The 119,683-nt window shown below is 45.2% G+C and overlaps 3 protein-coding genes and 1 pseudogene across 6 annotated transcripts; 2 read left to right on the forward strand and 2 right to left on the reverse strand.

Moving 5' to 3' along the window:
- Positions 1–10,896: 10,896 nt before the first annotated feature.
- Positions 10,897–36,813, forward strand: RAD21L1 (RAD21 cohesin complex component like 1). 2 transcript variants are annotated; one of them, XM_061209181.1, is made up of 13 exons: positions 10,897–11,040; positions 12,231–12,360; positions 13,937–14,030; positions 15,735–15,841; positions 20,041–20,211; positions 21,133–21,228; positions 22,198–22,308; positions 23,637–23,863; positions 24,095–24,194; positions 25,037–25,161; positions 27,159–27,254; positions 29,582–29,659; positions 36,625–36,813. In XM_061209181.1, exons 1-13 carry the CDS (start codon positions 10,897–10,899, stop codon positions 36,811–36,813), a joined length of 1,668 nt encoding a protein of 555 aa, XP_061065164.1. The 2 variants fall into 2 exon arrangements, with proteins under 2 accessions (XP_061065164.1, XP_061065165.1); XM_061209182.1 differs by having other exon boundaries at positions 27,162–27,254.
- LOC133103387 (small ribosomal subunit protein eS27-like) lies at positions 34,510–35,604 on the reverse strand (annotated as a pseudogene).
- Positions 36,814–52,333: 15,520 nt separating the features above from the next.
- Positions 52,334–92,451, forward strand: SNPH (syntaphilin). 3 transcript variants are annotated; one of them, XM_061208331.1, is made up of 6 exons: positions 52,334–52,415; positions 52,660–52,766; positions 80,530–80,626; positions 81,312–81,419; positions 85,783–85,932; positions 89,078–92,451. In XM_061208331.1, exons 3-6 carry the CDS (start codon positions 80,577–80,579, stop codon positions 90,261–90,263), a joined length of 1,494 nt encoding a protein of 497 aa, XP_061064314.1. In that variant the 5' UTR covers positions 52,334–52,415; positions 52,660–52,766; positions 80,530–80,576; the 3' UTR covers positions 90,264–92,451. The 3 variants fall into 3 exon arrangements, with proteins under 3 accessions (XP_061064314.1, XP_061064315.1, XP_061064313.1); XM_061208332.1 differs by lacking the exon at positions 81,312–81,419; XM_061208330.1 differs by lacking the exons at positions 52,334–52,415; positions 52,660–52,766 and having other exon boundaries at positions 80,346–80,626.
- Positions 92,452–94,542: 2,091 nt separating this feature from the next.
- On the reverse strand, positions 94,543–103,292 carry SDCBP2 (syndecan binding protein 2). The gene is made up of 8 exons (XM_061209007.1): positions 103,176–103,292; positions 102,442–102,508; positions 101,712–101,812; positions 98,043–98,201; positions 97,203–97,378; positions 96,952–97,123; positions 94,855–94,946; positions 94,543–94,597 (listed from the first exon to the last, which is right to left on the reverse strand). The coding sequence occupies exons 1-8, from the start codon at positions 103,227–103,229 to the stop codon at positions 94,543–94,545; spliced, it is 876 nt and encodes a 291-aa protein (XP_061064990.1). The 5' UTR covers positions 103,230–103,292.
- Positions 103,293–119,683: the final 16,391 nt, after the last annotated feature.

Genomic DNA, 119,683 nt, shown 5'->3' on the forward strand with positions numbered 1-119,683 from the left:
GGAGAGGACTCAAATCAACAAAATTAGAAATGAAAAAGGAGAAGTTACAACAGACACCGCAGAAATACAAAGCATCCTAAGAGATTACCACAAGCAAGTGTATGCCAATAAAATGGACAACCTGGAAAAAATGGACAAATTCTTAGAAAGGTATAACCTCCCAAGACTGAACCAGGAAGAAATAGAAAATATGAACAGACCGATCACAAGTAATGAAATTGAAACTGTGATTAAAAATCTTCCAACAAACTAAAGTCCAGGACCAGATGGCTTCACAGGTGAATTCTATCAAACATTTAGAGAAGAGCTAACACCCATCCTTCTCAAACCTTCCAAAGAATTACGGAGGAAGGAACACTCCCAAACTCATTCTATGAGGTCACCATCACCCTGATACCAAAACCAGACAAAGATACTACAAAAAATGAAAATTACAGACCAATATCACTGATGAATATAGATGCAAGAATCCTCAACAAAATACTAGCACACAGAATCCAACAACACATTAAAAGGATCATACACCATGACCAAGTAGGATTTATCCCAGGGATGCAAGGATTCTTCAATATACGCAAATCAATCAATGTGATACACCATATTAACAAATTGAAGAAGAAAAACCATATGATCATCTCAATAGATGCAGAAAAAGCTTTTGACAAAATTCAACACCCATTTATGATAAAAAAAACTCTCCAGAAAGTGGGCATAGAGGGAACCTACCTCAACATAATAAAGGCCATGTATGACAAACCCACAGCAAACATCATTCTCAATGGTGAAAAACTGAAAGCATTTCCTCTAAGATCAGGAACAAGACAAAGATGTCCACTCTCGCCACTATTATTCAACATAGTTTTGGAAGTCCTAGCCACAGCAATCAGAGAAGAAAAAGAAATAAAACGAATACAAATTGGAAAAGAAGAAGTAAAACTGTCACTGTTTGCAGATGACATGATACTATACATAAAGAATCCTAAAGATGCCACCAGAAAACTACTAGAGCTAATCAATGAATTTGGTAAAGTTGCAGGATACAAAATTAATGCACAGAAATCTCTTGCATTCCTATACACTAACAACAAAAGATCAGAAAGAGAAATTAAGGAAACAATCCCATTCACCATTGCAACAAAAAAATAAAATACCTAGGAATACACCTACCTAGAGAGACAAAAAACCTGTATGCAGAAAACTATAAGACACTGATGAAAGAAATTAAAGATGATACCAACAGATGGAGAGATATACCATGTTCTTAGATTGGAAGAATCAATATTGTGAAAATGACTATACTACCCAAAGCAGTCTACAGATTCAATGCAATCCCTATCAAATTACCAATGGCATTTTTTACAGAACTAGAACAAAAAATCTTAAAATTTGTATGGATACACAAAAGACCCCGAATAGCCAAAGCAGTCTTGAGGGAAAAAAACGGAGCTGGAGGAATCAGACTCCCTGACTTCAGACTATACTACAAAGCTACAGTAATCAAGACAATATGGTACTGGCACAAAAACAGAAACATAGATCAATGGAACAAGATAGAAAGCCCAGAGATAAACCCACGCACCTATGGTCAACTAATCTATGACAAAGGAGGCAAGGATATACAATGGAGAAAAGACAGTCTCTTCAATAAGTGGTGCTGGGAAAACTGGACAGCTACGTGTAAAAGAATGAAATTAGAACACTCCCTAACACCATACACAAAAATAAACTCAAAATTGATTAGAGACCTAAATGTAAGACCGGACACTATAAAACTCTTAGAGGAAAACATAGGAAGAACACTCTTTGACATAAATCACAGCAAGATCTTTTTTGATCTACCTCCTAGAGTAATGGAAATAAAAACAAAAATAAACAAATGGGACCTAATGAAACGTCAAAGCTTTTGCACAGCAAAGGAAACCATAAACAAGATGAAAAGACAACCCTCAGAATGGGAGAAAATATTTGCAAATGAATCAACGGACAAAGGATTAATCTCCAAAATATATAAACAGCTCATGCAGCTCAATATTAAAAAAACAAACAACCCAATCCAAAAATGGGCAGAAGACCTAAATAGACATTTCTCTGAAGAAGACATACAGATGGCCAACAAGCACATGAAAAGCTGCTCAACATCACTAATTATTAGAGAAATGCAAATTAAAACTACAATGAAGTATCACCTCACACCAGTTAGAACGGGCATCATCAGAAAATCTACAAACAACAAATGCTGGAGAGGGTGTGGAGAAAAGGGAACCCTCTTGCACTGTTGGTGGGAATGTAAATTGATACAGCCACTATGGAGAACAGTATGGAGGTTCCTTGAAGAACTAAAAATAGAACTACCATATGACCCAGCAATCTCACTACTGGGCATATACCCAGAGAAAATCATTATTCAAAACTACACATGCACCCCCAATGTTCATTGCAGCACTATTTACAATAGCCAGGTCATGGAAGCAACCTAAATGCCCATCGACAGATGAATGGATAAAGAAGATGTGGTACATATATACAATGGAATATTACTCAGCCATAAAAAGGAACAAAATTGGGTCATTTGTTGAGACGTGGATGGATCTACAGACTGTCATACAGAGTGAAGTAAGTCAGAAAGAGAAAAACAAATATCGTATATTAACGCATATATGTGGAACATAGAAAATGGTACAGATGAACCGGTTTGCAGAGCAGAAATTGAGACACAGATGTAGAGAACAAACGTATGGACACCAAGCAGGGAAATCCACAGAGGGGTGGGGGTGGTGGTGTGATGAATTGGGAGATTGGGATTGACATGTATACACTGATCTGTATAAACTTGATGACTAATAAGAACCTGCTGTATAAAAAAAATATGTATGTATATATATTATTCAAGTCATCCAATGATGGAATGACCCGGTTGATTGTATGACTGATTTGACCAATAACAGAGTGATGTGAGTAAAAAAAAAAAAAAAAAATATTGCTTACACCAAAAAAAAGAAAAAAAAAAGCATACACTGTACATCTGCTCTAACCATTAAAGAAAAGGGTGCATTGTCCAGAAGTAAAGAATGCCTGTTTTGAAGATAGAGATAAATACCTCCCTTCCTGGAACATCAACGCTAATACTCCTTTGATGATAAGACTCTCTTCGCAGGCGCCGAGGCCAGGCTGATTTGCTGTGTACGTGCTCATCTGTCTTTTTTGAAATTTTGAAGGAATGTACCCTGTAATGTTTGATGTTCTTTGCTCTGACAAGATACAAAGCTGTGCTAAAAACCATGCTTCTTTGGAACAGTGCCTCAGAGCTATCTGAGAGACTGTCTCCTTGGCTATAGTCCTCAGTTTGGCTCAAATAAAACTCTTTTCTTGTCCCATTAAAAAAAAAAAAACCATGCAAAATGTTTACAACAGTGCCTGCCATCTAATAAGGGCTGTGTGTGTGTCATGTAAACTATTCATTTTCATTATCAATTATCTACCCTAACTACCAGCACCATATGAAACATTGTAAAGATATCGTTGCTCTGAATCCACTCAACAGCTCTGCAAGGGTGATATTACATCTCCATTTTACGGATGAAGGAATTGAGTTTTAGTGGAACTAAGTGGCCCAAAATAACACACTGAGTAAATCTCAGATCTATCTTCTGCCTAAGCAGAGCTCTGACCCACAGCATGATGGTGCTCTTCCGATCAGCAGCAGTGGAGGGAGGGGTGCCGTGGGAAAGAGGATGCAGAGATGCTGGGTTCACATGCCCCACCACCAACCCCTCCACTCTTTCTGGCAGAGTCTGGGGCAAGACAGTCTCTGTATGTGTGAAAGGAACTCAAAGACATCTCTAGACAACACCCTCTGGAATCACCATGGTTGGTGAGCAGGCCTAGAGTCTGGGTGTCCCCAGTAGTATGCCCCCTTCCCTGCCTCCAGCATATCTTGAACCCAGTTCATAGGTGGGATTTCTGCCCTGCCTCTGCCCCATGGTCGCAGTTCTGCTCCTGTTTCACTGGACCAAAATCAAGGTGTTGGCCAGGCTGCACTCCCTTTGGAAGCTCTAGGGGATAATCTGTTCTTGACCTTGTCTAGCTTCTGGTGGCTGCTGGTATTCTTTGATTTGAAGCCACACCTATACCTCCTGTTCTGTCTGTGTAAAATCTCCCTTTGTCTTCCTCTTACTGAGGATACATGCGATTGTATTTAGGGTCCACCTGATAATCCAGGATAATCTCCCCATCTCAAGATCCTTAATTTAATCACATCTGCAAAGGAGGACCCCCCATCCCCCCTTTGCCACATAAAGTAACATTCACAAGCTCCAGGGATTAGGATGTAGAGGTCATTTTTCCACCTACCACAGTAGGTGATCAACAAAAAGGAATTTCCTTCTCATTCCTGCTGGAAATCATTCTCTGGCAATGTGCAGGGCTAAGAAGAATTTTGTACAGCTGGAGATTACCGTGAGCCCTGTTGGAAGAAGTAGGATGCATGTTTGTTGAATATGGGCTGTGCATGGGCACCATAACATATCGCTTGGTTAGGAAGTACCTGTTAATATTCCCATTTGACAGAAAGGAAACTGAGACCCAAAGAGCAAGTGGTCAATGAAGGAAAAGCAGGGCAGTTGAAAGCAAATGAAATTGGGGGTTCAAACTTTGGTTTCTGATAAACTTTTTTGACCTTATCAAGTTGCTATCAAAGACTAGGGTAACTACTCGGTGGATGGTGCCACCTGGTGTCCAGGCAGAGTAACTCTTCTGGGAACCGGCCTGCTCTGTGTTGTGGGAGTGGCTTCTTCACTGTCTGCTTTCCTACTGTGGGACAGGTTATTGGGGGTGCTGTGGACATTGAGGCTTTCTGGCCCTGGAGATCTAGGTTTGAAGTTCAGCTCTGCCACTGACTGAATGACTTGGGGCAAGTCACTTCTCCTTTTCTGAACTTTAACTCTAAAATGAAAATGACATCTCTGAGAGTTATGGAGAGGTCTTGGGAAAGTACTTTGTAAATGGAATAACTGGAGGCAATGAAAAGAAGCATTATCTGCAATAAAACAGGTCTGGATTCATTTAGAAAAATAATTATTGTGCACCTGCTGTATGCAAGGCACTGTTCTGGATGTGGGAATGTAAGAACAAATAAAACAGACAAAATTCATGTTTCCCTGGAGTTAACATTCTAGCTTTCTGGCTTCTGAGTCATTCATTCATTCATTCATTTATCTACAAATAGTTTTCTGGTATCACTGTGTGCCAGGCAATTTCCTAAGCAATGGGCATAGAGGGGATCCAATATGGCTAGAGCACAGGGAGCAAGAGCACAGGATTGGGCAGGGACGGGCCAGGTTTTATGGGGCCTGAAGCCTATAAAACGTAGAGTATTCTTTTCTTAAAGAAAAAGAATACAGTCATAAATACAGAACTAGGTTAGAAAGGGGAATTGTTTCTAGAATGACAGAAGAAATAACAACAAATTATAAAATGTTAAAAGCTGACAATCATAAAATCATAAAATCTGGAAACATAGCATAATATTTTATTAATTAGCCGCCATGATATGGTTCTATAATAATTTTTTCTCTACATTTTTTGCTGTATATTCTTTGACCATATACTCATAAGACAATGATTTTGTTGTCTTTTTATAAAAATATGAAGATGATAATTTAGTGTTTACAAGATTGATTAACTTTTTTGGTGGATAGTTTAAACAATTTTCTTTAAGTTGTAAAGCTTAATGCCATGTAAATTCTTAGGATTATTGTCAAATTTGAGAAAACCTCTAAATTTCTTTCATTCATGAGCTATAAGTCTTTTTATATAGTGACTAAGCTTAAATACTTTTTGGGTTGACAGCACATTAACTAGTTTTATTGTCAGCATCCCCATGTGGTGGCATAATATGAATTCTACATTATCTTCATCCATATCAGTATTTCATGTCAAATAAGTGAGATATTTGAATCTTTCCCCAAATGTATTTATATAATTCACTCTTTTTTAATTAATTAGATTATCACAACAATCTACAAGTGTATTCATTACTTTGATTTGAAATGTATCTATTCCTCTTAACGAATTACCATTGCCCTTTGGTATCTGCGGGGCAATAATTCTTCCACAGATACCAAAATCCACGGATGCTCAAGTCCCTTATGTAAAATGACATAGTATTTGCATATAACCTACTCACACACCCCCCCCATACTTTAAATCATCTCTAGATTACTTATAATACCTAATACAGTGTAAATGCTATGTAAATAGTTGCCACTGTGTGGCAAATTTAAGTTTTGCTTTTTGGAAATTTCTGGAATTTTTTTTCAAATATTTTTGCTGAGGTTGGTTGAAACCACGGATGCAGAACCTGTGGATATGGAGGGCCTACTATACTACTTTTGTTACCATCTACAGGCCATTTCATCTGTAAGAAAGACATTGCTAGGGCAGAAATGCTAAGTAAGGCATGACCCAACACAATGAGATCATACAACACTCAAATTTCCTCACGGACATACTCGCTGTTTACAGTTCGCCATATCCCTACAAACATAGGACTTTGATATCTTCTAGTTTGTGCAATTCCTATTAGAAAGGAAGAAAAAACGTGCAGTGCATTTATAATTGTATAGGCTGCACTGCCAAATATACTTCTGCTTTTAACCAGGCTTTGCGGGGAACCAAATCCTCTGCATATAGTTTAATACATCTGATGATCAGAAGAATTTTCTGTAGACTAGCTCTGGCACCGTATGTTCCAAATCTTGTTTTCCACCCATTTTGCACTGATGCTGGGCACTCATACAACATGCAGCCCTGCACCTTCCAGTCACGGTGCAGGGTGAGTCAGCACAGTGGACAATAGGGGTATTCCTGGAAGCCATTCCTACACTGAGACGGACAGCAATGACACAACTAAAGATGAAAGGGGCTGTGAACCGTACAAATTGATCCTTCTTGTCCTAGTCTGTTCAGGCTGCTATAACAAACTACCATAGACTGGGTGGCTAAACAACAAACATTTGTTTCTCACAGTTCTGGAGGCTGGGAAGTCCAAGATCAAGTTGCCAGCAGATTTGGTGTCTGGTGAGAACCTGCTTTCTAGTTCACAGACAGCTATCTTCTCGCTGTGTCTTCACAAGGCAGAAAGGTTGAAAGGTCTCCTTTATAAGGGCACTAATCCCATATTATTAACCCATCAGGGTGGAGCCTTCATGACCTAATTACCTCCCAAAGGCCCCATCTCCCAATACCATCACATTGGGGATTAGGATTTCAACATACGAATTTGGGGGGACACAAACATTCAATCCATAACACCTCTGAACCTAAATTAATGTACACCTAACTCAACTCTGCCTTAGTTGCATCCTTCAGGTACTCCATTGCCACAGTACAGTATGATAAAGGGAGAGCTGAAAGACATCCATCTTAAAGGATTACAGTTAAATATCTTACTTCTGCAATGTTTACAAAAACACACACCCAGGTGAACACACTGCTATGTTTCTCCCAGGGCCTTGGAGGGGCCCATGCAAGCAACGGCCCTGAAACTGAAGATTCATTGTGGTCAGGATAAATCCACCCATAGGACATGAAGCTAGAATAATAAGTAAGGGGGAGACCATGCAGGACCCTGTAATTGTTAGGAGGGAGTTTGTTTTTGTTCTAAGAGCAACAGGAGGACTTAAAGGGCTTTAAAGGGGGAGACCCTTCTGGCTTCAGTGTGGACAATGGGCTCAAGGAAGGCAAGTGACATGAGGGAGATTGCTGAGAAAGCTGTTGGAGCTTTTCCAGGAGGGAAGTAGCTTAGACCAGGGTGGAGAGGGTAGAGGCAGTGAGAAGCGGATAAAGTCCTATTTGAAGGTGGAGTGATGGGCTTGCTTATGGAGTGATATTAAGGTAGACGTGAGGTTGGCATCAAGGGCATCTCCCAGATGTCTGCCTGAGTGGTCACTATGACACCGTGCCCTGAGGTGGGAAAAGGGGAGCTAAACCCGAGCTGAATTCTGTCTCTATCATCCCCAACTATGTGACCCTGGACAGGTGTCTTCTCCCTCCAGGCCATTTCCTCATCTCAAAAGGAGGGAAATTACTAACTACCTTGTGAGGTTGTTTGAAGAGTAAATAAGACAACCCATCAGCAAGGAGCCTGGGACCTTATCAATAACCTATATATTGGATGCCATTGTTATTCCAAGATTTATCAGTATTTACTATGAAGTTCAAGGGAGGAAACCAGCCTTTGATACATATGCTCTTGTATGGTTTTTCTTATGTTGTAGCAGTTGGCTTTAGCTATTGAAAGCTGTGATATTCCAGGCAGGAAAATGTTTGCTGTCCCTAAAGTGCTGGTCAACGTGAATGATCTTTTTAACAACAACAATAATGATAGCTAATATTTATTGAGCATTTATTATTGCTAGGCTCTTTACATGCTTCATCTCACTCATCTCTTACAATACCCTATGGCACAGGTACTTTTATTATCATCATTTCCATTTTACAGATGAGAAAAACTAAGGTTAAAGAGATTTAATAACTTCTCCAGGGACCTCCTCGCTCTAAGTGCAAAAGATGAGACATCATCCTGGTGATGTTCAGAGGCCAAGCAGAGGGGTCAGACATTACCACCCCTCATAATTGTTTTGCAGTGACTAGTGACCGGGTCGCTTAACAGGTAAGCTCCTCGAGCAAGCACCACGCGAGAAACTGCTCTCAGTGTCCCCCATCCCCGCCCCCGTCCGGGTCCCTGGCCCCTGCCCCGCCCTTTGCCCCACCCACCCATGCCGCCGACCCTTAGCCCCGCCCACTCTGCCGCCCCGCCCTAGGCCTGCCCTGTTCCCTGCCCACTGTCCCACCTATAGCCCCGTGCCATCCCCATATGCCCCTCCCCTCGCCCCGCCCCGGTCCACTGCCCCGCCCCGCCCCACCCCGCCCGTCACCCGGCCGCTCACTCCCAGAAGCCCAGCAGCTCAGGGAGCGGAGCGCCTGAGGTCCAACGCGCGGATCTGGCGACTCTTCCTCCAGCCCCTGTTCGGGCGCGCCTCGCTTCAGACTCGGCGCTGGAAGTAGGGCGACGGGCGGGACCCGGGGGCTGGAGGCGGGCTGGATCACGGGGGCCGCGGCCACCCTCATCCCCACACGTGGCCCGCCGGGCTCTTCACCGGCACGAGCCCTGAGGGACCCCGCCTGAGGGGAGGAAACGAGCGCTTGGGGTCACTCCTCAGCCTCGGTGTCCCTCTCTGAGTACCCGGCCTTCAACTCTGTGGAGTCGTGTGTGGAGGGAGCCCTAGGCGTCCGAGCCCTTGGCTCTCGCCGTCTTCTCCTCACATCCCTGCCCCGCTCCCCGACCCCAGCACCTTCCATTCCTCGCCCCTCCCCCATTCTCTCTCCCTGGAAGGAGCGCCCTCTGTGGCTCTCTCCCCCTCGACGCCCCCCCACCTCCAGGGTCCGCTTTCTGCCCCTTCCTCCAGCCCTCTGCTTCCCTTCGCCCACCGCCCTCACTCTCCTCACTGGGACCCTTTTCCACGAATTAAGCCTCCTCCCTGGCTCCCAGTTCCATGTACTATCCTTAGCTTTACTTTGCATGAAGTCAATTCAACCTAGAAATAACTCACAGGACAATGGGGCTTCTGTGGGGGATTTTTTTGTGGGGTGAGGTAGGAAAATCAACGTCTCAGGAAAATCAGAGTGCTCAGGAAAATCAACGTCTCAGGAATACTAAATCGCAGTGTTGTTTTTTTCTTAAAGTTTACTAGTAATCATACACCTGGGAGCAATTGAAAAAGACAAATTGGAATTTATTCCAAAATACCCAACACAGAGAGGAGAAAGGAAGAAAGTGGAGCCAAGGCAGGCATAGGCCATGCACATTAAAATCTCTAGCTGTCCCATTGAGGAATGTGGTTCGGTAGATTGCATAACCCTTATTTGGGGCCCAATGATTTGATTCTTGGGGTGGAAATGGGCATTGATCAAAGTTCATCTAAGTTTTTAATTCCGTGGCTGATTTTGTTTTTGTGTTCGCTTTGGTTCAGTTTTCTCTTTGATCAGAACTTTAAGTAGGAAAGAAGTTAAAAAATGCTTCTCTAGTGGCAGTTTAAGATTACTTATATGTAAATAATGACTTGATTCTTCTCTAGAAGTCAGCCAAAGCGTTATGACATCCCTTTGCCTAATACTGGAGCCTTATGATGTTATTGAGAATAGTACAATTTGTGGAAATGTGCATAATTATTTTGTCTTTAAGTGAAGGTTTTCTTTTACCATTCTTATTTCAAAACATTAAATTTGATTCTTTTTTTTCTTCCCTTCCTCTGATTCTTTTCCTATAGTTTCTTTTCTTTTTTTTTTAAAATTAATTTATTTTTTGGCTGTGTTGGGTCTTCGTTGCTGCGTGCGGGCTTTCTCTAGTTGCGGTGAGCGGGGGCTACTCTTCGTTTCGTTGTGGTGCGTGGGCTTCTCATTGCGGTGGCTTCTCGTTGCGGAGCACGGGCTCTAGGCGCGTGGACTTCAGTAGTTGTGGCACACGGGCTCAGCAGTTGTGGCTCACAGGCTCTAGAGCGCAGGCTCAGTAGTTGTGGCGCACGGGCTTAGTTGCTCCGCGGCATCTTCCCAGACCAGGGCTTGAACCCGTGTCCCCTGCATTGGCAGGCGGATTCTTAACCACTGCGCCACCAGGGAAGCCCAATATAGTTTTGTATTTTAAATAAAAGTTTCTTTTTATAAGAAAATAATTTGAATTGAATAATGCATTGAATTAGAAGATAATCTATTTTATAAAATTAATGAAAAATGGTTTTGCTTGCTGTAAAATAGCACTAAAAGATTTTTGTATCAAAATTTAAATGTCTTTTAATGTTCTCTCTAGTTCATTAAATACTACTAAGGAATACAGGCACCATGTTCTACACACATGTGCTTATGAGTAAGCGAGGGCCATTGGCCAAAATCTGGCTTGCAGCTCACTGGGAGAAGAAACTCACAAAGGCCCATGTATTTGAATGTAATCTAGAAATAACCATTGAAAAAATTCTTTCACCTAAGGTATGTTATTCATTAAAATTATAGTATGTATTTGCTATGACTTATGGAGAGGAAAGGAATTAAAATACATTATATCATGAAATATGTTTCCAAGGAAGCTTTACTCTTAAATGGTCTTCTCTTTTTTATTTCCTATAGCATTTATTGTCTGGACATAAACGTATATTGATTTCTGTTGGTAATTAACTCTTTTATATGTTTATCATAAATTGATTGGATCCTGAAGGATAAAGGCCATGTTTTATACATATTTTGTGATTGTTTCTTATTCCCTAACAAAATACTGTATACATAGTAGGTACCAAATGAGTATTTCTTAGAAAAATAATGGGTGAATGAATAGGGAGAGTAGAAAGAAAGGAGGATTGAGTATAAATCAAAATATATATGAAATCACTTCATAAGCAAGGTACTATGTTCATTATAAAACACTATAACAAGCTATTAGAATTTGCATTAAAATATCATTTTAATATTTTTATAGGTTAAGTAGTTTTCTTCTTGAGAGAAGGATGAATTATAATTGAAAATTTACCATGTGTCAGGCACTGGGCTAGACTTTATGTATGTTCATTAGTTTACTTAATCTTCACAATAACCCTGTGAGACAGGCTTCTTTTAGCCTCAGTGAGGTGTGGTAATTAAGAGCATGAACTTCTGAGTTGGTCAAATTTAAATTTAATTCCTCCTCTATCACTTAATAGTTTTGTTACTTTGGGCATGCTGCTTATCATGTCTGAGTCTCAGTTTTTTCTTCTGTAAATAGAGGTTGTTGTCAAAATTAAATAAATTAGTGTATGAAAAGCTCTTAGGACAATGCCTGGCACAAAATAAGTATATAATAAATTGTAGCCATTATTAATAAATTGAAGTTCAGGAAGGTTAAATGACTCAGCCACAGCAACTGAGCCAAGGCTTGACCCCAAGTCTGCCCGACTGCAAAGGTTATATACTTCCCATAAAACCAGTAATAGCATACTTCACTTAAATGCCACATTAGATTATCTTCACTGAATAAAAAAGTTAATCATTTTACAAGGTGAGGTAAAAGTTAAGTGATTCACCTTAAATAAGAATACAAAATGTCTGCTTTTTAAAGAGAAGAAATTCTTATTATTTTATAATTTTCAAAGAACAGAGTTTATGAATCTAATTTTTAATATTCTAATACTTTAAAAAATTTTTGAAAGGTGAAAATTGCACTTCGAACTTCAGGACACCTTCTTTTGGGAGTTGTTCGAATCTATAATAAGAAGGCAAAATATCTTTTGGCAGATTGCAGTGAAGCATTGCTTAAAATGAAGATGACATTTCGCCCAGGTATACATGCAATATTGATTTGTCTCACTCGTCTTTGTTCCCTTTTGCATTTTTATTTTGGGTGGGCTCTTTTAATTGGCAGCACTCTGTAATTCCAGCGTGAGTATGGTGAATGTAAACTTCCTTCTGACTGAATCTAAGTTTCCATGGTTAAGAACAAATTATATTATTTTCCTTGCTCTTTTCCTGTGTTTGCAGGAAGAGGTTATGCTTTCAAAAACTTGGAATGTTCCTGCATATTTACACAAGAAATATACTTAATGCTACCACACTTGTGTAAGAAACACTGTTATTCAGTTTTAATGGGTCACTTGGTTTGCCATATCTGTTTTTGCCTTTATGAGATAAATTAGAAATAGTGTGATTGACAAAACCTAGATATCAATAATTGTCATTGTTTTCACAATTCTCAAGACTCTAAGTACCATAGCATGCTATTTATGAAATATTATAGAAAATCTCTAGGCATTCCAAAGTGCTAGAGATTTACATGTGTCATAAATAGAAAACTTTCAAATTTTTATTTAATTTTAATTTTAGTTTTAAGACTTTAGTCATTTTCCACCTTGTATTATGTTTATCTAGGTACAGACCTTGCCTCTCACACTAGTCTGCAAGCTCCTTGAAGGCAACATCTTTGTCATACTTATTTTCTGAATCTCTTATAGTGCTTGTCTCAGTGCCTTGCACATACTGTTCCCTCAATTAATATGGGTGAATCAGGATTGAAAAGGTTTTTTTTTCTTTATTTAAAATATCTGTAGAATCTCTTAGTAGATTTATAATTATATCAAATATGGTTCAATGAAATAAATTTGTTCATTATTTCACTTATATATTCCATAAATATTTATTGATCTCATACTTTGTGTGAAACACTATGTTAGGCTCTGGGATACAAGGACAAACAAGACAAATAAGGTCCCTTTGAGCCTGGTGAGAAAATCAGATAATGAAAAAGGTTTTCTAAAAAAATTATTATAATTTTTATAGATTGTGCTATGAAGGAATATAAAAAGAGTACTACTACAGAAAATAAGAGAGAAGTGTATTTTAGTTAGGCTAATTGGGAAAAGCCTTTCTGAGAGGATAGAATTTAAGCTCAGACTTGAAGAATGAGAAGTATCCAGCCATGTAAGAAGTCCATGAGGGAATAGCATTCTGGGCAGAGGGAGCTGCAAGAGCAAAGGTCTTGAGGTGGTAAAGTGCTTGACTCATTCAGAGAGCAAAAAGACCAGTACGGTTGGAGTAGAGTGAGTACGGGAAGGTGTTGTTAGATGATGCCTACAGGTTTTGTAGGGATACAGGGCCCTGATTAGAAATTTGGATTTTATTTAAGTGCACTAGGGAAGTCCCTGGGTCATTTTACGTATGGGGGTGATCTGATCTAATTTCATGTTTAAAATATCACTCTGGCTGTTTTGTAGAGAAGAAACTGAAGAGGAGCAGGAGTGGATACAGGGAAACCAGTTAGGAGACTAAGCAGTTAGTCCAGTGAGAGAAAGTAGAGATTTAGTTGGAAATTTATTTTATATAGCATCATGGCTTATCGAATGTGGTATTTTATCCTTTTCAGGACTGGTTGACCTTCCAAAAGAGAATCTCGAAGCAGCTTACAATGCGATCACATTGCCAGAAGAATTTCATGATTTTGATCCCCAAAATGTGAAGTAAATTATTTTATTTTCCTTCAGTTTGATTTTCCTGATATTTTGTTGTTTTACATTTTCAGATTTCATGAATGCAGATGGAACATAGTTAACAACTGAAGTACACATGCAGTTGACAAAGACTTAAATTTAGTGTGAAATTTCGAAGTACAAAACCAAAAATGCATCATTATATTTGCTGAATATAGTTTGCAATATTGACAGTATATTCATTCATTCAATATTTGTTGGGTGCCTGCCATATGCCAAGCACTGTTCTAGGCACTGAGGAGATAGCTCCTGGCCGCATGAATCTTATATTTCAGTTGGGGGAGACAGGTAATAAACAAACAAGTAAATATATAGTATGCTAGGAGATGATCAGCATTATGAAGAGAAATAGAAAATAAAATAATAGAGAGATCAGGAAAGGCTTTTCTAATAAGGTCCAAACAGAAATCTAAAGGAAATGAAGGAACAAATCATTCAGTAATGTGGGGAAGAATGTTCCATGTAAAGCAAATGGAAAGGCTCTAAGGTAGAGCATGTTGGACCTATTCAAAGAACAGCAAGGAGGCAAGTGAGACTGGAGTGGAGTAAATGAAGGGCCCAGTGGTAGGAGATGAGGTCAAAGAAGTAGCTGGGGTGCAGATGATGGAGGGTGTCATAGGCTATAATGAGGACTTTTCTTTTACTCAGATAGGGAGCACAGGAGGGTTTTGAATAGGAAAGTGACTGGATCTGACTTGACTTCAACATGCTTCCTCTGGCTACATACTATAAGGGGGAAAGGAAGGAAGCAGAGACCCTGTGAGAAGATTATTGCAGTAAGAAGTCCAGACGAGAGATGATAGTCTCTGTGATCAGTTCTCAGTCTTCATTTTATCAAGGTGGTAGCAGTCAAATTATGGATATATTTTGAAGGCAGAGCTGACAGAATTTGCTAAGGATTGGATATAGTTTGAAGAGAAAGAGAGAAGTGAAGGTTGACTATATGATTTTTGGCATGAGAATGGAGTTACCAGTTTAATGAGATTAGGATAACCAGAGCATGGCAAGTTTAAAGAGGGCAAGGTAAAGGAAGTAAATTAGGTTTTGGATATAGGTTTTGAGATGCCTGTTACACATCCAAGGGGAGTAGGTAGGTAGTTGAATATCTGGGTCTGAAACTCAGGAAAGATGTTTGATGGGATATATAAATTTGAGAGTTGTGAGTATGTAGATGGAACTTCAACCATGAGTCATAAGAAATCCCTGAGGGAATGAGTGTAGTTTTGAGAGAGAGAGAGGTCTGAGGACTGAATGTTGGGTCATTCCTAATAGTTAATAATCTGGGAGATGAGGAAGAACTAATAAAGTAGATGGAAAAGGAACAGCCAGTGAGGTAGGAAGAAAATCAAGAGACAGTAGTATTGCAGAGGCCAAGAGGAGAATGTGTTCCATGAGGAAGGGAGTGAACATCAATTTCAAATGCTGTTGGGTATGGTAAGTAAGATAAGGGCTGAGACTTGCCCATTGGATTTGACAATCTGGAGATCATAGTTCATTATATCATATGTATAATGAACTAGTGTTTGTAAGGAATACTACTGAGAAAATAAAATTCTCCTTTGTTTTTATAATAAAACATGTTTTTTGTTTAAGTGTGTTTGTTTGTTTTGCGGTATACTGCAAAATCATTGTGTTCTGTTCACATGTTTTCCTCAATCTTATATTTCTCCATAGTGCTATTGATGTTTCAGAACACTTTACTCAGAACCAAAGCAAACCAGAAGAAATCACACTTAGAGAAGATTATGGCAATGATCTACTTTTCCACGCTGGGAGCTTTGGTGAGAATATTTGAGAAATTAAAATTACAAGTCATAATCAATTATATTTGCATTTTTGTATTAAAACAATGCCAAAGCTATTTCTATGCCAGTAGAAATATCTTTAGAATGAATTTTTTGACGTATAAATGTAACCCCCCAATAAGTTTATTCTTGCCTTTTTCTACTATAGGTGTCAATGCCAAGACTCAGGCTTAGCCTATGCTTCCCTTCTCAGTGTACAACCGTTTATTGAATGTCTACTATATGTCAGGTGCTATCACAGGCATGGGCAATACAAAGTTTAAAGAAGTACTTCCTGCTCTCAAGGAGCTTCAGGCTGGGAGAGAGACATATAAATAAACAGTTGCTGTAGTTAACATATACACAAGGTTTTACACATGTGCTGCATACAGAGCCTTCAAAATATATTTCCTCTAAATATGATATCAATAACAGATTTTAAAATAGCTTGGGAGTGAGGAGAAAATACACACTAAATACACATTGATTGGGAAACAAAGTGTTGAATGTATTTTAGAATTAAAGCTATATGGTGTAATTTAACTATATATTATTTGTTCTTTTTTATGGCGTTTACCACTCTCTGATTTGTATCATGATATTTATTGTATTGGTCTGTATTGTTCTGAAAACTCCATGAGGGTAAGATCTGTGTCACATTCATCTTTGACTTTCTTATAGTGCCCAAAGCAGTGAGCATAGGAGAAGGCTGGCCTAAATTTGTCTTAGGTGGAGGAGGGTGATCAAGCATCGGTAATGCTTGAGCTACCTCATAACCTCCACTTCTCATCCTGACTCTCCTTCCATAACTGTATGATCTATAGCTGTGTTTCTCAAATGATCTGTGGTGAAGGACCAGTTTTATAATTTTTGTCAATTTCCTATCTGTCATGGAATGATACTTTTGTAGAATATAATAAAAATTAATTACTAGAAAAATTTAAAAACTTAATTAAAAATCAACATGTAAGCCTCAAGTTTTTGTTATTAGATCCAACATGTATAAAATTACTCTGCAACGTTATATTAAAACTTTGTAAACATTTACCTCTAATTTGTGTATTTACTCTGTTGTGGACCAACACCGTCCACAGACCCTACTTTGAGTAGCACGCATCCCTTACTGGCTGTTACCCCAAACCTTGAAATGTAACACATTGGTAAAAAGTTAATCATATTTCCTACTGCCCAAGATACTCTTTACACATTTCCCTGTAAATGCTACTGCTCTTCTTCAGCCCTGAAACTTTAGGATCACTCTTAACTATGCTTTCTATAAGCTTCATACCAGTGCTAATTAAAAAAAAAAATTGGAAATGTCTCTTAGGTATTCTTTCTGTTTCCCTAGCCACCAGTACTAAATATATATATATATTTAGTTCACCAGTACTAAAGTGCTGAAGTGCTGTATACCTTCCTACACAGTTTCTTCCAGGCCCCACATTTTATACAGCTCTGCAAGAGGAATTATCCTTAAATTCCATTTTTTTTCCACATCACATTTCTCTTCTTAAGTGCCTTGGGTCCCTATAACTTCCTGATAGATACTCCTGCCTCTCCTCAAGGCCCTCTACCAATTTATCACCATCTTTATTAACTTAGTTTTACCTTAATATAGACTTTTTGCTCTAGTCAAGCAAATGTCTTACCAGTCAACCAATACAATTTAGTTGTTCTCAGTTCTGTCTACTACAATTCAAGAAAGTGGGGAGAACATGTCCTGAGTAGACTGACAGACCTGGGTTTGAATCTGGGCTTCCTCTGTTGATTTGCTGTGTGATATTGGGCAGATCACCTAGCTTCTCTGAGCCTTACTGCCCTATATGTAAAATCAGGATATTACTAGCAACATCACAGTTATTTCCCTTATTCTCTCCTTTAGTACTCTCTACCAGTAAGGGATTTTCTCTCCTTCAAAAACTAGTTCAAACCTAATGTCCTCTAAGAAATATTTAATGTTAATCCATCCTATTCTGGATTATAGTATAAGAGTGAAAACAAAGATTATTTCTTTAATTTTTTGGTGTACTCTCAGGTTCTCATGATGTTCCGTGATCAGCATATACTGTCTGTTCATAAATGTTATTATCTTATTGACCAAGACTGATTTTTCTTTTGGAAGCTATCAAGGTGTACCTGGAAGATGTGAACAATATTTTTAGTTCTTTTGGAAAAGTTAATCTTTTCTATTGAGCAAATCTTTAGTCCAATACAATGTAGGTTGCCTTTTTTAGCTCTTTCTTTCTAGAAGATGTAGGCCTGTAGAAAAATTTCCAGTGAGCGATGCTTCATGAGTTTCTTTACTGACTAGCAGTGACGTGGGTTGCTAGAGGAAGGAGAGGACCAACCTCTGACCTCTGGGATTTCAGACTTCTAGACTCTGACCTCTGGGGTTTCAGACTTCTGGACCCAAAGATTCAAACCCAAGGAAGGGAAAGAATATGCATGTACTGACAGCCAGTCTGGAAGCAGGTCGGTTTGAAGCAGGGAGTTTATTTTATCTGCTGCTGTCAGTGTCTTAGGAGTCTTCTCTCATTAGTCTCCATTTTGCCAGAATTCTAACACCGTTACTATCTTTGCTGCCTTCAGATCCTGGCTCTATCATTTATTAGGGTGTGACTGTGTGCAAGTTACGAAAACCTTTCTGTAGATGTTTCCTTGTCTGTACAATGAGGATTATAATAGTATCCTCTACTACATAATACAATGCACATAGTAACCACTCAGTTTATGTTAGCTGACCAGGTTTTATCTTTTTTACTGCTGTATCCAACCCCTAGCATATTGCCTAATACCTAGTCATTCAATAAATATTTATTGAACAAATGTTATAAGCCCATTCTTTAATATTTTACCTACCTTTCCATTACTTAGAAGGCAGACATACTCCTTATTTTCCAATCCCCCCTTATGGACAAACAACTCAAGCAACTGTCCATGAAATAATATGAAATAATACTCGATCAAGTGGGATATGACCCACCTAAGGTAGAAGAAATCATTCCACTGTCAATAATAACCTTCTGGGAAGTATTAAACTGTACCACCACTAAAAACTCTATCCTGATATTTTTTTGCAATTTTTGCTTATTGTATTGGAAAAAGCGTTAGACTAGAAATCCAGTCTCCACTGATTAGCAGAATGACTTGAATAATTCAAATAATTTTTTTTCTTTTTTTAATTTAAGTATAGTTAATTTACCATGTTGTGCTGATCTCTACTGTACAGCAAAGTGACTCAGTTTTACACATATATACATTCTTTTTTTAATATTCTTTTCCATTATGGTTTATCCCAGGAGATTGGATACAGTTTCCTGTGCTATCCAGTAGGACCTTGTTGTTTATCTCCCAACCCCAAATTTCCAGTCCATCCGTCTCCCTCCTCCGCTCCCCCTTGACAACCACAAGTCTGATCTCTATGTCTCTGAGTCTGTTTCTGCTTTGTAGATAGGTTCATTTGTGCCATAATTTAGGTTCCACATATAAGTGATATCATATGGTATTTGTTGTTTTCTCTCTGACTTACTTCACATAGTGTGATAATCTCTAGATCTATCCATGTTGCTGCAAATGGCATTATTTTGTTCTTTTTTATGGCTGAGTAGTATTCCATTGTATATATATATACTACGTCTTCTTTATTCATCTGTTGATGGCCATTTAGGTTGTTTCCATGTTTTGGCTATTGTGAATAGTGCTGCTATGAACATAGGGGTGCATGTATCTTTTTGAATTATAGTTTTGTCCAGTTATATGCCCAGGAGTGGGATTGCTGGATCATATGGTAATTCTATTTTTAGTTTTCTGAGGAACCTCCATACTGTTTTCCATAGTGACTGCACCAGTTTACATTCCCACCAACAGTGCAAGAGGGTTCCCTTTTCTCCACACTCTCTCCAGCATTTATTATTCGTAGACTTGTTAATGATGGCCATTCTGACCGGTGTGAGGTGGTACCTCATTGTAGTTTTGATTTGCATTTATCTAATAATTAGTGACGTTAAGCATCTTTTCATATGCCTACTGGCCATCTGTATGTCTTCTTTGAACAATTCAAATAAATTTTTAGCTCTCATTTTTCTCATCTGTAAAATGAAAGGAGCTATTCAAAATGATATCTAAATTCTAGCTTCTAACCCTAAAATTCTGTGTTTCTATGACTAACTCAATATTAATTATATGTATTTATTTAGAGGAGGAACCTGAAATTCTCAGAAGACATAGCTTCTTTGATGACAACATATTGCTAAATTCCAGTGGTCCTTTAGTTGAACAAAGTTCTGGAAGCCTCATTGGAGAAATATTTCTGTTCTATGACAGTGGAGATGGATTTGGAGATGAAGGGGCTGCAGGAGAAATGATTGGTATGCTATCTGGTCATATAGAAATTGGATATTTGTTTCAGTCAAATTACATAACATACTGGAAGTTTTATTACATCAAACTAAAATTTCAGATATGCTTCTGTGTCATATAGGTCAACACATTTTTTTACACAAGTTTTCAGAATCTATGGTATATTTAAAAATTTAGGCTAGTTCCAAGTAAATAGCTATCTGTTTAAACACATTGATCATATAGGTTCTTGTTTTTATTTTTACAAATTTCTAGTCTTTAGAGGGGAAGAAGTGAGGTAAATATATTCCTCACAAAATATACTAGATTGTATACTAGAAAACATTGTTTTCTTTAGCAGAAATTGTGGGACAGCTATTCTAAAGGATCTGTCCAGCATTTTATATTATTATTTTATATTTATATTATGATATTATTATAAAGTCATCATAGAAATAGGATAGAGAAAACTGGGAAATCGAAATGCACTTAATTTTAAAGATACTGACCATTATATATCTAATCTTTTTTTTAATTCTCTACTTTACAGTAAAAGGCTGGTTATGGCAAACTTTTTGAAATTTGAAAACTACGAAAAATAGTGGCTCTACCTTAGATCTCTACCAAAGGAGTTTGAAAACTTTTACTTCTTAATTTGAAATCTAAACATGGCTTTGTAACAAGGCTACTATCTTGGTAGTTTAGTAAATATTTCCTGAAATAAACGTTTAAAAATAGACTTTTAATAAAGGAAAGGAAATTAAATATATAAAATTCTATGTCATACTGCATGAAATGTGGTAGTCTATATAACCAGTCAAATCTAATTAAGTAGGGTTCACTCATTTTTTTATCCCATCACAACTCCTTGCATGCAATACTGTCAAGTGTTTAGTGAACAAATGACAGATTCAACTCTGTATAACCAAAGTGTTTATTGTGTTTTCAAGACAATCTATTGCAAGATGATCAGAATATCCTGTTAGAAGACATGCATTTAAATAGAGAAATTTCCGTGCTTCCTGAGCCTCCCGATACTATAGTGGGTATGTTGTTTCTTTTGTGTAGAATGTGAACAGATACTAATATTCAAATTAAGCCTTAAAACTTATGGGTTTAAGTAGCAGTATAGTATAGTGAAAGATAATAAAGAGTGTTGTCCCTCAAACTCTTAGTCTGACTTTAGATAATATAGAATAGAAAACTAAATTCTGGGAAAAGTACAATGATGGGTATTTAATCGGGATTGGGTTTATTTGTTATGAGAGCACATTTAAATACTCTGCCAAAATACCCTGCTTTTGAATCATTAAAATAATATATGTTACATAGTAAAACATCATTAATGTTTGACATTAACATAGTTATTAATTATTAATATCACATTAATATTAATATAGCTTGACAATCTATATATAATTTGATAGAAGTTACAAATTTGGGGATATTTTCTACTTGAAATTGATGTGAAAGTACCTCAGATGATTTGAAGTCTTGTAGTCTGATTTTTCTTAAGAATTAAAAGAATGATTAGCCCCATTTTGATTTTTCACTCTTTTTGATGTTACATTTGCTTTCTAACACAGTAGTAGAAATTTTAAATGTAAAAAGAGGCAATAAAAATTTAGTTATGTGTGGTTCTTTATGGGTCAGCTAATCATGAACAGAACATAAATTTTTTAGCAGACATATTGTCAAATTTATGTCAATCATTTATTGTGGTTCCTACCTCTGTTTTCACTTCTGATGTGACTGTAGCCCAGCCTTAGACGTGACAGGTGCAAAAGAGGGTGATACTACTTGACTCACCTGAACACTGCGGGCCCCAGACTGTATAATCTCTGAATCTCTTCAACTCTATTAAATACATGATTCTAAGAATTCAGATGTGGCTCCAGTTAGCAATATAAATCTACAGTTAGTTTATCTTTCACTTTAATTCTCATACAGTCCTCTAGTTTGCAACATAACCATTATTTTTTTTTAATAAATCCTTTTATGGCAACGTTGATTAGTAGAACCAGATAATCCAGAGTGTGTATGTCCACCTGAAAATGAAAAAATGGATGAAACCACATTATCAAATGAAGAGGAAGGATTTACCCTTGACCCAATTGATACTTCAGGTCAGAGTCATTCATGTTTTTATTTTTAGTTTTGATGCACTACTACCTTATTTACCCTGAGATATTTTAATAATTCTTAAAATATTATAGGAGATAGTCAATCTAGTAATAACATTTATAATACAATAAGGGAAAAGTGTGAAGAAAATTTGGGATGGTCCTTTCATTATATTCAGTCCTGGTCAAACCATCTATCCAGCTTGGGAAATTGGAAAATGTAAAACAGAGTTCAGTTCCAATAGTTATCAAGCCATTATTCTGGGCACAGAAATGAAGACATAGTTCCTGCTTTTAAGAAGCTTACAGTCTGATCAGGAGATAAATAAGCATGCAATATAAAATAAGACAGAGTAAAAGGATCGGAATAGAGGCACTGAATATGAATCTAATATATAACTAGATCTTTTAAGAATATCCTAGTTTTAAGTAGTATAATTGATATTTCAGTTTATAAACTCAGGCATGCAAAGAATAAAGCATTCAACTTTTTCTTTACGAAATTCAACTCTGAGCCTCTATCCCACTTGGTTGGCAAGAAATTCAATCTGCAAACCTCCCCTATCTGCCCTGAGCCGTGTATAGTATCAAAGTTTGGGGGAGGGGTACAGCAGGTGGAAGGGAACCTCTGGTCATCAGCCACACCACCTTGTGATACCCAGTGTCCCAGCCTACATAACCTCTGGAGTCATCACACAGCCAGCCCCTTTGGAATCTTGTCATATTCCCAAGATTTTACTGAGGCACATCAGCAAGCAAGTTCCTTTGGCTCCATCTGATCGCAGATCTTCACCCATTCCAGAAAATCTAACTGCCCCCCACTCCCCTTTTGCATCTTTACTAAGGAAAAGCTTGACTTCTACTTTCTACCTGGCCAAATTAGTTTAAGGAGCAAAATCCCATGGCCCTAACTACCTACTTGGAATTTGTATATGAATTTCAATGGGGGAGGGAAAAATACACTGGACAAATACAAATTAATGTTTTAAAAATTTATCCTGTTAGGTAGATATTTTAAGGAACTTCAGAACTGAGTGACTTCCCTCTCAATATACTCTCTGCTCCACATTTCTCAGTTGTCCACTTAGTAGATCAACAGGGTGCCTGCCTCCTAAGCACTTTACAAAATGTTTTAACCCTTGGCTGCTGAGACACACTAGCTGTGCAAAAACCATATAAAACATAATTTTCAGTAGAGAGAAGGGGATTTTCTTCCCAAGTCAACTCTGTAGGTTGTATTGTGGTAGACATTTCTTAGATATGCAGTGCCTAGAATATCATTATACAAAGTTGTACAACCTATCACATTTGTATGTATTTATTATATTTAGACATTGCTGAAAAAAGAAAAGGCAAAAAGAGGAAATTGCTCATAGATCCAGTCAAGGAGATCAGTAGCAAAATTATGCATAGACAGCTTACTTCCTTTACGGACACACTCATGGTTTTGGAACTTGCACCTCCTACCCAAAGGTTGATGATGTGGAAGCAGAGGGGAGGGGCAGACACACTTCTGTCAACTGCTACCCAGGATCTGACTCATGCTGAACTGAAAATGGTAATAGTTTCCATTCTTTTACATGGGTGCAATGTTTGGTGATAAATAAATACATATTTATATTCATATATACAACGGAATTTAAACTTGTAAAAAAATACCCCCTTTTGAATTAATTTGCTGGATGTGTGTGCATGAATAATAGTTTTAACTTTTTAGCATATACGCTTGTATTTTGTTGAATTGCTTTACTTGTACAAAAGTGAGAAACAAAAATGTATATTTTTACAGTTGTTTACAAAATGCTTTGTGTCCTCTGGCTTTAAACTTGGAAGAAAATTGATGCAGAAGGAGTCAGTAAGGGAAGAAATGGGAAGCAAAAACATAGTAGGTGAGACATCCTAATTCTGTTGGTGTTGAGGGGAATGTTGTAGAAACAAAAATTTGATTTTACATTTCAAAATTAAGATGGGATCCAATTCCATATTCCCAAGTATAAATGCTCTTAGAAGAGTACTTGAACTTAAAAGAAATTGTTAGATCAGCATTGCATTCTTCTATGTGGATTAATTTTTGTCCAACAAACTACCTTAAAAAGATGAAGTATATATACTATGTGGACTATTCTTAATCTCACTCTTTCCCACCTCCCCCACCCCCAAAGGCAGTACTCACAAGCCTTCAACAAAGAAAATTTTTATATCTCGTAGGATAATGTTTCACTTTAAGACAACTAACATGAAAAATCACTTAGTGATAAGAATAGCATTTAAACAATACAATTAACCTGAGATATAGATATATCTATCCACCTAGAGGATACATGAAATTTTAATAATATTAATAATGAATTATTATTGTGACTATTATAAAGGAATAATAAAGCCAACTTATGTGGTGAGTGAACCTCTGCTTACTGAAGGCATTAAAATCTGCTGAACAATATACTAAGATGGGCTTGGTATATCCATGTTGTCTTGTGAGTTAGATGTGTGGGAACGAGTGTGGAGGAGATAGGTGGTGGAACATGGGAAGTAGAGGTGATAAAGAGGCAGATGAGGGAAAAGGGAAGATAAATATGTGAGACTTGGGGTGCTATAAGAAAGTTTGTGCACCCTTAAATTCTTGGATTCTAAGTTGTCTGTCAGAAGTTTTCTTTTGTAACAACCATATTCCAATTTTAAGTTTGAAAGATATTTTAGTGACATCGTTTTTACTTCCTTAATAATTCAGAGACCTCCATGATGGAAGAGCCAAATTCCCTGCAAGAGTTAAGTCAATCCAAAACTTGGAAGGAAGCGACTGATGGATCTAAGTGTAGCTCTCGTGAGGATACCAATAAAAATATTAACTCTGATGTAAGTTAACCAAAGAGAGTAATAAAAATATTATTATCTTCCTGACACATACAGTGAAGGAACATTGAGACTCTGGTATATCGTCTTATATTTATAGTTTATATTTCATCTTATGTTATTCTATAACTTCTTTAGTATGTAGCAGTACTACAGGGTAAAACATAATTTCCATCTGCAGAACAGTATTTTCTAGAAGTTTAGGATAGTAAATCACAAGATAAGTAGTTTCATACTGAAATAGTATTTTGCATGGTACACTGAATAAATGATTATACCTGAATCTGGTTATATGCTGAGGTCTCACATTCAATATGTCGTGGAATCCTTTAGGACTCTAGAAAATACACCTATGTTTTGCTTCTGATCATAAGTTCACCCTTCCCAACTCTAAGAATAATATGTGTTAGACCCACCAATTATCTTAGCCTTGAATCTGAAAGACCAAAGATCTATGACCAAAAAAATTTTTTTTAATTTTTACTTAAAGACATAATTTTTATTGAAAAACATAGTTATTAAAAAAATATAGTTGGAAACAGTGTGCTGTAAAATATTTTCCCAATGTCACTTTATTGACTGTACAAGTGTAAATATTATACCACACCAGATAAAAATAAACCAGTGCTTTTCTGGTTTGTTCCATCATCACTGTATTTTGATAACCACTCAGGGAATTGAGAGTCAATCCACAGTGAAACTGAATGCCCTTGGAAGGAAAGACAATTTCATAATACATTAAAACAGAATGTGTTTTAATTTGATCATATACTGGATATTGAGATACTGGGTTGCCAGTACTACTCTCTTCCTTATTTGGATTCAGACATTTCTTAGAATGCACCTACTGAAATTATGATTAGGCAAGCTTGTTTAGTTTATTATTTTTTAACATAGTGACAAAATTTTGGTGCTTGGAGTGAAGGAAAGATTGTTGCACTACTTCTTTTGAACCTTTTACTCCTTTACCCTATACTTATGCTTTAACCTTCAATTCCATTCTTATTCTGCTTCCAAAAATGGTGAACAGATACGAAATAGTCAGGAATGGAAGCACGGTCAATTTAAATGGACAGAAAAATACTGATTCTGGTAATCATTTTCAAATCTTTCAAAAATTCAAACAATTTTTTGTAAAATAACTGCACAATTGAGAGTATCTAAAATGTAGAATATTCATAGAAATTAAAAGGGAAAAAACATGATAGGGCTCCACAAACATGTATATTAAGGAATAAAATGCAACCTCATACTCATGAAAATTTTTAAAAGCTAAAATGAAAAATCAAGTAAGCTATGTTGTGGGAAGCTTCTAACTTAATCACAATCACAGATAACAGCTGGGGAATGAATCTTGGAGACAGGCTGAAGATGAAAAACGGGCCAACAGCTTCCATAGCAATGAGAAAGGAGGGTGTTGGTGAATGGAGAATTTCTCTTTTTCCGTCTTCCTTTATGTCTTCGGTCCCCTTCCAGAGGACACAGTTTTTCTTCCCTCTTACTAGTGGCAGCTCCAGCAGCAGTGGCAAGAATCCTGTCATGGCCCTAGGTAGGGATATTAATATCCCTTCCCCCATTCTCGTTCCCTCTGCTTACAGGTCTTCTTCCTCTGCCACCTGGTTCTGGCATGAGAATAGAGGTAGGGGACTGGGGCAAAGACAAACTGCTTCAAAGAAAGTGGTCTTAGCCGTGCAGCAGCAGAGACTTTTGATATGACATCTGTAGTGTTGAGGGAAATAGGAAGGGAAAAGATAGGTAGCAAGGAGGGCAGAACATGCAAGTTCTTCATTGTGGGAGGCATAAAGAAAACAGGAATATTTAAGTCAGGTATTGCCTATTTGGGATATTTCAGAAATAATATTTTGAGAATGCAGGTAGTATTTTAAATTAGTTTTAGAAATGAGCATCCATGTGATTAAAGCATTTAACAAAATGAGATTGTTCCTGTGATGACTACTACTACTGTGATAACTTACCTATATTTCCCTAATTTGATTTAGCAGGATATTGCTGAAATGGTATCTTCAGCTGCTGAGGAATCATCTTTAATGAATGCCATCTTAGCACAAGAAATTGAAAATTGTCCAATTGAATTGGTAAATACATGTATAGTCTCGAGAATGTTATTTAAAGCTTTGTTCCTAAATAGTTAACACCTTATTTACCTAAAAATTGTTTTTAGCTGTCATGTTACTCTCTAAAATTACAATTTAAATTTGTGATCTTAACAAAGATGTGTATGAGTAGCTTGATAAAACATATTCAGAATTGCTTTGATCTTTTATTCTTTAATTTATTTTGAAACTTTAAGTAATTTTAAAGAAATGTATGGGATTTTTTTGCTTAGCAAAGGTAGTCATGGGTTTAAAATGTTGAGAATCATTGTTTTAAGTTATTCTTATAACATCTCTAAAGAAGCAGAGTTACATTATGGCTATGTCCTAGGGCATTTGAAATTTCATTTTATTTAAAGAAAAATGTATGGGCATTATTTCCCAAAACAATGACTCACGGTCTATACCAAGACCTTGGCTGATATAGACCAAGGTCTGACTCAAGACTTCTAGAGATCAGAAAAAGGGAATGGTCTGCACAGAGGACCACAAGTCAGTAGCAAAGCCAGAGCTAACATGTGACTCACCTGACTCCATATAGATTACTGTCTTATTTCTCTAGTCCTTGTCCCATAGTGCTGAAGGCATTTTTAAGATTGTAATGAATTTTAACAAAAGTTTCTTAGTTAAATAATATCAAAACACCTCCTAATGCCTAATGTTAGTTTGTTTTTAAATAAATTATCTTTACAATGAGTTCCAAGACTGTTAAATTTTTTTTTCATATGACTGACTTCTCTGGATAATCTAGGACAGAATAAATACATGAAATTTTTACCTGAAACATCCAAACAGCTGAGCCAGAAGAGAGTTGAGTCACTTTCGCCTTTCTCTTTGCTTCTAGACACAGGTTATTTTCATACATGGTCAAGAAAACCACAACACAGCACAAGTTCAGCTGTTTTAATAATCCACAGGGCTTTCCACACAATGGACTCAGCTGTAGGGTGTCCAGATAGATCAAGTGGATAGGCTTCAGCAAAATGCACAGACTATTTTTTTCTGAGCCTTTTCCTGATTGGTTTAGTTGTGCAATACAGGTGAAGCTGCAGTCTCATGAATCTTTAACAAAGAGTTGGGCCATTGCTTTTTACATTTGAAAAATACATTTGCATATTTAACAATAAAATAAACGTTAGTAATTGGGTGAACTAGTTTACCCCAGAATAAACCAGAAAGGAATAAACATAAATTTTACCTGGAGGAATTAAGAAAACTCTTCAGAATAAAATTGACCATATTTTCAGATCAGTATCTTTGGAATGTAAGAAAGGATGCTGTATAGGCAGAACCAGGAAGCCAGTACAGCTAGCAGGAATGGGGACTTGGCAGTCCCCTTAGCCTCAAAAGATTTAAAATATCATACAGGATATTCTGAAGCTTTCTGAAATCATCTTGGAGTCCATGAAATTGAATGCAATTTTAAGAAGTGTCTGGGCTCCAGAGGTATACACAAAAGCTTGACAAACAGTGGAGCTGTGATAAGGGTGACACAGAAGCTGTTAGGTTTCATGGTCAGAGATAGCGTTGGGAAAATTATAAAGTAGGTCAGATCTGTGCCACTGCCATTTGCCTCCCCCAACCCTTTGTAGACTTGCTTTTTTATCAGACTCATCAGCACCTTTCCTATGCCCAGTTCTGTTCTCAGCTTATAAGGTGTTAGTTGGTAAGGGCTTAGAATGAGTTCCTGTGAAGGGATTTCAACTCTACAATTTTTAAAAATTAAGGTGTTTCTGAAAGTGGCTAAAAACTAAAAAGACTGAATCTATTCAAATAACATGAAAGGCCATGGGTTGATCTTTTTCGGACAAGGCACCCTTGAAATTTGTAAGATTCCTAACCCAATTGTACACAACCTACTAAACATCAGTTATTGTTACAGCTTTTATATCACCAGATAAATTCATATGAAGGCCTTTACGAGGTAGTTCTTCTATAGCTTTTTGTTTACTCCTGTCATCTGAGTTCAGATTGACCAGAGCTGGGACAGTCCTAGCCAAAAGTGGTCATCTTTACTTTTAAAAGTAAGTGCACAATGCCTGGGATGCATCACCAATAGAGATGGCAGAATCTCAAACTCTGGAAACCCTTGTCAGAAGATAGCCTGGGAGTATAGATATAATCCTGTAAAGACTGAGCTATACTTGTATGTTAGTCTTATTCTCTCAATTATCAGGCTATAAGCTCCTTATTTGGCAGGACCCAGTGTTACAGTTGTGTTTCTTGTGGCAGCTAACGCTATGGTTGGCAAATAGTAAACATTCAGTAAAATTTGGTTAAATGAAATATTATATCAATTATTCAAACAGGAGTCATTGGGGAATGAACAAAATATTGAGGCAGAGAGATGGAATCGAAGAATACTTCAGATGTTAAATAGCTTGCGGGTAAGACAGTAGGGTTTGTCAACCCTATTTTTATTTTTAAAAATAAGTAAAATGTTGAGTTCAACCTTCTAAATATTAATAAAAATAAAACAATTTTCATTGTGTTTTTGTTGAGGCCAAATTACACTAGAGTGAAATGATTTTTAAGCTGTATACCCGAGGCTAAATGTGAGTTTGTTTTTAGTGCCTACATGTTCTAATCAATTCTTACCCATTTTCATGTCCCTAGACATCTATTCTATGTCCCATTCTCGTGTTTAGCAGTCTGTCAACTAATTCTCAATGTGAAACTAAATTTATAACAGTTTAAGAATGAAACAGATAATTTTAAAATTTAACTTATATTTTTATCAAAATAATACATGTATATAATTTTGAAAGTTCAGTAGTACTATGCTTAAGGCTGAAAGGGAAACACACAAGTCTTTTGTCCCACCCCTCCTTATTCCTAAGTTCTGCTTACCAGAGGAAACTATATAAACTATTTCTTTTAGTATTCAAATCTATACTTCTAATTACATGTTCTTACTGCTCTTTCCTAATATTTCAGCTTTATATTTTATCTGTTGACTTCTTTCAGAAGAAAATGAAAATTTAGCTTAGTTATATCTCCCCCACCCCAGTCTATTTTCAGCACAGTATTCAGTGCTTACAGTGTTATAATTAGAATAGTCATGATGCAGGTTTGATTGTGACAGAGAGCCAAAACGTCAGTGGCTTAAAAAGATAGAAGTTTATTTCTCTGTCAGGTAGAGTACTATCTGGTATGGCAGCTATGTTCACAAAGTTGTCAGAGGCCCAGGTTCCCTTTATCTCATTTTCTTTATTCTTGGGATCCAAAATGGCTAACTATCCACCATGTCTGCATTCCAATCAGCAGCAAAGTTTCCTTTAAGGGTACATCCCAGAAATTGTATGTATCACTTTTCACATTTAACTGACTAGCGCTTAATCACCTTGCCACATCTAGCTGGGAAATGTAGTCCTTATCTGGCAACCATGGGACCAGCTAATAATTCTATTACTATGGAGGAAGAAGAGAATGGATATTAAGGGACAACCATCAGTTGCCACCACTATGTAAAAATTAGTTTAAATTGAGGCTTCATAAGCATAATTACATTTCTTGTCAACTTGATGGGTTTTTTATTTTGGCGTTAATCATTACCTCATTTTTCCCATTTGTTTAGTGTCTATATACCCATCCTTAATTCTTTTTCAAAACTCTCTGACAATAAGATAAAACCCCTTTTAGTATGGTCAAATACATCAATTGATTCATCAGTTCCTTTTTTTTTTTCTTGAAAATATCCTTCCCAGAGCTCATCCTCCTCTTGTTCTAATCTAGACTAGTTGCTCTCTAGGTCTGCTCCACAGTTTTTGTCTTGGGACATTCCTTTACCATAACATGGGAATTCCTTTGTCTCTTTCCTATGTTAGTTCCCCTATTTTTGGTGCTTTGATCTTTATCTTGAATTTTTTTGGTGGTTAACATCCTCTCATAATTTTCCGAGACAAAGAGTGCATAGGAGGTCAACTAATCTATGACAAAGGAGGCAAGGATATACAGTGGAGAAAAGACAGTCTCTTCAATAAGTGCTTCTGGGAAAACTGGACAGCTACATGTAAAAGAATGAGATCAGAACACTCCCTAACACCATACACAAAAATAAACTCCAAATGGATTAAAGACCTAAATGTAAGACCAGACGCTATAAAACTCTTAGAGGAAAACGTAGGAAGAACACTCTTTGACATAAATCACAGCAAGATCTTTTTTGACCCACCTCCTAGAGTAATGGAAATAAAAACAAAAATAAACAAATGGGACCTAATGAAGCTTAAAAGCATTTGCAAAGCAAAGGAAACTATAAACAAGACAAAAAGGCAACCCTCAGGATGGGAGAAAATATTTGCAAACAAATCAACGGACAAAGGATTAATCTCCAAAATATATAAACAGCTCATGCAGCTGAATATTAAAAAAACAAACAACCCAATCCAAAAATGGGCAGAAGACCTAAATAGACATCTCTCCAAAGAAGACATACAGATGGCCAAGAAGCACATGAAAAGCTGCTCAACATCACTAATTATTAGAGAAATGCAAATCAAAACTACAATGAGGTATCACCTCACACAAGTTAGAATGGGCATCATCAGAAAATCTACAAACAACAAATGCTGGAGAGGGTGTGGAGAAAAGGGAACCCTCTTGCACTGTTGGTGGGAATGTAAATTGATACAGCCACTATGGAGAACAGTATGGAGGTTCCTTAAAAAACTAAAAATAGAATTACCATATGACCAGCAATCCCAGTACTGGGCATATACCCAGAGAAAACCATAATTCAAAAAGACACATGCACCCCAATGTTCATTGCAGCACTATTTACAAAACCAGGTCATGGAAGCAACCTAAATGCACATCGACAGACGAATGGATAAGAAGATGTGGTACATGTATACAATGGAATATTACTCAGCCATAAAAAGGAACAAAATTGGGTCATTTGTACAGACGTGGATGGACCTAGAGACTGTCATACAGAGGAAGTAAGTGAGAAAGAGAAAAACAGATATCATATATTAACGCATATATGTGGAACCTAGAAAAATGGTACAGAGGAACCGGTTTGCAGGGCAGAAATAGAGACCAGATGTAGAGAACAAACATGGACACCAAGGGGGGAAAGTGGTGGGGGGGTGGGGGGTGGAGGGCAGGTGGTGGTATGAATTGGGAGATTGGGATTGACATATATACACTAATATGTGTAAAATAGATAACAAGAACCTGCTGTATAAAAACTAAATAAATAAAATAAAATTTAAAAAAAAAAAAGGCTTCCCTGGTGGCACAGTGGTTAAGAATCCGCCTGCCAATGCAGGGGACATGGGTTCGAGCCCTGGTCTGGGAAGATCCCACATGCCGCGGAGCAAGGAAGCCCATGTGCCGCAACTACTGAGCCTGCGTGCCACAGCTACTGAAGCCCGCGCGCCTAGAGCCCGTGCTCCGCAACAAAAGAAGCCACCACAGTGAGAAGCCCGCGCACCACAACGAAGAGTAGCCCCTGCTCACCGCAACTAGAGAAAGCCCGCGCGCAGCAACGAAGACCCAACACAGCCATGAATAAAAATAATAAATAAATAAATTAATTCATTAATTTAAAAAAAAAAGAGTTCATAGGAGATAGAGACCCTACATACAAGTCTGAAAATGTCTTTATTTTACCTTTAACTTTATTGGATGTATCTGAACATAGTTTGAAAATAATACCTCTCAGATCTTGAAGGCTTTGTAACATTTCTAGGCATCTGTGTTGTTATTGAAAAGTCAGATGCCGCTTGGTTGGTGGTCTTTTATAGGTGACCTTTATTTTCTCTCTGGAAGCTCTTAGATCTTTTCTTTATCCCCAGTGGCCTGAAATTTCATGATGATGTGCTCTGGTATGGGTCTTTTTCATTTATTGTGCTAAACATGTAATAGATTCTTTATTCTGAGAGTTCATGTTCTTGCATTGGAAATTGTTTTGTACGTCTTGGATTTCCTCCTTGTTAATCTAGTCTCTTTTTCTGCACTACGTATGGGTCAGATGTTGGCTCTCCTGAATTGCACCTTTACTTTTTAAAAAATCTTTTACCCCCTGTGTTAATTTTGTCTTTTTATTTTTCTACTCTCTAGAAGATTTCTTCAACTTCATCTTTATTGCTTTTTTTTGTTTGTTTTCTAGGACTTTTTTCTTAGTTATTAATTATTCTTTTATTTTATGGCATCCTAATCTTTTTATTTATTTATTTTAACAGCTTTATTGAGGTATGATTAACACAACTATAAACCATACCTATTTAAGATATACAGTTAGATAAATTCTGACGTATGTATATATCTGTGAAGCGATCGCCAAAATCAAGATAGTGAACATATCTACAACCTCCAGAAGTTTCCTTGTGTCTCTTGATAGTCCCTTGTCCCATCTCTCCCACTTGTCCCCCTCCCCCATCCCCAAGCAATCACTGATGCTTTCTCTCAATATCATCCTAATCATTTTTTGTGGATGCAGTATCTTCTCTTAATTTTCAGAGGTTATACTTTTCTTCGGCTGCCTGTATTGTCTGTTTCCTCAGTGATTCTCTTGAATGCATTCTTTTCTGCTCTTGAATGTTAGAAATTTTATCCAAATGTCTCTTAGATCTCTATTTTTTTAAAGAGTGAGACACCAAAAAGCTGATTGGAGTTTAGATAAGCATGGATGGGGCTTGTAGACTTATGGTCTTTATAGTGAGATAATTGGGTGGTGCCCCCCCCAATACACACACACACACACACACATCATTATCTATAGGATTTTTTTCCTTGGAATGTTCACTTTTCCCAGCTTAATCTTCAGATCTACTGCCTAGGAGACATAAGCATGATGCCCGTGGTTCAGGAACCAAAGGGAGTAAGGGAGAGGCTGGCAGTCTCACTGTTTAGACATAAGAATTTCCCATATTCCTCCAGTCTGTAACACTTCTCCTCCACCATCCACAGTGCCTATTATTCCAAGTCTAGAACCTTACTGGTTGATATCTCCAGAAAGACAACTTCCTGCTTCCTGCTAGGTATGGGAGTAGTGGTCTTCAGGTTCTGTGAGGTGGTGGAGTAGACCTGAGGATCTAACTGTTCCCAAGTAGCCTTTTAAGGAACTCTCATGTTTTTAGCTTCACCCCTCATTTCCAGCTTATGACGTACTGCTGCCTACAATTCCTGAGGTTTTCCTAGGTTTTGTTTCACTTTGGGGTTTTGTTTTTTGTTTTATTCAAGTGTGTTTATAGGGATGGTATCCCTCTCATCTTGATTCAGGATGCTTTTAGTGCTGCTACTGTCTGAAGGAGCATCCTTCTGTAAGCCTTGCTTTTATTCCTGTAGGCTGGCGAGAACAAGGAGCAACCAACACACAAAACTACTGTTTGTGCATGGCTAGAGATATTGTTGATTTTATAGCATCCTGGGCATTTCATAACCATGGAGTAGGAATTGGGGCTCTGGACCAGGTGCTTCTTCTCATGTTTCCTCTTCTCTTTTGGAGAGGGATGAAGGAGATCCTTTGCAAGAGGCACGTACTCGTGGGGAGGCTGTCACTGCTGGAAATGCTTTTTTTTTTTTTTTTTTTTACAGTTTTCATGTTTTATTGTACTTAAATTTCACCATTAAATACTGAGCAGAAGTATATGCTGGCCTTATGTCCAGATTTTTGAAATGTAAAGATAAACGGATGGATGGCCTTAAGGATGTGATATATTAGACGTTGTAGAATATATTAAATAACTAGAGAATCTGGGGGTAGTAACATTCTGCCTATACACATTTACACGTTTAGTGGCACAAGTAAACTCTATGGGGACAGGAAGACAGATGTAAAGCTTTGAGTTGCAATTAGAGGAAAAGCCCATTCAGGACTGAACTGAGAGGTCCTTGCTTGCTGACAGAATCTCCCCTTGACTTCAGACTTTAGACAAACTAAATAGTTTTTTTGGTCAGTATACAAAAACCACTGAATTGTACAAAATCCCTATTAGTCATGAGAAGCAGTAGCAACAAGGTAGATTAAGGAATTGGCTCAAGCCAATTCAGATTGTAGGGTCTGGCCAGTCAGAAGTGAGCAGGGCTGGATGGAGGCTGAAAATCCAATTGGATGTTGCAGTTCAAGTCTGGGATCTATAGATTAGAACAGCCAGCAAGAAACTCAGTCTAGAGGCAGAATGGTTAGTGCATTCCTCAAAAATCCTTGTTCTCCAAATAAGTTCCTAAAAGACTTTCCTCAAACAGGGTCAAATTTCTGTATCTCATGTTGGCTTGCTTTTTGCTGGCTTTCCTCTCTGCTGTCATGTAGGGTTCGGCTTTCTCTAAGTCTGATAGTCTTCCACTTTGTATTTCTCTCCTTCCTTTATTCCTTTACCTTCATTTTAGAGGAATTTCTGGAGGAAACAGAATAATCCTCTCAGGGTGTTTTTCAAAAGGATTCTTGAAATTGAGAAGGCTGTCCCTGCTCTCTCCCTGGGGAAAAAGCCACCCAATCCACATTTTGTCTCCTCAAGAGCGGGGGATAAATGAAGGCTTGGCATGCCATCTCTGAAAGGTTGCTGACACTGGGCTGCTCCTTTGGTTGAGATAAAGTATGATAAATTATTTAACTTATTAATTTGTTAAATGTTATGGACTGGCAAAAAAAACAAACCAAACCAAAACAAAAAAACCCTTGTATATGTTATTTAAAAAAAAAAAATGCTTCACAGCTATCAAATTAGTACAGTACTCACAGGGATACTGACCAGTATTCACCACAGTATTTCTAACTAAAAAACAATACTCCTGTTCTAGAAATCTGATTCCAAGTACATAGTCTAATTAAATACTTTATTGTACCTCAGTTTTTTCTAGTAGATTCACAGGTGTCCTATAGTGAATCCAACATCTTTTTAATCTGTGCAAAGAAACTGGGAGATGTATTTAGTCATATTCCCCTGCCATTACATTTACCACTAGAGTTGTTTAGTCACCCCCATCCTGCAGTACCTTTAAAGAAAACAAGCCTGATAGGCTGATAATTTTCATTGATTTTGAAGATTCCCAAGGTCCTGTGGACTTTTTTCTGCCTGCAAGTCTAAATTAATTTACACTTTCTCCAGGAGCCATTTATGTTAACATCAATTTTTTAAGACCTAACATTTGTATAACACATTAGAAATTTGTGTAACACTTTAGAGTTCTTTTGCATGTATTTTCTCAATGAACCAAGCTGTGCTCAATGACCTATGACGTTTTTTATGTTTCCTAATGAGTCATTTGCATTTCTCCATTTAAGAATTTCACAGTCACTTATCAAAAATATCAATATTTTGTTGTTCATTATGCATCCACAGCCTGCTTTATTTCTAATCATCTTGTTTCCCTTTCCTTTCTTCTTTTATAATTGTTTTCCCAGGAATCCAACAAGATGGGAATGCAGTACTTTAGTCTGATGAAGCTCTGCAGAAATAATGACCGAAAACAAGCTGCAGCCAAATTTTATAGCTTTCTTGTCCTAAAAAAACAGAGAGCTATTGAGCTGAGCCAGAGTGCTCCCTATGCAGATATTATAGCTACAGTGGGACCAATGTTCCATAAAATGTGAAGGAAATCCAGAACATGCAGATTTATGTCGCCATTGGAATTTCTTTATAGATTGTTCAGTTTAATGCCAAAGCTGTCTGGAAGCAGCTGAAGGTCTGATCCATTTCATAGATAGGTTGATCTCCTATTTCCTCTTTGTAAGCTCAGAATAATCATAGCTAGAATTGGAAACCTATATGCTTACAGAAATACTTAATTATAGCTAAGTAATATTTTAACTTAGTTGACTTGAATGCATATCATTTACCATTTCCCTGACTTGAATGTTGCATTTAGAATACATTTTTAAAATACTATATGCCTTCAAGAAACATTCAAGGATTTTTTAAAAATTGGATTATTTACTTAAATTTTATGGGATTAATTAATAATTAACACTTTCTTATTTCCCCACAGACAATAATTTATTTGATTCTAATGCATATCATTCTTGATTTGATGTGCCCTGGCTTTTAATCTAATATCTTAATTGAAGAGTTATAAAATTCATCTTAGTTTTTAATTATCTGAGTGGCTTTAGTCTAATAATAGATCATTCAACCTGTTTATATGCTATTTAATGATTATTATGACCATTATTTATGTATCAGCAAAACTGCTTCTTAACATTAAAAAAATTAATGGATACTTATTCAGCATGTTGTCTGCAGCTACAATTCAAGTAAAGGTCACTAAAATAAATGTTCTTTATGTGGTATTTACTGAGCATTTTTGACATTAAAACCATTCTTTTTTTTTTTTCTTAGTTGAAGTTTAAGTTAAGAAATTTTCATGTAATGGTCTGTGAGCTCCGTAGTCTGCTGTAAAATGAAGCCTGTGGGACTGTCTAAAATACTCTTGTATCTGGAATTATGCTACAGAGTAAATTCTAAATGGCCCCTTTGAATGTATTAACTATAAGTTTTAAATGTCAAAATTGCCTCTTTAAAAATTTCCTTTAAGTTTTAATCAGCACACAGAAAAAATTGACTTTTTAATTTTGGTGCACGGTTCTATGAATTTTACATGTATAGATTCCTGTAACCACCAGCAGAACTAGGATACCAAAAAACTACGTTGTACTATCCCTTAGTAGTCACACCCTTCCCCCATTCTAACTCCTGGCAAGTACTCTTCTACATGACTATAGTTTTATCTTTTCAAGAATGTCATACAAATGGAATTACATAGTATGTAACCTTTTTGAGACTGGCTTCTTTCTGGGTGTGTCTCTGAGCTTAGTACAAATTGTAGCAAGCGTCAGTGGTTCCATCCTGTGTATTGCTGGGTAGTGTTCTGTTGTCTGGATATACCACCGTTTATCTATCCATTTACCCCCTGAAGGACATTTAAGTTGTTTCCAGCTTTTGACAATTATAAATAGAGATGCAACATATACCTGTGTATAGTTTTTGTGTGAATATAAGTTCCTAATTCTCTAAGGTAAATATCTAGGCCTGGGTCATATGGTAAGTGCATGTTTTTTGTTTTTTGTTTTTATAATAGGAGTATAGTTGCTTTACAATATTGTGTTAGTTTATACTGTACAGCAAAGTGAATTAGCTATACGTATACATATATCCCCTCTTTTTTGGATTTCCTTCTCATTTAGGTCACCACAGAGCACTGAGTAGAGTTCTCTGTGCTATACAGTAGGTTCTCATTAGCTATCTATTTTACACATAGTATCAGTAGTGTATATATGTCAATCCCAATCTCCCAATTAATCCCACCTCCTCCTTCCCCCTTGGTATCCATACGTTTGTTCTCTACATCCATGTCTCTACTTCTGCTTTGTAAATAAGGTCTATACCATTTTTTTCAGATTCCACATATATGTGTTAATATATGGTACTTGTTTTTCTCTTTCTGACTTTCTTCACTCTGTATGACAATCTCTAGATACATCCATGTCTCTACAAATGATCCAATTTCGTTCCTTTTTATGGCTGAGTAATATTCCATCTTCTTTATCCATTCCTCTGTTGATGGACATTTAGGTTGCTTCCATGTCCTGCCTATTGTAAATAGTGCTGCAATGAACATTGGGGCGCATGTGTCTTTGAATTATGGTTTTCTCTGGGTATATGCCCAGTAGAGGGATTGCTGGGTCATATGGTATTTCTATTTTTACTTTTTTAAGGAACCTCCATACTGTTCTCCATAGTGGCTGTATCAATTTACATTTCCACCAACAGTGCATGTGGGTTCCCTTTTCTTCACACCCTCTCCAGCATTTATTGTTTGTAGATTTTTTTGTTGGTTTGTTTGTTTGTTTTTTTAACATCTTTATTGGAATATAATTGCTTTACAATGGTGTGTTAGTTTCTGCTTTATAACAAAGTGAATCAGCTATACATATACATATATACCCATATACCCTCCCTCTTGCATCTCCCTCCCACCCTCCCTATCCCACCCCTCTAGGTGGTCACAAAGCACCGAGCTGATCTCCCTGTGCTATACTGCTGCTTCCCACTAGCTATCTATTTTACATTTGGTAGTGTATATAAGTCCATGCCACTCTCTCACTTCGTCCCAGCTTACCCTTCCCCCTCCCCATGTCCTCAAGTCCATTCTCTACGTCTGCATCTTTATTCCTGTCCTGCCCCTAGGATCTTCATAAACAATTTTTTTTTTTTTTAGATTCCATATATATGTGTTAGCAAACAGTATTTGTTTTTCTCTTTCTGACTTACTTCACTCTGTATGACAGACTCTAGGTCCATCCACCTCACTACAAATAACTCAATTTCGTTTCTTTTTATGGCTGAGTAGTATTCCATTGTATACATATTCCCCAACTTCTTTATCCATTCATCTGTTGATTGACACTTAGGTTGCTTCCATGTCCTGGCTATTGTAAATAGAGCTGCAGTGAACATTGTGGTACATGACTCTTTTTGAATTATGGTTTTCTCAGGGTATATGCCCAGTAGTGGGATTGCTGGGTCGTATGGTAGTTCTATTTTTAGTTTTTTAAGGAACCTCCATACTGTTCTCCATAGTGGCTGTATCAATTTACATTTCCACCAACAGTGCAAGAGGGTTCCCTTTTCTCCAAACCCTCTCCAGCATTTATTGTTTGTAGATTTTTTGATGGTGGCCATTCTGACTGGTGTGAGGTGATACCTCATTGTAGTTTTTTTTTTTAAATTTTCGAATTTTACTAATTTTTTTATATAGCAAGTTCTTATTAGTTACCCATTTTACACATATTACTGTATACATGTCAATCCCAATCTCCCAATTCATCACACCACCACTACCCTCCCGCCCCGCCACTTTCCCCCCTTGGTGTCCATACGTTTGTTCTCTATATCTGTGTCTCTCTTTCTGCCCTGCAAACTGGTTCATCTGTACCATTTTTCTAGGTTCCACATATATGCGTTAATATACGATATATGTTTTTCTCTTTCTGCCTTACTTCACTCTGTATGACAGTCTCTAGGTCCATCCACGTTTCCACAAATGACCCAATTACGTTCCTTTTTATGGCTGAGTAATATTCCATTGTATACATGTACCACATCTTCTTATCCATTCGTCTGTCGATGTGCATTTAGGTTGCTTCCATGACCTGGTTTTGTAAATAGTGCTGCAATGAACATTGGGGTGCATGTGTCTTTTGAAATTATGGTTTTCTCTGGGTATATGCCCAGTACTGGGATTGCTGGGTCATATGGTAATTCTATTTTTAGTTTTTTAAGGAACCTCCATATTATTCTCCATAGTGGCTGTATCAATTTACATTCCCACCAACAGTGCAAGAGGGTTCCCTTTTCTCCACACCCTCTCCAGCATTTGTTTTTTGTAGATTTTCTGATGATGCCCATTCTAACTGGGGTGAGGTAATACCTCATTGTAGTTTTGATTTGCAGTTCTCTAATAATTAGTGATGTTGAGCAGCTTTTCGTGTTCTTCTTGACCATCTGTATGTCTTCTTTGGAGAAATGTCCATTTAGGTCTTCTGCCCATTTTTGGATTGGGTTTTTTTTTTAAATATTCAGCTGCACGAGCTGTTTATATATGTTGGAAATTAATCCTTTGTCCATTGATTCGTTTGCAAATATTTTCTCCCATTCTGAGGGTTGTCTTTTCATCTTCTTTGTAGTTTCCTTTGCTTTGCAAAAGCTTTTAAGTTTCATTAGGTCCCATTTGTTTATTTCTGTTTTTATTTCCATTACTCTAGGAGGTGGGTCAAAAAAGATCTTGCTGTGATTTATGTCAAAGAGTGTTCTTCCTATGTTTTCCTCTAAGAGTTTTATAGTGTCTGGTCTTACATTTAGGTCTTTAATCCATTTTAAGTTTATTATTGTGTATGGTGTTAGGAAGTGTTCTTTTCATTCTTTTACATTTAGCTGTCCACTTTTCCCAGCACCACTTATTGAAGAGACTGTATTTTCTCCATGGTATATTCTTGCCTCCTTTGTCATAGATTAGTTGACCATAGGTGCGTGGGTTTATCTCTGGGCTTTCTATCCTGTTCCATTGATCTATATTTCTGTTTTGGTACCAGTACCATATTGTCTTGATTACTGTAGCTTTGTAGTATAGTCTGAAGTCAGGGAGTCTGATTCCTCCAGCTCCGTTTTTTTCCCTCAAGACTGCTTTGGCTACTCGGGGTCTTTTGTGTATCCATACAAATTTTAAGATTTTTTGTTCTAGTTCTGTAAAAAATGCCACTGGTAATTTGATAGGGATTGCATTGAATCTGTAGACTGCTTTGGGTAGTATAGTCATTTTCACAATATTGATTCTTCCAATCCAACAACATGGTATATCCCTCCATCTGTTTGTATCATCTTTAATTTCTATCATCAGTGTCTTATAGTTTTCTGCATACAGGTCTTTTGTCTCCTTAGGTAAGTTTATTCCTAGGTAGTTTATTCTTTTTGTTGCAGTGGTAAATGGGAGTGTTTCCTTAATTTCTCTTTCAGATTTCTCATCATTAGGGTATAGGAATGCAAGATATTTCTGTGCATTAATTTTGTATCCTGCACCTTTACCAAATTCATTCATTAGCTCTAGTAGTTTTCTGGTGGCATCTTTAGGATTCTTTATGTATAGTATCATGTCATCTGCAAACAGTGACAGTTTTACTTCTTCTTTTCTGATTTGTATTCCTTTTATTTCTTTTTCTTCTCTGATTGCTGTGGCTAGGACTTCCAAAACTATGTTGAATAATAGTGCCGAGAGAGGACATCCTTGTTTTGTTCCTGATCTTAGAGGAAATGCTTTCAGTTTTTCACCATTGAGAATGATGTTTGCTGTGGGTTTGTCATATATGACCTTTATTATGTTGAGGTAGGTTCCCTCTATGCCCACTTTCTGGAGAGTTTTTATCATAAATGGGTGTTGAATTTTGTCAAAAGCTTTTTCTGCATCTATTGAGATGATCATATGGTTTTTCTTCTTCAATTTGTTAATATGGTGTATCACATTGATTGATTTGCGTGTATTGAAGAATCCTTGCATCCCTGGGATAAATCCCACTTGATCATGGTGTATGATCCTTTTAATATGTTGTTGGATTCTGTGTGCTAGTATTTTGTTGAGGATTTTGCATCTATATTCATCAGTGATATTGGTCTGTAATTTTCTTTTTTTGTAGTATCTTTTTCTGGTTTTGGTATCAGGTGATGTTGGCCTCATAGAATGAGTTTGGGAGTGTTCCTTCCTCTGCAATTTTTTGGAAGAGTTTGAGAAGTATGGGTGTTAGCTCCTCTCTAAATGTTTGATAGATTTCACCTGTGAAGCCATTTGGTGATGGACTTTTGTTTGTTGGAAGATTTTTAATCACAGTTTCAACTTCATTACTTGTTATTGGCCTGTTCACATTTTCTATTTCTTCCTGGTTCAGTCTTGGAAGGTTATACCTTTCTAAGAATTTGTCTATTTCTTCCAAGTTGTCCAATTTATTGGCATAGAGTTGCTTGTAGTAGTCTCTTAGGATGCTTTGTATTTCTGTGGTGTCTGTTGTAACTTCTCCTTTTTCATTTCTAATTTTATTGATTTGAGTCCTCTCCCTCTTTGTCTTGATGAGTCTGGCTAATGGTTGATCAATTTTGTTTATCTTCTCAAAGAACCAGCTTTTAGTTTTATTGATCTTTGCTATTGTTTTCTTTGTTTCTATTTCATTTATTTCTGCTCTGATCTTTATGATTTCTTTCCTTCTACTAACTTTGTGTTTTGTTTATTCTTCTTTCTCTTGTTCCTTTAGGCGTAAGGTTAGATTGTTTATTTGAGATGTTTCTTGTTTCTTCAGGTAGGCTTGTATTGCTATAAACTTCCCTCTTAGAACTGCTTTTGCTGCATCCTATAGGTTTTGGATCATTGTGTTTTTGTTGTAATTTGTCTCTAGGTATTTTTTGATTTCTTCAGTGATCTCTTGGTTATTTAGTAACGTATTGTTTAGCCTCCATGTGTTTGTGGTTTTTAAGGTTTTTTCCCTGTAATTGATTTCTAATCTCATAGTGCTGTGGTCAGAAATGATGCTTGATACGATTTCAATTTTCTTAGATTTACAGAGGCTTGATTTGTGACCCAAGACATGATCTATCCTGGAGAATGTTCCGTGTGCACTTGAGAAGAAAGTGTAATCTGCTGTTTTTGGATGGAATGTCCTATAAATATCAATTAAATCTGTCTGGTCTATTGTGTCATTTAAAGCTTGTGTTTCCTTATATATTTTCTGTTTGGATGATCTGTCCATTGATGTAAGTGAGGTGTTAAAGTCCCCCACTATTATTGTGTTACTGTTGATTTCCTCTTTTATAGCTGTTAGCAGTTGCCTTATGTATTGAGGTGCTCCTATGTTGGTTGCTTATATATTTATAATTGTTATATCTTCTTCTTGGATTGATCCCTTGATCAATATGTAGTGTTCTTCCTTGTCTCTTGTAACATTCTTTATTTTAAAGTCTATTTTGTCTGATATGAGAATTGCTACTCCAGCTTTCTTTTGATTTCCATTTGCATGGCATATCTTTTTCCATCCCCTCACTTTCAGTGTGTTTGTTTCCCTAGGTCTGAAGTGGGTCTCTTGTAGACAGCATACATACGGGTCTTGTTTTTGTATCCATTCAGGGAGCCTGTGTCTTTTGTTTGGAGCATTTAATCTATTCACGTTTAAGGTAATTATCGATATGTATGTTCTTATTACCATTTTCTTAATTGTTATGGGTTTGTTTTTGTGGGTCCTTTTCTTCTCTTGTGTTTCCCACTTAGTGAAGTTCCTTTAGCATTTGTTGTAGAGCTGGTTTGGTGGTGCTGAATTCTCTTAGCTTTTGCTTGTCTGTAAAGCTTTTGATTTCTCCATCGAATCTGAATGAGATCCTTGCTGGGTAGAGTAATTTTGGTTGTAGGTTCTTTCCTTTCATCACTTTAAATATATCATGCCACTCCCTTCTGGCTTGTAAAGTTTCTGCTGAGAAATCAGCTGTTAACCTTATGGGAGTTCCCTTGTATGTTATTTGTCGTTTTTCCCTTGCTGCTTTCAATAAGTTTTCTTTGTCTTTAATTTTTGTCAATTTGATTACTATATGTCTCGGCGTGTTTCTCCTTGGGTTTATCCTGCCTGGGACTCTCTGAGCTTCCTGGACTTGGGTGTCTATTTCCTTTCCCATGTTAGGGAAGTGTTCAACTATAATCTCTTCAAATATTTTCTCAGGTCCTTTCTCTCTCTCTTCTCCTTCTGGGACCCCTATAAGGCGAATGTTGTTGCGTTTAATGTTGTCCCAGAGGTCCCTTAGGCTGTCTTCATTTCTTTTCATTCTTTTTTCTTTATTCTGTTCCATGACAGTGAATTCCACCATTCTGTCTTCCAGGTCACTTATCCGTTCTTCTGCCTCAGTTATTCTGCTGTTGCTTCCTTCTAGTCTGTTTTTCATTATAGTTATTGTATTGTTCATCTCTGTCTGTTTGTTCTTTAATTCTACTAGGTGTTTGTTCTTTAGTTCTTCTAGGTCTTTGTTAAACATTTCTTGCATCGTCTCGATCTTTGCCTCCATTGTTTTTCCGAGGTCCTGGATCATCTTCACTATCATTATTCTGAATTATTTTTCTGGAGGGTTGCCTATGTCCACTTCATTTAGTTGTTTTTCTGGGGTTTTATCTTGTTCCTTCATCTGGTACATAGCCCTCTGCCTTTTCATCTTGTCTATCTTTCTGTGAATGTGGTTTTTGTTCCACAGTCTGCAGTATTGTAGTTCTTCTTGCTTCTGCTGTCTGCCCTCTGGTGGATGAGGCTATCTAAGAGGCTTGTGCAAGTTTCCTGATGGGATGGACTGGTTGTGGGTAGAGCTGGGTGTTGCTCTGGTCGGCGGAGCTCAGTAAAACTTTAATCCGCTTGTCTGCTGGTGGTTGGGGCTGGGTTCCCTCCCTATTGGTTGTTTGGCCTGAGGTGACCCAACACTGAAGCCTACCTGGACTCTTTGGTGGGGCTAATGGTGAACTCTGGGAGGGCTCATGCCAAGGAGTACTTCCCAGAAGTTCTGCTGCCAGTGTCCTTGTCCTAATGGTGAACCACAGCCACCCCCTGCCTCTGCAGGAGACCTTCCAACACTAGCAGGTAGGTCTGGTTCGGTCTCCTATGGGGTTACTGCTCCTTCCCCTGGGTCCCAATGCACACACTACTTTGTGTGTGTCTCCCAAGAGTGGAGTCTCTGTTTCCCCCAGTCCTGTCAAAGTCCTGCAAGCAAATCCCACTAGCCTTCAAAATCTGATCCTCTAGGAATTCTTCCTCCCATTGCTGGATGCCCAGGTTGGGAAGCCTGATGTGGGGCTCAGAACCTTCACTCCAGTGGGTGGACTTCTGTGGTATACAGTTTTTGAGTCACCCACCCAGCAGTTTTGGGAATTGATTTTATTGTGATTGTGCCCCTCCTACCATCTCATTGTGGCTCCTCCTTTGTCTTTGGATGCGGGGATCTTTTTTGGTGATTTCCAGTGTCTTCCTGTCAATGACTGTTCAGCAGTTAGTTGTGATTCCGGTGCTCTCGCAAGAGGGCGTCCGGTTTTCTATTTTTTTTAAATGAGTGGATGTTGAAATTTGTTAAATGCTTTTTCTGAATTGATTAGATCCTGAGGTTTTTCTCTATACTATTAAATATTACACCAACCAAGTTTTTTTTTTTTTTTTTTTGGCTGTGTTGGGTCTTCATTGTTGTGCGTGGGCTTTCTCTAGTTGTGGCAAGCGGGGGCTACTCTTCGTTGCAGTGCACAGACTTCTCATTGTCGTGGCTTCTCGTGTTGCAGAGCCCAGGCTCTAGGCCCGCGGGCTTCAGTAGTTGTGGCATGCAGGCTCTGTAGTTGTGGTGCGTGGGCTTTGTTGCTCCACGGCATGTGGGATCTTCCTTGGCCAGCACTCGAACCCATGTCCCCTGCATTGGCAGGCAGATTCTTAACCACTGCACCACCAGGGAAGCCCACCAACCAAGTTTTGAATTTTTAACCAGCTTTACATTTCCAGAATAAACTCTACTTGGTCATGGTATATTATTTCTTTTATGTATCATTGGATTCAATTTGCTAATATAGTTTAGCAGCTTTATTGAGATATAATTCACATACAATAAATATTTTAAAGTGTTAAAAAACCCTTTTTATAAAGTGTTAAATTCATGGTTTTTCATATATTCACAGTATTATGCAACCAATACCATTATCTCATTTTAGAACATTTTAATCATTCAAAAAGCAACCCCATACTCATAAGCAATGACTCTTCACTCCCTCCTTCCCCACAACTCCTGGCAACAAGTAATCCACTTTCTGTCACTCGTATAATATATGGCTTTTTGTTTCTGGCTTTTTTTCACTTAGCATAATGTTTATTTATGTCGTAAAATGTATCTGTACCTCATTCCTTTTAATGGCCAAATTAATATTCCATTTTATGGATATGCATTTTGTTTATCCATTCATCTGTTGGTAGACATATGAGCTGTTTCCATTTTTTTGACTATAATGAATAATGTTGCTGTGAACAATAGTTTATAATTTTTTGTGTATACATGTTTTCATCTTTCCTGGATATATATGTAGGGGTGGAATTGCTAGGTCATATGATAATTCTATGTTTAACTTTTTAAGGAATTGTCAAGCTGTTTTCCAAAGTACCTGTGCCAGTTTAAATTTCCACCAACAATATATTAGAGTTCCAATTTCTCTATATCTTTACCAACACTTGCTATTGCCCCTTTTTTGATTATAGCTATCCTAGTGAGTATAAAGTAATAGCTCGTGGTTTTGATTTGCATTTTCCTAATAACTAATGATGTTGATCATCTTTTCAGATAGATTTGCTAGTATTTTGTTTAGGACTTTTGCATCTGTGTTCATGAGGGATATCGGTCTGTATTTGTCTTTTCTTGTACTGCCTTTTTCTGATCTTGGTATCAGGGAAGTACTGACCTCATAAAAATAACTTGGAAAGTGTTTCCTCCTATTTTATTTTTCTGTGAAAAGACTGTGTAGAGCTGGTACTATTTCTTCTTTAAGTGTTTGGTAGAATTCACCCATGAAATCATCTGATCTGGAGATTTATATTTTGGAATGTTTTAAACTATGAATTCAACTTTTAAAATAGTTGTAAAGCTATGCAGTTATCTATTTCATTTTAGGTGAGTTTTAGTAGTTTGTAGTTTTCAAGGAATTGCTCCATCTCATCTAAATTGGTGATTATGTGTGTAGAGTTGTTTAGAGTGTTCCCTAATTATCCTTTTAATGTCTGCAGGGTCCATAGTAATAACCCCTCTTTCATTCCATGTATTGTTAACTTGTATCTTCTCTCTTTTTTTCTTTTAAATCATATTAGAGGCTTATTAATTGTATTGGTCTTTTCAAAGAACCAGCTTTTGGTTTCATTGATTTTCTCCTTTGCTTTTCTTTTTCAATTCCATTGATTTCTGGTATGATATTTATTATTTCCTTCCTGCAGCTTGCTTTGAGTTTATTTTGCTCTTATTTTTTAGTTTTATTAAGGTGGAAGCTTAATTGATTTGAGACCTTCTTTAAACAGTTAATGCTATATATTTCCCTCCAAGCACTGCTTTAGCTGCATTGCACAAATTTTGACATGTTGTATTTTCATTTTTGTTCAGTTCAAAATATTTTCTAATTTCCCTTGAGACTTCCACTTTGACCTGTGGATTATTTAGAAGTATGTTGTTTAATTTTCAAGGGAGAGTTTCCTGTTACCTTTCTGCAATTATTTCTACTCTAATTCATTATGGTCAGAGAACATACTTTAAATGATTTTGATTCTTTTAAATTTATTAAGGTTTGTTTTATGACCTAGTGTAGGGTCTGTCTTGATGGATGGCACTTGAATATATTCTGCAGTTGTTAGGTGGAATGTTCTATAAATGTCAATTGAACCTAGTTGGTTGTTAGTGCTATTCAGTCCTTCTATATCACGGCTTATTTTCTGTCTACTAGTTCTATTGATTACAGAGAAAGGAGTGTTCATGTCTGCAACTATAATTGTGAATCTATTTCTTCTTTCAGTTCTGACAAGTTTTGCTTCATGTATTTTGAAGCTCTTCTACAATTATTTACAATTATTATGTCTTCCTTGTGAAGTGACCCTTTTATTTTTATATAATGATTCTCTTTATCTCTGGTAATTTTCTTTGCTTTGAAGTCTACTTTTTCTCATATTAAGCCATTCCAGCTCTCCTTTAATTCGTATTATGGTATATCTTTCCCTATCTTTTACTTTTAGCTTACCTATATCATTATATTTAAAGTGAGTTTCTTGTAGAAAGCATCTAATTAAGTCATTTTTTATCCATCCTGAAAATCTCTGTTTAATTGATGTGTTTATACATTTAATGTAAATATTGACATGTTTGGATTTAGATCTACCATTTTATTGTTTGTTTCCTCTATTTTTCATTCCTCTGTTTCCTCCTTTCTTGCCTTCTTTTGGAATATTTGAACTTTTTTTTAGAATTCCATTTTAATTTATCTGTTGTTTTTTACTATATCTTTTGTTATAGATATTTTTAAATGGTTTCTTTAAGGATTACAAAATAAATACTTAACTTTTCACAGTCTACTTAGAATCAGTATTTTACCACTTCAAGTGGAGTGTAGAAACCTTGTACCATATAAGTTCCTTTATACTTCCTGCTTTATATTGTAATCAAAATTGTCTTATATATTACATCTACTTACATTGAAACCCCATCAGACAGTGTTATGATTTTTGCTTTCAACTGTCAAACATATTTTAAAGAATTCAAGAGGAGGACAGTCTATTAAATTTACCCAAATATTTACCATTTTTATTGTCCTTCTTTCCTTCCTGATGTTCTAAGTTTCCTTGTAATATAATTTCCCTTCTGTCTGAAGAATTTTCTTTAACAGTTCTTTCAGAGCAGGTCTGCTGACAATGAATTTTCTTAACTTACCTTTATCTGAGAATGTCTTTATTTTACTTTTATTCCTGATGGATATTTTTGCTGGGTATAGAATCCTGGTTGACTGCTCTTTTCTGTCAGCAATTTAAAATTCTTGTTCCAGTTTTCTCCTGCCCTTCATGGTTTCAGTTGAGAAATTCACAGTTATTCAAATCTTTATTCCTATGTAATTAACACATCATTTTTCTCTGATTGCTTGCAAGATTTTTTTCTTTATTTTTAGTCTTCAATAGTAACTGGAATCATTATTTTTCTATTATTATCATTATTATGATTTGGTTTATCCTCTTTGGGGTTCACCAGAAAGCTGGAGCTTGTAGCTTTATTTACTCTGCTCTGTTTTGCTGCCTTCTCCCCACAATTGCACCTGCATCTGGAGCCAAATGGTGGGAGGACAGAGAGAGACAAAAGAAAATAAGTAAATAAAAATAAAAATAAAAACAAAAAACCAGCAGAGGCTCATACTCTCTTAGGACCACAGATACTTGATTGGAGAAGTTTTTCCTCCCTCAGAGTTTTAGGGGTCTGTGGGTCCCTGATGTCACAGCCACCACTGCAGTATTCTCTGGGAGCTGGGACATGAGATAATGGAGAAAAGATTAAAAAATAAAAGAAAAATTATTTCCCCCTCTCACCCTGAGCATTAGGGGTCTCCTTTCCTAACCCTAAAGTCAGAACTAGGGAGATTCATGGGCACTCTGTCTGTGTTGATTCCCCAAGTCCAGGTTTGGGGCTGCCTTCAGACCAGGCTGGGGGATACCAGAGGACGAAAAACTGGTAAATTCACTAGTCAGTGGTATGTCAGATTCTACCCTTCTTCCCCAATTTCCTGCTAGTATTTTCGGAGTCCTCAAGTAGCTGCTACATACATTTTGTTCAGGTTTATTGCGGCATTCAGTGGGAGGAATGTGTTTACCCAGAATTGGAACCAAAATTGCTTTTGAAACTAAACAAATTTAAGTATTTCCCAATGTGTGCAAAACAAAAACTACTAATTTCTTTAGAATAATTTGTTTTATGCTTAAAATCCTCACTTGTTACAATTTATGTTGTAATTAAACATTGGTTCTCTTCTTCTCAATCACATGCTTTATGTTGCTGAGGAGAGATTCTTTACTAGCTAACACCATCCCAGATGGGAGTAATGTGGGTAGAGGTCCTCTCTCTTTTTGTGGGGTAAAGTTCCTTGTGGATATTTCTGGGAAATGTAGTCTTCTAAGTACCAAGGGAAAAAACCTGAGGAGAAACAAAAAATATTTTTAAAATAAGGATCTCAGAAATTATCTCCTGATAAACAAACAAAAATTACATGGCTTCCTTTGGTTTTGCTTTAAGTGTAAATAAGTCACATATAATTTAGGTGGGCCTTAGGGCAGATAAAACATTTCATCAATTAACTTACTAATTTAGCATTAGTTTTTTGTTTGTTTGTTTGTTTTTAGACAGAAGGCCTTATTTCACATGGCTTTTTCAACTACAATTTCCTATTTCTGCCACGATTGCTGTCATGTTTTTCCACAAAGCATAATGTAATTATGGCCATCTGATAGAATTCAGTTTAATTGAATGAGGGAAAAATATTACCAATGCAAAAAAAACTTATAGGCATTTGTTGCAAAATTATATGTATTGTTATAGAGTGATGGATTAACCACAAATCAGATCTACAAAAAAGATTTAACTTTGAAAAGTAACAGTTAATTTAAAATAATAATTTTTTTCATGTACATCGTAAATATTAACTATTTCTCACCAGGGCAGTATTGCAGAGTCATGATATGAAGTTGGTGAAGTCACTTTACGAATACTTCTCTTGGAAAATACAGTTTAGGGTGGAGGGTACCAAGTACAGCCTTGCCAAAAGTAGACAGAGACTTTAGGACTTAAAAGTCTTAAGAGACTAGGATAGCATCTGGCCTTGTGTTCTTATAGAAGACTAGGGCCTGGCACAATGCATGCTTGCTCTCTCATTCACTTAGTCAATATTTATTGAGCACCTGATATGTGTTAGGCACCATTGTAAGCACTGGGGATATGGCAGGAGACAAAACAAAGTCCCTTCCTTCATGGAGTGTACATTCTAGTGGGGGTAATAATGAAAGACTACAAATAGTAAAAATACAATCTGGTGGTGAAATATAGCAACACTAGGGCAGAGGAAGTGAGGGAGGAGGGAATCACTATTTTATTTTGGGTGGTCAAGGAAGGCCTCCCTGGGACAGTGACATTTGAGCAGAGATCTGGAAGAAGTGACAGATGGTTTGAGCAGAGGAATGACAGATCAGATAGTTAGGTCTGGTTCAGAAGGAGGGAGCCCCTTCCCATTGAGCCCCACTTCCCACACACGGAGCAGATAAGAAACCAGGTCCAGAGAGTGAGTTAACTTATCTGAAGTTGCAGGGCTAGAAGTGGAAACGCTAGGCAGAGAGTCCAGTTTTCTTCACTTTTCCCACTTGTTTTTCCTCTTCTTCCCCTGTGATAGTGGGTGGAAGACAGACACAGAGGGGAAACACTTACTTTAGGTTGTGAGTGCATATCTTTCCATCTTTCCAATGATTCACCATCTTAATACCTCAAGGAAAAACATTTTTGTTTTCACATATTTAAGATTCTTGCTATCATTTTTCTAAGTAGTCTGAGCGCTGTTTGCATTAAATACTCAGAGGTACTTGATTTGAGGAGTGAAAAATGTTCTCAGAGGAATTCGGATCAAATTACTATTTAAGCCAAGCGTGTGACAGGGAGTAAGACTGTTATCATCATCCGATGTTACAGATGAGAAAGGTGAGGCCCATAGAGGTGAAGGGGCTTGCCCAGGGTCACACGACCTGTCAGTGGGCCAACGTGCTCTCCGCCAGGCCCCGCCGCCCAGCTCTAAGTGCAGGCCGGTGTGGAGGTGGGAGAGGCCCCTACTCCATGCGTGCTGGCGTCTCCTCCCGCGCCCTCTGGAGCAAGACACTAACTATCTCTTTAAGAAGGAAAGTGAAGCGGGCCGCTTACGCAGCTGCCGGCAAGCCGCCGACTGGCTGGTCCCCTCCATCCACCTCACCCTCCCTTCCCCTCCTTCCCTCCCTCCCTCCCTCCCTCCCGGCAGCCCCAGCCCCGGCGAGCACCCAGCTAGCCGCCTCCAGCAGGGGCTCCGGAGAGCAGTTCGGCGGCCTGGGCAGGGCAGCCGAAGCCATGGAAGCCTCCGCAGGTGATGACAGGAACCTCCCGGCCCACCGCCCAGCTGTGCCGCCGCAGCCCGGAGTGCCAAGTGCGGGGTGGGGGGAGGGGAGGCGCGGGCCCCGCAGGGGAGCGGCCGGAGCGCCAGGCGGGCAGCCAGCCCTCCAGGCTTTCCGGCCGCGGCGGCCCAGCTGTCAGCGGCCGGGGACTCGGCGGCCCGCTGTCCCCGCCCGCGCTCACCCGCCCCTGTCTGTCTGTTTTCCCCACCGCCGCAGGTTGCTGATCTGGGCCAGGCAGCTGCAGCAGCGACTGCAGAGGCGCTGCGCCAAGCCGGGCCGGAGTGGTGAGAGCCGGCGGGGCTGCGGAGGGCGAGTGGACTCAGGTGAGGAGGCCTCGGCGGAGCAGGGATGGGGGCCTGTGCTGCACCGCGGCGGGCGGCGGCCGGCGGGCGGGGGCTGCTCTCTGCGGTGGAATCCCTCAGAGGGCACCAGCCGAGGAGGGGTTAACTGTGACTCATTCTTACCATCCCTTCATTCCCCTACATCCTTCGAAGCGCCCCACCACCACCACCTAGAAATTCACTAATTAGAGGATGTTGGTGGCAGCAGAGAAGATGCCCAAAGTGGGCTATTTGGAGGATTTTAGGGATCACCCCATTCCTATTTGTTTTCCTCTTACGGCATTTGGCAAACGTTTAAGCCTCTTTCTTTCTTGGAGGAGGAGCAAGAGTACCTGGGGGTGGGGGAAGCATGGAACCCCACATCCAGCCCAAGGTCAAGTGCCAATGACTGCTTCCTTTCCATATTCTCCCCTGAGAAGAACCAGGGCCCTGCAGTAGATCTGGAAAAAAATGTCCATGACCCCTAGAGTGGGAGATCTAAGCCTCAGCCTCCATGGATTCTCCACGGGATGTGACGGTTTCTCCTTCTGCTCCTCAGCAGGGAGCTGGGCTGTTGGGAACACCTACTAGCCTGGGAAGCGCCCATATTCCCTTACTCAACCCTGCAGATTGAGGAGAGGCCTGGAGACACACTGCCTGTTTCCTCTGCCTTCTCTGCCCATCTGGAGGTGGGATGTGCTGGAGTTACTTCCCAGTAAAAGGTGGTCTCTGCAGGCAGGGTCGGGTAGGGAAAGTGCCAGAGATTGGGGTTCTAGTCCTTTAGCTTGCTCGTAGGCCACAAGTAGCCATCTTCAAATTCTGTAGGCGTGGGTGTCTGTCTGTTAATCTGTTAAATTCAGGCGTTGGATTAGATGGTCTGTACAATTTTAATATGCCATTCAAGCAGCTCTTACATGTAAGGGGGACATCCCTATTAAAGCAACCCAGAATTTAAACTTGGGTCTATGAAATAATAGGGGTTTCCTCAGTTGATCTTTTTCAACTCGAGACTTCTCAAGTGAAACATGGACTGTGTGGGCCTTGTGGAACTGGAGGTATCAGACAGTCCTATATTGTCATCTCTGCGCCATCACTGGGATGACCTTTGTCAAGTTACCTCCCTTCCCCAAGCTTCAGTTTCCTCATCTGTAAATCTGGGAAGAAGGGTATGTATCTCAGAGGGTTGATATAAGGATTGAATGAGACATATATGAAAGCACTTAAAATAGTGCCTGTGCCTGGCACATAATAGGTTCTCAGGGACACAGGAGTTGGGAGATAGACTGGAGGAAGAGAGGAGGGGTGGCTGCTCTTAGTCAGGTTCTCTCCCACCTCCCCCACCCCACTGGTCTCTTTTACATCCCTGCGGATGGTTCCCTGCCAGGGGATAATGAATGCTGGAGTGTGTTGGGCTGCCAGGCTGAGGGGCCTAGGAAGCAATCAGGAGGTACAAACATTTCCACTGCAAGGGCGCTGACATCATTCCAGCAATGATGGTCCCAAGGAGGCATATATAGCCCAGCACTGGGTTTGGAAAATCTTGGCATCCGAGGGCAGAGTCCCTAAGGGAACAGAAACATCAGAATCTTGTGTGCTGGCAGGGAGGCAGGGACTGTGGCTTTCTGCTTTCACATGGATCCCACTGCTGCTCCCTCGCCCTCCCAGGAATCTCTCATTAGGATCTCCATGAGACAAGGAGGTCAAGTTTTTGGTGTCTGTATTTTCTGTTCTTTATCTTCCCTCCTGCTGTCCTGTTCAGCCTTTCATTCATCTTTTCTTGCTCCAGTTTATTTCAAAGATACATTCTGCCGCTTGACAACATGATAAAGAAGCCTCCCCATAGGGTGGGGCAGGGCATTTTACTGCTGCACCATTTGGGCCAAAAGAAGTTGTTATGTCCCCACCTGCCCTAAATCCCCATTAGATTGTGAGCTTCTCCCAGCAGAGGCATGGACTTTTTCCTCTCTGTGTCTCCAATCTCGAGCCCATGGCTAGGCATAAAGTGGGTCCTCAGGAAGTGTTGAATCAAATAAGTTGGAGGAAATTATGTCCCTAAGCCAACCAGGTTAGGGAGAAACTGTGAGAATGTGTTGACAGTGTAGGGAAAAGCATTTTAAAGTATAGGGTACTGTGCCAGTTGTTGATTGTCATTATTTATTGCTCATACTGTTATTATTGCTATTGCCAGGGGCCAACAGTTGTTTTACCTTCTCCTCAAGTCAGGCTTGAAGGGATTAGATGTGCCTGGGGGGTGTGATTATGTTGACAAACAGATGGTTCTGGCTGGTGAAAGATAAGCATGAAGGGAAGAGGATGGGAAAAGAGTGATTCCAGCCACTTCCTGTGTTTCGGGGAGGGGGCAGATAAGGAGAATCAAACGGCCAAAATGGACATGTAGCAAAAAATCAGGAGACCCAGGTCCCAGGTCTTGTTCCACCGCCACCTCAATGTGTGACCTTGGGCCAATCACACCTCCACTCAAGACCTCTGGGTCTCCAGCTATAAAACGAGAAGACTGGACCGCATGATCCCTAAGGCCCCTTCTGGTTCTGACATTTTGTCAAGTGGATTTTGTTAAATAAAAATGAGACAACTATTATCACTCTCAGTATCATTTATGGAATAGCAGACCATTACATATTTCAGGTGATCCTCATAACAGATTATGCCACTTTGAAAGATGAGGAGACTAAGTCTTAGAGAGAGTGACTTGCCTAAGACTGCACAGCTCGAAGTGGCAGACTTGTTATCTGACACCCGGTCTATCTGACTTGAAAGGGTGAGCTCTTGCAAAGGTTTCACAACCTCCCCTTGTCATCACTGTGAATTGTGTGTACACTTGCACACGTGCATAGGGCTTTGGAGGAGGGAAAGCTGTGAAGGATTCGTGACAAAAGATCAGGCATTTCCCCAAAGGGATTGTTGCAGGGGACTTGCTGGGTTGAAGAGTGTGTAAGTCAGTGCTGGAAAGTCTTCCTTGCACTGTGAGCTCTGCCTTGCTGATGGGTGGTGGGTGCCCCTTTACCAAGGAGAACAGCCAGGAGTGAATGACAATCATGACAGGCACACTTTTTGAGCTCCTCCTATGTCCTGTGCTCTGTTTTACACAGGTTCACTTACTCCTCAGACAATCCTATAATGTAAGCACTACAATTTTACCCATTTTACAAGTGAGGAAGCCAGGGCAGTGAGGCAAAGAATCTCGCCCAGAGTTACACAGCTAATGTGTGGTAGAACTCGAGACAGTTTAGCTGGAAATGCACTGTACTGAGAGTTGAAAAGGCTGCTTTTAGTCTGAGCCCTCTCACTGACCGAGTGATTGTGGATCGGCCAGTTTCCTTCTGCATGTCACAAATGGGCTGGATGCATCTCTGGCTCTAAAGGGCCTAAACGCTGCCTTATCCCGGAACAGGAGTGGAGGGGATTCCTCGTCTAGCTAAACATGTATCAGCCTTTGTTTATTATTTATTTATCAGGCCCTAGACCAAGTGCACAGGATAAAGGAAGGAGTAAGAGGCGATCCCTAGTTTCAAGAAGCTCACGGCTAACAGAGGGAGACAAATATCTAAATGTGTAGGTATGATGAACCATCTAGGAGCTGTGATAATACTGATGTGGGTGTAATGGGACAGGGAGGGGGGATGGCCTTTCCTACTCAGTGGGTCAGGAAGGTGAGGGTGATGCCATTTTCTGTGTTGAATTTGTGTGTAGTAATAGTAATAATAATAGTAATAAATGTTCTACCCAACTTAGGACATTTCCAAACAGTTCTTGGCTCTTGACCCCAGCAACCCAAAAAGTGGCCACAGAGTCTGAGGGACCATCCAAACTCACTCTGTGGCACAGTTCCAAAGGAACCATCCATTTGTCTCAGGTGGGCCTGAACCTTCCCTGTCATCAGAGGCCTCTAGAGGCAGGACTCTGAGGCTCCTCTTGGAAAGCCTGTCTAGTGCCTATAACAATCCAATAGGCTTGGGAACTTCTTCCTCATGTCATTCTTTCACCTGTCTGGAGCACCTGACCCCTGGAAAGATGAAGGCATTTACCCAAGATTACTCAGCAAGGCTGGGATCAGAACTCTGGCCTAGTGGAATTGCATTTCTGAGCCATATGTGGATCTTTCTACATCTGGGTCAACAGGGACCTAAGGGGCTGTTTCTTCATTTGATGGGCAGCTTGCACTGAGTGGGAGGTTTGATGCAGGTGATGTGAAGCTTGAGCTGAAGGCCCTTATAGAGGATGAGGCCTGTGCTCCCAGGCTGCTTTTTACTGCTTAGTGGAGAGATATTTATGAAGTGTTTGTCACATGCTAGCACCTCCGAATTGAGGTGTTGAGCCAACCAAAAGGGAGCATCTGGGAAGCAGCCTGGTGCAGTGGAAAGAGCCAGCACCGAGGGGCTGGGAGACTCACCTCAGCTCTGCCAGGACTCCCTGGGTGGCCTGGGACGAGACTCTTTGCTTTTCCACACTGCAAAATGATAGTCTAGAGGTGGTGAGCTCTAAGGGCTCTTCAAGTGCTGACTGGCTAATAATTCAGTAACTCTTCCCTCTGTTCCAGAACCACTTTAGGGGGTACAAGAGTGGATGGGATACAGATAACTGTAACTTGAGGAAGAATGAGATAAATATAACAAGAGGAATGAGCAAATGCTCTGTGAGTTTGCTGGAGGGAGAGGGCTTGGGAAAAGCTCTGTTCAAAAGCCACCTCTTCAAAGATAGGATGAGACGTAGATAGAGGTGGGGTTTTTTTGAACCAGGAGGAGTAGCAGAAACATGCTATCATTCTGCGACAAGAAGGCTGTATAGCAGAGCAATGGTCCTCAGACTTAGATTTCAAAGATCAGTACGTTTGGGAATGTATCCTAGGTTGGCCAACTTTTTATTCTGCCAGGTAAAGACACATGACACTAGTTCTGTTCACTATTACTATCATATAGTCAGAGAAAGAACATTTTAATACCTTTAGCCCCAAAGTAAGAAGGCTATATAAAATCAGAAAAAAGTATTCCTTCAAACTGAATGCATTTTGCTTTATTAAAAACTCACTGCATTGTCCATACTTTTGCTGCAGACCAGTGTCCTTGTGTTTGGCTCTGAAGTCAGGCTGCTTGGGTTCGAATCCTAGCCAAGTTACTTTTTCTCTCAGAGCCTCTGCTTCCTCATCTGTAAAATGGGGACATGATGCTATCTACCTCATAAGGTCATTAGGAGGTCCGCATGCCATGATAAAACATGAAAAGCAAGGGACCTCAAACCCTGTTGTCTATGTTGGGCTCTTTGGGGGTGATAGCAAATTAGAGAGTGTTGCTTGAAAGAGGTGGCTGCTAGCCTGCTCTCGCCACTGCTGCCATGCAAGAATGTGGGCCTCATGTTGTCAGATCTTCTCATTTGTAAGAAATCTGGATGTTTGTGACATCTCTTGATTTTTTTAATGTGACCAACTAGGAAACACTTTAAAACGCACCCATTAACGTGTGTCTGTGTCAGGCCATCAGTCTCTGTCCCCTGATGTACAGTGTTAGATGCCAGGTGCGTAGTGCTCATAGTTGTCACCTGAGGATGAGGGCGGAGAAGGGAAACGAGGCTGGAAGTGCAGGCCCGGGCCAGGGATGCCCTGTCTGCAAGGCAAGGGAACATATTACTTTGGCCACTTGTGATCTTCTGCTTCTGGGCCCCCAGCTTCAAAGGCCCAATTAGTGCCCCTTCCCTTCTGGCAACACTGTCAGAACGGAGTCTCTAGAGACTGAGGCCTCCAGGCACCTCTGAGTCCCCTTGAAGCTGTCACTAGTCGGCCTCCCTACCACAGGGTCTCTGGAAGCTTGGTGGGCAGCCTCAGAAGAGGGAACTTGGCTGATGGCGTGTGAAGCCGGCACAGAAGCCACCCTCGAGAGGCAGGCGTGAGGAGAGGCTCTGGCAGCTCCTCAGCGGGAGAGGTGCTTCCTGTTCTCTGGAAGCCATGCTGGTTCTGCCACCTCTGCCTGGGTTATGATGAGGTCTGGACAGCAAGTGGTCTCTCTGTAGAGAACTCTGCCACACAGCCACCACCGAGGAAAAGCTGGGATCTGAGTGTGGAGGAAGCCTGGAGCCTTCTCAGAGAAGGACCTCAGAGGAGTTCCTAATTAGCAGGAGGAGCCCCGCCGACATGCTTTCAGGACATTCTGGGATTCAGACTAAAGCCACTGAGGACAGTTTACATTTTTGTGGCTCTAGTTAATCAAATATTCATCAAGCACCTACTGTGGTCAGGCTTTATCCGGGCCGCTGTGGGAGAATGCAAAGAAGTATTTCCATCCATTCATTCAGCCAATGTGTAGAGTGTCTGCTCTGTAAGCAGACCCCAAGATGTGGTCCCTCCCCTTAGGGAGCTTTTTAGGCTGATAAATATATATGGATGGTACATGGAGCCTGGCTCATAGGAATATTAATAACAGCTGCTGTTTAATTGTGTGCCTTCTGAGTAAAAGATACTAGCCATATAGTACCTGCTTTAAAGAGTGGGTACTGGGATTGAATGGAATCCTCATCTGAAGCACTCAGCACTGTGCCCACCACACACTGGTGCTCAATAAAAGGGTAGCTGCATTATAGTTAACTTGGAAAATTGGGCAGATCCAGAAGAAAGGCCAAGACACAGATGGGTTAGAGAAAACAAGACGCAAAACAATTCAGGCCCACTTAGCATATGTTATCCTCATTTTATAGATGAAGACACTGAGGCTCAGGGAGAGGAAGTAGTTTGTTCAGAGTTACACAGCTGCTGTGTAGCAGAGCCTACACTTAAATGCTGGTAAGTTTGGCATCGAAGCTGTGTTCCTTCTTCTAAGCCATATTGCCTCTAAAGAAGTGGGTAATGAACAAAGCAATAAAACTACCACATTCGACAGGTGAGGCAGTGCCACCTGGTGAGGTTAGGAGTTTTTATAATTGAGGAAGCTGGGACTAGTGGAAAGAAGGAACTGGCCAGAGTTATATAACCAGGGAGTGGTAGGGTTGGGACCCCAATCTAGGCATACTGGACATGTCTTCCCACACTGCTGGGGCAGAATAGTAGCCATTGAGGGTAAAGATAGTTGTCTCCAGATACTCAAGGTTCAGTCACAGGAAAGAGCCCAGGCTTCCATATGCCCTGAGGGACAGACCCCAGACCAGCACTTACAAGTGCCAGCCAGGGAGGAAAATTTTGGCTCAGTTCTAGGAAGAACATTCTAAATTGAAAAACCATCTAGCAATGAAACAATATGTTTTGAGAGCGAGCTCCTCATCTCGGGGCAGCTCACATAGGTCTGGATGTTCTAGAAGGAATTCTTGCAATGTAATGGGGTTTGGAATGGCTGTGCTTGACAGTCTTACAGTCTAGAGGATCTGGAATTCTAGTATAGGACTGGTCACAGGTGATGCAAGTGGTGGGTACCACTGGCGACCCCAGGAGAAAGGGTAACTGTAGGCTGGAGCTGTCTGAGAAAGCTTCCTGGGGGAGGAACTAGAGCAGGATCTAAAGGGCTGCGAAAAGGGAGAGGAGTAGGACTGGGTGAGGTGAGCAAGTCCTAGGGCGGTGAGCCCGCCAGTCTAGCTGGGCTGTAGGGTTAGTGCTTCTCAGCAAAGGGCATTCCCCTGTTCTCTGGGGCTTTTTAAATGGTGGAAATGGCACAGTGAGTCCTGGGTCTTTCCTCATTAGGAGGCTGGTTTGGCACCACACCCCCCTCTTACCTCCCAGCCATCCCTCCCTCCTTTCTTCATTGTACCACTCAGCTCCTCCCACCCTCCCTTTCAGAGGTGGCAGACTTTAGACATTGAGCTCCCTGGGAGAAAGGTGTGCCAAACGTGGCCTCTGCAGTGAGGCGAAGCCCGCAGCGTCTGACCAAGGCCACCTTCCTCGCATTTGGGGCACAGAGCTGAAGCCGACCTGGGCCTCCTAGTGGCTGCTTGCTGCTCAGGGTGAGCACTGGCTTCAGAGTCAGGACTGGCTCATCTCCAGTTCTGCTACTTGTTAGCCTGGGACCTCAGACAAATTGTCTTACCCCCGGACCACGTTCTCATCTACCAAAGAGGGATCGATCATTCCTGCCTGAAAGGAGAGCGATGATCTGCTGAAAGGGCCTGGCATACAGCAGATGTCCCCACAAATGCCCCTCTTCTGCACGGCCTCAATCGCTTCTCTGCCCACTGGGTCCCAACCCTTGTCCAGGTGAATGAAAAGAGGGACACCACATACCAGGTGCAGGGATGTGTGACTTAGCGCATCCTCCTACCGCTCTGGGAGGAAGGTATTATTATAGAAGAGGAAATTGAGTCAGAGAATTTAAGCAACTTGTCTGTTATATGCGGCCTAGCTACCAAATATCTGATTCCAGAGCCCACCTTCTCTCCACCTCGTTTTCTCCCTTTGCTTTTTCATCCTCTATCTCTCCCTATTTCTGTTGTCTTAGGCCTGTGAGTATCCATTCGTCCCTCCTCAGCCCTTAGCTGGGCTCTTACGAGCAAGATTACCAGCCCTGGGCCTGATTGGAGTGAGCTGGCCTAAGAGCTAGAGAAAGGCATTTTGTTACTTCAGAAATGTCCCTAAGGGACCCTTGGTAACATTCTATCCCAGGTCAGCAGTATTCCCTCCATGGGCCTTTCCTTTCTACCTAAATTACTTTTACTCACCCCAGTTCCCTCTGCCTGAAATTTTCTTCCCACCACTACTGCTATCTCCCCATATTCCCATTTGTCTCAAGGCCCAGCTCACATGCCATCTTTCAGGGGTCCCTCTTCATCAGCTCCTTCCCAGAGCCCAGGCTCCTAGTCACCAGACCAAGGTCTGTGCTCTCAGAGGACGGAGAGCACCTGACCCTGCATGCCCTCCCATTCTCTGCTCTGCAGAGAGCAGCCCATGCTGGGCAGTACCCAGGGCCCAGCCTGGAGCTGTAGGACACCTTGAGCCAACTCTCTGTTTTGTGGCTTCCTTCTGGAAGGAAGGGGGGTGGGGTCCGTGCCTGGGAGAGGATGGGCTTCAGAGTTTGTTAGGACTGGCAGGAGATCGCCATTGTAAGGAATCCCAGAGGTTAGCCTTCAGATGAAGGAGACCAGGATCCAAGCCTAGACAGCGTCAGACCCCTCGCCCTGCTCTCTGAGTGGTCGAGAGCAGAGAGCATGGACTTTGCAGTTGGACATGCTTGGACTGCCATTTTGGTCTCGACCATGGACTTACTTTGTGACCATGGGCAAGTCACTTGATTTCTCTGACCTTTTTTTTCCTCAGTAGTAAAAATGGGCATCATAATCATAATCCCAGCCTCATAGGAGCAAAGCTGGGTAGAGAATTAAACTAGATTAGAAATCCCATATGTGTAAAGCCCCCAGCACAGGGTTTAGCACACAGTAGGTGCTTAATAAATGCCAGTACGTTCCATCCACAGTTAGAAGGAAAGAACTTTATAACTTCTCTAGTTCTCCAAAGATCCGATACATCTTCAGTTGGTAGTGAGCTCCCCTCTCACTGGAGGTATTCAAACTGGGTCTGGGTGACTGCAGAACAGGAATGTTATTCAGAGGAGTGGAGCTTCAATCAGATGGATGTTGGGCTTTGAAACCATCAGATTCTTTCCTGCCCTGAATTTCTGCAATTCTGTGAAGACTTTGACTCAGATCTCATTAGTCAGTTATTAGAAATCAGTTGGGGTTCAGCTTGGATGTCTGCTTAGTACAGATACAAGACAGAATCCTGATGGAGTTATGAGCTTTCTCCCAAGAGGTGGCAATGCTAGAAACAAAATCGGGTCCAAGAAGAAGAGTTCTCATAGATCCTGTGAAGGGAACCTGGCTGGTATATTTGGGGCATGAAGCTAAATGTTTAGGCTGAATTTTGGGAAGGCTACCCCAATAGCCTTGCTAGCCTTGCTAGCCTAGCTATTTGGCCAATAGCATGAACTGCCCAGGGCAAGGCCTGTGTTTGATTTGTCTCTGAATCCCCAGTGCCCAGCGCAAGCCAGGCACACAGGAAGTACTCTGGACGAATAATGAGCAAATGGCAAGTAGCCTTGGTGTTTCTCACAGATGGAATCCTGAGTTGAGAGACTCTTAGGACTCCCCTGGAGGCCAAGTGGCAGTTTCATACTCAGTGCATGTACGTCTGTGTGTCTGTGTCCAAGTCCGTGCGTGTGCCAGGCTTCCCAGAAAGACTCCTCCTGCTTGCTGCTGCCCTGCCTTCTTCTCTTTCCCCTGCCCCTTCCCCTCCTTCCAGCTTTATTGATGTATAGACAACATACATCAAGCTGCACATACTTAAAGTGTACAGTTTGGTAAGTTTTGACATAGTATGTAACCCATGAAACCATCACCACAATTAAGATAATGAACACATCCATCAACCCTCAAAGTTTCCTCTTGCACCTTTGTAATTCCTTCCTCTCATGCCTCCCTCTCCCCTCCCTTGTCCAGGCAACTACTGATCTGCTTTCTGTCACTATCAATTACTTTGCGTTTTCTAGAATTTTGTATAAATGGAATCATACAGAATATACTTTTTGGGAGGTGGTGGGGGTCTGGCTTCTTTCACCCGGCATGATTATTTAGAGATTCAAGTTGTTGTGTACATCAGTAGTTTATTCCCTTTCATTTCTGAGTACACATAGTACACCATTGTATGTAAGGGTAAACCATGATTTGTTTTGCCCTTCATCTCTTGATGGACATTTGGTTTTTTTCTAGTTTTTGGTTATTACAAATAAAGCTGCTGTGAACAATTGTGTATAAGTCTTTGTATGGATATACCTTCCTCTTCTCTATGGTAAATACCTAGGAGTGAAGTGAAGTGGCTAGATCATTTGGTAAATATATATTTAACTTTTAAAAAAAACTGCCCAAGTGTTTCCAGAGTGGTTGTACCATTTTACATTCCCAGCAGCAGTGTATGAGAGTTCTGGTATCTCCACATCCTCAACAGCACTTGGTATGATCAGTCTATTTAATTTTAATCATTCCAATAGGTGTATAGTGGTATCTCCTTATGGCTTTAATTTGCATATTCCTAATGACTAACGATGTTGAGCATCTTTTTGTGTGCTTATTTGCCATCCATATATCTTTGGTGAATTATTTGTTCAAATATTTTGCCAACTTTTAAATATTTAACTATTTGGCTGTTGGTCTTAATATTATTGAGTTGTAAGAGTTATTTATACATACTCGATACAAGTTCCTTGTCAAATATATATTTTGCAGCTATTTTCTCCCAATCTGTGTCTTGCCCCAGAGAGCCCTGTGGGAGTTTCAGACTCAGCGTGCATGTGTGTGTGTGTGTGTGTGTGTGTGTGTGTGTGTGAGAGAGAGAGAGAGAGAGAGACTCAGAAAGAGACTGGCTTCCTGAGAGATTGCAGCCTCTGAATTCAGTCCTTCTCTACTATCATGTGGAATCACAGGACAGCACCTAGAGGTACTTAAAATTCGCACATCTCCACAGCTTTGTTTTGCAAACAGGGGGCCTGTGTCCCTGAGACCATGGGGTATAGCATCAGAGCCCACACAGACCTCTGATCTCTAGAGGAAGAGGGCCCATGCTGGGTGCCTTGATACCTTTGATTCCGGTGACACTTGGTGAGGCAGGTCACCTTTCTCCCTCACCTTGTCTGTACAATGGGCACGGCACTGCCTTTCTGTGGGTGAGAGGCAGGTGCAGAGCTCTATAGCTGACCATCTCAACTCCAAGGACAAGGAGCGTGTCAGCACCATCTATTGTCACAAAAGGCATTTGGGAGACAGAGGAGGAGGAGCCATGTATTCATTAAGGAATGTTTGTTGAGCTCCACTCTGGGCCAGGCTTGAGATGCACTGTCTGGAACGGTGCAGGGCAACCTTCTCTGCTCTGCTCTGGGTGTGTGGAGCCTGGTTGAGGGCATCATTACCTCTTCTGCCAGTACCCTCTCACAGCTCGCCAGCAGTGCACATCGCTGCTTAAGCCAGACGCCTCTGTGTCTCTGTGTCTGTGTGTATGTGTATGTAGACTTAGAAACCCTCAAAAAATGGAAGATAATGATCCACAGCGGATGTGTGTAAACAGCCTGTGTCCTCCTGGTATAACAAAAGAGCACGTGCAATGGGGCCACCATGGCGAGAGCTGTGAACTCTGTCTCCTGTGGAGCCACACGTGGGCATCCATGCTTGAATTGAGCTTGGAAGATAAGCAGGTAGAAGCAGCTTGGAAGGGCTTTCTAGGCAGAGGGCACTGCATAGGCGAAAGCATGGTGAATCCATGAGGTGAATCAGTGAGGATATTTGGGAAGATGTGATGGCAGAGGCCAGGTGGTCACACAGCTTCATGAGGTGGGGGCATTTTCTCCATTTATAGATGGGGACACTGAGGTACCAACTCAAAAGAAGGGTGCCCTCAGGCCTGTGAGTCAGTGGCAGAGCTGAGCGTACGGGCTCCCAGTTCTGTGCTCTCTCGCCTGTGCTGGGCTGTGTCCCAGGGGAGATGGACGGTGGCCTCGAGGCCATTCTCCTGGTACTAGGTTGACTGTGCATGGGGTTCTCAGGTCCCAGATCACCTGGTTGGCTGCCTGACTTCCTTCAGCTCGTGTTTGCTAGTCCTTGACTCTGAACCTGGCCCTGCTCCTGGCGTGTGGGAGACTGAGCCACTGAAGGCGTGATGCCCACTTCTCTTTTGGCCCTCACAGGCTAAATGACAACTAGCCGGACTCTCAAGCCCGGGTGCTGCTGTCACAGTGCACAGGCCAGAACTGCCATCGCCATTCTGGATACTGTATGTTTTAAGCTGGGTATATTGCCAACCCTGAACAAAAATAGGGTTCTGTTATTAAGGGAGAAGGGGAGATGAACATTGGGTGGGCATCACCCCCACGTACCCAGAGGCCTGGGCATCATCACGGTTCTTCCCTCTCCCTGGTTTCCCACGGCCCATCTCTTTCGGTCCCTGTCTACTCCCTAAATTTCTCTCGAAGCCATCTTTACTCCTCTCACTTCCTTTCCTCTTCTCCCGTCTTGGCTTTCCTGGTGCCCCTCCTCATCTCTTCCAGCCCATTCTCAGCAGAGCTGGTACAGGGTTATCTTCTATAATCTAAACCTGACCTCGTCCTTTCTCTGCTCAGACCTTTTCCTGTAGGCTCAAAAGGTGCACCCCCAGTGCCTGGTCTCCCCTCTGCTCCCCCTTTGTCCCTACGCTGTCTGGTCTCGTGTACCCAGCCCTTTGTATCTCCCCTTCTCCTGCATGTTTCTGTAATGTTGACCCTCACTCCCTGCACTGAATCTGGAATGCTCCTCCACAGACAGCTGTGCATCCATCCGCAGAAGCCTGCTTCTGAGTTCTGCAGAGAGACTCCCTCCGTCCTCTGCCCAGCCGCTCCCTGACACACGCTTCGATTACTGGGACAACCGGGGAGAACCCAGCGCACATAGACACTTGGTAAACATTGACTGAAATGTCCCTGCCACAGCTGCCACACAGATAAGAAGTACTCTGATTAGGAGAGAGGAGGAACTTGAGGGGACCTGCTTCCAATCTTGGAGCTAGGCCACTTTTGAGCTACGTCTCTCCAGGAGGCCTCAGTTTCCCTCTTTGCCATGTGAGGTGAAGACACTTGTCACAAGGCCACAGAGACACAGAAAGACCATCTTTGGTAATTCCTGTTCTGAGCTCGAACTCCTTGCCTTTCAGGAGGCGAGGCTAAGTGCCTGTGGTTTTGTCAAGGGGAAACACAGCTGCTGTGCATATGTTGTGGGGGGAGAATCAGCTAGCAACTCAGCCCTTTAGAAAAGCAGTTTGGCAGCATATTCATACTTTTTGACCCTATAAATCTACTACTGGGGATCCTTCCTAAGGAAATAATTCTAAATACAGAAAAATAATTATGCATGAAGATGTCTGTTGTAGCGTTCTTTTTGATAGTAAAAATGTCTATATGTTCAACAGAGGGGGATGTTAAGGTAACAGTGATGGACCCATGAAATGGACTATTATACAGCCCATAAAATACTTTTTATAAAGAATATGCCATATCGTGGGCAATTCATAAACCATGTTAAATTTTTTAAAAAGATATAAAGGTGCCTCTCTACCATGTTTATAACTATGTAAAAATAACAAAACCTGCCTCCAAAATAGTTTTTCTTCTATGCTTAGAAAAAAACTAGGAGGAGCAGCAGTCAAATTAATCAGTGGTTTATCTCTGAGTAGCAAAAATGGAGGCTTTTTTTTAAAAAAAATGTGTGCTACTTTTATAGCTATAATAACAACATTCATAAATAGAACTATATTTAACATTTAATAATTACCCAGTTGGAGCTAATTCCGTGACCTTCTTGGGGTGAATTATTCACTTGTCTCTGGGCCTTGGTTTATAAAATAAGGGAAAGAAATTACTGCTCATTGGGCAGTGTGTGCCAGGGCTCTTCACAAGCATTATCTGATTAAATCTTCACAGTTGAAACCCTGTGTTGCAGATGAGGAAGCTAAAGCCCATGGCCAGTCCTCTACTGAGACCTAGGTTTTCCAGCTGGATTCTGCTCTAGGAAAAGCCCCTGCTCTGCACACCTTCCCCGGGGGCCCCTGCGATTATGAAGATCTTTGCCTGCTCAGGGGAAAAGGCAGGGCAGAGGGACACCTGAGAGCCCTGTGTCAACAGAGCCGGGGAGGAGTTTATCTTACAGGGTCGGGGAGGCCGGTGTTTGCCCGCAGGTGGGAAGGAGAGCTTTTTGCTGACTGCAGCCAGAGCGGCTGGTCTCTGCTTTACCTTTTGGCACCAGCAGCCTTTTCCTGAACAGGATTTGCCCCTCAGCCCAAGTCCCCCGTTCTGTGTTCCCAGCCTCCCTGTGTGTCCAGCACCCTGGGTTCAGAGCTGCAAGGGTTCAAATCTCAGCTCCACCAGTTTACCTGGGGCCTTGGGCAAGTGCCACCCCTTCCCCCAACCCCCCTGACCTCAGATCCTCTATAAAATGGGATTGGACTAGACTGGAGATTCCAAACTCCAATGCCAGGCAGCTAACAAACGAAACAGCCCAGGTAAAGAGCACAAGTGCAGGTAAGAACTGGCAAAAAGGGGCCACGCCTCAGCCTCAGCCCATCACTGCCATGCAGGAATGCAGGCACAGAGCTGCAGGATCTTTGGGGTTAAGACAAGCTAAAAATCTGGATTTCTTTAAGTATGAAATCTCTCAAGTTATAAATGTTGACTGAAATTAAAATACACATACATGCAGGCCAAAGGAGAGTGGTCTTTAGGCACGATACAGCCTATGGGCTGCCAGTTTGGGACCCCTGGAGTTGCCTGTCTCTGAGCACCTTCTGGCTTTGACCTTCTGGTCCCTGGCCTCCTGGCCTCCAGGTGCTCCTCGAGGCAGCGCTGGGCAGAGTGAGGCCCAGGCCTGTGAGAGCAGGGAGGCCAGTCTGCTAAGGAGGGGGAGGCCCTCAGTTTGGCTCTCCTGGGCCCCATACATGCCCTGTACAGATACAAGGGCTTAAAAGGCTCTGTCCTGCTGCCTGCCCCAAGCCCTATCCCTATCCCTATCACTTCGCTTGGCAGCTTGACTTGCACAGCCCCACTTTACCATCGTGACAATGATTAACCTCATGTACACATAAGGAAACTGGCCCTGATTATGACAGGCCTACAGGCACACAGCTCCCCGCTGAGCTGGGGTTTGAATCCAGGAGTGTTTGGCTCTACCCCCTGAGCGCCTGCATTTAGTCCTCACGGCCCCCGGAGGGCTCGGCTGGTGCTGGTGCGGATGGCAGTGTTGAGTACACGGAGCTGAGCACACAGCCGAGTGTGGTTGTATGTGTACTTGTGCATGGACGCAACCGGACCTGTTGTGTGCAAATCTGGGTGCTGGGCACCTGTGCTTAATACAGTCAGTTCTTGTTATTTGCAATAGTGATGTTCTATAAACCAGTTGTGAACCCTGAATTAGTACAAAACCATTGCTCCTGAGGGAAAATACAGAATTAGGTTCCTGGGAGTCTCTGGTCACAACATTTTCATCAACTGATCAGTACATAACCTTGTTTTATTTATTTGTGTTTCTGTTTAAAGACACCTTTAATACACATTGTTGATACATTCACATTGAATTCGTGCCAACAGCACTATAACTCACACCTGGACGAACCTTATCTGACGCTTGTTTTCTCCGTAAGGCACGTCATGGCCTTCCTGAGCCTAGGAACACTGGACAGCGCTTCAGCACTATGCTTGCGGGCCATTTTAAATAGCAAAATTACCCCCCCACACCAGCAAAACACAAAATATGTTAAAAACATAGCTCTAAATAGACCACAAAAAGGACACTTGTTTATAGTATAAGAAATGAACCAAGCTAAGTGAAGTGTGTGCATTTTTGATAACTGTGTGCTTCTGGAAACTGTACAGTTTAAAATACTATTTTTTAAACTCAATTTTATTTAAAAAAAAAGAAAGAAGAAAAGAAATGAAATGAGAGGTTGCCTTGTTCCACTCAGCTGGGAACATGGGCATCAGGCAACTGAAATTTTTCACCGCTCTGTGCATTCCACCCATGACTGTGAAGGAACTGGGTATTGATTTGGGGCTTATGAATAAATGTTAGCAAGTAGATGATTCACAACTACAGAATCTGCAAACCATGAGGATCCACTGTAACGCTGTATCTTTCACTTTTCTCTGAGGGCTGCTGTCAGGATTTGGGGTTGTTGACACACGAATTGGATTTTCTGAGTGCGGAGATGTAATTTAGAGGGGCAGCTGGAATCGTTTGAGTTCCACTCTCAGTATTACCACCTACTTGCCACGTGCCCTCATGCAAGTTCGGTGGTCTCTGGAGCTTGAGCTTCCTTGGTGGTAAAATGGAGAGCACACGCCCTAACATGAGGGTGAATTGAGAGGATAAATGTGGAACACCCAGGACAGTGGCTGGCAAGAGGCTGATTAAATGACAGCTTTCAAGCTGTGCTTTCATGCTTCCCCTTAAGATGCAGTTTTTAAGAGTTTTGTACTCAAGACCCTGCTAGATACTAAGGATTCTGAGATGGATAAATCCCTGACTTAACAAATCTAGCAGGAGAGACCAGCCCACCTAAATAGGACACCATGTGTGAGAAGGACTATAATAATATAAACTAAGTACTGCAAAGCTTTTTTTGCCCCTTTTTTGACTTGCTAAGAAGCCCGCACTTACTTGGGTAGTGATATCAACCCAAGTGAGTGCAGAACCACTTATTCATCCAGCAAATATTTGTTGAGGGCCTGTGGGGTGCCAGGCACTGGTCTAAGCGCTGGGAACTAAATTGGCAAATATTCTTACCTTCCTAGAGCTTATATTCTAGAGACAATAAACAAAATACATAAATATATTAGCTGTTGCTAAGGACTGTGGAGAAAATAAAGCATGGGGAGAAAGAAAGAGACCCCTGAAATACAAACTATTATAATATTTCAGATGAAGATTTTGGAGTGGAATAAAGATGTAACATATATGAACAACATTAAGGATAAGACTATTTAGATGAATAAATAAATACTGTTTATGGAGTGCTTTCCCTATGCCAGGTCCTTGCTAGGCATTTAGCATGTATAACTGCTAATCGTGACTGTACTCATGCGCAATATCTGTAATTAGCTCCATTTTACAGATAAGGAGACTGAGGCTTAGAGAAGTAAAGTGGTATTCCCACAGTCATAAAGATAGTGGGTGGTGCAGTTTGGAATTCAAATCCTGGCATATTTGAGCCCAAAGCCATGGTTTCTTTCTGTTAAATTAGCCTCCCAGCAAAGGGGAAAAACTCATTCTGAGACAAAGGGATTTTAATATAGACATAGATTTTTACAGAGTCTCCCTTTGAAAACATTTTAAAATGCTCATTTTAGCTAAATTAAGGGGTGGAGCAGCTTCTCCAGAGTAGGAGGTCTTTTGGGGAGAGAGGTTTATAACTACTCACCCTCTTTCAGCAAGTGTGAGCCATGTTGGGCGCTGTCAAAGGCCCTGGATCTTAGTGAAGGCAAAAGAATTCAGCTTGATGGGGGAAGTGCCCCTGGAAATCAGTTGGACAGGAATCAGCTGCTGAGGATGGCAGGGAAGCTGGCAGCTGGAGAAAGAAAGCGGGTCTGGGAGGAGAGGTGAAGGATGCTGATTTGGGATCAGCATGGCTCCTGGTCTAAACAGGAACAGTTGGGTGAGCTGGGCCTGTATCTCCACACAAAGCCCCCAGGAGCCTCAAGAAGACAGGTGAGACTTGGCTTCCAACAGGAGCAGCATGCCCACAGTGGCTGGTGGGATTGGAATCAGCTGGCCCACCTTCAGTCTCATGTCCCCTGTTCCTACAGCTCACATTGTGGCCTTTGGCGAGTCGTCAGTTTCTGCTTAGAAAATGTGGCAGTTGGGCTAGATTGTCATGAAATGCCAGGAGAGAGAGCGAGAGCGAGAGAGAATGCAAGAGACAGCATGAGTTTATGTGGTTCCCTGCTTTGGATTCCCAGGAAGATAGAGCTCTCTGATCTCAGATTGGGTGGGGGCTATCTCCGTGGAAAGGAGCTGTGGTCCCAGGCAGATCAGATGACATCTGCACATCCTTTTAGCCCTTTGGTCCTTGTGTTCCACGGGTCCTTCAATCTCATGTCAGCAGAGCACAGCACATACAGGGTAACTTGGCTGAGCTCTGAGGCCACCATCTTTCCTTTATCTTGGGATCCTCCTTGCAGATTCACAATAGGCAGTCCTCTATCCCTACAGCAAATCACATGCAATAATGTTTCTTTTAGCATTCATTTTAGGGAGAGCTTTATGTCTCCTAAAGAACTAGTCTGCTTCCCGCTCTCCCCTAACTATAAGAACAAGAAGACTGGGCATAATTTCTCTTTTTGCTTTGATGGCCAGGAAGCTCAGAGTGGAATCTGAACCTCGTTATTGCTGCCACGTTTGTGTGTGTGGTCAGGCTGTGGTATTCCCTGCTTCCCCAGGCCTTGGTTTCAATGTATATTTTACTGTGTCATTTGTGAGCTGCCTTAAAATTGGTGAGACTTCTGTTTTACCCTTGGCTTTCCTTGCATGACTTCTTTACTCAAAAAGCCGCCTTTTGTTCTTATTTTATCAGACTTCTGCCTGGATTCAAACAGGGGTGTGGGGTGGGGCTGCAGTGCAGAAGCTTTGTCACTAGAGTCAGGAGTTGAGCACCCAGCCCAGGCTTTGTGCTCCACTGGCTGAGCGACTTTAGACATATGGCATGCTCCCTCTGGCTTTCAGTTTCTCTCTGTAAAACGATGGGCTGTGACAAAGTCTACCCAAGATCCTTTCCATTCTAGAATTCTGTGAGTGTGTTAGCTCCTGTAGGTACTTGGGGTAAATGCAGGGGAGGGGTGGACGCTGACTCAAGGATCCTAAGAACCACAGCAGAGATCTGAAGAAAAGAGAGAGTCCATAGGGTCAGAGGCCCCATCCTATGATGCTTTAAAGCTGGAACCTCAGGAGGAGGCGGTGGCAGGAGAGGAGCCAGGCTGCGGCTTGACAGCTCTATCAGCCGGGAAGCCCAGGGAAGCATATGCTGTGGCCAAGGTCGTTGAAGGACCTCCACCTGCCAGGAGCCACTTGCCAAGCAGCTGCCAAGCTGGGGCTGGCACCAGGGCCCCTCTGTCCCCCACACCTCCCCATGGCTCTCTGCAGAGGGGCAGCCTTGGCACAGCTGTGGAGGGATGGAAACCTGTGTTGCCCCTGCTGCCCCTCCCCATGTAGGAGACTTGCCAGGCATTGGCCTGGAGAGCCACCCCAGGGCAGTCAGCCTGGCAGAGGGTGCCAGTAATTTCAGAGTCACCACCTGGGCTTGCTCTGACTTGCCCTAAAGCAAGGAATAATACCTCTGAAAAAGGAGAAAATATCCCCTATAAGAGGTAGTGGTAGCAGTAGTAATGGCAAGAAATGTTCTGTCCTCTGTTTGTCTAGAACTTCCCCCGTTGCTCCATTCATTGCCTTGGTTGGGTAAGGCAGGGTCAGGAGGGTGGTTCCCACTGAATGCATGAGGCAGCTGAGACTCAGGTCAAGGGTGCAAGGTCACCGACAGGGGCCATGTGATGTGGCTTGAGGAGCTGAGGGTCTCTCAGTGCTGGGCTCGCACAGCACCTGGGCTAGTGAGCAGGATGCAGCAGCTGTTGGAAGAGTTGAACACAGTGGTCCTCATGGTGAGGGCTTCTCCTTTGCCCACGTGGCTGATTCTTGGAGGGACGTGGAGAGACTTAACACTGTTTAGGGAGAAGACACATGAAGAATTTCTTTTTAAATAATCTTCCTTGCTCTGCTAACCTGTTTCTGTGATGTCCACTTTCTTTTTTTCAGGAATATATTATTTTGTTTATTATCTTTTTATTGAAGTATAGTTGATTTACAATATTGTGTTAGTTTCAGGTGTACAGCTTAGTGATTCAGTATTTTTTTCAGATTATATTCCTTTAGGTTATTACAAGATAATGGGTATAATTCCCTGTGCTTTATAGTATATCCTTGTTGCTTAGCAATTTTATATATAGTAGTTCGTAGCTGTTAATCCCATACCTCTAATTTGTCCCTCCCCCTTCCCTCTCCCCTTTGGTAACCACATGTTTGTTTTCTATTTCTGTTTTGTATATAGATTCATTTATATTATTTTTTAGATTCCACATATCAGTGGTATCATATATTTGTCCTTCTCTGTCTGACTTATTTCACTAAGCATAATATTCTCTAGGTCTATCCACATTGTTGCAAATGGCAGTATTTCATTCTTTTTTATGGCTGAATAATATTCATTGTGTGTGTGTGTGTGTGTGTGTATGTATATATACCATTCCTTCTTAATCCAATCGTCCGTTTATGGGACTTGGGTTGTTTCCATGTCTTGGCTACTGTAAATAGTGCTGCTGTTGAACATTGGGGTGCATGTACTTTTCCAAGTTAGTGTTTTTTCTGGATATATACCTAGGAGTGGAATTGCTAGATCATATGGTAGTTCTATTTTCGGTATATTAGGGAACCTCCACACTGGTTTCCTCAGAGGCTGCACCATTTTACATTCCCATCAACAGTATACAAGGGTTCCCTTTTCTCCATATGCAATGTTCTGCTTTTATGGAAACATGAGGAGCCCAGGATGCGGGGATGTAACCCCCGCATCTCCACCCTGGTATTTTAGAATCTCCTGGGAAAGTAGATTTTTGCTTTTTCATACAGCATAGCAGTATGTGTTCCAGTTCTCTTGTACTATGAGACAGTCATGATGCAGTAGAAATGCAGGCACTCATGACCTAGACGTCCAGGTGTGACCTTGAGTGATCTCGAAAGCTCCGCAGCTTCAGGTTTCCCATGTGTCCTATGGATCAGTCTCCATCTGGCCTCCCTCCACAGGGAATTTGTGAAGATCAGATGAGGTTGGGGATATGCCAAACCTTCAAAGGGGCAGTCTAGTCGCCTGTCTCCTCCAGGCTGACCCAGAGTCAGGAGGACCAGGGCAGTACCTGCCCTGGGCCCAGCTGCCTGAAGTCAGGTAGAGGCAGGAGGGCTGCTTCTAGCTCCTGTCCTGTCACTACTTGCTGAGCCATCCTGGGCCATTCCCTTCCTCTTCCTGGACCATGCCTGTCCTTTTACAATGGTTCATTTAAAATATAGATTATATAGATTATTTTTGTTTTTTATTGATATATAGCCACATACTATAAAATCCACCCTTTTAAAATGTACAATACAGAGGGTTTTAGTATATTCACAAAGTTGTGTATCTGTCACCACTATCTAATTCTAAAACATTTTCATCAATCCCATTAACAGTCATTCCCTATTCCTCCTTCCCCCAGCCCTTGGCAACTGCTAATCTGCTTTCTGTCTCTATGGATTTGCCTATTCTGGCCACTTCATATAAATGGAATCACAATATGTGGCCTTTTGTGTCTGGCTTCTTTCATTTAGCATAATATTGTCAAGGTTCATCCATGCTGTAGTGTGTATTGGTACTTTATTCCTTTTTATGTCTAAATGATATTCCATCGTATGTATAGGCCACATTTTGTTTGTCCATTCATCTGTTGATGGACATTTGGGTCATTTCCTCCTTTGGGCTGCTATGAATAGCTCTGCTATGGACATTCCTGTACAAGTTTTTGTTTGAACACCTATTTTCTATTCTTTGGGGTGTATACTCGCTAGTGGAATTGCTAGATCATTTGGTAATTCAATGTTTTACTTTTTGAGGAACTGCCAGATTGTTTTCCACAGTGGCTGTACCATTTTACATTCCTACCAGCAATACACAAGGGTTTCAATTTCTCTGCATCCTCGCCTATACTTGTTATTGTCTGTCTTTTTGATTATAGCCATCCTAGTGGATGTGAAATAGTATCTCATTGTGGAAAATATATATTACATAGATTTTTAACCTGCAAAACCCTTTTAAAAATGTAGTCTTACTTCAGACCTTCCATACGTAGAACAGGTACAAGAGGAGTCTCTTGAGGTGAAATGGGGAAGGAGGCCTGAGCCCACCCCCTCATAGTCCCAGAGGCAAGTTCTCTAGGTGGTTTGAAGACCACTGGCTCTTGGTGCCCTCCAGGCTCCGGAATCTGAGTCGAACCACCAGAGACTACCTGCATAGCAGACGCCTCAGCCCTCACGCCCATCCTGGTTGCCTTGGGAGCCCTCGCAGCATTTGGCAAAGCTGTGGGTCTGCCCTGCGCTGTACTGGGGTTGCCACAGTGAGAAGGAGTCCAGTGGCTCCATCTATGGTTCCAGCTCTGAGGACAGCTTGTGTAGGAAACAGGAAGCAAACTGGAGAAATGCCACCACTGCCTCCCTTCCCGAGTCTAGGAAGAAAGGCCCTGGTTTTGCTGATAGTGCAGAGAAGCATAGTGGCTGATGAGGTCGTGAAGCCAATGGAAGGTTTACCAAACTCCTCAGCCATGAGTAGCCCTCATAGCACTAATCCTCTGAGGTCCAGAGAGGGCGGCCGGAACACTACCAGGCCCGTCTTCCATCTCCCGCTTCCCTCTGCATTAGCATTCTAGGAGCACCAGGCGCTCTGCTGTTTGACGGGTGGAATGTTCTGCATTCTAGTGTTGCCTTGGCAGAGAGAAGATTCCTCCCAAGTTCTGTTCTATTGGTTGCATTGCTCTGCTTTCCACAATTGTGAGAGGCTTGAGTCATCAGACACAGATTGTTCTGTTCCTTTGGATTTTAAGATAGCTTTCTTCTCTTATTGATGGCTAATTCTTTGGAAAAAAAAGATAATTTATAGTGCATACAGGGACTTTCACTTAGCTAGAATATTAGATTAACCTAAGTGCCTGGTTTCTCCCCTATGACTTGCTGATTGAGCAAAATGCCATAGTGTTTCTTTGAAGAATGCAGCTTCCTAGTTTTACAGATGTAGAAACTGAAATCCAAGAGTCCTAGTAATTGAAAGGGAAGAAAGCATCAATTAGAACTCTATTTCATTTACAGCCCTAGAATCAGAGAATGTTCGATCCAGAAGTGTCTTTGAGACCATCTAATCCAACCCCTTGGTCTATCAAATGTGCCTGTTTAACTCATTGCGTTTCTAACGGTTGCGTGTTGATTGTGTTTATTTTTATGAAATTCCCCAGAGGGGGGTGTTCCCTGAGTTTCAACCTAAGGCATGGCACGCTAAGTGGTCAAGAGAGTAAGTGACGGGTGAAGTCCCAGGAGGAAAGTCCTGTAGGGCAGAGCCTTACAGAAAGTGTGATGTGTGCATGAGGGCAGGGCAGGGCAGGGCAGGGCAGGTGCTGTTGGCTGGGCAAACAGCCTTTGCAAAGATGTGGGAGCAACGGAACAGGGCTTTCCTCTGGGGTCAGCAAGCAGCTGAGAGCAGGTTGGAAAGGGTATAGACAAGAGGGCCTTGAATGCCAGGATCAAGAGTTTTGCCCTAATTTTTACTTAATCGGGGGCCTCTGATGAATTTTGAGAAGGCTCCAGGCCCTTTTCTCCATTGCTCCTGCTGCTGCCCTGACCCAGGCCCTTCTAATTTTCTGATAACCTCCTAACTGGTCTCCTGCCTCTATTCTTGCCCCTTTCCAGCTACAGTCCGCAAAGGCCCCCTACGCTGGGGCTTTCTAAAACGCAAGTCTGATTGTGTCCGGCCCCCTTGTAAGGCCCTTCCATGGCTCCCTGTTGCTCACAGGACAAGATCCTGGCTTTTGTGGCTCTGTGTGGCCTGGCCCCACCTTCCTCTACAGCCTCAGGCCCGCTGTGCTTCTGCCTCCACTAGGCCCCCTAGTTTCCTGAGCAGCCATGCTATTGAATTACTCACAGCCTTTGCCCACACTTCTCCATCCATCCCATTCACTTTCTCTGCCTGGTGACCTCTTATTCACCCTTTAAGACCCAGTGTAAATATCCTTTTGGAGACGCTTTCCCTGACCCTCCTGAAGCCACTAATATGCCTTGAATGTTTCTGTCTTGGAGCTCACATTGCATTGCAATTATCTATTGCCAAAATCCTGGCAGTTCCCATTTTCGAGTGTTTATTGTGTGGTGGGCACTGGGCTAAGCCCTGTGCATGCATGATCCTGTGTTATTCTCCCAGTAACCACATGAGGTGCATTCTGTTACAGCCCCACTTACAGATGAGGAAGCTAAGGCTCAGAGAAGTGGTGTGACTCACCCACCGCATGCAGCTGGAGGGTGACAGAACTGGGATTTGAGCCCAGATATCTTTGACTGTTTCTGACTCCTTCCATCTCCTGTTCCCTGGATCCTGCTATATCTCCTGAACCCCCACTGTTGGGCGTGTGAGGCACTAATCAAAGGGGTAGATGCAGCAGGGTGGCCATGGTGTGGGCAGGATGGGGAAATGGGGCTGGGCTTAACCTGGGGTGGAGGTGATAAGCAACTGTCAGCCCAGCTCCCCACGGCTAGGGGTTTCCTTTCCACCTTCCATTCCAAGCGGCTACCTGGGGACAGGCCTGCGGGACTCCAGGCCAAGCAGGTGGCATGGAGACAAACGCCATGGCAATCTGCCTCCTCTCTGGGGCCCAGAGGGGAGGGAGGACCTGAGAGAGCCCAGGGTGCTCACTGACACTTCTGGGCTAGATCCTGGGGAGGCAACTCCCTTTGAGCCTGGGTGTCTTCTGCCCTCCCAGAGGGACCCCAGCCTGCAAGGTCCCGTCCCAGCAGGGGAAATGCCACTTCCACCTCTGTCCCAGATGAATGGCTGGCTTTGGCCTCCCAGGAGACTGTCGGCTCCATCCAGGTACAAATGCCATCCCCTTCCCACCCCCACCCCCCTGGCCAGAGAGGAAGGAAGAGGGAGCAAGAGAGGAGGGAGGCGTGGGGTTGCCAAGCAAGGTAGGAGCAGGGACAGCGACAACAAAGCCCTCATTATACCAAGGCCACACGCAGCTCCAAGGCAAAGCAGGCATCGTGCCTGCCTCCCAGGACCTGGGCCTGGAGCTCCACCCGGACTTTCTGAGCTCCTAGCAATGCTCACCAGAGCTGGCTTGGAAGAGCGAGGCCCTGCCTCAGCTCTGAGTCCTGCCTCTGCTGAGAAGTCCTCCTGAAAGCACAGCATCCTCCCAAAAGCCAGAAGTGGTGATGGGAGGATGGCCGGTGAAGCCAGGCTGACTGGGGCTAGAAGCCAGGGTCTGTTGGATGGGCAGCTGTGTGACCTTGGACCCAAATGTGATAAAAATTCCTTCCTTGAAGGATTTTTATTTGAAGTAATGGGCTAAGGCACATAAAAGCACTCAGCATGGTCACCTGGCCGCAGAAGTGTTCAATCAGTGACAGGTGATCCTTGAAGCCTTCGTCCACCCACGAGCGAGGACTGTCAGCCCCTCCCAAGCTGCTCCTAGTTGAGGCCCTCCTGTGCCCAGGAGGTGGTGAGCCATTGGTGGCCTTCCTGGCAAGTGTGGAGGAGCACTGTTGTCCCCTCAGCCCCTGTCTCACTGTTCCTCCTCCGGAGGCCGGCCCTGCAGGTCCAGGAGGCCCTGCCTGGGCGGTTGGGGCATGATGGGTGGGATGCATCGCCAAGCTGGGGCGAGCAGCTCAGGTGACAGGTGGGGTGTCGGCGGCTCCTGTGCCTGGCACCTGACACGTCTGGGCAGACAATGCTGGCAATGTCCGAGCCCTCCAGGGAACACGCCACATCTGTGTCACAGCCAGGAAACAGGCCACCTGAGTAGCTCCGTTGTCCACTCAGGACGCAGCCCCGCCGCTGGCCGGGATGACCGGGATCCCCAGAGGCCCTGACGTGGGAAGGGGTGGTGCCCTGGGCAGGGGCTTTGGGGTTTGATACCTAGCCCCTCAGCATCTGGTGTTGGCCTGGTTCAGGTATTGGCCCTGCCACACTGGGGCTGGGGCTTGGGCAGTCCATTCCCTCTCGGGTTCCTCATCTGTAAAGGGACTAATCACAGCACTTCCTCATAGGGTTGTTGGGAGGAGTCGATGGCATAATGTACGTAATGTGGTTGGCACGGGGTCTGGTGTGGAGCAGGGCTTGGTGACCGCTTCTCTCCCAGCATGGGGGAAGGTCCAGCGCACGGTGTCCTTGGCTGAGTCTCCTGTAACCCAGGCTACTGTCCTTAGTTCCTGCTCTGAGCATGGAAGGAGGGGACTAGGGTCTCTGGAGCTGGCACAGAACTAGCATGTTGGCTGCAAAGAGCCCAGGCCTCTCCACCTCGGACTCCAGGAGCTCTGGGCTAATGCCCAGTGCAGGCCTCCTTCCACAGCAGCCAACACCAGCCCAGCATGGGGCCTCTCCCCTCCTTAAACTTCTATAGGGCTGGCTGCCCTTGGAGCCCAAACCTCTACCCAGGGAAGGGGCCTTGGGATTCCTGGGCAGGAGGCCAGGTCTGAGTCTCTCTACTGATTTGTCAAGAGGGCCAAGGATGGATCTCTGCAGGCATGGTCACTTCCTACTGGGTCCAGCCTACAGAGACACCCCCTGGGAGCAGGGAGGAGTCTTCATCTCCCATCTGTCTCCTTCCTCATTTGCTTTGAGCCTGTGCCCTGAGTTCCTGGTGCACCCCAAAATGAGCATTTGCATGGATGGGTGCGGGCATGCCTGTGTGCAGCATGTGGGCAGTGGGGGCGGGGCGGGCGGGGCAGGCGAGGGCTGCACGTCCTGCATTGTGGGCAGGCCCCCTGAGCATGTTCACTGAGCCATGTGTGGCATGCCTTGGAATGGAGGGGACGTGGTACCTTTTCATAGTCGCGTGTATCCATATGTCTTTCTACACGTGTGTGGTGTGTTGGTCTGTCTTGTCTCCCCTGTAGACGGGAAGCCCCGAGCCACGCGCCAGCAGGCACTATGGGAAGGTGACATCGAGACTAGCCCAGCCTAATCTGGGGTTCCTGGTCCTGCTCCGGGAGTCCTCCAGTCTGCAGCCCCCACCGAGGGAGGATTGACCAGCGCGGGGGTGGGGGTCCGAGAGTCAGGGGTCCGGGGGCCTGGCTTATAGCGTAGAGGACTCAGTGCTGGGCCGAGCCGATTAGGAGGCCCTGCCCCAGTGTCAGTGACCTTGGGCGAGGCCTTTGTTCTCCCTGGGGCACATTCACTCATCTGGAGGACACGGGGTCGGACTGATGATTTCTGCCCGCCCTGAGGCTCTGATGATCATGATTTTAAGTCGGGTGGTGGGGTGAGAGCCTGCTAAATTTGTTGGTGGAGGCAGCTGTGGCCAGAGCCTGGCCTGCCAGCCCCCCGCTCGGTCCTGGGTGTCCTGCTGAAGGGTGAGAGGAGAAGCCATGCCGGGCAGCGGCCCCAGCGAGAGGATGACGTGGCCAGGCCCGGCCACCCCCGCGGCCCCCCCAACCCACCCTCTCTCCTCAGCCCCGGGGACACCGCTCATCCCGCCCCTCACCCGGACCCACAGCCTCATGGCCATGTCCCTGCCAGGCAGTAGACGGGCCTCTGCTGGATCCCGCAGGTGAGTCTCCCCAGTGCCCGGAGCCTTGGCCTCTGAAGGTGGGGGCAGGGAGGGTCTCTGTCTCCAGTCCACCACCGGCTTGTTTTTGAGCAAGTCATTGCCCCAGTTTTCCCATCTTTAAAATGGGCTTGCTGACACTGGCCTCAGGAACTATTTACGGGCTCAAATGACACAGTGGGTATAAAAATTCTCTGAAGACTTAAACCATTGGATCCCTACCGCCACCAGTATTGTTGTTCGATCTTCACAGTTACTGCAGGAACGACATGCAGCCTTCCACCCAGGCTCCCCTGGCCTCCCCGTGTGCCCCTCCTCCTGTCCCTCCTCCTGCCTGCCCCATTCCTCTCCACCTCTGTTTCAGTCCATGCAGGGACCTTTCCCTCTGGGCTTGGGGGACCCTGGAAGTTAGGACCCTTGGTAGGGGTAGCTGGGACCCCACCCTTGGCCCGCAGCCCTGCTCAGCCTTCTGGGGAGTCCCGAGGACCGGCCTCCTTCTGGTTTTCCACCTTGATTTGCACTGTCTGTTCTGTCACCCCTGTCTGTGCATCCCCCCGCCACGCTTCTCTCCCCGGCGGTGACCCTGAAGTGGGGGCCCTTTGGGCCGCAGCGGCCTGGCGGTGTTCGCCCAGTGTCCGCAGCTGCCCACCAGCCAGAACGAGCACCTGCCTCTTCTTCCTGCCTCCAGGCGCACCTCTCCCCCCGTGAGCGTGCGGGATGCCCACGGCACCTCTTCCCTCAGTAGCAGCAGTAACTCGGGCTCCTGCAAGGGAAGTGACAGCAGCCCCACGCCCAGGTAACCAGCCACTCCCTCCCACCCGGCCTGGCCAAGCTGGCTGGGGCCCTGAGTGCCCTGGGGGTCGGGGGAGGTGGGCGTTCTAACCATCCCCAACTCTAGCACACTTCCCGGCTGTGTGACCTTGAGCAGGTCACTTCTCTCTGAGCCTCAGTTCCCATCTGTAAGATGGGTATGATCATACCCAGCTGCATGTAACCAAAGTCAGTAGCTGAAACAAACTGGGGGTGATGTTTTCAGAACAAGGGGCCAGAGGTGGGAAGCTCCCCGAAGTGTCAGGGACCCCATCTCCACCATCCTTGGTGTACAGCTGGCTCCTACACCTCCAGGCATCAGGTCAGCATCCAGGAAGGAAGAAGGTAGAAAGGCCAAAACCCCTGAGCCCCCAAAGACTCGTGTTTTTGAGACAGGACACATTCCCCAGGAAATTCTGTCTATACTGTGCTGGCTGGTGCCAGGTATGACTGGCTACAGGGAGAGTTAGTGGTTCCCAGTGTAGGGCCACCCAAGCAAACTGGGAGTTCTGTTGGAGAAAAGGCAAGAATGGATATTGGGAGGCAACTCATGGCGTCCGCCAGCCTGCTCTTCTAGGTGGTACACTGTGAGGGTGGCAGAGTGGAGTTGGTTTAGAAAGTGAAGTGTGTTACAAATGCAGCATGTGCTTTGGGCTCTCAGCAAAGAGGAAAGGCAGGATCGGGCTGGGGAGGCGGGTAAGGAGAGCAGTGGGTCCTCAGAGACCAGGACGTGCAGGCTGTGATGGCGGCGCCCATCCTGCTTCCCTGCGTTGAAATACAAGGAGCGCGAGGGGGGAGCACGGGCTTAGGATGTGATTCAGTCTGAGTCTCCGCTCCCTCATCTGTAAAGTGGAGCTTACAACCCGGAGGCTTCAGGGAGTTGATATCTGCACCCACCACACGCTGCTGCTGGCCCGTAACGCGTAACCGCTCTCATTAGGACTTTGGTTCAACTTGAGAATCGTAGGCAAGAGAAGGCCAGGAGACTCTGGCCTGCAGCTCCCATGGCCAGAGCTCCTCCTGGGAAGGCTTGTCTTGAGTGAGTGTCATTTGTGTGACCAGATCACACCGAGGCAGCAGTTCTGAGTTTTCCACCATGACACTCATGATGGGTGACACACATATGCTGGACCCATGCCCCAGCATCCTGTCTGTAACTGCACCCAGAAAGGGGGGTGTGGTGGTGTGTGAGTGAGATTGATGATGCATTAATTTACCTTTTGAAATGTGTATAATTGGCAACTTTAATACTTTTTTATTGGTAGCAGATTTTTGCCACACATGTCATAACTGCAACCCATGGGGGCAGTCCCAACCCTGAGGCTGAGAGCTGCTTCCATGCAAGGGTCTCCTTGCCACCATCAGAGTTGCTGGTGAGCAGTGCCTCGGCTCTGGCCTCACTATAAGTAGCCAGGTGTTCCAAGGCATGAATAGCTGAGGGACATGAATTGTAGTATACTTCCTCTTCTCAGGTACATATAGTATATATGTAAATATATACTATATTGAAAAATATTTTTTCCCACAAAGAGCTAGTGACTAAAAATATATGAGTGTTAAATGCTATATTGAGAAGGAAAACTCGTGAAAGCAAATGGAAAAAAGTTAAAATAGTTACTTCCTTTATAATCCCCAGCTCTTACTAGTTTAAGTAATCCTGGTTCCTCCACCCCGGCACAGGGAAAAGGCCTCTTTTTCTCACCACAGCTCTGGGTCCCTCTCGCCAAAGCCTTTGCAGGGCACCACCAGGATGTCTACTGGCCTAACACTTGGGGCTCAGGGCCCTTGCTGGCTTCCTCTCTTTTGGAAGGAGATTTCTTAGAGCCCATCAGAGGGGACCCCAAGGTCCCACCCGACACCGCGCCTCTGCCCCTTGCCACACAGAAAACAGGCCAGTGTGTGACTTGACTTGAGTTAAACTTAGAGGCCAGGAGCTGAGTGAGCAGAAGAGAATCGTTTCTCTTTCCCTCCACTTCTGTCCACACTTTCTCTTCAACAGTTTACGATTTACAAATACTTTTTCCTTGGTAAACGTTAGACAGCTTCCCCAAAACTTTTAAAACTGCCTCCAACTTGGCTCCTTCAGCAAATGGGCCCCACCAGGGCCTGTCTTGTCTACACCCATAAAATGTGATTGCCTCTTGCTAGACCTGGGACTCCCCGTCCCCTAAAGGAACAGAGTTGGATGGCAGCAAGGCCTCTGCCAAATTGTGTGGGAACACGCCCAGGTGTTCAAGCCAAAATCCAAGGAGGTTTCTTCCCAAACAGAACAGCCGGCAGGAAGCTGTGAGTTGAGGCGGCCCGGCCGTGGTCTGCTGGTGGCATTGAGGTGTTCCCCTTCCCTGGGTGAAAGCCTCGGCCCTCCCTCCTCCACCGGGTGGGAACTCCTCCTCCTCGGCCCTGGTGGGACCAGGCGTGCTCACCACACACACGCACACACACACACACACACACACACATGCGTGCGCGTGTCTGCGCCACCCTGTGCTAGGGTGTATATGGCTGCTGGGAGTGGTACATGTCCAGCCTGCTGCCACTGCAGGGTACAGCTGTGAACAGGGCGATGCCCAGAGACAGCCAGTGTTCACATGTGTGCTCACGTATGCCTCCAGAGCATGCACATGCAGATGAAAAGGGTCTGCCTGCGTTTGTGTGAACATGAGCTGGTGTCCTAGAGCAGTTGACCCTGGACCAACAAGGGGGTTGGGGTACTGACCCCTCGTGCAGTTGAAAATCCGCATATAACTTTTTACTCCTGCAAAACGTAACTGCTAATATCCTACTGTTGACCAGAAGCGTTCCTGATTACGTAATTAGTTGATTGACATGTATTTGGTGTGTTATATGTATTATAAACTATACAGTAAGCCCCCTACATACGAACGAGTTCTATTCCAAGAGCGCATTCGTAAGTCCAATTTGTTCGTAAGTCCCACAAAGTTAGCCTAGGTACCCAACTAACACAATTGGCTATATAGTTCTGTACTGTAATAGGTTTATAATACTTTTCACATAAATAATACATAAAAAACAAACACAAAAAATAAAGAAAACATTTTTAATCTTACAGTACAGTACCTTGAAAAGCACACCAGCCATGTGAACTAACTTATGTGATTGGACATGGGAACGCACGTTCATCTTTGAAAGTTTGCAACTTGAAGGTTCATATGTAGGGGACTTACTGTATTCTTACAATAAAGTAAGCTAGAGAAAAGAAAATGTTAAGAAAATTATAAGGAAGAGAAAATACATTTACAGCAATATACTGTATTTATTGATACTGTAAGTTTACATTGTTTTTAAAATGAATCGTCTGTCAGTACATCAATATTGTCTTATATGATACAAAACACTGTAGCTGTTACATGTATTACTAAGACTAGACATCAAAAATGAGAAGATCATGTGAAAAAGAAATTCATATTTATTTACAGGTATAGTGTGCATGCATCGATAACAGAGAAGCTAACAATGGTTGCCTAGCTTATCTAATGAATGAATCATTATAAAATTTTTATGGCCTGCAGTATTACAGTCATATTCAAAATATTGTATTAGAAACATTGTTACATTTTTCTAAAAACGACTTACCTGTGATGATAGGCTGATAGGCAGTTTCTCCAATTAGGAGAGAAAGGCATACTGTAGGGTAATGTGATTCTTTGAAAGCAAAGTTGTAGAACACTAAGAAAACGAACGCATTATTAATTTTATATCAACTATCACCCACCTTATGCCAGTGTAAGGACAGGCTGCCACTTCAGTACCAGTCTTGCACACAGCGTTCTACACGATGAATGCTGAGGCGGTGGTGATGATGACAACACAGAAATGGCTCAAACGGTTGCTGCCATACAGTTACTAGATTTTCACACGAAATCACTCATACACATACACAGCAGATAAATCCTTGCCCACCGTGCAGGCCTCAGGATAATTACACGGAGGGGGAGACCTCTCCCACCCTCAGCCTTGGTCTCTGGGTTGGGAGAGTGGACACCTGAGCTCTGGGCTGCGGCGCCGGGACTGGGTTGGCAGAGGTGGCGTCACCCCGGGTGGCACCAGGCTGGTGCACGCACTCTGTGACGTGTCTCCCCAGCCCGATCTAGAGGAGCCCTGAGCTCCCCACCCTGACGCTGTGCTCGTCACTCGAAAGAGCCTTAATAAAACCCACCTCCCAAAGGGGCTGCGTGTTCTCGTGCCCACGGGGCCCCATGTGGGAGGCCTGGCCTGCAGCACTCCAGTGGCCAGGGGACCAGGATGGGTAGGCGGGGCCCCTGGCTCCTGGAGGCACAGCGCCTCGCCAGGCCCCTTCCTCCCTCCCTGCTGACAAGCGTCCCCGGCAGGCGCGCCATGAAGTACACGCTGTGCAGTGACAACCATGGCATCAAGCCCCCCACCCCGGAGCAGTACCTGACCCCCCTGCAGCAGAAGGAGGTGTGCATCCGGCATCTGAAGGCCCGGCTGAAGGACACGCAGGACCGGCTCCAGGACCGGTAAGCGGGTGGCCAGGGCCCTGCAGTATCTCTGGGAGGAAGGCGTGGCTGGGGGCTCCTCTGTCAGCAAAACCTCACCTGTCCCTGCCCTCCCCTCAGCTGCTCCTTGAAGCATCAGGTAGCTGCTTGGGGCCAGGCCGGGAGCAGTTTCCCCTGTGAGGGTCTATCGGGCCTCCCACCCAAGGCAGTGCTCTGCCAGTTGTAGCCTGGCAGCCCCTTTTGGCCACTTCTCATGCCCTGGCTCCTTTCTACCTGGGGAGGAGCGGCACAGGGCATTCTTCCTGGCTGACCTGTCTCTGTGGGGGAGAAACAACCCCTTAGCCCTCCTTTGCTTCCTCCCAGGGTGTCACCAGGTGCTCATGACCCACCAGTTCAGGCCCCAGAAGCCTTCCTCCTCATCCACTTATAGATGATGTAAGATCGTGAGAAACCTTCCTCTGAGCTCCCAGCCAGCCCAGGGGTCTCCCAGGAGCCCCCATGGGCCCGTCTGAGCTCATTCCCCAGACCTGATCCTCCCGGCCTCCCCGTTTCCAGGCTGGCGGCTTCATCTTTATGATCGAAGCTTCAGGGCTGCCCTCTGATCTCTTCATCACCTACCCATCTTCTCCAGACTGTGTCGATTCAGATACGCAGCCGACTGTGAGCTGGACAGGGTGCCGTGCAGGGCGCTGGAGGGCAGGCGGGGAGGCCACCACTACCACACCTTCCTTCATCTTTTCTTTCTTTCTTTCTTTTTAATATAACTGCTTTATTGAGATATAATTCGCATACCGTACAATTCACCTATCTAAAGTAAACAATTTAGTGATTTTTAGTATATTCACAGAACGGTGCAACCATCAACAGTATCTAATTCTAGAACAGTTCCATCACTCCAGAAAGAAACCCTGTTCCCAGTAGCAATCACGTGCCATCTCTCCCCAGCCACCCCGTCCCTGGCAACCACTCATCTTTCTGCCTCTGTGGATTTGTCTATTATATTCCATGTAAATTGGAGCATACAGTGAGCATGACTGTGTCTTTCTTGACCAGAGCTCTGCCAGGTAGCTGATCCAGTTTGTATCTGTTGTGCTTTTGAACTTGGGGAGGGTAGAGGTGGCATTCTGTGGACCTCCTTGTCTGTAGTGCTAGGATTTCTGTTTATATTTCCCACTGTCTTCTCACTGATGCCCTGGGTCTGCTTGGCCATTTACACTGATGTCCTCAGGAAGCAGACAGCCCATCTCCCTGCTTCCTTTCTAGGGCCACCCTGTGGCTCAGAGCAAACAGTCTGCCCTGTGTGGTTTGGGCAGGACGCCCTGTAGTGGACATGCCTGCACCTCAGCTCCCCGGCCTCTCCGCCTGATACTCTTGCAGTACCTGTGGCCGTTCTTTACTTGCTGTATTGTCACCCTCCTCACAGGCTCTGAACATTCAGTCTGATACCTCTCATTCCCGCAGTAGCCTACTTCCTCCTCAAAGAAGGAGCTCTGCTTTTACACTCTGTGCTTTCACATATTGTGTCCCCACTTCTAAGATACCCTTTCTCTCATCTTGCTTCCTTGGAAAACTCATCCTATAAGACCCAGTTCAAATGTAATGTCCTGCAGCCCCCTGAGACCTAGACAGGGCTGGGAAGCCATAGCTCTGGGGTCCTGCTGGCTCCCAGGAGGAGTGGGGCCCAGCTGAGCTGAGCATGCCCAGTCCCTCCTTTCAAACTCACTCTTCCTCCCAGGGCTCAGAGTCAGTGAGGAGGGTTATCCTAGGGTGAGCCCCCACCCTGAGGCAGGAGGAATGAACATTATCCCCACACCTGTGGGGATGTCTGTTATCATGGCTCTTGAGCAGCTCCAGGTCCCTGCTGCCATCCCACCTCCATCACCAAGCTGTATCCTGTTGGGCAGCCCTTCCCCTCCTTCCCCTTCCAGTGGATGCCATTGCTGACCTTGTGGCCACTGCAGCCCCGCAGGCCCAGTCCCTTCAGTGTTTTGTGGAGTGAGATTCCTGGGCCCATTTCCTGAATTTCTAATTTGACTTTGAAAAGTGCATGGTGCTTGATCTGGGTCGGTCACTCTGCTGGACTCATAAAATCCAAAGTGATGGTCATGCCATTTTGGATTTTATGTACGTGAATGTAGGGTTTGGGCTGAGTGGCTGCGTGTGGGCCGGATCACTAAGACGTTTGCTGAAGGAGGAACACCCAGGGTGGGAGTTCAGTCCCATGAATGAGTCTCCTCCTTTCTCACTGCTTTTCGTCCATCCTGTTCAGTCTCACCCTGGCTTTACCTCCAGACTCGATGGCATCATTTTCTACTTCACCTCCCTCCCCTGCACCCCCCGGATTCATCTATGCCTCAGGGATTTTAAAAGCCTGAGAGCTTCTGGACAAGAGTCTTCTGACCGTCTAGTTTGCCTGCTCTTGCCTCTTCTTTCGGGAATAGCTCTGTGCCTTTTTTGGCAATCTTCTGGGTCTTCCCTCTCTACAGTAGATACAGAGAGGAAACATCTAGCATGGATAAAAGACAGCCACTCTGTTCTCATCATTCTCCTCTGATTCATCCACCACTTCTCATCCCTCCACTTGAGGGAAGATGTAAAATTATCAGCTACATTCAAGGCAGTAATTTCTCTCATAGAAACAAAGTGGCTCATCACCCTCTCCCCGGGGTCTCTGGCCAAATAGCCCTCCATTGAAAATTTCCACCACCGGCTTTTGTAGGAGGCCACATCCCTTTCTGCAGAGTAGAGATTTTAGGTTTAGTTTTTGTTGTTTTATGTTAAGATTTTTAAATGGATGTATTAAGTTTTTATAGCGGTAGCATCTTTAAACTGAGAATCTTTATCGTCTACTGTCTTCTCTGAGTAGTGGATGTAAATGTGGACAGTCGTCTGCATTTTGGCTCTAGGGGGTGGGAATGAGGTGGTGGCTCATTCTTGTCCCTGAAGAGGAGGCCTCTCGTGTCCTGACCGCTGGCCCCTCTCCCATCCCCACTGCTTCCCCGATGGAGTAAAGAGGGTGAAGAAGGAGCTCTGAGTTGTTCCTTTGTTTTCAGCTCTGAGGGGCAGCAGCACAGGCCCTGTGTCCTTGGGGACAGCCCCCTCCTTGTCTGTCCTTGGTGACGGTGACAGGCCAGGCAGTGAGCATGTGTGTCTCATCTGCTCACAGGGACACGGAGATCGATGACCTGAAGATGCAGCTGTCGCGCATGCAGGAGGACTGGATCGAGGAGGAGTGCCACCGCGTGGAGGCCCAGCTGGCCCTGAAGGAGGCCCGCAAGGAGATCAAGCAGCTCAAGCAGGTCATCGACACCGTCAAGAACAGCCTGATTGACAAGGACAAGGGGCTGCAGAAGTACTTCGTGGACATCAACATCCAGAACAAGAAGCTGGAGACGCTGCTGCACAGCATGGAGGTGGCCCAGAACGGCTTCGCCAAGGAGGACGGCGCCGCTGAGTCGGCTGGCGGGTCCCCCGCCCGCTCCCTTACCCGCAGCTCCACCTACACAAAGCTGAGCGACCCCGCTGTCTGCGGCGACCGCCTGCCCGGTGACCACCCCGGCGTCTCTGTGGAGGACGGGGCTGACAGTGGCTTCGTGGCGACCGACGACACTCTGAGCCGGACGGATGCACTGGAGGCCAGCAGCCTGCTGTCTTCGGGGGTGGACTGCGGCCCTGAGGAAGGCTCCTCGCTGCACGGCTCCTTCAGCCTGGGCCCCCGCTTCCCCGCCAGCAACACCTACGAGAAGCTGCTGTGCGGCACGGAGGCTGGCGTGCAGGCCAGCTGCATGCAGGAGCGCGCCATCCAGACGGACTTCGTGCAGTACCAGCCGGACCTGGACACCATCCTGGAGAAAGTGACCAAGGCCCAGGTCTGCGGGACAGTCCCCAAGCCAGGGGACAGGTGCCTGGAGTCGGATCCCCACCCCCTGGGGCCCAGAGACCCCAACTCTGCAGTGGTGGTGATGGTGGGTGACGAGCTCGAGGCCCCGGAGCCCATCACCCGGGGGCCCACCCCACACCACCCTAGTGCCAACCCAAACCCCAGCCTGTCGGTGAGCGTGGCGTGCCCCGTGGAAGAGGAGGAGGAGGCGGCCGCAGCCGAGAAGGAGCCCAAGAGCTACTGGAGCCGCCACTACATCGTGGATCTGCTGGCGGTGGTGGTGCCGGCCGTGCCCACGGTGGCCTGGCTCTGCCGCTCCCAGCGGCGCCAGGGCCAGCCCATTTACAACATCAGCTCCCTGCTGCGGGGCTGCTGCACCGTGGCCTTGCACTCCATCCGCAGGATCAGCTGCCGCTCGCTGAGCCAGCAGGGCCCAAGCGCCAGCACGGCAGGCGGCAGCTCCCAGCTCTGAGCGGGCCCCATCCTGGCCCGGGCTCCGGCGGCCTGACTACCGATTGTAGGGGTGCCGTCCTCCCTCTCGCACCTTCCCGTGGGGCATCATCTTATTTATTTAGTTTTGGGTTTGGAGGCGGTGTTTTCAGAATGGTAACAGTGTCAGGGGCTGGGAGCGGGGGTTAGGGGAAGGTGTCCCAAAACTTCAACAGGAGAGAAGGGAAGAGAGACCAAGGGCAGGGAGGCACAGGGATGGGACACACTGCAGAGAAAGAAGGTGGTGAGGCCCCCAACCTGGCCCCCCTGCCCACCTGGCCTCTCACACAGGGCAGCCCCTGCTCAGGAAGTCTCTGGTGTGCTGATCGGGGGAGGCCGGGCTTGACTTGTCTGCCAAGCCTCCCCGTCCTCCACCCCCATGTCCTGTCCAGTTCCCTGCTCACCCCAAGCCTTTTCTCCCAAGCCACCCCTTGCCCTCAGCCCGGGCTTCTGGGCCGGTATTACCTCCTCAGATGGAGGCAGCTGCGACCCAAAGTACAGGCACCTGACCGGGACTCCGAGCAGGTCTGGAACCGCTTGGCCTGGGCTGAGCTCCACCCCCTTCAGGCTGCTCCCCGCTTTGGGATTCAGGAGCACAGTCAAGGCCATGGGCTGGAGGAAAGATGGTGATGGGCAGAGGGCAGTGTGGGTTCTGTGTCTGTCTGTTCATCCCAGAGCTTCCCCACATCTGTTTTCCTCCTGGCGCTTCTGAGTGTGTCAGATAATTTTGTGAGAGCCGGACAGGCGAGTGCCAGGGTGTGAACGCTAGCCTGAGCCCAGCTCCTGTCTGGAGAGCTGCCAGCAGGAAAGGAGGAGGCGGGGGCTGGCAGCTTAAGGGGGCACCTCCAGCCTTCTGAGACAGGGCCCTGCAGCCTGGGAGGCAGGGCTGGACTCAGCAACGGCCAGCTGACTGCTCCAGGTTTGACTGCCCTGGAACTTGCCCTCGTTTTTCTGGGGACCTTAGGACCAACTTCTGCTTTGCACTGTGTTCACTTTGGGGCTTGGTTCTCACGCATCCCAGGGTCTCCTGTGAGGTGGCTGCTTGCTTTCTAGGATGAGGATTCCTAAATCTTACACCTTTCTGCCTCTGAGGGGAATTCCAGCAGGATGAATGGCAAGATGAGGTTTTGAAGCCATGATGTCCGTCCAGGCCTAAGCAGGGTGCCCTGGGATGTTTCCCAGGTAGGGGATGGAGTGGGGCTCCCAGCCCACGCCCAGTCAGCCTGGGAAGGTTCACTGGCCCCCCTCCTTCCCCGGAACCACATCTAGGTCCCCCTGCAAAGCTGCTGACATTTTATTAGCATTATTATTTTACAGAGTAAACCCATTCCTCTTCCTCTGCAGGGCTTATACCTATCTCGTCATCCTACCCACTCTTCAGAGTTAGGCACTACATTGGGGGTGGGGCGGTGTTGGTGGGACCCTGTATCTCACTCACCCCTCTGGCCTAGGGGCCACTCTGGTTCTGCCAAGGTTGCTTGCCCACCCCCGCTGCTCCGACAGCTGTTGCCTGATTCGTGGGCTCTGCCCTTCCTCTCTGTGCCCCCTGCTTGAGGGGGGATGCCTGCATGCACTGGGGGTGGGCAGCCGGCCCAGCCATCAGGGGGAGAGCCCCTCTGCCACGCGCTTTGTGCCTCCAAAGCTCCCCTTCCTCGCTCTGGGCCTCAGACCTGCCATCCTTTGTGGAGCACCCCTCCACCCCAGTCGAACCAAACCCAAACTCTAGGGGCCGGGCTGGGCTGCCCCACAGGACCTGGGGGTCGTGACGTGGAGGGGCAGTGGACAAACCCAATCCAAAGCCAAGCCAGGACTGGCTGCGGACCCCGCCTCCCGTGCCGCGTACTCACGGAGCTGCGTGGTGTCTCCTTAGAAATAGTCAAAAGCTTTGCCGAGAAAATAAATGTATGACTATTATATTTGACAACATAAAATCTATATATTTTTCACCACTGGAATCTAGTCGAGCTGCGTAGCCCCTCTGCTCCGGTCTGCGTCTTGCTGTCTGTGGCCTTCCTACTGTGTCTTGTGTTTTGATGGATGTGGTCAGGGCCGGGGCTGTGGTCCGTTCTGTCCCTGATGCTGGAGGAGCCCCTCGTGAAGAGCGTGGACCGAGGACTGTGGACAAGGTGAGCGGAGCTGGCGCCGCCCTCTGCTCCTGCTGTGGCTCGAGACCTGCCTGTCTGGTCAGAGGGGCTCCAGCCCACAGTGTTGTGGGGGGGGGGCCTCTCTTCCGGGGGGTCTGGTGGGACCTTGACGGGCTTTGCCTCTTGTCGGTGGAGGAGGCAGCTCTCTGGCCCAGGCCTGGGACAGACGCTGGGACCACGTCGGCCAGGCCCCGGCTCGTGTGTGTGTGCGTGTGTGTGCTCGGTATCCTGCATCTATGCAAAAGGGGCAGCGCTGCCTGGGCAGCTCCCAGCGGTGGAGGCGGAGGCGCAGCGGCCCACGGGCTCAGGCTCCAAGCCCTGACTGCAGGACACAGGATGTGGGGCCAGGACGCAAGGCCAGGGCCCGGGGGCCTCCCGCTGAGTGCTCATCCTCCAAGGCTCCCCTTTCCCTTCCTGCTTAATACCACCTCCTGCTGGCCTGTGACCTTTCCCTCCCGCCCTCCGCTTCTGCAGCAGAAATCTTTGGGGTCTCCCCTCTCCTCAGCCTCTGCCCAGAGCTGATTAGATCCTAAGGGACCATGTTCTCAGGAACCACCTTCTGGAACTGCTGGTCCCTTGGAGTCCCACTGCCAGAAGTGGCTTCTCCTGAGTTATAGGGTCTAGGCCAGAGCTGCTTTGCTGCTCCTGTGGTCCAGGCTCAAAGCAGAAATCAGAGTCCAGGGCCGGGACTCTGCTGAGAGCTGGCCTCAAATGGAGTTTAGCCCAAATGTCTCCCAAGGGGATAACTTAGCTTTTCACTGAATACCCTTCCCAGTCGCCACTAGCACAGGGGTATCTGGCAGCACCTTGGGGGGTGGGGTGGGGGCAGATGACAAGGTTCTGGGGTAAAGGCCTACAGAGGGGCCTCTGCCCAGGGAACTCATGACCCCCTCTGACCTAGGAATCAGGGCACACACGTCACAGTGCACTGCTACATTCAGCCATGCCCTTGACAGAATTCGGGGGATACAGGAAGGGGGGAGGTGGGGAGGGGTCTTCACTTTTGTCTTCTTTGTCCTTTTGATCAGACAGAGTTGTACCTACAGCAGACAGCTCTGAATTAAAGCATGAAAACACAACAAAACCCTTGGTCTGTTTTCTTTATATTGTGTCTTTTGGGGGTGGGGGCGAGGGGGATGAAGGGGGCTCACACTTGTCCCCACCTGCATGGGAGTCATAACACACATCCTGGGAAAAGCTGAGCGGACAGAGATCTTTCCTGAGGTTGAGGGAACCAGAGAGCTGCGTGCTGGCTCAGCTCTGCCGTGCTTCTGACTCCCCTCCAGGGGGTCACTTGGCGCACCCCACGCCCCCCGTCAGACCCGCGGGGCCCTGTAAGTGCACGTGTTCCATCCTCTCCAGCACCCTTGAAGTGGTCCTCACGCCCATTCTGCAGATGCGGAAGCCAGCTGCAGTCGCTGAGCAGGGGGTGCGCGAAAGCCCGGGCCCCCTTCCAGAGCCCCACACTGTCCCCCTCTAGTCATCCATGCCCCAGACCGGCGGCACGTGATGGTGGCAAAGCCCAGTCACTGCTCTCAGAGGCAATACGTAGCGAAAGCCTTGGTCTCATCACTGCTTAAAAGAAAACCAGCTCTGGCATGTCATAAGACATTCCAGAAGATTCTGGAATTTCAGTTACTTTTGAGGAAGGGATTTTATGTAAAATCAAATCTTTATTCAAAAGACAGTGAAGGGTTATAACTAAATACAGTTTGTGACAAAGAACAAGTAAAGGAAAAAGAAACAATTCTCACAAAAAAATGTATTTGTTCTCTCAAACCGTGGAAATGTTTTACTGGTAGAGGCAAAATTTTGAAAGGGACCCAGCTGCAACTTTAGGAAGTGTTTATTCGGCCTGCCTACGTGCCCAGCATTTAAATCGGCTCAGAGAATCACTGCCTGTGGGCCCTGCCCCTGCCTTAGCCCAGTTAAGAGGCTGAGGCTCCAAGGAGGCCAGTGCGTATAAATGACAGGCCCATGTGATCCAATGTTGCCCCACCCAGAAGACGCCCACCTTGAGACAGCCCCACCCCCAGGCAGCAGACCTCCACAGCCTGTCCCTGAGGACTCTCCCTTTCCTGCTGGAGGGTGAGAGGGCTGAGCTGCTCTCCTGTGGCTTCAGATGTCAGGGATGGAGTGGTCCATGGTGTGGTGGAGCAGGGTTGGGGACAACCTAGATACAGCAACAAGGACAGTCGCCAAAACTGGCAGCACCTTCTCCCCCTCCCCGCAAAGCCTGTGCATGCCTTGTGGGCCCTCACTTCCAAGTCTAAGACTTTCAAATCACCAGAAGCCACTGGCTAGCGTGAAGGGAGGCAAGAGCAGGAGAGCAGAGGGCAGGCTGGTCTGGGCTCTGCAGGAGCCTTGAGGAAGCCAGGGTGGACGGGAGGTGAGGAGGAGAGGGGGGAGGCAGGAGGGGAGCAGCCTTACTTTCTGACCATGTGCTCATAGATCACAGTGGGGATGATGGCCAGGTTGATGACGTTCCCGGCTATGGCCAGAATCTCCATGACTTCTTTGTCCTGGAGAAGGGGTGAGTGAGCGGTCACCCCGGGGGCCAGGGGCAACTCTGAAGGCACCTCTGTGGAGAGGTCAGCATGGCCCCCGCTGAAGGATGCCACTGACATTCTGACGTCAGGGACAGGGCTGCCCCTCAGGTGGGCAAGAACGTGGGCCTCCCACCTGAGGCCCTCTCAGTAAAATGAGCGTGGCCCTCCCACCCTCAGCTCGAGGACCTGTGTGGGCCTGACACCTAACAGGGCCTCACAAACGTGACTTCCCCCACAGAGCCCTGGGAATCTCACCAAGCACACATGTATGCCATTTCCCAGGACCCCGTCACACTCGGGTTCTGGACCCAAAGCACAAAGAGAATAACCGTGCAGTGGGGGGACAGCAGGGGCTCCCACCCACCCCCTTCACTGGGCTCCTGTCAGCCTGAGCCGAGCCCGTGTGGTACTTCTTCCTCTTACATCTTGTTGACTAGTGAAAAGAGAGGCCCGCAGAAGCCATTCAGATCATGGGGAGAACAAGAAACAAAAGGCATCTACACAAAGTGTGCCAAACAGTCCAAAGACAAACGCTATGGCCATTAGAAGAGCCTCTGGCCCTTACTCAGACACCACGACCTTTACTTTACACAGATGTCTAACCCAGGTATGTGTTTTCTTAGCTGTTCCAGGATAAATGGGAGAAGATGTGCTAGGTGGGACTAGTGATGGCCACAGAGTAGAAATAGACAGACCTTTGAGAAGATAAATGATCTCAAGAAGCATAGCTATCTGGGGCCATTCAGCAAAGGGACAGGTCCAGTCCTTAGAGCCTTATGCCATTGTTTGGTAGGATAACTGATAAGTTCAGAGTGAAGCCTTGAACCATCAGTGAGGATGAGAGAATCTGCAGCACATTTTAGAATGACTGCTCTCCAGAACAGTTAAGATCAAAGAACTGTCATGCTTTGAAAGGAGTGAGTTCACTAACACCCAGTAGAGCCAGCCACTCAGAATTGGTATTACTGTACTCAGCTTTTTAGCTACAATGGATTCCCTTTGGATTGTCATGCCTGATCCCCAAGGAAGGGGAGAGATGCAGCAGGAGGGATGTCAGACAGACATTAGGAAGAACTTCCTGATCACAATACTCGTGAGCCAGCAGAACAAGCCTCCAAGGAAGGTGGGGAGACTGTCAAGCACAGGGAGGAAGATGTGTGACAGGAATGGTGATGGTGATGGCCCTTGTGAAGGGGAGGAGAACTGGCTTAAAAGACTGTGCCATCTGTGGAGTGAGATGCCACCGCCCAAGCCACCTCTACCCGGGGAGCCCTACCTGTGAGCCCCGAAGCCCTGGCTGCAGGAGGGCAGGGACCCTCACTTTAAATCACAGCTGGGATTAAGAAGCACTCTTGGTCCTGGTGGCATCAAGTCGGGATAAACCACTCTCGCTTATCCAGGGACCAGAAGCGGCGTGACTCATCCTCCTCCGGGGTCCATTCCCCAAAGGCACCCACCCCCCAGTCCAGGTCACAGCACTGGGCCTAGGCCACTTGCTCCTTCTTGTATTTAAAGATAAAACTCGCCAGGCAAACCCCCTCGGGAGGGCAAAAAAAAGAGGTAAGCAATGGACCTCTGAAGAGCAATTTTCTAAAGTATTCCTATTACTGAACAAGATCCAGGATACAAACAGAAGTGACACACAGAGTAGGGAGGTGTCCATGCAGCCAGGAGCCACCTGGGCACCTACGTCCTTACACAGGTCATCACCCCCCCCCCACCCCCCGGCTCCCTGTCACACCTCTGGCCTCCATGTGTAAGTAACAATAGCTTATATTTACTGAGCACTTACTTTGTGCCTGCACTGTGCTCGAAGCTCTGTGTACCTTGTCACACTGAATCCCTGTAGCAGCCTTAGGATGAGGAACTGAGGCTGGGGTCGGGGCAGCAGCCCACCCGCAGACACGAACCTGCCCACCGCCTGGCGTGTCCCAGCCCCTGATGTTCCGGGACAGAGCTGCTGCTCTTCCTAGCTTACCTTCAGCCCAATGACGTTCTGCCCGTTCACCTCGCACACGTAGTGGTTGATGAGGAGCCCATTGCGGGCCGCAGAACTCCCTTTGACCAAAGAGATGACCTTCCCCTTCTTGATGGCGAAGCCGACGTGGCCTGTGCTGTCCTTGTGCATGGTGACGGTCCGCTGGAATGGCCTGGCAGGGAGGGACCGTGAGCTGGGCCTGGAGCGTGGCTGGGGGTGGGCAGAGAGGCTCCTGGGACCCAGCTACTCACCTGTCCCGAACAACCATGACAATCTTCTCAGCCGACGCCTTCTTCACCACCCGGTGGGCTTTGTCTGTGCTCCACCCGACACAGTTGCGCCCGTCAATCTGCAGGATCTGGTCCCCAAAGTGCAGCCCCACCAGGGACGCGGGGGTGTTGGCCTGGACCAGCTGCACAAAGAGCCCCTGGGGGAGGCAGTCCCCACAGTCAGCCCTCCCGGCCCCCCATGAGCCCAGGTCCCTCCTCCAAGCTGCTGTTTGCCTCCTGATCCTCCCGGAGCCTACAGGGCACTGGGGCTGCAGCTCTGCGCAGCAGACACAGGCAACCCCATTTTCCCGGCGAGGAAACACTCCAGGCCACACAGCTAGGAGGCAACCGAGTCAGGAATTCAACCCCGACTGGAGGCTGCACCCCCAACCACTGGACTACAAGGCCTCTCACACTGGCATCCGGGGCCCCCGGCTTCCACTGTCTGCAGACAGCCGCCCAGAAGCCAGATCCCTTTGACTGGGGGGCAAGGAGGCAAGGAGCCCACGGAGGGGCAGGTAGAGGATCCCTGGCGCAACCCAGAGCCAGCCCTAGGGCCTTGTAGGAGGGGACTGAGAGGAAGAGCCTGGCCTAGAGGTCAGGTGGGCCTCGGCTCCCAGCCCGCGCAGCCCCTTCCTTACTGTGGATGGGGCTCCCCGCGCTGCCTCCTCTCCCGCTGGTGGACGAGGCGGCCTGAACCCCAGAGGCACGCGGAGGAGGGCGGGCAGCTCGGGCTGAGGGCGGGCGGGCGCTGTCCAGCACGCGGGCTCGCCCTCCGCCCTTCGCGGGGCCCCTCCTCTCCCCCCTGACCCCCAGCTCCACCTTGTCGATGGCCCGCAGCCGCAGCCCCGTCTTGCCGCGCTCGTCCTTGCACAGGTGGATCTCGCGCACCGCAGGCTTGACCTCCCCAGGCAGCACGCCCATGCTGTTCCCGGACACCGGCGCCACCACCTGGTCCGGTGAGGGGCCCGAGACCGCTGCCTGCAGACATCAGCAAAGCAGGCGGTCAGCCAGCGCCTGGGGCCTCGTGCCACAAGAGTCCCCGGGGTGGGAGTAGGGATGGGGTAAGGAGAATGGAGTGGACCCTGGGCCGCAGTCCACCCCAGCCCACACACTTTCCCGCATGCGGGCGAGAGGGAACATGGCTCAATGAAACCACTAGGGGGCGTCAAAGTCCACACCCCTGAAAAACAACCAGGAAAGTAGGGCGAGAAGAGAGGACAGGTGAATAGGAAAGGGGTCCTCGTTTTCCAAGGCAAACTGGTGTCAGGAGAAGAGCCCTTTAAAATCCACTTAAAAATAAAAGTTCCACAGAAAATAGTGAACGATGGGGGGAAAGGGGCTCAATTTGATCTCTGCCTTTAAAAAAATTAAGGTAAAAGTACCAAAATGAGTGAGTGCTTTCCCCCCTAAGATCTGGAACAAGGACAGGATGTCCACTCTCACCACTACTATTAAATACAGTAATGGAAGAACTAGCCAGAGCAACAAGGCAAGAAAAGGAAATAAAAGGCATATAGACTGGAAAAGAAGACATAAAATGGTCTCTATTTGCAGATGAGATGATACTTCACTAGAAAATTCCAAGGAATCTACAAGTAAACTCCTAGAACTCATAAGTGAGTTCAACAAGGTCACAGGATACAAGACCAACGTATACAAAAAAATCAATTGTACTATATACTAACAATGAACATGTGGAAACTAAAATTAAAAATACAATACCACTTACAATCACTCAAAAAAAAAGAAATACTTAGGTGTAAATCTAATAAAACCTATACAGGAATTGTATGCTGGAAATTACAAAACACTGATAAAAGACATCAAAGAAGATCTAAATAAATAGAGAAACATTCTGTATTCATGGATTGGGAAAACATAGTAAAGCTGTCAACTGTCCCCAGATTGATATACAGATTTAATGCAATTCCTATCACAATCTCTACAAGATGTTTTGTAGATACATGCAAGGTTAATCTAAACTTTATATGAAAAGACAAAGGAACTAGAATAGTTAAACTATTCTGATAAAAAGAATAAAACAGGAGAAATCACTCTACCAAATTTCCAGATTTATTATATACCTATAGTAATTAAGACAGTGTGGTATTGGGGAGCGACAGACACATGGATCATGGAGCAGAAGAGAGAATCCAGAAGTAGCCTCACACAAGGAGGGGCAACTGCTTCTTAACAGAGGTGCAAGAGCAATTCACTGGAGAAAGAAGAGTCCTTTCAACAAATGGTGCGGGAGCAATTGAACATCCGTAGGCAAAATATGAGCACTGACTTCACACCTTATACAAAAATTAACTCAAATTCAATCATAAATTTAAACATAAAACTATAGCAGTTTTAGAAGAAAGTAAAAGGGAAAATCTTTAGGACCTAGGGCTCAGTGAAATTTCTTAGGACACCAAAGCATAATCCACAAAAGAAAAAAATCAATAAATTGGACCTCATCAAAATTAAAAACTTTTTGCTCTGCAAGAAACCCTTTTAATACGATGAAAGGAGAAGCTACACAGTGGGAGAAAATATTTACAAATCAAATATCTGACAAAGGACTCTAGAATGAAGTCTCAAAAGTTGACTTAAAAAAACAATCCATTTACAAAATGAGCAAAAGATATGAAGAAACATTTTACCGAAAAGAATATACAGCTGGTAAATGAGCACATGAAAAGATGTTCAGCATCACTAGCATTAGGGAAATGCAAATTAAGACAATGATAAGGCATTGCTACACATCTACCATAATGATTAAAATTTAAAATAGTGATGATACCAAATGCTGGCAAGGATGTGAAGAAACTGAAAACACTCATGCATTGCTGGCAGGAAAATAAAATAGTACAGCCATTCTGGAAATAGTTTGGCAGTTTCTTTTTTAAAAAATTAACCATACATTTATAACATTACCTAGGAATTGCACTCCTGGGCGTTTATCCCAGAGAAACAAAAAATTATATCCGTACAAAAATCTGTACACAAACATCCATAATAGTTTAGTTTATAATAGACAAAAACTGGAAACAACTAAAATGTCCCTCAAGAGGTTAAACAAACTGGGGGTACAGACACACCATGAAACACAACCCAGCGATAAAAAGGAATGAACTGTTGATACAGGCAACAGCCTCGAAGGATCTCCAGGGCATGATGCTGAGTGGAAAGAGTCCATCTGAAAAAGTCACACACCGTGTGATTCCACTTACATAACCTTCTGAAATGGCAAAATTATAGGGACAGAAACACACTAGTGGTTGCCAAGGGGCTGGGGATGGTGAGGGGGAGGCTGGGAACGATTATGAAGGGGCAACACTAGAGACACCTTTGTGGTGATGACATAGTTCTCTATCTTGATTGTGCTGGTGGTTGCAGGTGATAAAATGACATTGAACCACAGACACACATTGTACCAATGTAAAATGCCTGGTTTTGACGGTATAGTGTAGTTACATAAAATGGAACCACTGGGAAAACTGAGTGAAGAGTACAAAGGACTTCTCTATCTTCGCAACTTCCTATGAATTTATGATTACTTAAAAATAGAAAGTTAAAGTGAAATAAAAATAATTTTAAAATTTTAATTATAAAAATGCATTATCTGTCATTTTTTATCAAAATTTAGGTTGTCCTAATTATTGGACCAAAGAGGGATTAAATCGATGGATTAAAATTGGACTATCTACAACATGACCTACTTTGCTTCATGTGTGTACTTCCCTACATGACTGTCAGGAGGGTCATTTTGGAGAAACACCCCAGGGTGTCACCAGTTTTTCTCAGGGTCCCACATGTCCTCATCCTTTCTGATTTTTCCTATGAAATCCTCATTTGTCAGTGTGGCAGTTCTCATCCTCATTTCCATCAATTTCATGAAATCCTGCAGCCTAAGCAAGATTTGCATTTGCACTCTGCAATCGATTTGCACTGGACCAGGGAGGGGCTGGCAGACAAGGACAACTGACAGATGGCCCGCAGGGAGGCTGGAGCTGATTGGGAGAGGGTTTGGGACTGATTCTATAAGTGAATACATTTTCAGGAGTGAATATTTCTATGTTATGATTTCCTTTGCTCCCTGAAGCCATGGGGAGCAGGAATCAAGCATTATTGTTTAATTTGGGGAGTGGGGCTGGATGATAAGCTCCTCCCCACTGGGCTCTGCCTAACCATGCAGCTGCTGTCAAGTCACAGTCAGCCCTTCATTAGAAGCGTCCAGGCTCAGGCTGGGTTTCATGTCCTCCCTTCTCATCCAGCAGGCTCAGGCCAGCAGGTCAGAGGTCAAAGGGCAGGCAGTGGCCCTTCAGCCTCAAGGCCCGCGGGAAACCACGAAACCCCACAGCACTTTTAATGAAGGCTGAAAATACAAAGTGCCATCAAAAAACAGAGCCGCAGCAACGCTGGGGAAAGAGGAGATTCAAGTCTGTTTAAATGGTAAGACCAAGAAGGAGGGCCCACATCAGGCAATAGACAAGTACCTACACTGGCACCTTCTGGAATCTGAGGCAGGTTCTGCTGGACTTCGTGGTTGGAGAACGAAGGACCCATATAACTTTCCAATTCTGCCAGGTTTGGGTACAAAACTGATGGGAAGGGAAGGAAGGAAGAAGAAAGGTGTTACTCCGGGCCTGAGATTAGCCACACCTGCCTGGCTCCCAGGTGGTCACTCATTTTTATTAAGAAACAGGGCCTGGGGATGCTGTTTACTCCCAAGAATGCAGTATATCCCTGAGATGGCTCCGCACCCCCAGGAACGCTCACTGGCACTGTGGGTCCTCCCCTCAGACGGTCTGCTTTCTCCAGGAGCAGCCTGGGACACTGAGTACCTCATGTATCACTTTGGTGTTCAATTTAACTGACTTTATTTGGCACCGGCCTGACCCGAGGGCAGGTCTGGGGAACTGCGTGGTGAGGAGAAGAGCTGGGCCTGAGTTCAAGTTTGCTACCACAGGGCCTGAATCAAGAGGGCCACGAGCAGCTCCAGGGCCACCACACACATCCTGGTCTCCACATGCAGCCTTCCTCGGTGGCCCCAAGTCAGGGCGGTCAGTGCCCTCACAAAGCTGCAGCTTTCTCAGTGTCCCCCTCAAAGGGTTCTGGGGAGGGTCAACCTGCATAGTGCCCACAGCTCAGCGGCAGGAAGGAGGCAGGCTCTTGGAAATGTCCAGCAGAGGTCACTCTCAGCCAGGAGAACCCCAGCCCACTCACTCACCTGAAGGCTGGGAGTCTGCTGCCTGCCCCAGCAGGGCGGGCATCCTGGGTACGGCTCTGGCCTCGGCCTGGGGACGGATGGGGAGTGCCGGTCAGCTGTGGCCATGAGCCCCAGAGCCCTTGAGGCCTGGGGCTCCCTGAGGCTGGGGGTCAGGGCATCAGGTATGCTGGCGGCCTGAGGGGGGGTGTCCATGACCCTTGGAGTAAATGTGGCCTCTGCAGATGTCCACGCTTCTGGAGGGAGGTTCTCCCAGGGGCCCGCGACCCACCAAATGTCACAACTCGTCTACTACCTGAGTCAGCCAAGGCAAATTTTCTGTCAAAAAGCCCCCAATTCTCAAAACCCACTAGGACCTCATGTGGGATGGAAGGAGAAAAGGGCTTCTGGGGGCTGAGTAGGCCAAACGCCACGGCCACGGGGTTTACTCTGGAAGCTTGTCCTATAGCATGGGTTCTACACTAACCCAGATGGAGGAAGCACTGGGATAGAGCAGGCACTAGACGGGCCGGTCTGCAGCTGCTTGGTCTTCTCCACCTGCTGTAATTCCATTGCCTTGGCCTCTGGACACCTGCTCTGCCCAGCAGGCCCTGCAGTGGGGACCTGCATGCCCTGGGGCCAGTCAGGAACTCCCAGGGGTCCCCAACACTTGACCCAAGACAAGCCTCCCTTAGCTACCCTGGCATAATCCAGAAGGCCCCGTCAGGGGACCCCAGGCTGATAGCCTGGCAGTTTACCTGCATGGCTTGGTCCACCTTCAGGTCCTCCAGAGACGGGTACAGGGCGGACATGGCTGCTCTTTGGAACACGCTGCAGGGCACAGAGGGTGGGGAGGGCTGAGGGCTGAGAGGAGGCACGGACGTGTGCCACTCAGCACTCTCAGGACGAGAAAGATGTCACAAAGGTATTACTGTCCCCATTTTAGAGATGGGGGAGCTGGGATTTGACCCAAAGTCTGTTTGGTTCCCAAGCCCGTGCTCTCAACCCCACAAAAATCCCATCCCACCATGTTCAGCTGACTCTGGGCTTTAGAACCTGAGACCCGGGGTCACCTAGCACATGCTGACCAGGCAAAGCAGGATTGGGGGCCACGTCCTTCCCTGTCCTGTTTCAAAGGTCAGACAGGCTTATGAGGTCTGATCACTCAAGACCTAAATCCAGTCCAGCTGGTGGGTAGTGAGCACCTGCTGTATACCCGGCCACCGTTAGGGGTTTGCTCAGCATCATCCCGCAACTACGCAGGGTTCAGTCCAGTGTCAAGTGGGCGGGGACTTGATATTACAACAGAAAGGCAGCAGGCACTTTAGAAGTCCTCCCCAGCCCCCCACACGCCTCTCCATCTCTGGGCATTTGAGTTCCTACTGCATACCAGCCATTTCCGGTCTTGCTGGCGACTCTTGATCTTGACCACAATGAGGTAAGACCAAAGGAAACTCTTAAAAACATGCACACAAACTGTAGCAGAATTTATACACTCAGCAGAGTATTGCTCCAGAGGGAGAAGGAAATGGGGGGAAGCACGATAAACATTTACTGAATGCCTTCTACCTGTCCGGAGGAGAACCAGTAGGACCTCGGAGCAAGGTACCAAAAGAAATTCAAAGAAATTACCTCACAGAAATGCTTTATTTCCTTCCTAGTTGAAATGTGAGGGAGGAGCAGTTTGTCTTTCTGGATTCTTTTCCGTTTACCCACTAACACATTGTCTCTGTCACATCTCCCGGGCCTTTGTTGGGCCAGCCATCACTAGCTGGATGTCTCTGCCCCACTCTCCCACCCTGGCTCCTCAGGCAATGAGATCACTGCTGCTCCCAAGGGCCCTGCCCTCTGAAGAGACTCTGGGCCAGCCTCCGGCCCTGGACTCTTCAATCGTCCTCAGTCTGTCTTCCCACCTGAACTGCAGTTCCTTGGGGTCAAGGGGTGTCCTATTCACCCCACTGGGCCCACATTCTCTGGACCAGGTCCAGATCCTCTGGGCATCTCCCCTGAGTGACCCACAGGGGCTGAGGTCATCTTCATCCAGCACTGTTCCTCGTCCTTCCTCTGTACCTGCTGCCTTGACCCTTGTATCAACCTTAACACTCCCCAACGACCTCCCCCATCCCTCCTAATCTGCCATCAAATCCCATCTCTCCCACATCCCATCCCTAATCCCCATGCTGTCTGCAGACCTCCACCATCTCCCCGCCCTTCTGCAGGTACAACATCTCCAATGAGTCCTAGCTCCTCTATTGTTGTTCTCCAGCCAACAGGCCCTTTCTGCATGAGCCTGGAATGTCATGCCCTGCTGAAAGCCCCCAGTGGCTCCACACTCTCAGAATCGAGCCCACATTCCCTTTACGATTCCTCCAAAGATTGGAACTGGTGGCTCAAAGGCCAGATGCAAACATTGCAAAGCAATTATACTCCAATAAAGATGTTAAAAAAAAAAATCTGTTGCCAAGTGCTTTATACGTTCAAACTAGCCCCCTAAATGCAACTCAAGACGCTGCTTTTTTTTTAAAATTAATTAATTAACTTTATTTTTGGCTGTGTTGGGTCTTTGTTGCTGCACACAGGCTTTCTCTAGTTGCGGCGAGTGGGGGCTACTTTTCGTTGTGGTGCGCAGGCTTCTCATTGCGGTGGCTTCTCTTGTTGCGGAGCACAGGCTCTAGGCACGCAGGCTCAGTAGTTGTGGCGCATGGGCTTAGTTGCTCCGAGGCCTGTGGGATCTTCCCGGACCAGGGCTGGAATCCGTGTCCCCTGCATTGGCAGGCAGATTCCCAACCACTGCTCCACCAGGGAAGTCCAAGACTCTGCTTTTAATAATCTAACTTCACATTGCTCCTGAAAAACAGGACACTCTGGCAACCCTGGACCGCTACTGAGTGGCTACAGCTGAGTCGCAGCTGACTCCCGGGTGCCCCAGACCCCACCAGCCTCTGCTGTCTCTTACATCAAGACCGCTTTACTCACTGGCACTGAGACCCTATAGACATTTGCTTGCACCCCCCTGCCTAATTCTCCTGCTTTATTTCTTTCCACACGTCCTTCTCCCAAACCCCACCCTCAGCTTCAGCCATAATGAGCTGCTTTCAGATCCTTGAATTAATCGAATTTTCTCATGTCCCCAGGCCTTTGCATGTATTATTATTCCCTCTATTTGGAATACCTTTCTACCCCTTCCACTCCCTACCTAGCTAACTCCCAATTATTTTCAAGTCCCAGACCAGAGGGCTCTTCTTTTAGGAAGCTTGTCTTGATTTGTGCTCCCCCCGCCCCCAAACCCCCCTCCTCACCCAACTCATGTTCTTACTATGTTGATCATTCACTACTCCTGTAGTTGCTTCTTTGTCTACCTATTGGGAGTTCCAGAAGGGCAGGAACTGGACCTTCTAATTTGCTATGGAACTCCTAGCCCCTAGCATGGACACCAACGCAATAATATTTCCAGAAGCAATGCATTCTGCCCAGGCTTCCACTTTTCTCCTTGTAAAGTAAAGCTCTGATGTCCTATGGACATGCACCTTCCTAGGATGGAAACAAGGATGAGAGGTCCCAAACAGGTTTTGTTCGCCTCTCACAGGCTTGTTTTTTGTTTTCATTTGAATTAGTGCCAACATTTTAAAATCTGGAAATAAAAAATTCTTCACTTCTAACTTGTACAGAAAAGAAAAATCACACTATTTGGCAATGCAAGAGCAGGAATCATACACGGCAACAGTCAGCCAGGCCTGAGTCGCAGCCTGTCATAAGATGGGGCTGCACCCGCCTCCTTGTTTCCCGAAGTGCCCATCCAGCTGACTTACGCTGCCTGCTGGGCTCCTGCAGGCAGGCAGCTCCAGATCTTTGCCTTAGCCTTTGGGGCAGGAATGATCATCTCAAGAGGACAGGGATCGTCCTAGGGGGAGAGAGAGACTGGCTCTGACCTCCTTTAAATCAGCTGGGGGAAGAGACCACTTTGTCTGTGGTCTTCCCCACTGCGCACACACTCTGGGAGACTTTTATCTCAGGACAGTCCTCAGGAGGTACCATCTGCCAAAAACATGCCCTGCTATCAGGATCACACATGAACGACAGGTGTGAAGATAAGAGGCAACCCTGCCCTGCTTTTTCAAACACTGAAGCAGCAGAGCCGGTTATATTTTTAGCAGCTGCCCTCTGGGAGAGCAGAATCAGAGATCTACTTCCTGGAAATCACTCCCAGGCTAAGACCACACAACCCTTCCTCTGTGTCTGGGACCCTTTCACCATTGCCACCTACTCTGGGTCTCAACTAAGGTTTGGGCTCTGGGTGGAATCAAGAGGCAGGTATTCCCCTGCCGTTTAGCGGTTCATGATATAGTGGGGAATGGCTCTCTGCCAGCAAATATGCGTGTCTCATTCAGTCATCCATCTATTCATTCACAACATTTGAGTGTCCACTGCGTGCTAGCAACACTGGACCTGTTTCAGTCATGCTGATCCCTCTGCTTGGCACACCACCCTTCTCTGCATGGTGCTCTTTCAAGGCTCAGCTCAAATGTTTCTTCTCTGGTTGGCTTTTTCAGACCATGGGACCCCCTGCTAGTTGGCCGGGTCTTCATGTTTTCCCAAACTGACTTGTACTGTTCCTATTGTCAAGTTATTTATCATATTATATGATTATTATCTGGGTATTTCCTCATACTGGGCCCCAACTCAGAAGGGTGGGGACTGTGTCCTGTTCACCACCTTATGCCTCCCCACCAAAACAGCACCCAGCACGTGGATGCCGGCAAAAATTGCTATTCGACTGAATAAATCAGTGGTTTTCCAAGGAACAGATTGGAAATTTGTGGGGGCCGGCAAAAATTGCTATTCGACTGAATAAATCAGTGGTTTTCCAAGGAACAGATTGGAAATTTGTGGGGGCATTTTTGGGTGTCACACGACTGAGGGGACACTACTAGCATTTAGGAAGCAGGGAGTAGAGGCCCGGACCTCCTGTAATGCACAGAACAGCTTACCACAACAAAGCTGTCCTGCATGACTTTCCAATACCCTGCCAAACCTTCATGGAGGCAAAAAACCTGTTTATAACCTGTTTTATATACAAATACAATGAAACTTTCCCTGGTTTTAGTATATAATATATTATCCAGAAATGTATACACCAGCTTAACCGAGGAAGTTATTCTTTGTTTTGTTCACCATTGTGGAAAATCACTGTCAATCCTTCTGAGCACAGGTGAGTCACCAGAACGCACCCATGTGTGTCTGCGTTTGTAGCTGTCACAGTGATGCCACGCCTGTATACAAATACATTTAACCTTTGACTCAAGATGCCAAATGTAAGGACTTCCCTGGTGGTCCAGTGGTAAAGAATCCGCCTTCTAATGCAGGGGAGGAGGATTCCATCCCTGGTCGGGGAACTAATACCCCACGCAGCCAAAAAAAAAAAAAAAAAAAAAATGCCGCATGTAAACTTTGGCAAAATTTAGTTGAATACTATCTATTAAATCCAAACTTTCTCATTTTAAGTTAGGTACAGACGTGACCGGGTGTCACCCAGTCTGAGCTTTTACATAGTGAGGGCATATTCGTTTATTATAAATTACTTTCATTGCTCATTGCTCTCATTTCTCCTTTATAGTACAGAGAGGGCATCACGTTGATTTTTTTTTAACCTGGGGGGGGACACTGAACCACCACTCAAGACGAACCCGCCCCCTCCCTCAGCCTCAATTTCCCGCTTTTTGAACGCAGCCAGGCACAAAACTCCGAGCACTCGGGCACCGGAGAAAGCCCCAACGGTTCCTAGGGCCTGTTCTTCACCCCAGGCCTCAGTTTCCCAATCTGTCCAACGATCTTGGATCAAAGCTTTCCAAACGACTCCCCACCCTGACGCTCCGGTAGCTCCAAACTCTGCGTGAGGCCTCCCCTGGTTGCTATGGGTTACGGCGCCTGCGCAGAAATCCCGCCAAGCCGCTAGAACGCGCAGCGGCCGCTAGGACGCATGCGTGTCACCCACCCAGGGCTGCGCGTGGTTACGGGCGCTTCCCAGGGTATCCCGCGATTGCGGGGTGGCAAATGGCGGTCTCCTTGCCCCGCGGGTTGCTGGCCGGCTAAACTCACCCGGCCTCTTGCTTTTTCCAGGCGCTCGTGGCTGGCGCCCACACGCACACACACACACACAAAATCAGGTAAAGCAGCAGAGTAAGGGATGGGAAGTCTCAGTCAGGGTCCGCGTCCGCTCTTTACGCGCCTGGAGTCTACGCGGATCAAATCGCGCTTTAAAGGGGCGAGTGTCCCTTCGCCTCCCCACGCCCCCGACCCCCGGTCCATTAACGGCCTCCCGAAGGGGCGAGGGTGCGGTTGAGCCGCCCCCTGCTGGCTGATAAGATTCCGTCCTAAGGCAGCTGTGGGAGGGAGGAGGGCAAAGTTGACACGCCTGCGCTCCGGGCTGCCTGTTGCTCATAATGAAGAGGAAGCTTCCTCGCTCCCTACGATTTCGGAAGCTCCTTGGATCCCCGAGTATGCCCTACCGTTGTGACGTCACCGTCCTTCCCACCGTGCCAGGTTTCTTGCCTGGCCCTGCCTTCCTGTCCTAGTGCTGAACTGCACGTGCCCCGCCCCACGCCACGAAGATTTATTCTGGAATCCCACCCAAGAATGACTGAGTGCCTGACCCCCAGGGTAGAGGTCTTGGGCTCGGCCAGGCAGATCACTTTCCACAGCAACATTGGACCCACTGCACATTTTTAGAGATTCGGGCAGTTGGGTTTGCGGGGTGCAGGATAAAAGTCTAGGGCAACGGGGAAGGCCTGGAGGAAGGTAGGAGACGCCGAGTGGACCCTGAAGGATGGAGGTTCAGCAGGGTGAGAGTGGAGTATTACTCCAGGGATAGGGAGGCCCAGGCCCAAGAGTCCAGCCGCCTTCCAGATCTTTACTACCTCCTGCAGTTTATTCAGATTGAATTCATTTTCCCCCAGCTTTGCTGCCCCTCTACAGTGACACCACCAAATGCACCTCATGGTCTGAGCCAGAAATCTGGGAGTTATCCTTAGCTCCTGCTCTCCAGCCATACCCAGCTCTTGCCCTCAGGAGAAAATATGGGACTTCAACTTGATATTCCAATCTCTATGACGTGACCCCTGGTACCTTCTCCACTGACTCCTGGTGACCTCCTCACTCTTGCACACTCACCCTGCATTTCATTTATTCTAGACTGCTTGCTGATCCTAAAACTCACCCTGCTAGTTCATGCCTCTGTGCTTTTACAGGTGCTGTTCCCTCTGTCTTGAATGCCATTGACACCTCCCCCCAGCCACCACCACCTTGTTCATCTGGTGAACTCCTCTTCTTTTCTCCCCAAATCCCCAAAACCAAACACAGAGTTAGGCAAGCCTCCCTTCTCTAGACCACAGAATCTCATATTCGCCTATTCATCATTCATTCCACTACTGTTTATTAAGCACCCACTGTGAGCAAGGTCTTCTGCATTTCCTGGGTTGGATTTCCACTGAGCTGTATTTGTTTGCCTGTCGCCCTCTTTGGTCAGGAATGTGGCTCATTTCTGAAGCCCCAGTGCTGTGCCCACTGCCTGCTACACAGCAGGCATCCAGTTACTGTTTCTTAAAGAAGTAGAAAAGCAGACCCAAGGGGAAGAGAAAGCCCCAAAAAGTCCTTTGAAGAAAAACCCTGGGCCTAGAAGGGGAGTAAAAACAGTGCCCTGATGAGGTAGAGTGAAAGGCTGGCCTGCAGTCTGACAATGGAAGAGTTTGCTCAGTTCGGTGCTGATGACTTCCTGAAATTAACTAGCTCCTCTGAAAAGAAAGGAACCGATCTAACCTACCTCACCCAGAGAAATTTTCCTCTCCCACTGCATTTTCCAGGATTTCCATCCCTCAGCTTCTGTACTTTGTAATATTCTGAGCAATAACAACTCCCACAACAAAGCAGCAATCAGGTCCTCAGAGACCAGCAGGGCTGAAAAGGGGTCGCCAGCCCCCATCTTTGGACTTTGGAATGAGAACACTCCTTTGGAACACTTTGTTCCAAAGAGCTGAAACTACGGGACGCCCACTTGTTCCTGTGGACAACTCATCCATCCTTCAGAAGACAGTGTGCGGGAGGGAAGCGTGGGTTAGAGTGTCAGAGGAATAGCTCCTGGAAGGCCAAATTAGCCCAGGGATGTGGTGAGTTGGAAAGGAAGAGGCTGTTGCTAAGCCACCAGCATATACTCCTCTCCTTCTCTCAGGCTGTACTACCTGCTGGAGAAAAGCTGTGGACTTCTTCAAGGAGTGCGGACACTCCTGAACCCAGGCCCAGGAGAGGCAGAGCGGGAGCCAAAGACCTTGGAGGCAGGCAGGATGGATTCAGACTGCTGCCTCTGACTTGGGAGAGCAAGCATGGACAAGTCCCTTTGGCATGTCATTTATTCCTTTGTAATATGGGTAACAATACTTGCATCACAGAGTTATCGTGGAGATTAATTAAAAGATTCTTAAATAAAAGAGATATGTACAGAAAGCACTAGTACATAAAGGGCATGCAATAATCGTTAGCTATTGTTCATTCAGTACATTTACTGGGCACCTAAGTCCCAGTACTGTTCTAAGTACCAGTAATAAGGCAGGGAACAAAAGAAAAATCTGTCCTTGAGTGTCACTTTCTAGCTGGATTAAATAAGTGCTTATGCCATGTTAGGTGGTGGGAAGTGATGGGGAGAAAGATAAAGCAGAGTGGAGGGTAGGCCTGGAGGTCTGGAAGAGCCTCACTGCCAGGGGGTGGGTGGGGGGGTGACAGGTGGCTTTTGAGCAAAAGCCTAAGTGGGGAGGGAAAAGCATTGAGGCTGAGGGCAAGCCACTGCCCTCTGTTTAGGGAACATCTGACCAGTGAGACTGAAGTCAGTTGTTCATAGGGGAAGTAGTAGGAGACGAGATTGGAGAGGTAGCGAGAGGGACTAGATCCTGTGGGGCCTGTGGGTCATGCTGAGGGCTTGGCATTTACTCTGATGAGATGGGAGCCCCTGGAGAATTTTAAGCAGCAGAGTGACATGGTCTGACTTTCATTTGGAGGATAGATTAGGGGGCACGGGTGGACAGGGAGCCCAGGCGAGAAGTGATGGTGGTGCAGTTGTTAGTAGTTGGGGCCACCGTACGTACAGCAGCCAGTGCAGTGCTGGCCCAGCACACAGCAGCCCCATCTTAAGCACCATTTTCTGAGGCTGGCTGTGTGGAGGGCATGTTCCAGCCCCTTATATCCATTACCTCATTCAGTTCCCCTGACTGCATGGGAGTCCTCACAGGAGGAAACCAGTGTTCAGATCAGGCCACTGGCCCAGTTCCCCCAGCAGGTTCTCCTTGCCGTGGTAGGGAGCTTGTTAATGGAAACAGCTTCAGGCAGAGAAGTAAGTGACAGAAACTGAGGCCTGCACTCAGTTCCTTGTGGGAGTTGCTCTTTGGCTTTCCAGGGGCCCATTTCAAGGAGCAAAGTGTGGGTCCCATCTCCGTGAGAACTGACCCAGGCAGTGAGGAGGAGCCTGGAGCCCTAGTGATGTCTGGATAAAGATCACCCAGCCCTCGAACCTGGCCCAGGGCTGGGCTCAGAAGAGGAAACCCCAGTTCACATTTCACTGCCAGAGAAAAGCACCTTGAGAGAAAAAGGCCTGGAAGTCCCAGCAGGGTCGGGACAGGGAGGGAAGAAGACAGGTGAGAGCAGGCCTCCCTTATCCCTGTCCCCACCTCTAGGGGCCCCTTGCCCCACTCTCGCCTGCAGGCCAGGTGCTGCTGCTTGTCCTTCTCTAGCCACTGCTGACGGAGTCTGGTCCCCTCCCTGGAAGGTGGTGGCCCTTGTCCCAGCTGGGTTCCTGCTCCCTGGTCAGCTGACTCACGCAGGACTGGGATGGGCCCAGGTAAGGACCTGCGGCTGAGTCAGCCCGCCCCTAGGTTACCAGGTTCAGAGGAGGGCTTTGGCCTTAGTCTGGATGTGGAGGTGGGGTTAGGGGCTCACAGCTCCTGTTGAGAGGGTTATGAACCAAGACTTCTTGGCCTTGAGGAAATCGGATTTGGATTGGACAATTAGTCCTGCTGAACTCATTGAGGGCAGTTTGATGGGTCTTAAAAAATGGCCATACCTTGTGACCCAGCATTTCCTCTTCTAGGAATTTGTTACAAGAAAATAAACAAGTAGGCAGTGAGGTCTCAGGGCCCATCACCGTGTTTCTTATAATAGGGAAATCTAGAAATCCCCAAATGCCCATCGCTAGGGTCAGTTAAAAAAAGGCAGCATCTGTGGAAGATCACAAAGCTGTCAACATCATTTAAGGAAGAAGCCATGAGGAAATGTTCCAGCAAGATATTGAAAAATCAATATTGTGATAACCATCTTGTGTTTTGTCTTCATTTTTTGAAAAGTGAATATGCACTGAAAACAGTCTGGGAGGGCATATCCTAAAACGCTGGAAATCCGAATGGTGGGATTGTGGGTGGGGTTTTGGTTTGTACTTTTGTGTCTGTTTCAAGGTGGTGGGGTTTTGTTTTGTTTTCTTTTGAAGTTAGTTTTTGCTTTGAATGTTTATGGTTTTTGTAATCGGGGGGATCAAATTAAGGTTAATTGTTTTAAAAAGGAATTTAGATGGGTTGTCTCCAGGAAGGAGAACTAGGGGGCTGTGTGCTGAGGTGGGAGGGGATTTTTGAATAGCGCACTTTTTGGTGCCTTTTAAATTTTGAAAAAATTTAACTTTTTTTGACTATTCCCCCAAATAATCATATAAAATTAAACAGAAAAGGGGGAGGAATTTAGCTGAGGTCCTGGTGGGTTTGGTTGTATAGAGGTGCCTGTCACACCTGGTGCCTGGGGAGGGCCGCACCCCCTGTGCTGGGTGGTCCCGGGAGGAATGACGCAGGGCAGTCGCCCAGGGTGGGGTGAGCGTCGGGGCTGCTCGGCAGGCCAGGCAGGCCCACGTCACAGTCCCCGTGACGATCCTGGGCAGAGGGGCACTAGCCTTGGGTGTCAGATCCCGACCGGGGCTCAGCTGGTGTTCAGCCCATGCAGGAGACACTGCCAGCCTCAGGGGCTTACAGCCAAGAGGCCCACACTGGAGACAACAGCAAGAAACAGGAACAATAGCAAGAAAGGCAGTGGCCAATAATGGAGCCCTCATGGCCTGCAGAGTACGAGATTCTGCCCCAGGTGCTTCACAGTCATCATCTCAGTGGCTCCTGCCATCCCTGTGAAGCAGGTGAGAGGCAAAGTCCCTCTCTCAAGTAACACAACTGCAGAGTGCCTCCAAGGTTCTGTTTTCTCTTCTGTGAGACAAATGCACTTGAAGCTGAGGTGTGGACACACCCAAGGGCTGAGCCATATGGTCCTGAAGCATGTGGTAAACCATGAGTGATGGACCCACCTTAGGTCAGGTCTTCAAGACCAAAGGAAAGTAGAAAATAGAGACCCTAACTGAACCAAGTGACACCCCCTGCCCCCATACATACCTCAGTTCACTCAGCCAAGGTCTAAAAGGGGCCTTTTCCAGAAGGGTATGGAACTTGCCCGCGGTCACACAGCACATTGGCACAGACCTGGGATTAGAACCCACATCCCCTCACCTCCACCTACATGCAGGGGCACTCACTCCATGCCCTGGTGTTATAGCCACCTCCATCTCTGACTTCTCCCCTGTTCCAGCCAACAAGAAGGACTTTTTGTTGGCATGCCCTCGCTCAGAGTCTTCAGTGGCTCCCCACTGCAGGGGGAAGGAGGCAGGGTGAGGATCAGCACTAAATTCCCGGGCCTGACATTGAGACTCATGGTCCGTCCCCATCATTACCATTTCAGCCTTGTTCCCCCAGTGCTTCTACCCCAGCCCAGCCACAATCCTCTCCACTCCCACCTCACACTTCCAGGCAAAGGCCTGTGCTGCTGCTTCTCCCGGAATGCCTTCCCCCTGCCCCCATTCCGCCTAGCCAAATCCACTGAGCTCGTCTTCCAGGAAGTCTCCCTGTCACCCCCATCCACGTGGCCCATCCCGCCTCTGAGCTCTGGACCAGACTGTGCTGTTCCGTTCTGTTCTTTCATAGTAATCATCTTGTTCATCTGTCTTAGGCTACAAATTAGACCCTAAGTTCCTTGAGGGTATGGCCTAGTTATTAGATCTACAGTGGCTATTTTCAAAATGAAAACTGGAACCTGTGCTCTGACCAGGATATGTTTCTGCTTTGTTGTACATTTGTATGAACAATCTTCAAAAGTCTAAACCATGGGTATCCAATATGGACCATATACTTGGAAACTCTCTAACACCACCCTTCACAGATCTGAGTAATCAGCCACTTTACCCCTTTCTGCTGAGCCCAGAGGCGGCTCAGAATTCTCTCACAATAATGTTGCAGGTAGCTAGTGCCACCTGGATTTGGCCTGTGAGATGAAACCTCTGTGCCGTCTGGAATGGGCACTCCCTGAGGGCAGGGACTTGTCTGTGGGGTTCTTATCCATAGGGCCTAGCATCATGCCTGGCACATAGTAGGCTCTCAGTAAGTATCTATTGAGTGAATGAATGCCCCTCCTAGAAAAGTCAATCACAGTTATAAATGAAATGGCTAACTCATTTAAAATATGGGCTGGGCTGGGGCATCAGATCTGCGTCCCAGATCTGTGACATTGCACAAGTTACTAAACCTCTCTGAGCTTCGGTTTCCACATCTACAAATGGAGTGTTGGTACCTGCTTTACAGGCTTGTCCTGAGGATTAAATGAATCATGTGCAGTGCTTAGGACATAGCTGGCACTCAATAAATGTAAGTTTCCAACTTCCTCTTGGAATGAGTCCAGCTACAAGTTACAGAAACAAAAGTCATCGGTTCAAGTGAAAATGGGGGTGCTTTTTGGGGAAGAAGGGGGAATGGAATGGCTGCTGGGCAGAGAGAAGCACCAGCTGTGCACTTCTACCCTCTGCATGGAATCAGGACGGTGTAGAAAACCCAGGTTACATCACCACAGCTGCATCAGTACCACTGAATGATAACAGGAAGTGCTCCGTCTGCATGCTGGGCACTCTGCTGGGCATGGGGTAGAACCCGGTCTCACATTGTTCCCAGCAGCCCCCAGATTCAGAGAGTGGAGCACCTTGCCCAAGGTCACACAGCCTGAGTGTGTGAACAGGCCTTGGCTGTGAACTGAATGGAGCCACTGGGGCTCCGGGAGCCTTTCCCATCCCCACGCAGCTGAGTCATGGATTTCCCAGGTGGTGGCCAAGGGCCCTGGTGAGTCAGAGGCCCGGCGGGGGGCTGACCCCCTTACACTTCACCCCACTTAGTCCTGCCCAGGACCCCAGCCCCTTGCTTGGAAGCACAGGCACCTGCCAGAGACCACAACCTATAATGCCTTTACAGTACCCCAAAGTGATATCCTAAAGGGGCCACGGCATATTGTATGGCTGTGGAATCCCAGCCTGCCTGGGCTTAAATCCCTATGCTTAGGCCACGTGACCTTGGGCAGGTCACTTTACCTCTCTGGGCCTCAGTTTCCTCACCTGTGAGATGGGGAGAATGATTTCACTTTGTATTTATTAGCACAGACAAAGTACTGCGGGGCTCATGGGAAGAGCCAGCTAAATTTGAACTATTATAATACGCACATTATTGGATTTTTGCATTATCCAAGTGAGAAAAATGTATCCATTACTGTTCTAAATGTGATCAAAGATCAAACAAACAGAAATTACTTGCATCCTTTCTGGAACATAAATCCAGGTTGGATCCTCCCTGAGACGGTCACTGTAGAAGCTTCCAGCAAGAGGGAAGCTAAGGTCCTCAGAGGCCCCACTGCTGTGGTGGCCCAGCTATCTGCGCCCTCTCCTCCTCTGTTCTTGCCCTTGGATCCCGTATTTCTCCAAGTGCACTGACCCCAGCCACCTGCAACAAAGACCTCTGGGCAGGGAACACTTGCTAAAAATACAGATCCCAGGGGCACAGCCAGGCTTGCTGCATCCGGCTCTGCATTTGACTTACCTTTCCAGGTGACTGAGATGTGAACTATAACGTGAGAACGAATGTCTTGTTCCTTCCTGACCCAGTTTCTTCTCAGATCCAATGCCTACAGTGAGCTAAGCATGAGGCAAGGGGCTTTCCATCCCTTACCTCCTTTAAACCCCTAAAACATACAAAAAATGACCATTGGGCTGTTGTGACAGATAAAGAAACTGAGGCTCAGAGAGGTATGCTGTGGGCCCATGATCACACGTGGTAAGCCGTGGAACTGGAATTTGAACCCAGAATCTGTCCACTTTCCCCTTGCAAATGCTGCTCTCCCATAAATGTGGCTGTGCCTGAGTACCCTCATTAGTCTGGGCCGGGGTCTAACTTTGTAACTTGCTGGTGAAAGCTGGTTGCTACAGCCAAGCTTCTTGGCCAGAGGCACAGGAGGAGCATCTAAATATACACAGGCAACTTGGGGTAGGAGAAGTGTCAGCATTTGGGCCTGAGGAGGGGAGTCAGCTGGGGTTTGTGATCACCCATCAACAGAAACCGGCTGTGGGTTACTTAAGCAGGAAGGGAACTTACTAAAGGTTACTGGGGAGCCCATAACCTCTGAGAGACTCAGAGAGCCCAGCCTGGAGGTCTCATGGCCAGATCACCCCTCAGCCCCCCACTATGAGGCACTGACATGGCAGCCTGTCCCGCTGACACCCAGACCTTGGCCAGTCCCTGCAGAACCTCTGTCCCTGGTGACTCCAGACACTGGATGTAGGCACTGCCAAAGTGGGTCTGTGTGCCCCTGCCTCCTTGGCCGTGGATTCCCTCAAAGCTCTGTGCTGGGGGGTGTGACTGGGGGAGTGTGGGTCCTGTGCTCAGCCCTTATACAAAGCGTGCTGGTAAATTGAGGCTGCTCTGTCGGAAGTGTCATTAGGTGGGGCATTCACCAGACATGGGAAGGCGGCTTGAAAACAGGGCATCCAGTAGGAATGCAGATGTCCACTGAGACCAGGAACGGGTGGTCAAAGACCCACCAGTTGCTGAGGGCTGCCATGCACCAGGCACTGCGCCAAGTGGTTCACATCTGTTAGCTTCAATCTTTAGCTACTGAAATAATGCCCAGTTTACAGATGAGAAAGCTCAGGTCCAGGATCATAAGATGCGTGACTGACAGGTCACGCTATCGAGCCTGGGTCCATCAGACACCTGAGCCAGGGCTGGGGACCACCAGGACATATGTCATTGCCTTCTGCTTCCTGTGACTGGGACCAGCCCCCCACCCCTCCAGACTGCACACCTGCCTTTCACCCGCCTCCTGCGCACCTCCTAGCTCAGCAGGCTGACCCCTCAGCATCCCTGGGAGGGAGGCAGGGTGAGTACTATTATCCTATTTTATAGATGGGGAACCTAAGTTGGGGGGAGGGATTTGTCTAGCTCAGGAAGCAGTCATTGTAGGTCTGGGGTCTCCCCGCACCGGGCTTCTCTCACTAACTCTCTGCCCCATTTCCTGGGGAGGCCCGGCTGCTCTTCTGAAGGCGGCTTGGAGAGCCAGCTGGGAACACCCCTCCCCCCTACCTTTGCCTGGCGGAGAGCCAGCTTCTGGGGGAGGCTGTGGGGTGGGCGTGCGGGGGCCCTGGTGCAACGTGGGCAGGAGAAGGAAGGCGAAGAGAGCCCTAGAATGTACGTTCAAAGCCCTGCTTCTCCAGTTGTTTGAGTTGCTCTGCGGAAGAACTGCCCTCCTCGAGGGCTGGAGAAATGTCCCCAGTGCTTTCAGCCCACCCAGAGATATCTCTTCCAGCCCCTTCTATGACTTACTTGATACAGTAGGGCTTTGCCAGCTGGGTACAAAGCCACATGGGAATTGTGGCCCATCTTCCTGGACAGTCAATTTTTATAGGAGATTTTATGACGCCTTCATTAGATATTGAAACATCTTCCCAGTCTTCACAATTTTCACACTCACCGTCTACCGTCTACACCACCCAAGACAGCTGCTGCTGAGGCTGCAGCCTCGACAGCTATGTTTCTAGTAGCAGGAAGGAGGAGGCAGAAGGACCTCCAGCTGAGTCAGCTCCTGTAGGAAGCCCACCAAGAAGTCCAGGTGGACTTCAACTTACTTAGGTGGCAAGAATCTAATCACATGGCCACGCAGTGGCATGCGAGGCTGGGCACGTTGCCAGATAATATTGGGGCTCTGTTACAAAGGACAAGGGAAACGTGGGTACTGGGTAGGCCACAAGCAATCTCAGTCACTCATGTCAAGATGTGCTAAGATCCAACAAAGGGCCAACTCAGCGTCACCTGGTCCCTGCTGGGCCGAGACACCACAGGTATCCAGCCTGCGCTTTTGGCATCACGCATGCTGAGCCAGACCTCTATCAGGCCGTGCACCCCAGGAGGCCATACTCCTCTGCCTCAAACACCCCAGGGCCAGGGGCCCAGCAGCTAAAGACCCCTACAGCCCAGAGCCCACTATAAGTATTCAGACCAGTCTAGCCCAAACTGTTCACCTGCCCTGTCTTGTCTTTCCCATGGAAACCCCAATAAAGGCTGTGGCCTAAGCATTCTCCCCTCCCCCTCCTGACCATCCTGGGTTTTTCCACATGTGGCATGCGTGCCTCCTGTCTCTAGGACCTGTGCATAGAAGGACCTTTGTTTTCCTGAGCTTCTCCTCTGTCTCCTCTGTGGCCGCAGCTGATGGACCATCTCATAAAAGAATACGAAACAGGTCTCCAGAGACAGAATGTCCTCCACGCCATTTCTCAGCTCCATCTTGGTTTTCCTTTCCAGAGATCTGTACTAGTCAAGGTAGGCGAGGTCATACTGCAATAATAACAAATAACCCAAGTCTTAGCGGCTCCCAACATGAAGTTATCTCCCAGGCACCTGCACGTCTATGGAGGGCTGGCGGGGCTCTCCAGCCACCCCCACCCCCTCCAGGGCCCAGGCGATGCAGCAGCCACCACCTCGAAGGCTGTCCGAAGCCACAGCGGAGGAAGAGGGTCTCCACCTGGCAATTGAATGCTCCAGCCTGACGTGACACAAGTCACTTCTACTCACACCTCATCGGCCAGGGCTGGACAAATGACCCCACTCGATCACAAGGGGACAGGAAGTGCCATCTACTCACATGCCTGGAGGGCGCAGCCTGGGAAATAATATGGAGAATGACACTGAGGACCACCTCAGGCCTCTGTCTGGGGTGTCTGCCGGGCAGCTGTGGTCACCTGTGCAGGGGCTGAGGGAGCAGCTATGTCTTGGGGGTGGGGTGGTGCTGCACTGAGCCCAGCGGGGACCTACCTGGCGTGAGGGGGCTGAAGAGAAGAAAGACA

The sequence above is a fragment of the Eubalaena glacialis genome, chromosome 13 (assembly GCF_028564815.1).
Source record: "Eubalaena glacialis isolate mEubGla1 chromosome 13, mEubGla1.1.hap2.+ XY, whole genome shotgun sequence".
NCBI classification, from domain to species: domain Eukaryota; kingdom Metazoa; phylum Chordata; class Mammalia; order Artiodactyla; family Balaenidae; genus Eubalaena; species Eubalaena glacialis.

Coding starts and splice junctions, on each gene's coding strand:
- SDCBP2 (XM_061209007.1), bottom strand. CDS start 103,229: ATGTCCGCCCTGTACCCGTCTCTGGAGGACCTGAAGGTGGACCAAGCC. Junction 101,813..102,441: donor AGCAGACTCCCAGCCTTCAG/GTGAGTGAGTGG, acceptor CCTTCCCATCAG/TTTTGTACCCAAACCTGGCA. Junction 98,202..101,711: donor AGATTCCAGAAGGTGCCAGT/GTAGGTACTTGT, acceptor TGATGTCTGCAG/GCAGCGGTCTCGGGCCCCTC.
- SNPH (XM_061208330.1), top strand. CDS start 80,445: ATGCCGGGCAGCGGCCCCAGCGAGAGGATGACGTGGCCAGGCCCGGCC. Junction 80,627..81,311: donor GCCTCTGCTGGATCCCGCAG/GTGAGTCTCCCC, acceptor TCCTGCCTCCAG/GCGCACCTCTCCCCCCGTGA. Junction 85,933..89,077: donor CAGGACCGGCTCCAGGACCG/GTAAGCGGGTGG, acceptor ATCTGCTCACAG/GGACACGGAGATCGATGACC.
- RAD21L1 (XM_061209181.1), top strand. CDS start 10,897: ATGTTCTACACACATGTGCTTATGAGTAAGCGAGGGCCATTGGCCAAA. Junction 15,842..20,040: donor TTTCCACGCTGGGAGCTTTG/GTGAGAATATTT, acceptor GTATTTATTTAG/AGGAGGAACCTGAAATTCTC. Junction 22,309..23,636: donor TGACCCAATTGATACTTCAG/GTCAGAGTCATT, acceptor TATTATATTTAG/ACATTGCTGAAAAAAGAAAA.